Source organism: Amia ocellicauda, chromosome 4 (assembly GCF_036373705.1).
Source record: "Amia ocellicauda isolate fAmiCal2 chromosome 4, fAmiCal2.hap1, whole genome shotgun sequence".
Taxonomy (NCBI): Eukaryota; Metazoa; Chordata; class Actinopteri; order Amiiformes; family Amiidae; genus Amia; species Amia ocellicauda.
In genome coordinates, this window is record NC_089853.1 from 4,007,393 (window position 1) to 4,143,025 (window position 135,633).

Below are 135,633 nucleotides of genomic sequence, written 5' to 3' on the forward strand. Positions count from 1 at the left end.
AATTTGATTGATCTGCTGCATTGGGAGTTATTGACAGCTTTTGAAATGGCGATTTAAAAAATAGATCTCTCCACAATTTCAACTCATATACGCCATCACTCATCAGATTCGCCAATACGTCTCACATGTCACAATGATGTCACTAATCAAGTCATGTGACTCACAAAAGCGCTTTTGTGCACGAAATTATGTCTGATACAAACGGCGCCCCATATGGGCCAGCCTAGACCTGAGAGAACAGAGAATCATGGGAGCTGAGGGAGGAGAAGACGGTGGAAGTAGCACAGTCAGCAGACCGATGGGAAACACAGTCACTGGGAGGCAGGAGGTGAGAGCAGTGGAGGCGGGGGTGGAGGGCGAGACGGAGCGGAGATTACGGCGGAAGGTGACAGTGGGTGTGGGGGGTGGGGAGGGAGGGAAAGAGAGGGAGAAAGAGAGGAAGTGGTGCTCTGAGATGTCCAGGGGTGTCAGGGAGAGCGTCGAAGGGGAGCAGCCTCTTGAGAAGATGAGATCCAGCTGGCGGCCGGCCCTGTGAGTTGGGGGAGACGGGGAGAGAGAGAAGATGAGAGAGTGGAGGAGGGGAGGAAATGAGTGGGAGGGGTTGGAGAGGTGGATGTAGAAGTCTCCCGGGAGGATGTCAGGGGAGGAGAGAAGGAAGTCCAGTTCATCCAGGAAGGAGGCGAGTGGACCAGGAGGATGCTCCACGGTAATCAGCCGACTGCCTGAGCTCCCAGGGTCTGCGACAAAACTACCTCGGGCAGCCGCTGAATGTATCCAATCAAACTGCCAAGAATAGAAGTCCGCTTTCAACCAATCAGGCTCTCCTGCGTCCCAGGATCCGCCTCCACCTGCCCTGCAGGTCTGAGAGAGCGACGGAGGGAACTAGTTTTGAAGGAGCGAGAAGGAAAGGTGAGAGCCTGTGTAACACTATAATACTGGACTTAATACAGTTACTTAAACAATACAACCATGTATGCGTGTATGTATATATTCAATACATTGAGCTGATCAATAAATCTACATTAATGTACGTATATATTGAACGTGAGCTCATTACCTCAGGCACGTGTCCTGTGTGAGCAGCAGGTCATTCAATACAGCACGTCTGTCAGTCCTGTCCTCTATACTGTAGCCTGGATGTCAGTGCAAGTCTCAATGCTATGAATTTGTTCAATATATTAGTAGCTAATCTAGTTTAATTTCACAGACAGGTGTGACGGAAATGCTGTACTGACTGACCTGCTGCTCGTACAGAGCGGGGATCTGGGGTAATACACTCACGTGTGCCACTTTACTGATGACTGGGGTGTCACAGATCCTACTACTAATACTACTACTACTACTGGGGTATTGCCCTGCGCCTGCTCTGCATGTCATATAAACACGGCTTCACTGAACAACACGGGACATTTGCACGGGACGAGCACTTCAGCTCATATGTGACTGAACTCAGAGAGGACTGCATTAAGCGTGAATACAGGCTCGCATGCAGCCTTTCAACACGATTTTCCTATTAACCTGACGTTCAGCGTTCAGCTGCATCAACACATCAACACGCAGGTGTCATGGCACTTAAATGACAAACTCATTGCTGTAAGGATGTAATCAAGTCATTCTGTATGTTGTTTGTGCTCTCGTACATCTATTAATCTATCTATCTATACACAGGTAAAATACATTTAAGTGTCATAATGTCAAAATGAATTTCAATAACTGCAAAACCGTATCTTCTTAAAGGTCTGTACCTTAATACCGTACATGTAGCCACTCGATGCAAACTTGTAAAATGAATGTAGATATATTGATCATATGATTGGATCCATTCAGCGACTGCCCGAGGTAGTTTTGTCACAGACCCTGGGAGCTCAGGCAGCCGGAGGTTTACTGTGGAGCAGGAGGGTGGTAGATAAGAGGTGAGAGGGAGAGGGGAGTTCTACTGCATGGCAGTGAAAGTTGTTAGTCAAGAGAGAGAGAAAGGGGGGGAGGAGAGGAGAGGAACGGCACAGAGATGGGGTTTGGAGGGATTAGGGAGGCGGTGGTGAACACGTGACCGCTGAGAGGTAGGAGAGAGCAGGACAGGAATCGGGGAGAGTGTCATAGCTGTCTAGTGTTGATGTGCGGTGTCTCCTCGCTGGAGGTCTTGCCCTTTGGAAGCGGGGCCCAAAAGAGGGGGGCACTGAAGGCTGCTGGTGTCCGCTGGTCTGTGTCAGCGCGTCCGTGTGTTACTGAGAGCAGCTTTAATTCAGTTGCTGGTTGAGGAACTGAAAAAACAAACACAATGCCTTAGTGCTACCAATGTGCAGACCACCAAATGACTATCTCACATTGAGCTTTAATTTGTAGCCCATCATTTGCAAAACAATTCATATTGTAAATGTTTGTTCTGGTAACAAATCAAATGCACACCCTTCTTCCTGGAATTCTACTTCTTATCATTTTTATAGAAAAGCAAGAACTGAGACCACTGAAGATGACATTTAAACAAAAGACATCATGTGCTGTTCGTCACTTACTGCCTAATCAGATGTCTCTCTCTCTTCACACACGTCCTTCTCCTGCAAAAAGGACATGAAGCAGATTAGCCTGATGGGGATTTTTAACCACTAACAAATTAAAAAGAAAGATACACTTTACATGTTCTGTACTGCCCTGGATAAGAAATGCATCTTTCCACAAACATGGGGGCGGTTGTTCAATTGCACCTTCTACACGATTTAATATGAGCAAGAGATTTCGTTTCAGAAGCCACTCGGTCCACGTGTTGTGTCTTAAAACATGTCAATACAGCAGCGAAGGAGCCTGTCTCATTCAAAATGGAAGAAGCAGGGAGTTGTTTAACCCTCACCGGTCTATAAAGGGCATTGACTGCACTGTGTTATCGCCTAGGAAGTATGAATCTTCCGACACAGGGCAGCTACTGATTTTCTTACACGACAGTAATTTACAATGGGCTTCAGAGAGCTATTTTTACAATGTAAAAGTGTAACCAGCTATGAGCCGAGACACAGGAGCTGCCAACCTGCGAACATTGTCTCCAAATGATCCTCATTGGAACTGAAGCCCAGCCCAAAGGCAGAGACCTTTGAGATGCATTGCACTTAAACACTAAGCAAATGCACCCATGAACAGGCTGCTGCTGGTCAGGCACAAGCTCTTTGTAAAGCACAAGACAGCAGGAGCGTTTGTATTTCCCATTCTTCTAATTTGGCCATCAAAGCCTCGTTGAAAGGCGCCCGTCTCCCTGTCTGTCTCCCATTCTCTCTCTCACGGTACAGACCTTGGTCTAATACGCCTTCTGTGTCTTCTTGTCCTCAGCAATGACCGTCTCAAAGAACTCCTTTGTGACGCGCGCCTCCAGGTCCACAGCTCTCTCCTCAGTGTCAACGACCTCTTTCTCCTCCTGCTTGGCCTGCTCCTTCAGGCGCACCTCACGCTTCCGGGCCTCCAGGATCTTCCTCTGCTTTGTGTCCCGTTCAAACATCTGCCGGAAAAAGGAAAAAACCATTAGAAAGGACACGTTTAATAGATTTACTTTGACGCACCCATTAATCTAAACTCATCATGGCAAACTCAGTCTATCAAGACACTCTGTTGGGTCAAAGCAGGAAGCCACCATCAAGTAGCAGTTTTTAGTCCAGGCCTACGATTGGAATCACTTCATGCATTTTCAGAGCCCTTAAACGCCGAATGCTCTCACCGCAGCTGCCAAGGCCTTCTCGTTCCTCTGTAGGGTGCAGAGGCTGGGGGACATCTCCATCAGGGTGACTGTGCCGAGGTGGGAGCCGCAGGCCAGGAATTTCCCGTTGTCCTGAACCCGCAGGCTGCACAGGGCCTCGTCACACACCTGCCGATAGGACACACACAGGTCAGGCCAGCCAGGGGCCACCAAGTCATGTAACAGAGGTTCACACAACCTTGATTGTACTTTGTTTGAACATATTTTAGAAATAAAGGTTAAAATCACATATCTGCACAGTGTCAAATAAGAATTAGCTTTAAGGTATCCCTGAGGAATCTCCTTGGAATTCAGATATTGAGAATGTGTCAGTCTTGCTTTCGTGCACAGCAGGTCAGATGCAGGTGCGAGGGAGATGGGATGGATTGTGAAGACCTACTTTCAGGCTGATAGTTGGGTCAGTCTGTTTGAACAGGAGGTCCCACACATCCAGAGTGCCATCCGCCTTGGCGGTGAAGAACACAGAGGGCCTGAATGGACTCCAGCATCCATCGTTCAGTCTGGTCGTGTCGTTCCTGCACAGAGCAGACTATGAGTGAACCATGGCAAGTAGGAAGATCACACACTGAGGTACTGGATATCAAAGTCACGACAACACTACACACACACACCTTGGCTTCTCGGGGACTGAAAAGATTTGTATTCAGGATCTCTACACAAATAGGATACTCTAAAAACATTCACCTATACATCTGTGCCACATATTATGGATTTACATTAAAATATTTCAATTAGTGAGGCTCAGCAAATTACTTGAATCTTCATACTGTGAGGCCACAGTAAGCAATCAGAATAATATATGATGCTATGCTTCTTAAATGGGGGTTTGAAAACTGATTTATTGAACCCTCCTTACTTGGTCTGCATTATCAGTGACTCCTTTAAGTCCTCAGACCAGATGTGGGTGGACCAATCCGACACGGTCAAGAAGTTTTTGGGCAGGAAAGGGTTCTTCTGTACGGCGTAGACCGGCCCGTGGTGGCCACTGTACGTGCAGACGATCTTCTCTGTGGGGGTCTTTGCGTTTCGGTTGCATGACACCACCAGCCCTTCCTCCGTTCCCACCATGAACCTTGTCATCTGGGTGTACAAAAAAAAAAGGGAAATAAACATGAAAGCAATTTTGCTTTAAACTTCTCATCAGAAATAACAGTCCGTGTGAAACGCATTACTTTTAAAGCCAGCCTTGTGATTCTTCAGACTAGCGGCAGCTTCCATTAAACTTATATATACAGATAATAAGCAATATTTAAAAGGCTTCCTTTGCAGCACTATTCATTCCAAATTAAATGGTACGATTAAACGCCAGCAGTCACTGAAATACAAAGCCCATGAGATCTATTTCATAGAATGCAAAATTATGCAAATTACTAAACAAATTACAGAAAACACTTCAGAAGAATGCGAGGTGCAGCACAGAGAGCCGGGGCAATCCTGATATGTCCACTGCATTCAATTCACTGAGCAGCCCAGTGGGGAGTCAACTGGTTTTGTGGTCAGAAAAGGGGTACAGAAATAGAGGGAGTCTTACCACAGTGGGGTCCATCGCTAGAGAAACGGCCCCAAGAGCACTGTCCAGATTGCCTCTCTTAGTGGGATCCAGCACCAAGCTCTCGGTGGGTTCGCTCAGATTTCGGATGTCCCACCACAGCACCTACAGAGGACAAAGAGCAGCACTTTACAGGAGGTCAGCAGCAAGTATGAAGCTCGGGAAGATTCATGCGCTGAATGTATGGAAATCCCAGATGTGTCTGGGTACTGAGGGCATGCATTATTTCTTCATATCTTTGCCAAACAGATTTCACAAAACCTTTCCTACTCTCGACATAGTTGATTTACAATTAATGAAAAGGACCAAAAGGGGGGCACCTGGCCGTCTGTGGATGCAGACATGGTGAAAGTTCCCGTCTTTGATGGTGACCAGAGGACTTTGTAGGCAGGGTCTTTGTGGCTTTGCTCCATCGTTGACATTCCCACCGGCTGGCTGCCCTTACGGGGATCCCAGTAGGCTGGTCAGAAACAAGCTTGTTACACATAATCCCATTTACATTTACCGTATCATTTCTATAATGAACTATTTCAAGTACGTAGGCTTCAAAGACAGGAATAATCACTTTTAAACTGAATGGCAATGAACCACACTTTCATCATGAAAGCCATTTTAAATGAATAGGGAGGACGTCATCTATATTTAATACATATTAATAAATATTAATATTAATAATAATAAATATTATTTCTAAATAATTCAAAAGAGACTAGACATGCTAAAGAACCCTTGAAGGCCATACACAAGGGTGATAAATGTTCTGAAATCCCAGCTGTGAGTGGTCAATCCATTGATTCACAGTAATTGTTTGTCAGCTCTGATTGAAAGCAACATTGTCTGAAGAGCATCTCACCTATCTGTCCGTTATAACAGCCGCCAACCAGGATGTGAAAGTCTTTGGGGTTGTACTCCAGAGAGACGAGGGGGGACTCGGGCTTCAGGGTCATCTCGGGTTCGCTGGGGTTCTCTGGAGGGAAAGCAGGTGAGCGTTACAGTTCCCTTACATTAAATCAGTTTGCAATGTGGATCTTGTTATTCAGTCACTGTTTTGGGACACTGAACCTCTTGCTAATCCTTTTCTGTATGTGCGAGGGCTGACTCACCAGCATCCCATATGTAGGAGTCACAACTCATGTGATTGGGGATTCCCAGGAACTCCAGAGAGGAGCAGGCCACTGCCACCTTCTGACTGCCATCGGGGTGCCAGGACAGGCTCGTAGCCATATACTTGACTTCGTTTGGGTTCCTGGAGACACAAATCGAGAGAATGCACAACAGGACTGGTTTCCCCATCAAATGACTGAGATTTTCCAAGATCTGCTTGTTTTCCCATTGTGTAACAGTTTAGAATCTATGCAGGGGAGAGATTTTTACTTTCTCAAGAAACCAAATGCAACCACAGACAAAAAGAAAAAAACAAAACTTCCCAATCCTCCCTTTATCTAAACAGTGAAGATCACTAACTCCACAGTATGCTCTGCTGTTGCATTACACTGACCCGACTCGTATTATTACCTGAAGACATTGGTCACTTTTACTGAAAGCTGCACATCCCTTTCTTCTAGAACTCCCTCCTCTCCAAAATAGTCCTCGTGAATGTCAGTGGCGTTGTTCTGTTTGATGCAGTGCTCCATGTCCTGTCGTAAGGAAGGACATGTGATTTATTTGGTGCAGCTCTTTCGGGAGCCCAAGTCACACAAACCATATTTTAAACCATTTATTTCTGACATTAACAAGCCCACTGTAGTTTGAAATGTTTTACAGCCAGTACTCACACTGCCCAGCTGCTTGATGGAATTGATGTAGTGCTCATCTTTCGCCACCTTCTTTCTATACCGTGTTGTTTGCTCGGTATCCTCTGGGTTGATGTCTTTTGACCAGCCACCCTCCATGTGGCTGACCCCTCGTGTTTCTCACGCAAGCCGCTCTGTGTTCACCTGTGAAGTAACAAACGATGCAGGGCACTTGCGATTCAGACTGTATTTAGACAGTTGCCGCAGCTCATAACTGAACTTAAACCAATCTGATGAAGATCAAAACTAATCTAGACCTCAATGGAGTCAGAGAGAAGGGCCCACAATAACGTGGGCATTAGTGGGTTAAATCCCTAGGTCAATCACAGCCTACACAAGGGCAGAGTAATCAAGCTAGCTTGCAATATAAATAGGTACACGCTGTACCATAGATTAACAGAATACCTCTGCCCATAGACACAGCTTAATTAATGAACATGTTAGTGTGGTGCAGGAGCCCCATTTCAATTTGAGAGCCTCAATCTACAGCAGTTCCCTCATTGTGATATTGTCATCTGCACATCTCTGTCTCTTCTTTGACTGCCAAAGAACAAAGATGACCACCTAGACCAAACTTTTACTACAGGTGTAAGCCCTGAAGACATCCACAGCTCTGATATGAAGAGAATCTCCCCAGGGGTACAAAAACAACACAGGAACAAAGCAAGCGAGAAAGAGAAACCAGACCTCGTGCTCAGACATCTCCTGGACGCACTGTGTAGTGGTGTCACAGGGATTTCTCTTGATGAACTGGAGGGCCTGAGTTGGATCTGGAAGGATGTCCACATGCAGCTCAACCAGCTGGTACGAGAAGTTGCTTTGCCGGCCGAATTCGCAGCGCAGCTTGGTGTACACATTCACTACCTCACATGGTGACTGGTGGGGGCACAAGGAGCAATATTAATCAATATTACATTCCTGCGAGTATACAAGACGGCTGGAACAAAAACAACAGGTTGCGAATGCATAGAGAAGACTTTTGTGAGGGATTAGGATTAGATAGGGGTCCTTGTTTTCCACCGGGTGACCCCTCTGCCCGCACCCCCATTTATATATATATATATATATATATATATATATATATATATATATATATATATATATATATATATATACACACACACACACACACACTACATGTATTGAACTAGTGAACACCAGAAACTGATGTGCCGCCGGAGAGCAAACAGTGCTGAGCCATGCAGCAGTAATAATAATAAAAATACTATGATATAATTACCCTATATATATATATATATATATATATATATGTATATATATAAATAATATAGCGACTCGAACGGGAGCAATATATATATATATATATATATATATGCTATGTATATACCACAGTTTTGTGCTTTTCTCGTTAAAAAAGCATAAAAATGGGCAGAGCTCTATACTCACGTCTTGTTCTTCACCAGGGGGAAACATAAAGAGCCAGTCCGGTCTGCGCGTCACAATACAGACACCCGGAAGCAAGAAGAGCCGCTTCATGGAACTCTGGAACTCCGGGTTGCTTGGAAACGCGCTAAGCCCCTCCCCCTTCGGGCAACGCATTGGACTCGGAAGAGCAGCCGGGGAACCAAAGAAGTTTTACAATCTACTATTATTATTATTATTATTATTATTATTATTATTATTATTATTATTAGGCTACTAATCTAATTGATCCTAATCCATGTTCAATATCCACTTCATCCAATAAGATCACGGCAATTGTTTATAATAACTAATATAACCGATGATGATTATTATGAACTGATATTATTGTGTTACATTATCTTCCCAACAAAGAGTGATTCACGTTTTAAGTGAAATAATTTGCTGTGTTTATCTTTAAGGGAGATCACGACAAATTAATAACAGATCATAACTGATGCTCGTTTCCCTCTGTCCTGCTGGTGTTGTAATGTGTGTGAGAACATGGCGGATTCATAACGATAATAATTACAACTAGATACTTTGTCTGCATGCATGTGACAGACCTCATATACAGTTGATCATGCATGATATATTACTGGATATGTATTATGTTATGGTAGTCTGCAGGTCATATCCTTGATGGTTTGTAATCGAAGTAGTATTTGGTTATTTTTATTTATTTATTTATTTATTATTAGACGCCCTTGTCCAGGGCGACTTACAAAATATAAGAGCAACACAAAGTGCAATAATACAGTGCAGTTCAAGGCATAACACATTTTACAAATTCAATTTACACAAGAGTATTCAAGATATACAGTAAACAATATATAAGGTGTTACATCCTAGATCAGGGGTAGTCAAATCCGGAGAGCCAGACGCTTATGAATGGACCGTGAGAATAATGTTAATGAACTTAATATGATGTTTTGTATGTATCGCCGCCCTTCCTGGTTATTAGGCGGCAGGATGTGACGCATCAATGCCGGATGTCCTGCAGAGCCGCGTCCCGGGGGCGGGGAGGTGGCGGCCGCAGGGTCCCGGCTCCGCGGCGCTGAACTCGGGCTGGACTGGCAAGCGCGGCGCTGTGTGCTCGTCCAAAGCACAGGTACTCGCTCTGTTTTCCTGATTTCTCTAATACACAGCTACACTGCGGATCGTTTGTCGTGTGGACAAATGTCAACCTTGTCCAATGAATATACTACATATAAGCAACGGGGTATATTAGAAATGCACAGAATCGTGTGTTGGAAACGGTCATTTGAAGGTGTGACCCCCCTCTGAAGTCTGGACCTTGACTAGACCTTGACCAAGAAATTTGGACCCTGACACGAAATAATTGACTACCCCTGTCCTAGACTGTAAAAGCTGACAAGTGCAGATTAGATGTTAAGTCACAGTCAAGGGCCAAGGGTAAGGGGACATAGGGCCAATCAAAATAAACAATGAGTAACAATGAGAAACAATGAGTAAGCAAGAAGTATGACACACACTGTATAAGTGAAATTATACAATTATTATTATTATTGATCTTACAGTGGAAATAGCCTCAAAAGTAATTAAACTGCTTTTACATCATAACCACATTATAATATGCAAATACTAGTATAAACATGGTAAAATGTGGAAAAATCATGGTCAAGAAATGTGGAAAAACATAAAATGATGGTAAAAACATTGTACAATTTGATATAGTGTAGTGAGGTCCAGCTAACAGGGAATGTCCTGGGAACTTTAGGGAACGTTTTCTTTGGGACGTTTTTAAAATGTTCTGCAAACATACTGAATGTTATAAACAGGTCCGCTTTAGGTCCTTACTTGACATTACAAAGTGGACCTGCGCAGGACATAAGGAGACTTGTGGTCCCCCAGTGGTCAGAGCAGGACTTTATGATTGCATGACATTTAGAAACGTTCCAGTTTGGTCCCATTTTGGTTTCTGTTATGACATTACAATCCTGACATTCACAGGACTTTGTGAAATGTCCCCTTTTGGTTCTCTATTGGTTATGGCAGGATGCTATAATCAGGACATTCACAGGACTTAGCTTCTTGTTTGCTTTTAGTGGTAGGATGTTATAATTAGGAACTTTTTAACAGGGTTTACAGTCAAACACGGTAGAGGTGCAAGATAACAGAATTAATCAGAATCTCAAACAATAATTAAAAAGCAGCACACTCTTAAATCACTACAATATGAAATCAATTAATTTCAATTAGGCAAGAAACCCACCAATGTTTCGCCCAATAAGCCTTCATCAGGGTTTAGTGAATCTGAGATCATGCATCAGATGTCAATTGAATTCAATGGGTAATAATGTTATTCAGTTAGCTGACAAGAATGGGTTTATTGAGTTTTAGTTTTTCTATCATTAATTAGCAATCACATTTTTTAACTAAAATTGACATTCCTCATTTATCTTAATTATCAATGTGAAGGAGCCCTCCCAGCTGCTCAATGGGGGAGAGACAAAGTTGTGGGAACACAAAGGAGTAGTGCAAAAAAACAGTTTATTCCAAAGTAGGGCAGTGTTCAAGCAGGGAACCAAAAATCACAGTCAGCAAAAATAAGTCCAAACAAACTATTTGAAACAAAAAATATAAAAAACTCAGGACTCTCTGTAACTAAAAGCTAAATGTAATTGAAAATACCATCAACTAAACAGATCCATACTTCAGTCATACTTCTCTCTACTGACGCATCCAGCACTGCTCCCTCAGTTCAAACCAACAAAGAAAACTATAAAGAAACCTAAACCCACAACTTAACCTTGTGTTTCCTATAAAATTCCCCAAACAATAAAAAGCATTTCAATTCTGCCCCCCCCAATAACCCAGATTCCACTGTTCATCAATATACTCCCCCCCATAGATAAAAACTTGGCCTTGCCCGCCCCTTTACATACCATGCCATTGGTGGCCCGCACCCCTTTAATTAAACCTAAATGGTGATGCACACAGACATGCATGTCACTCCCGTAATCCAAACTACACAAGGTTTGTACAGGATTTAACAAAGATCTTAATAACACAACTAAACTTAAGAATTGACCGATTGCCTTTATCAAAAGGAGACATCTAAGCTGTCTCAGTGAGAAACAATATCATATAGTAAACGGAGAACTGAAAACCAGTTTAATCCTTAGCTTTCTTTTAACATGTTAGTCAAATATATTTACTTTTAAACAATTACAGGAACAGTCTTACACTATTCATACTTGTTTGGTTGATTACTGGTGATCATACAGTGAGTGAAGATCAGGATCGCAGTGACAGACAGAAATGACTAATAAGGTGATCTAGATTTTTACCTGTTCGGCAGGTGCTTGCCAGTACACCTGAGGGGAACTGTGAGGGACAAGAGGGGGAACCTCACCATTAATTGAAAAGAAGTTCGGACAAGCAAAACAATGGGAAAAAGTGCATCACATAATGTGACTTCCAAAAAAATAAAAAATAAATAAAAAGGTAAAACAAATGTTTTTTTTTTTTAAATAAAACAATTCAATTTAAACAATTGTTTGTTTATTTATTTAAATTATTTTGTTATTAATAAGCTGTGCTTATAGGGATAGACATTATCACATTGAGTATGGGTTAAATAATAGTGCTATGTATCTTTGTCTACTCCTTTTTAATGTATGCATATGGCTCAATGCAGTATGTTACTATATTGTTTACAAGAATTTGTTATTCATAGCCATACCATATACCATATATATACACTCACCTAAAGGATTATTAGGAACACCATACTAATACTGTGTTTGACCCCCTTTCGCCTTCAGAACTGCCTTAATTCTACGTGGCATTGATTCAACAAGGTGCTGAAAGCATTCTTTAGAAATGTTGGCCCATATTGATAGGATAGCATCTTGCAGTTGATGGAGATTTGTGGGATGCACATCCAGGGCACGAAGCTCCCGTTCCACCACATCCCAAAGATGCTCTATTGGGTTGAGATCTGGTGACTGTGGGGGCCAGTTTAGTACAGTGAACTCATTGTCATGTTCAAGAAACCAATTTGAAATGATTGGACCTTTGTGACATGGTGCATTATCCTGCTGGAAGTAGCCATCAGAGGATGGGTACATGGTGGTCATTAAGGGATGGACATGGTCAGAAACAATGCTCAGGTAGGCCGTGGCATTTAAATGATGCCCAATTGGCACTAAGGGGCCTAAAGTGTGCCAAGAAAACATCCCCCACACCATTACACCACCACCACCAGCCTGCACAGTGGTAACAAGGCATGATGGATCCATGTTCTCATTCTGTTTACGCCAAATTCTGACTCTACCATCTGAATGTCTCAACAGAAATCGAGACTCATCAGACCAGGCAACATTTTTCCAGTCTTCAACTGTCCAATTTTGGTGAGCTTGTGCAAATTGTAGGCTCTTTTTCCTATTTGTAGTGGAGATGAGTGGTACCCGGTGGGGTCTTCTGCTGTTGTAGCCCATCCGCCTCAAGGTTGTACGTGTTGTGGCTTCACAAATGCTTTGCTGCATACCTCGGTTGTAACGAGTGGTTATTTCAGTCAAAGTTGCTCTTCTATCAGCTTGAATCAGTCGGCCCATTCTCCTCTGACCTCTAGCATCAACAAGGCATTTTCGCCCACAGGACTGCCGCATACTGGATGTTTTTCCCTTTTCACACCATTCTTTGTAAACCCTAGAAATGGTTGTGCGTGAAAATCCCAGTAACTGAGCAGATTGTGAAATACTCAGACCGGCCCGTCTGGCACCAACAACGATGCCACGCTCAAAATTGCTTAAATCACCTTTCTTTCCCATTTAACATTTAAGAACCCTACACAATAACGTCCTGGTAATGTTTACTTGTGACGTTCTTTTATGGTCTTGGGAATGGCACAGGGATGTTCATAGGAATGTCACAAAAGACATCCTGCGAAACACTTAGGTAACCGTACAAAAAACTGGTTCTGATGTTTTTAATAGTTTTGGGAATGGTATAGGGATGTTAATAGAACATGATAGGAACGTCACAAAAGACATCCAGGGAACACTAAAAAAATAACGTCTTAACGTTCGCTTGTGACGTTCTTTTATGGTCTTGGGAATGGTAGCGGGAAGTTTATGTTAGCTGAGGTGTATCTTGGTAAAAATATGGTAAAATATACACACACACATACACAGAACATATGGGCCAAACACAGCAGTTGTCCCATACGACACTCCCCCGTCCCCTACAAACGACCTTGCATCCATGACACGCCCACGACACTCCACAGCTTTCCACATCTCTAGTAATCAGTCCATTTAGAAGTGCAAATGTATTGCTTAATTTCCATGTTAATATGTTGAACTAATAGACTATCACACACAAACAAGCCACACGCACACTGATATATGCATGCCAGTTCCAGACGTGTAGGATCAGGTTCACTGAATTTCTAGTTAAATAAAAAATCCTCCATCCATCTTTATTCACAAAATATGAAACAAAGCACCAGCTGGTACACATTGCGTTTCATACTTAATTTAAAACAAAACGTTCCGATGTAAATGGATTTAACTTCTCGGACATCTTGTGAATCCCGAGAACTGGTCTAAATCTACTCGTGCATAAGTAGGCCTACATGTTTTGTGATGGACATTTTTATTTTCTGGTGTCCTCAAAATCGCAAGCCTCAGATTTTGCAAAGGCTGGTTCTATTCAGGTTCAGGCTACTATACATCCTCTCTGACTGTGACAGTTCCTCTTTGTATCTGTAAAGTATCAGGAGTGTCTGGAGTTCGAAGCCTTTATTCTTCTTTTTAATGTTCTCATCCATGAGTCGCAGTTAAATACCTAAGCATGATAAAATAGACTGGATAGGATCCTTGGATCCCTTATTTATAAATGACACCAAACGAGCACGATGGGTTGAATGGCCTCCTTTTGTTTGTAAAATCTTTCTTGGGCAATAAAATGTTATTTTAGGTTTGTTTTTGCCAAAAATATAATAAGAAACAAGTTGTTTTTTCCCCTCATATTCATCTGGAAAACAAATGTTCCAAAGGCCTGAATAAAATTTCTTGGTATCAATTCTTCAAAACCACAGTGTTTAAGAAGGACTAGTTAGAGCTCATCTGTGGACAGTTCTGTGCTCTACACTTCAAGAAAGATATCGCTGCTCTAGAGGCGGTTCAGAGGAGAGCAACCAGACTTATTCTTCTTCACTTCTTCACACAGAGAGGCGTCACAATCTGAACAAACTCCCCAGCGATGTGGCTGAAGAGACAATTTGGGAACATTCAAAAACAGACTGGATAGGATCCTTGATCACTTAGTTATTAATGGACACCAAACGAGCATGATGGGGCGAATGGCCTCCTCTCGATTGGACACTTTCTTAAATTCTTTCTGTGTTGCCCTCCAATTAGATTAGGTAATTCAGCAAGAACAAATAATGTCCTGTCCGCAGGGCACAATGCAGAAAACAGATTGTGATGATGTACCTATTCATTTAAACTCAAATTAAGTGAAAGGTACATACTGTGTGTTATTTGATCTCAATAATGATCATCAAATAAGCATCCTAAGGCAATTACAGAGAAATTTTATTCCAGCATTAATGCAGAAAATAACTTTCTGGGCTAGAAATAACTCACAAATGCCTAAAAACAGAATTAAATTATCTTAATGTATATTGAACAAATTAATTGGGTGGAATTTTCCCTCTGAAGAAAGTGGAGCTCACTATAATTTGTAGCATAAAGTTGTTGAAATAACAAAAAGCTAAAATCTTAAAGTTTACAGCATTACATGTTTGAGTCAGAACACATCATCAATCCTATGTTTGTCTATTCAATCTAAGAAAGCCTAATTCCCATGACAGATACTAGACAGCAGGGGTGTCCAACCCTGGTCCCGGAGAGCCTCAATCTTATAATTCACCATAAATCACCAATTTCTAAATACTGGGAACGCATGCAAGTTGCTAAAACAACTTAGAGCCTCAGCCCAGGGAATTGTTGCCTCGAGAGGCTGAAGGTATTCAAATGATTGCTCCAGTGCTTGAGTTTACCAGACCACCTGCTTCATCGTTCAGAATGGAATATTTCCAGGTGTTTAGAAAATGGTGATAGAAAAGTGACCTCTGAAACCTGCCGGATCGGGTCTCTCAGGACCAGGGGTGGAGACCTCTGCGGTACTGAAACATTGTGTTGAATGTCAGGGTCATGCAAATCACAGCCAGTCAAGTCAGTCCTACATCAGAGATCGCTGCTGCAGCACAGTCTTTATGCACTTCGTCTCCATGCTCTTATTTCTTTACTTATTTATAAAGAATTTTGCAATAGACAATTACTAAATAGATCCCCACACACACACATTGTACAAATCAGCAAATTACTACATTTATTTCACTGCTTCAGTCCTTTCACCAGCACAAGAAAGAGTGAGACATCTGAATATGCAGTCAGTCCATTCACCTCTTCACACAGAGAGGCCTACAAACTAGGATGTCTCAAACAGGTCACTGTTAGATTGTCTTAGATTATCATTCATTTCGACCATCTTTGCAAGAGGCATTTGAAAAACACTCACTTGACTGTGATATCTGATTGGCAGAGGTTTCTAAACCAGGAGTCAGAGTTAGGAGGATTTTCCTGTGATTTAATATCTTATTTGCTGTATATCTTAGTGCATCTGCTTCTGACAAGGCATCCTTACACAGATTGTAAGGCAGTGAGGCGGGGAAGGAAATTGGTGTCGCACAGTGCTGTGAGGTGCATTATGGGAGTATTTTCACCGACTCCTGTGAAGCACTAATGGGATTTGACTTCCTCTTTTGTGAAAAATGAGAGGCCTGGCTGATTATTGGGACTTAATAGAAATAATGGTTGAAAATTGGGGGTACACGTGATGTATAAGACTTTCTTTACCACACACACAATTTCAATACAGTACAAAATAACAGCCTACATACTCCTTGCAATAATAATAATCTCATACAGCCAACCGTTACGTAGAGGAATTGCATGTTTAGTAAAGCCGTGTCCATCTGCAGCATCCCCCCCCAACCGCTGTGGTCCAGCCTGTTTCTGAGCCTTTAATTTCTCAGACAGACAGAGTTCTCCCACTTCAGCCACTGTTCTGTTTCTCATTGATAAGCGTCACACGAGCCGAGGAAATACAATACATGGATATTACAGCAAAAAGGACAGTGTGTGTCTCATTGTGTTAATTTTTGGCTCCATCTAGTGGGCTCTCAGGTATTGTAGCGGCATACATGGGAACTCCCATTAGAACAGTCAATGTCAGGTCATCTGTTACATCAGCAGGCAACTGGATTTCCACCTGTAAAGAAATCACACACACTGCAGAGTGAGATCATAATAAACCCCCATCTACTGATACAATCCAGGAAATTCAGGAAATGCAATCTGCTCTTAGAATACATATTTCAGTAATACGAGTACAAACAGGATTTGATTGTGAGGGACAACTACATGACATATCTATATATGCGTCTTTATATCTTGAGCAAGTTAGAACCTTTTTGATGTTTATTTGTGTAATACAAAATGTTTAAGTTGAAGATGGAAATAAGATCACACACACACACAGTCTAGTCTCACACCCAGCTGTATCATTTCAGGGACAGACTCCTGGGCTGCTGCACCTGGACTAATTCACCAGCAATGCTCTCACTGGACAGCTGTTGGTTCCACCTCTGTTCTTGGCTGGTCTCCACTGAGGACGCTGCCTGATCCACAGGAGCCGGTGTGTCCGGTACATAAACAGTAGAGCTCAATTGATTCACTGCAGGGCCCTGGCATAATGTCACGAAATACTCCCAAACAATCCTATGAGACAAAAACAATTCCCATAAACTGATTTTGGGAATATACAGCAAAAATATTGTACCTATGTTTTATGACTACCATTTATTTTACTGTAGTTTTCATTCTTAGTTCATCCAGGATAAACCCCCTTGATATTAAAGTAGGTTCATGATTCAGCACTTACTAGAATATCTGTGGTACTGCTTCTGGATTCCAAAGTTTTCTCTCAATATTGTTTCCCCACGATGTTTACTTTCCTAAAGGGAAAGACAGAGACCAGATCTTACTTGCATGACATCTGTACATCGAATAAGTAAAATACAACTTTTAGTGATTCAGGAGATACTCTGTATATGGTCAATCCCATATGCGTCTTGCAGGATACACTGCTGTTCTTCTGCCCCACTCTCTCCATCAGATACATTCCCAGTTTAAATGGGGATCAAGTAAATGTAGGGCAATTTAATTAAAGCCACCATCTTTCAGTTTACCAAGTATCTGGAGGGCATGTTCACTTTTCTGCTTTTAGAAATAACACTGTTTTGAGACAAAAAAAAAAAGCAGTTACAACGTTTTGCACTGATAAAGCTGTATAGATACACATCTCACCACATTAGGTTTTGCAGTTTGAGGCTTTTGCCACATGATATTCAGGTAATTTTCCTTTTCTTTACCTTTTCTGTTTCCCAACAAAGTATTTATTTGGCCAAAATAAAGTACAAAATAAATTTCATTTCTAAAACTCTGAAAATATAAAATAATAGCAGCACGCCAACAAAGAAAACTTTCTTCACATAAGATCTGTGCATGCGTTTCAGAAATTCTGTCTATAAGATATTAAAGCACATACCGTTGCACAGAATTGACAAAATATATTACATGTTAATCTAAGAAGCTTTGACAGAGTGGACACATGGTCTTAAAGGCTTCTGTGATTCTCAACTCACTCTCACTACATGCTTTGACGTTTCTTGGTTGAAGGGTACCAGGTCGAATTTCCATAGTTTTCCATATCACACTACACGTGATATTGACATTCAAGGCCGCAGTGCTAAAACACAGTCTTGTCTTAGTTTATTTAAAGGGACAACATTTTAATAATAAAAATGTGGATAAACAACATCTTTTCAGATCTTTGATTTATTATATTTGTTTGGGGGGGAAGACAGGTACAGGAACACATCTCCTACTCAAAAATATGTAGAGAAACCATTATTATACCCCTAAAACCAAAGTACTAGTCCACCCCCCATGTCATCAATCCCCTAAAACCGTCACATTTGTCAAAGTAGAAAAGTGCTGGAAATTCACCAAAAATTGCAATTAGGAGGAAAAAAATAGAAAAGAGTCTTACAGACTACCTCAAATATACTACACACATGGTATATATAACTACATACATTTCAAGTAAATTTTAATACAATAAAAAAGTATAAATTCAATCTTAACAGAATTTATTTTCTGTTTGTTCTTACTGTTCTAAAATCTCCATCCCAAGAGCGATGGTATCACCCGCTTACTTTTTTCATTTTGTTTTGCAGTCCACCCAGAAAACTAGATCTCCATGGTTTTATGACATTCCAAGAGTCTGGGATTGCGCTCTAAACACCGGAGTCATTTTTAGCACTAGTACCTTTGGCTTGTGGTTGCTCTTGAGTCTTCTTCATCTCCAGTCCTTTGACCCAGGTGTAGGCGAAAGACCCCCCTAGAACCATCAAGTTACTAGTCCACCACAAAACGCTCTTAATATGATCATAGTAGACAACAGCCAGGACCGTCTGAGCACAGGCCTTGGCTGTACCTGAGACATTATGGGTCAGTGGACTTGTGACCTTAATCTGAAGGCCAGTAACGTAGCCAATGGCGAACCCAAAAACCCCGCCCAACGTCATCATTCCCCAGAAATGAAAATGGTCGAGTTTGTCGAATTGGAAGAGTTTTGAAAATTCCCCGAAGATGGCAATCAGAGGAATGAACAGGATGCAGGCGTTGATGTTGTTGTAGTAAGTGAGTTTCCAAATGCTGCCATCCACAACTGGCATCACTTTCTTGGTGAAGATCGCATTGAGCGAGACACACATGCTGGCTAGGACTCCGTACATGACGCCAACCCATGACAGCGACCCTTCAGCCCCTTCTTGGTCCACACCCAACCAGAAGCCTCCTGCACAGCGACAATGGGAATAAAAAAAACATTAGTTTCCCCCATGTCGTTGTCAGAAACAGATATTTTATCAAATGTTCTTCAGATTAATTGAAACACAGTTGAAACCAAATGTCTGTGGCTGTACATAACAATAAAAGGAGGTTTAAAATTAATTAAATAAAGTCTGGCCATCAATTTTGTTCCACAGCAAATAAAAATAAAAATTGACAACACAGGTCAGTGATCTATTGCAGGAGTCCCCAGCCCCCAGCTCAACCCAATTACTTAATCTAACTCTTAATTTAACTAATAATTGGCTTACATTTGACTTTTTTTAATTGTTTAACTGATACTAAGATGGTTCCTTAATAAGATAAGTTCCTTATACATTGTTACACTTAAAACCCCTGCTGTTTAGAATAATAGAAAAGGGAATTATTAGTTAAATTAAGTAATTGAGATTTCGGTTGGAACAAAAGCCAGCAGGGAAGGGTGGGAACCCCTGATCTGTAGTACTTCACTTGCAATCCCACATACTATAAAGCAAGTCAAGGAAAAACAAAAACATAGCATTTTGATATTATTCTCAACTAAAAACATAAAAAACATTGCAAGCAATCAGATCAATCTCTCCTAATAATAGCACATATACTTATTGTACATATAGAATACAATACTTGGGCAACCTATGATAAAAACGCAGGACCTTGCAATATTACTCCATGCAAACTAATCCAAAGTCCAGCATGCACCCACCGATGAGAACCGCACAGCACAGCAGGGCTCGGAAAGACGTGGTCTGCTTGATGATCACATAGGACATCACCACGTTGAAGACTGTGGTCAGAGACCTCCCCACGTTGTAGAAGGCCACCCCCACATGCTTCAGGCACAGGTTGTTGAACGTGATCATGCCGATGAACACCAGCGACAGAGGCAGGACCCCCCTGGAGATCTTGGGGTCGAACCTGACGGAGGGGAAGTCCACGACCCCCGGGCACCAGCGGGCCAGCACGCCCATGAGCCCGCACAGCAGCACGGACACCAGGCACTGGAAGAAGGTCACGAACAGCGGCGCGTCCAGGTTGAGGTCCGGGCTGTCCAGCAGGTACTTATTGAGGAACACCATGGTGATGGAGATGAACCAGTACAGGGTCACGACCAGGGCGATCTTCGCGGACTTCATGAAGAACGAGTCCGTCCGGGAGTCCAGGGCATCGGAACCCATCAGGGCCATCTTGAGGATCTTGGAGCGCTTGATCTGGGTCCGGTTCATGCCTGCCGGGGATCAGGGGAGACAGAAGGACAGGAGATCACGGCGAGAAGGTCGGACTGGGCTCGGATGGCCCATGTATACAAGCGAGTCCGTGCACTTCCTGGATCCGCCCCCTCACAGCCGGGCCTCTTAAAGCGACAGGACTCCTTTATTTACAAAACCACGTCAAGCGATGTGCAGATCAATAACCCACCGGGGCCTGGGATGCGCTCACACCGACGCCAGGCAGCACGTCAAATAACTGGAGTCAGCTTTCTGTCTGACATGCAAGCCAATCAAGGTAATGCTTAACATTTCAAGTTGCATTAACTGAGTCGAAATTCTGGTTTGGTCAGAGGCAGGTAAATGGAGAATCAATGTAGCAGCCTTTTTTGGATTTGACATGCATGCATACATACATACATACATACACACGGCACGAGTATAGTCAGTATGTCATATAATAATTCATACATGGGAATATAACTTCATTCAATTATAATGTATGCTTTATTTTTTTTTTTTTTGTCAGCGCAAATAGTATTTAAGTATAGTCTGTCCCATTTCTATTAAATAGCTAGAGATTAGTACAACTTGAAAGCAGTTGTTATTATTATTCTTAGTGTAATTATTATTATTACTTACACGGTGCATGCTCTATGGTGAAATCCCAGGATCTGCCTCATTCCTCACACAGGGAAGTGCTATATAGTGCTCGTAGTAGGAAATACCTTTGTGCCCTGCCCTCGTCTCCAAGAGACAGTCTAGCCAATGGGAAGTCCCACAAGTGCTTACTTTAAAGTTTCACATTGCAGACATGTTCTTAAAATGCACAGAATGCTGGAAAAGTGATTTTGACTCTATATGGGGGAAATAGACCTTGGTTACATTGGGCATTTAACCCATTAACCGCTTTACAATTAATGCTGGGCTAGGATGCCAGGATCCATGGAGAAAGCTGAGGGAAACTGTAACTTTCAAGGGGAAATATCTCTAGGAAAGGATTTCGACAGGCAGCTGGGAAAAATGCTGGACTGGATAGAAGAGTGGAATCATTCAGGGGTATGTACAAAAATACAACAACACACAATTCAAGACAACAAATATTCCCAAGTCATCTGTTTAATGTTGCAAAAGCATGAATTAAGCCTAATTTAATGTATTATTATAATCATTGCAGGTCTCTTTTCTTGTTTGTTAAGCTTACAATTTTTAATTGAGAGTAAGACTGAAGCATATCGTTTTGTTTCCTATAGATAATATACCATATACAGTATATTACGCTTGTAACCAATCCTTGCATTTGCTATGTACTCAATTCCTGCTGAATTAAAGTAATCATGGCGGGCCTCTTACAATACAGTGTAGTATATTGTAAAAAGTGTTGTGCATAAGATTTAGACTGAACATTTTTTCAAAAGCCCAACTGGGATCCTTTAATTTCACCCATGACACTTGATGGCGTTTTCTTTTGTCAGCCCAAACCTTCTTACCAATAGAAAGCTCTCATCCAGTTTGGAATTTCCGGTTGGACAGGTAAGCTCGGTTACAGATTTAATTGCATAAGTAATTCTCATTATTAAACATATTTTTTGGCAGAGATGTGTGTGGCTGGAGCATTTGCTGATCCGCAGTCAGTTCGCTCAGATACAGTTTCTGTGGACTGTGCTGCAGCCTGTTTCCCACAGGGACTTCATGTACACAGGTAATACACTATTTCACCCATCAGTCACCAGTAACCTCTTTTCCTGCCCGGGGTCACAGTGAGCCAGAGCCGAACCCAGCGGACTCAGGGCGTGAGGCGGGGCACACCCTAGACTGGATGCCAGTCCATTGTACGGTGTCACACACACATGTGCATACACACTGTATGAATGCAAAATACAGTATGGCACTTGATTGGAAGGAAATATTATCAATATTTGAATTAATCAAGTTACACAATCAGACAGAAAAGTGTAAATTTCCCATGAGGACCCTTCAATAAATATTCTGAAAGTTTCACACCTGGGCTGTGTTATTTTTTCATTAGGAAACACACACACAAAACAGATATAAGTAGTGGAACATATTTTAACTACACTGTTACTCTCTACCTGTGTCTTTAACAGCTAGGACGCTATTCCCTGAGTTTGAGTTTCATCCCATCAGCACGGAGTTCAGCCGCCGGCTCCACAGGTGGTGTGAGGGCAGACGGATGGGCAGGTTTCATCGGACCCCCAGCGTTTTTCTGAGAGACCTGGATGACGTGAGGAGATGCACATCGAGGCAATACACACAGGAGCAAAAGCAGCCGCTAAGGATTGGCCCACTTAGACCACCCTCCCGAGGAATTAGGTGGGGTTAATACCTGTCTGTAAGGCGTGGGCGAAAAGTGCTGTAAAGCTAACATTCAGCAGAATTTGTAAAAGGTGAAGTCATACAATATCATACACCATGTTAAAACCATAATGTTTTTTTACAGAGGAGTCTCCTAAGCCCCCCTACAAAATCAAGATCAAACGCAAATAGCAAACTAGGTTTTTAAGCTTTTAAACAACATAATAATAAATGATAATTAACTAAATATTTTAAGAAATGAAGAATTGGACTGTATGCATATGGGAAATTGAAGTCATGTGTATATTATCTATATAAACTAGTTATGTTTATTAGTAACGTGCCTTAATATTCTGTCCTGCCCTATGCATATTGTAACTGGATTTTCATTACTGGAAAAATACATCTCTTTCCCAACTTTATCAAATCAAATCGAACTGTAATCTTCAGCAGCTGGTTTATGTTTCACAATCTCAGATTACCTAAATTAGGTATCAAGAGGGATTTTATGAAAAACAAATCAGAAGACCCATATTTCAGGCCTGCCAGCTATGAAGAACCGAATCTAATCAAGAGAATGTGGAAGCTGCCGAAGCAATCGCAGGTAATCATGAAGTATAACACTGTGATCTGCTTTTCCTGCACATAGTGTTGTGTATTTTACTCATGTGTAGTTAGAAATATACTGACCTCACCTGCACCATGCTTAATGTGTCGGTTTTAGTGCGTTCATAATCTGTTGCCTCCTTTTTATTATAGACAGTATGTCCTGGAAAGGAACTTGGTAACTTCTCCTGGACAAAACTCAACTCTGGACAAGCACAACTCACTTGGATGTATGAACATTACTGGACTGGTATGTAAAGGCATTCCCATTCAAACATTACCATCCTCATATAGTGTTACTATACTGTTACCAGTGTTTCATTTTGGATACCCAGTCATGGCACAATAAACACAGTTAAAGAATGTCTCAAATGCATAAACAGATATAATACACAGACGGGTGACAAATTAAAGGAAAAACCTGAATAAAGGAGTGGAGGAACATAATGAATGCAGATGCCTCCAAACAGGTGTACTGCATGATACAATTAAGCAATTAACATCCTATCAGGCTCTGTGGCATATATACAAATGCTGAGCAGGCCCAGTTGACCTCGATTTTGGATCAAGATGGCAAGAGGAAAGGATGTAAGTGACTTTGAAAGAGGCGTCATTATTGGGGCACGAATGGCAGGAGCTTCAGTCACACAGACGCTAACTGGCTCGTGTTCTGGACAAGTGGGCGAGTGCATGTGTGGGACACCAAGAGAACGGGACAGGCCTGACTGCTGGACCCCTACAGTGAGGGGGTCCGGAGGCTCTGTTATGCTGTGGGGGGCATTTTCCTGGCATGGTTTGGGTCCACTAGTCCCTTTAGAGGGAAGGGTCTCTGCAGATCATTACAAGGTTATTCTGAGTGATCTCCTTTATCCTATGGTGACACATTTCTATCCTGATGGGAGTGTCTCTTCCAGGATGACAATGCCCTCATCCACAGGGCACGAGAGTCACTGAATGGGGTAATGAGTATGACAATGATGTGAATCATATGCTATGGTCTTCGCAGTCACCAGATCTCAACCCAATTGAACACCTATGGGAGATTCTGGACTGACGTGTTAGACAGTGCTAACCACCACCATCATCAAACCCCAAATGAGGGAATATCTTGTGTAAGAATGGTGTTCATCCCTCCAGTAGAGTCCAGAGACTCGTACAATCTGTGCCAAGAGCATTGAAGCTGTTCTGGGGCTCGTGGTGCCCAACACCTCACTGAAACACTTTATGTTGGTTTTCCCTTTAATTTGTCACCCATCTGTATGTGTGCTGTATATAACCATATCATTCCTGTATTGAGATTAAGTAGATATTAACCAGAACATTTTGATTTTCTTTATTTTGGTACCAATGTTTTCATATTGATATTAAGGTTGTTCACATATATTTCTCCACAAGGTGGCAGTATTAATCAATCCAAGAGTCATTCATTTCAACATTACAGGCAGCATGAGTGGTAAAAACAAAAGCAGACAAAAGACCAGCTTTGAATAAACCTGCTGTAAACACATTACAAGGAAAACAGACACAACTCCTCTGAAAATCCAGATTGGATATTGGTTAAACGTTACAAAGCCTTCCTAAGCACTAACAAGTGAAATAAGGTTCTGTTTAAAACATGTTTCATGCTCTGATTTTATGTCACCATCGAGGAATAGTTAAAATGTACAACATGTAAAGATAAAACAGTATTTTGAATGGGATTTGGGGTATAGTTAAATAAAATGTACCTGCTTAATTCATTAATTATGAATAAGTTAAATGGTTGTCATGTTACAAGACATATCTGTGATAACAGTTTGGGGTTTCTGTTGTTGTTTTGTTTTTATTCTGAATTTCCTTCGGCCCACAGAGGATTTATGGCATAAAAAGAAGATGCTGTGATAAAGATTAAGATAGTCGTCAGGAAGCATTTTTTCCCCCTAAGCTTTCATAAATCTTGAGTTTAATAGAGCTGCTCTTCACCACCCCAGCTCGGAGGACCGGGCTGTGACTAACGCAGCTGCGCTCCTGTATGGCATTATAATTGGTGCCTGGGTCATGAAGCAGCACTATTTCTCATTTTGCTGTGTGGGAGTGGAAATGAAAATGAAAAATGTGCAAAGATTTCAGCAGAAAAGAAAACGCACTTGCTTACCCTAACCTTTTGGTTTACAAGGGCCCAATTATAAACCCTCACCCTCAGGATTACCCTTACAATACATTCAAAGTTTAATGAGGTGTGGGGCTTACCTCCTCAGCAAAAAAAGGTTACTTCTATTGATATAAACAGCTTAGGAGAATATGATGGCATTATACTACCTTCTTGGACGACAGATCTCGCTTCAGGGAGCTTCTCAATCCAATTTTATATCTTCGCACCATAGCTAACAACATCACAGTATAATGGAAGCCGAAGCAGCCCGCTGAAGGCCTACTGAGAGCGGACGATAAACAATATGGCTCATTTCACGAAGAGGAATTTCAATTTTATCGTGACGCAGTTGAGAGCAGGGGATGCAGCTCTTTCAAATGGCATCTTTATTCCGTCTTGCACCATTCGCTTGGCTTTACCCATGTGGAAACAAAGCCGTGTACTCGGGCTGCACTGGGCTGTTTTTTCTCAATCAGCTGGACAGCAAATGTTCCCGTACAATAGCTGTACTGTGCTCACAATCAGATTCTGTTTCAAGGTCCACAGAATCAAAAATGGTAGGGATTTATCATTTAGAGGACTTGTCCAGCGCGGTTGTGCAGTATTGCTTGTGAATGAAGAGGCAACAAAGAAGGGGAACAAGTTGTATCTCAGCTTTGCAACTGCTGTTCGGTGGAGAGTGAAAGTGTCGCTTATTTTAATTTATTCCTTGTCTGGGCGTCATGTTGGCCTTCTCTGAAATAGGATGACTCGAAAAGTAATCAATCTGTTATTCACTGGGACACACTAAGGGTTGTGTAGTCGAAAGCCTACGTGGACAGTGCATTTTTAGTTATGTGAAAAGAATACTTTATAATATAGTTTTAAAAAACAACTTTATCCAGTTTTAACATATATGACACAAGGAGGTGCCTAATTCACTGCCAAAACCAAATCTTCTGAAGATGCTTTCGACTTTTAGATGGTTATTTGATTTATTGCCATCTGTACAAATATGAACAAAACATATTAAAGAGATTCACTACATTCAATTACCTCTTTTACTCTGAAAATGGAGGGTGTCGATTAGAGGAGTTGCTTCTGATTGTTAGTGGAGTTCCACAGGGATCAGTACTAGGGCCTGTGCTTTTTCTAACCCATATTAATGATCTGGACTCTGGGATAGACAGCAAACTTATCAAATTTGCAGATGATACTAAAATAGGTGGCTCAGCAGATACAATCTTGGCAGCACAGGCTATTCAAAGGGACTTAGATAATATTCAGTTGTGGGCGACACCTGGCAGATGAAATTCAATGTGGACAAGTGCAAGGTAATACATGCAGGTAACAAAAATGTCCACTATAATTACACTATGGGAGGAACAGATCTAGATGAAGTAACGCATGAGAAAGACCTAGGAGTCTACGTGGACTCCTCACTTTCTCCATCCAAGCAATGTGGGGAAGCAATAAAAAAGGCAAACAGGATGCTAGGGTATATTGTCAAAAGTGTAGAATTGAGAACAAGGGCAGTGATGTTCAGACTGTACAATGCACTAGTTAGAGCTCATCTGGATACTGTGGACAGTTCTGGGATCCACACTTCAAGAAAGATATCGCTGCTCTAGAGGCAGTTCAGAGGAGAGCAACCAGACTTATTCCAGGTCTGAAGGGAATGTCCTACTGAGAGACTGAGGACCTGAACCTTTTCACCCTGGAACGGAGGAGACTACGTGGGGACTTGATCCAAGTCTTCAAAATCATGAAAGGCATCGACCACATCAAACCAGAGCATCTTGCGGTTCAGATTGGCCTAGACAAATTACACGAACCCCTTTTGGTGGAAATGTGTTGACCTGAGTATAGAAAGAAGTACGATCACTACAGACCTGTGATCTTCACAAATTACCACAGCCCTTGAACACGAAGCTGATATAGAAAAATACTTCTCAGCATAACAGGCTGGTTGGGGCCAAGAAACAACAATACCTGATACTAAATAGCTCCCAGATGTCTAGAAAACACCCCCTCTTGACTAACGGAGCCAATTAGGAGCTAGATTACTGACATGGAAGTGTAATGTAGCTTGTTTCCAATGGGTAATGACATTTTAGCTCGGTGTTTGCGTATAGATACTCTTGTGTCCTGCTGTTTTATATACGAGATGTGATTCATTCCTGTAGTGTCTAATGCTCTGGAGGGTTTAGCTGTGTGCAGTATTATCTTTGTCACCCTGATTAGGAACAAATCACACAGTAACTAAAACATTCCTTCGCAAAAGCCTTTATATTGATTGGAAACAGAAGGAGCAGCTTTTGTTCACTTTGTTTAGCCAGGGAAGCTATGAGCAAATCAGATGGTTTCGTACCTGCCAATGTGGTTGAACGAGTTCCACGTGAAAAGTCTGGGGGAAGGACTCCATTATAATCTGTGTAAAGCTGTTTTTACATACGTTTCTCTCATGTTGCGCAGGATGCCCAGATGTTGCACTATGCTTACTGTATTTTAATACAATGCTTCTAATTGTTAATTCTCTTTTCTAAGTTGTGAATCTTCCTCTCATCATTTGTGTAATTAAAACTGAAATAATAATGAAAAAAAGCAATCTGGTGAGCATGCATTTTTAAAAATCCCATATAAGTGAGTAAACACACTCCAGTTCAGACAAGATAAAAATGAAAGGGTATAAATAATACATACATCTGATTTTTTCTTCCTTTTCAGACATGCAGAGGAACTATTTTCTCCAGAAAATGTTACCACTGTTGGATCTAAGGCAGCATTATTTCATTTCAATGTTTCTGACTGTAAGTAACTGTCCAGCTGACCTGCTGAAGTGCTCATGTGATCACAAAAGGAATATAATTTGTAACAAGTTTCAGTCTATAATTCATGATTGTAATTTATTTATTTCTGCTTGTTGTGTTATCAGGTGAAGCGCTACAGGGATTTTATTGGCCTCCTCCCAAAGAAACTGTCACTAAAGATACTGTCCTATCTGTCACCAAGAGAGCTCCTCGTGACCAGCCAGGTACGTGCAAACACAAACACTTTCCTGTTCGGGAATTGACACATTTGTCATTTAATCATTTGATATTTGTGTCATAACATTCTGAAACAGTCTAACCAAGGAAAACAAAATATAACAGTCTAATATAATGAAAGCAAAACAATGTTAATACACGGATTTGCACTCGTTTTATAAGCTTGTCATTTAAAGAGATATCGGATACATACAAGCAGCAGAATTGAGATAACGTGAGAAACCGTGGCTAGTTTACCGTTACCTGTTGAAAGTATATCTGATCTATTTCCTTGATAAGTAAAACCCAGCCTGTTGCTTATAACAGAGACAAGGTCTGTACGTTTCTGCAGCTGTCAGAAAAGTCTGCCCAAAAATCACAGCCTCTTTTGTACTGAAGAAATACAACCCCTATTATGAAATACGTTAAATTGGTGTTTTCACCATGTGGGGGCGCTGTGTGTTAAGGTTGATCCTGTCGTTGTCACAGAACAGCTTATTATAATAGTGTTCAAAGATCTATAACACGTTTGTGGATATTTTTTAAAAAGAATTATGCTGCCTGAAACAAAGAAAGTGCTTTCTATATGTGTAATTAGGTATATCTATGACTTGATTTGGATGCTGTATCGCTATTAAGAAGAGTCTGAGTGGCTTTTTAATGATCTGAAGTGAACAGGCTCCTCAGACATCAGCAGTTTGATTCTGAAGGGGAAAGTAATTCATATTTCATAATCATTATTTTGTGTGTGTGTGTTTTCTTATTCTAGCAAGCTTTTAATTTGGAGGACTAATGTGGGAATTTGATTGGGTGCTGTGTGTATTACTGTACGGGTCAAATGCCTACGTTTTTAATTAAAAACTTAATTAATGAAGGCATATAGGTTGGAAGTTGGCTGGAAAACTGAGTATTGATTTCAGCAGATGTGTACACTTTCAAATTAATTCATCATGTCCACCACAAATCTTGTAGAGCAATCAGTTCTAATGTGTTTAACCAGTCCAATTTGTTCTATGTTGATTGCATTTACGTTAAACCTAATTTTGTTTAGTTTTTTTACATATAATTGCATCATCTGGGAAAACTTATTTATTGTATTCTAGTGTCTAATCATGTAATAAGCTTCACATATGTTGCACTGTTGGAATATGACATATATGGTGCAATTCATGTATGTATATGAATAACATTATTGTTGGTGCCAGTATTTTTACACAGGTTTGTAAGTTATACTTTTGTTGTTCTATAATAATCAAATTACTACAATTAGCCAATTTAACTATCAAACCATAATTGCTTTATGCATGAGAGATCAGTCAGTATCAGTATTAAAACATAAACATTTAGGAAAGTTTTTAACTATTAGGGAACACTGTTTACATTTTTTTAAATTCAGTTTGTTATGAATATGTGCTGGTTATCCCAGCATTGCGCGTAGTGTTATTGATTCAAGCTTTAAAAATCATAAATCTTGAAATGGGGTGCTGAAAGATTTTAATGATAGTGCATCACATGAGAGAGGGTAGGATTTCCTTGTGTTTGCGCTGGATTATATCCCATGACAGTGTAGGTGTTATTGGTTTTAAATGTAATCTCAGATAAGAATAAGCAAAAATCTGACAAGGAGAAAACTCATGCACTAAGCTGTGGGATTGTTGGACGTTAAAGAGAACTGTAGAAGTCACCTTGTCTTTTCTGACTGCTCTCTTTGTGTCTGTATTGTATTATCCCCAGCCATCTGAACCGAATTGCACAGAAATCTCCGTAAAGCACAAATACACTGTTCCAAAGGTTACTGAGATAGAAAGAGGCAGCAGCTAGAAGTCAACAGTTATGGGTATTTGGGTTAGTTAATATCAGCTACTGAAGAACAGATGGCTGAAATTAACAGAAGAGCCAGAATGAGCTGCAGTGGTTTTGGAAGATTAAGTGCGATTTCGAAAGGGGAGAGTGCATTTAGACTGAAAAGAAAAGTCTGCCACCCATGAATACTGCCTTTATAACGTTTTTAATTTGAAAATTGATACAGAAAAATATGGACTTTCACCCACTCACACACACAAAGAGAAGGGCAAAGCATTGCATGAATAAAGACATTAAAATGGTGTTTAGACTTGGCTACATAAAAAGGCAAGGATCAACCTTGGACCAAGACCAATCCCAAGAGACAAAAGACCACAGTGAACACACTCTGGACAGATCGAGACAAAATTCAATAGAAAAATCCAGCAGTGGATTGATAGGATCTACCAGTGCATGATGGGAAAATGGGTAGTTCTGGAGGCCACCATTAAAAGAAAGTCAACTCTAAAGTCAACCCTCACACAGTTTCACTTCTTTCCTTTTTGAATACAACACTTCCTGTAAATGCAGCAGCTCTCAACCAGTCCTAACGTTTATACATAACAAGGCTAACACTTCAGTTAAAAAATAAAATACAAAATTGTTATTGTAAAAACAGTCATTTCGACACTTCTGACACAAAGCAATTTGCGAGATATTGATCACATTAATAATTCTCTTTGTTCCTGCCATTGACCCTTTACCACTCTTCGTCAAAATTCAATTCCAGGCCCTAAAGATAAATCACTCAGCAGTGACTGACTATGTAGGCTTCTTTCATTTCAGCAGCATCAAAACACCTTTCTCTCTACTCTGAAATGGCCGGGGAGGCGTGCCAAGGTGTAGAAAGCATTTGTACCCTCAAACGTTAGTCTGTCATCTAAAAAAAAAAAATCAACATTAAAAACAGATTTAATCCACGGGACTCCATAATAAATAATTGTTCTTCTTCATGTAAGCTTTACAACAGTGACCTTGAGCTCCATCCTGGGAAGTGTCTTTAAAAAACGCCATAACCAACACTTTTTTCAGGAGACCAGGTGTTCGCTTCCCATGCAACATTAGTTCTGATTCACTGGTTGGCAATGTACATTTCTTTTGAAATATAATAGATCGATGATACATTATATGGATGTTCATTAGCAGCTGTCTAAGTAATGAGAGCATTTATCTTCTGGGTTTATTTTAAGCAGAGGGAGGCTGTTGTTTATCACACACTTACTGATCTTCGTAAATACGGCCAAGAGCTCCCCCTCTGGTCGTTTACTGTGCTGCACTGTTTGTGGCTAAACGCTGAAGAAATATATATTGAGGGTAGGTAGCCTTTGTGGGACATAAAACAAAGCTGAAATGAGGGAAATATTGTATATTTGGAACCCAAGCCATCTTTTAAATTCATTGATATAGATAATTCAAAACTTATTAAAGCATTGAATATAAGCTATAACCATGAGATGTGAGGAGAGTGTCTTTCACTTTATTAGTACAAAAATCCCAGCATAAATACATCTACTATGATGCATTTATTATATAGGCTGTACTAGAGAAAGGCTAATTATCTTTGTTATCCCGTTTTCAGAGTCAGACTTAGATTAGGCACCCTGTATATTAGATCTTCCTGATGACATTTCGATTCAGACCGTCTCTTGAATTCTAATTTGACGATCAGAAATGTTCCCATCTGGCGTTATAAAATACCTTTTTTCTATATACAGTCCTCCAAGGAGGGATTGTTGTATGTGCAATGTGTGTAGTCAAGCTGGTGTAACACAATTTTAAAAGTGTCTAACCTGCATGCCCAACACATCTGTGCCAGGTTTACTCCACAGAGAATAGGCAGTGCGCTCACAGCAGCCACAATAATGATTGACAGATTTCATCCTTGAATCTGCTGAAAGAAAATGATACAGCTGACATGTGTGTCACAGATTTGCAATGATGCATATTCTCTAATCATTCCCTCATTGTTACTTACTTTTTCTTTTACTGCAGGTCAGTAAAACATGGTACAAACTGTGCAGCAGCAACTGGCTGTGGCGGATAAAATGCCAGGAGTCCACTGGGGGTAAAACCTTCCCGAAGCCTTTCTTAATAACTGCTGATCAATGAAAAGCTTTCATCCTTAATCGTATATTTAGATTGGAAAATTAAGTGGGTCCCCATTATAGGCTTTGAAAGACTGAGATTAAAAGGCTGTGAAATCATAAGGATGAACACGTTGTCAAAAGTATAAGGCAATTGTCCGCATTGAACAGAGTGTTTATAAAGGGATACAAAACAATGTCGGCTCTATTGTTTGCCACTGTCGACTGGTTAATATCCTCCTTATCACCAGGCCTCTGATAAAATGCCTAACATTGTCCGGTTACACTCTAATGAGTTTGTGTCTTCGTGGAACAATACCTTTTTGGTAAAATAAACACACAACTGATATCAAAGAAGGCCCAATTTTATAGATCTTATGATGGGTAAATACTATGTGAGATAACTGAACACGTGATTTCGTACTATTTATCGAACAACTAATATACCAAATAATAATTCATATAACTCAACATGCAGTGAATTATATTCGATCTAGACATTGTGTTAAGTATCTTGCAGAGCAGTGTATACTGTGCAGTGCACTGTGCAATGTTCGTTTTTCTTTTCCCGGAGAATAATGGTCCAAGTGGAAATGCTAAAAACACCTAGTTAGAAAATGGCACCAGAGCAGATGGTGAGAAGATAGTCTCCTCAGGTGTCTGCTTCTGTTGTTGGGAGATGGTGTAATTTTTACTATATTGAGAATGGGCTGATGATTTATGGTGCTTATTTTTCAGGGCTCCCTCTGCCAGCGCCTCCCGACAGCTGGAAGAATGTGTTTAAGAGTGATTACTGTCTCAGGCAAAACTGGGAGGAAGGAAAGTGCCGGACAGCAGAACTGAAGGGCCACACAGCTGCGTAAGACTCACTCTACTTAGTGTGCTTAAGCGATGATGTATGCTTTCTTGGACTCTTGAAAGAAAATTAAATTATGCATATAATTTACAACGTTATCTACAATCTTCATACATGTGCAAGAATGTGTAATTACCATTCTATAAACATCCAACAACATATCCATGTTTATTCCCACTCTGTGCTTTTGTTTAACAAAGAACACGTGTTAAGTAGACTTCAATTTGTGCTTAATGTAGGTTCTTTATTTCAATATTACATTTCTTTGATTGCCTTTGATTGTGTCTCTTTGTGTTTTGGTATCCTAAAACTACGAACACTGAAATGCCTTCCTCTGTACTAGTGTAAGTTTAACCTTTGCTAATATTAAATTAAAAAGGTGAAACTAAAGGGCACTTTTACTTGTTATGCTTCCCAGTCTTCTAATTAACAAAATGGTAGAACAGTAATATTATGCTGCTCTATGTGCAGGAGATTAAAGAATATGAACAAAGACCTTGAAAATTGAAATTGTACTATCTCCAAAATTAGAACTAGCTTTTTGGAATTGTGACTCAGAGGAGACACTGTTTCAGGTGTTATTAAGACATGGTTTTTGAAGTGTTTCTCATAAAAAGAGAACTTACTTATTGAAACCTACAACTTTTAAAATCCAGGCGTTCCCATATATGTATATATGTACAGTGAGGGAAAAAAGTATTTGATCCCCTGCTGATTTTGTACGTTTGCCCACTGACAAAGAAATGATCAGTCTATAATTGTAATGGTAGGTGTATTTTAACAGTGAGAGACAGAATAACAACACAAAAATCCAGAAAAACGCATTTCAAAAAAGTTATCAATTGATTTGCATGTTAATGAGGGAAATAAGTATTTGACCCCTTCGACTTAGTACTTGGTGGCAAAACCCTTGTTGGCAATCACAGAGGTCAGATGTTTCTTGTAGTTGGCCACCAGGTTTGCACACATCTCAGGAGAGATTTTGTCCCACTCCTCTTTGCAAATCCTCTCCAAGTCATTAAGGTTTCGAGGCTGACGTTTGGCAACTCGAACCTTCAGCTCCCTCCACAGATTTTCTATGGGATTAAGGTCTGGAGACTGGCTAGGCCACTCCAGGACCTTAATGTGCTTCTTCTTGAGCCACTCCTTTGTTGCCTTGGCTGTGTGTTTTGGGTCATTGTCATGCTGGAATACCCATCCACGACCCATTTTCAATGCCCTGGCTGAGGGAAGGAGGTTCTCACCCAAGATTTGACGGTATATGGCCCCGTCCATCGTCCCTTTGATGCGGTGCAGTTGTCCTGTCTCCTTAGCAGAAAAACACCCCCAAAGCATAATGTTTCCACCTCCATGTTTGACGGTGGGGATGGTGTTCTTGGGGTCATTCCTCCTCCTACAAACACGGCGAGTTGAGTTGATGCCAAAGAGCTCGATTATGGTCTCATCTGACCACAACACTTTCACCCAGTTCTCCTCTGAATCATTCAGATGTTGGCAAACTTCAGACGGGCCGTACATGTGCTTTCTTGAGCAGGGGGACCTTGCGGGCGCTGCAGGATTTCAGTCCTTCACGGCGTAGTGTGTTACCAATTGTTTTCTTGGTGACTATGGTCCCAGCTGCCTTGAGATCATTAACAAGATCCTCCCGTGTAGTTCTGGGCTGATTCCTCACCGTTCTCATGATCATTGAAACTCCACGAGGTGAGATCTTGCATGGAGCCCCAGACCGAGGGAGACTGACAGTTATTTTGTGTTTCTTCCATTTGCGAATAATTGCACCAACTGTTGTCACCTTTTCACTAAGCTGCTTGGCGATGGTCTTGTAGCCCATTCCAGCCTTGTGTAGGTCTACAATCTTGTCCCTGACATCCTCTTTGGTCTTGGCCATGGTGGAGAGTTTGGAATCTGATTGATTGATTGCTTCTGTGGACAGGTGTCTTTTATACAGGTAACGAGCTGAGATTAGGAGCACCCCCTTTAAGAGAGTGCTCCTAATCTCAGATCGTTACCTGTATAAAAGACACCTGGGAGCCAGAAATCTTGCTGATTGATAGGGGATCAAATACTTATTTCCCTCATTAACATGCAAATCAATTTATAACTTTTTTTAAATGCGTTTTTCTGGATTTTGTTGTTGTTATTCTGTCTCTCACTGTTAAAATACACCTACCATTAAAATTATAGACTGATCATTTCTTTGTCAGTGGGCAAACGTACAAAATCAGCAGGGGATCAAATACTTTTTTCACTCACTGTATATTGTACATTAGCCATAAGTTTTACTGATTCTTCCCACCCACTCTATGTGGAATTAAAAAACATTTCAAATTACTCTTTTTATGCTTAAGTGAGTAAGCAAGTTCATGGTTTGTTCACTTTAATACATACAGTTCCATGTTTTATGAATTACTTTGATCCAATTGTTTTCTGTCAGGGTTTGTTGTTTGGCTGTTGGTGGTAAGTATCTGGCCAGTGGGAGTCAAGATAAAACCATTAAAGTGTGGCTCCTGAGCAATGGAGACCATGTGCAGACACTGGCAGGCCACAGGAGAGGAGTCTGGGGTCTTCAGTTCTTTACCACGAATCTCCTCGTTAGTTCTTCCTATGACTCCTCAATCAAGGTAATGTTACTGTAAAAACCTCTCATAGTAGAATAAAGTAAAACATGCAATTTTTGATTTCTCTGTCTTCTTAAAAAAGTGTGAGTAGCTCTAACTTCCTCCGGTGCTGCAGTCACCTGTTTAGCGGAGCAGCTTGTGGATTTTATTTTCAAATCATGAAGATAAATCAGATTCAGATAATCTGGGCGAAAGATGATAGCCTTTTAGAGCTTTCTGGTCAGACTCCGTCTCTGGTGATCGTTTCAAATAGTGTTTTCATGAAGGGGAGCATTTATTCCTTATTGTGCATATCCAGCATCTGGCTGAACAGTGGCCTGTATTGTCCAGACTGTTTTATCAAATTACAACACAACGTAATAAAAGTGGTCAGAAAAGAGATGAGATTTCCTCTCATATAAGGAGTGTTTTTGTTTTCTTTAATCTCATTCCTGGAAAGAAATTCTTCAGAGTCCGTGAAGAGATGCGCCGGGCTTCTCGTTTTCTTTCATTAGCGATGCAGAAGTGGCAAAACTGTGTAACGCAGTCTGGTGCACGTTGTGTTGGAACCTCTCTCTGAACTGTGCCGAAATAATGCTGTCGCATACGACAAAAAACGAGCTTATAGCGTGTTGCTATCGGATGCCGCACTGCGAAGCATTAGCAGTTTTAATGAGGTGATTGAACCCACAGCTAAAAAGGCTTAACTGCTATAGGAGAGGAAAGCAAATCCTTATTGAAGTCATATCACCTGCTTACAGGCTTGTGTTTGCTCTAACTCACCCCTCCAATTGCAGGTGTGGAATTTGCGGCTCGGGGTCTGTGCAAGGACATTAACTGCTCACAACGGCCCTGTTTGGTCAATTGTCCTTCGAAACAGTATTCTTCTTAGTGGGTCACAAGACAAAACCGTAAGTAAGACACTCAGTAAGACTCTGGCTTACAATAGCTACAGTGAAAGGACCCTTGCATTAAAGGGAAGTTAATTAAATAATGCTTCAGTAAGACATAGATACTGCCACACAGTATTTTTAAACATTTTTGCTTTTTTTGTTTTTTTTAGCTGTAACCCTCTCATAACCCAGAAGAAACGCATGCTCCTGTAAATATAACAAAACAACACTGATAATATGTGCTGTATAACTTTTAAAATGGAAATAAGGGATATGTTGAACTGAGCTGAAAACAGCTGATAAAATATTTCACCTTAAAATAATCTCTGCGTGATGAACTACATTAATGAATCTGACAGAAAGGAGATTCATAAAAAATAAACTTTAGCTTGGTTTTACTTTGACTTTACATTATTGTGTATTAGTCAGATATGTGCTTGAGTGCAGCGATGTTAATTTCCCTGGACATTTGTGGCAGCTGTCAGATGTCACTAATTATACCCTTAAGAGCGGTTTTAAGTCCAAGAAACAAGATTATTATTATTTTATTTATCATGTGAAGGTTATGTGTCCATCATACCACAGACTGCCTTCCTTTACTAAAATGTGTTATATATTTGTAAAAAACATATTGCACCTCTTTTAACTCTTAGTTTTGCCTTTAAATGTCCCTCCTGCAATATATTTGATCTCCATTTAAGTAGGAGTTCTGGTCTGTCACATGTCACATTATAATTCTCAATTACACTCATTGTAGGACAATTAGAGTCTGACTCAAAGGGAAACAATCTGCTTTCAGATTGTGTGCACCTCTGTGTGTGTGTATTCAGCAGTCCGGTAAATTTAAAACTCTAATTTTGTTGTAATAAGACATTAAAACATTCCCATAATTCACACCGGTAGATAGAATGAAGAGACAAAATTAATTATTTTTCATATCAAGCTCCACTTTTTGGAGCTGACACTTGATGTATTCTTGACAGGCTGAGAAATGCTAATTGGCCATGCAGCTTCAGCATTCCCATTGCATGCATAATACAATATTTATGATATTAGCTCATTTGAAAAGATAAATCATCACTGTGACCTCTTGGCTATTTCCAAAGTTCCTATTTTTCACAGTGAAATATCACTTTCTATTACCCCCATTTTTGACAGCATTAAAAAAGTAATTTTCTTCCACTACTCCCAGGTGTGATTGATCCCGAACATTTTACTCTGAGACTGGGTAGATTCATTGCTTCTGACATAATTAAATTAAAATTATCAATAGACACTTAGAAAAATGAAGAAGCCGTGCTACTCGAGGCATGGTCATTTCAGCAGATTAAATTACCAACCTGGACATATATTGAATCTGCGAGAATGGTAAGGTCTTGGGAACACAAGAACTTGCAAAGATATATTCCCTCTGGTGCTTCCATTTAATGATTTCTTTTTTCAGTTTGCCTGTATTCTGCATTTCAAATCCTTGTTCCACAAGTGAGGACTGACAACTCATAAAGGCCTCCTTCTCAACCAAGCATTACCTTATTGCTATGCTAATGACAGCAGGAAAGCGAATTCAATATACCTCTTTATGCATTTTGTATCACACCCAATTAAATCATGGCCCTTATGATCTGAACAAGTAATGCCATTGAATTTCCCTCCCTTGCTTCTTACGTTTGGTTGACATGAATGTGTGAAGGCTATCTGCTTAACTACAATATATTTTCAAATCATGTTAACTGAATTACATCAACCGTGGAACAACACAGTTCTACGTGGTTCAGCTTCTGAAAAACAAGCATTTTTGTTTTGTTGTTGATGTGATGTGTTTGTGCATCAGTTAGGCTCCACATTCATAATTTCAGTCTGTCGATCATATAGTTTTGAGCAAGGCTAAATTACCATTCTGAAAATGATCACTCACTGTGCACACACACATTAATGAACAGCAATAGTTCCCAGCTGACAAAATGTTACTGAGATGGCATTCCTGCTGTGACCCGAAATGATTATTTTCAGCTCAAATACATTGTTTTAAATGAGTATTTTTGAATATTTGAAATGAGAGTGCGGTAAGTGTGACTTCCAGCATGCAAGTGAAGAGGACTTCTTATCAGTAATTGACACATTTCATGCAAACATCCTTTACATTTGTGTCTGTGTGGCGGCCTAGTGTTTTAAGGGAATCCACTGGCTGTGTCAACAGTGGGATTAATGTAGGCAGTCAATAGTCTCCTTAATGTTTCATATGAAAAAAAACACACATTACCCTGTCCATATACAATGGTTAACCACTTAAAAATGGCTACGAGTGAGAATTAACACTTCTGAATTGGATGGTTTGAAACCTGCTTTAGAGAATATAAAGTAACATCTGAATTGCAAATTCATTTTGATCTCTCCGCTCTCCTCTACCTCTGTCTATGGGAATATGTTTTCGGTACCACAAAGGCATTTCTTATACAGCTCACTGCTATTAGGTCTTTGCTTTTATTTTCTAGGAGCAGAACCTATGGTTGGTTCCAATTTGGAGATCTGTCTCAGCTGCTATTAGCACTCAGTCTCACTTACCGATTGTCTAATAAATGTTGACATCAAATCCACTGGCAATCTGTTCCCCATTGAGGCCACTGTTTTAGAGATAAAGCAAAAGCTCTTACTAGAGCAAACTCGGTACCGTGCCTTGCTCAAGGGTACAACAGCAGTGTCCCCCACCTGGGACTGAACCCACAACCCTCTGCTACAGGGTCCAGAACCCACACCATGACTCCACACTGCTGCCCATGTAGTAGTAAGAACACCCCCACACAAACACACACACGCACACACGCATGCATGCACAATCACACATACACACAAACACACACAGAGGCACATGCATGCAATCACAAACACACACATACACACATTAATCCATCTTGCTGCAAGGTTAAGGGTACACAGAGCATCCTGTAGCTACAGTTAACAATGTTTTTGTTATTTTAGTCTCCATACTAAAGTGGAGTTTTGCAATTTCCTGTGTTTTGCAGGCCAAAGTTTGGGATTTAAGACACTGCACACTGCTGCAGACACTGCAGGGTCACACTCAGGCTGTCTTTGCTGTGGATCAAGACACAGAAGCACAGAGAGCCTTCACGGGATCGGCAGATAAGGTAGTCAGTTGGCATCTGCCATTTCAATTTGAGTTTAATTGATAAACTATATAATTGATCATTAAGAAACAAAATGCAAGTGCTACAAATCGTGGCTTTGGTCCCCTTGAAGCAACTCAAAACTGCAGTCATGGTCTTCTCTCATTAGCTTGAAGACTAACTGAGCGCAAAGAAATTTGGTGTTGTGATAGATTTTTAAAAACATAAAAAACCCACTCATTTTACAGTTCTGTAGTTTTATTCCTGATTCAACTGTCTTGTTAGTGTTTAGGACTAATGCTCACAGCAAATCAAACTCGGCAAGACAGATTGTCTTAGCAAGGCATTGCCTCTTGGTTAGCATACTTTCACACTTGGTGGCATTTATGACAAGGCTTGGTTTTAGGGAGCCTTGAGAAATTTCTTAACTCTCTTTGATAGCTTACCACTTAAAGGGAACTGGCTAAGAATACATATTAAAACAATTATTCACTCAAAACCGGGCCTAAGTTAAAGCACAAACCAGAGACGGAAGAGACGGAACTCATGATAAAACTGAACGCCCCTGTTAAACATCTTAATCTTATTTTGGGGTATTACCTTGACTTATTTAAGCCTGTAAAAGCATTGCATTTTCTTAATTGGAACTGCAGTATGTAATGCTTACAAACATCCAAATCTACGAAACAAATTAATGCCGTTAAATCTGCACCTAAAACCAAGGTTTTTGAACCCCCCGAAAAACTGTTTAATAGACTCTTGAACTGCAGATTTTTTTTTAATGCAAATGTCAAAGATAATATTGTTTTGTGACAGTCCAGGTATGTTCGTTCTTTCGCTGAGTAACGATGACTACTTAATAAGTTGAAAGCTTTCTGATTCAAAGCATTAGCAGACTTTCATATTTTGAGTGGAATCATTCTTTCTCTCTTGTTTGCCTTGCCTTGACATTTATGTGCCCTTTAATTCATTCATGACTGCTTGACATTTAAGCACTCTTTGCATTTCCTAGCTACTTCTCTCAGGCCTTCTTGATCTTGTGTCCATGATTTCCACTTACCTTGCTTGATCATTTAGTTTTTTTTAAGTGCCAAGATCTGTTTATCCTTCTGGATCGTTCCCAAACAACTCAAGCCCAAAGAAAACTGCAATATACCCAGCAAACACAGAAAAGTTGCCTTATATCCTATATATAAATAATGTTGACTTCAGATAAGACGGCAATACAGTGAAAAGCGTGTGTGTCTATAACCAGTCTCAAGGTGAAGACGCATTATGATGGTTACATGTTTTTCGACATAGTTGACAGACTGCTAATCGTGTTCTGACAACAGCAGCGTTCGCCACCTGTCATCCACGTTCATTCATGTCCTGATGAAGTTTTATTGCTCATATGGTGTATATTTGTTTTATTAATTCGGATGGGAAAGGGTGAACTCAAGCACGGCTGTATTTCAGGAAGGTACAGGGAGGAAATGGAAAGAAATAAAAACCTACGGACCCAGAGATAGGCGAGGCATTGGCTGTGATTGCCGTTGCCTTTTTTGTGTATTCTGCACACACGTGGGCTGGCAGGACTGCAGTCTCGCACTTCATACTGTGTACATCGACGTCCTGGAGTATGGAGTGTGCCATTAATTAGGCGACTAAGCAGGAGATGGAAAAAGTACCGGTTGGTCTTTCACCAAATAACCCCTCCCACCCTCCCCTCATCGATGCAGTTCAAAGCAAGAGCATATTAAATAATTATAGCTCCCACCTTTGATGTGGTGCGTCAGTGCGACTGCAGTTACTGTGGAGGGGAGGCAGAGGGACTTGTTATCTCTTGGGCTCGCTGGGGTAAAAAATAGGTCTGCCCTTAGGAGGGGTACAGTAATTGGCAATAACATTTGCATTTGGATATTAGCATCGAGAGACACTCGCCTTTCCTTTCATATGTGATTATGAGGAGTATCCGTTTGCCGTTGGTGTGATGAGTGAATGAGGGTTTAATGTTTTCACATCCTAAATACTTTACAATGCGAAGAAAGTGTAATAACATTTATATTGGCTATACTGTTTCTTTTGTTGTAAGTCACGGTGGACGGGTGCTTTGCTGGTGGAGAGTTGTGGGAAAGTGTTGCTTTTATATTACAGGACTACTAATTGTCTGGAAGGTCATATGTAAATGATTGAATTAAAAGCTAATGTGTATAGACATATGGTGTATGTTCAGATGGCTCCCCAGTTAGATTTAAGGGACAGGGACATACTGTTGATCGGTATTATGTGATATTACGTCTCATGTTTTAATCTCACTTATAGATAGTCCCCTATAAGAAAGAGTATCACGCTTATAAGGCCTTGTAACTGTGGGAAACAGCATGACATTTTTATTTCATTCTCCAGATTTTCTCAAACAAATGTTATAATGAAATATTGCATCAATCTCATAGTTAACACTGGCTGAAGTCTTCTCCTGTTTGGAGGGATGGGGTTTTTATCTGTCACATGAATGTAATCTTTCTAAAAAGATGTAAAAACTCATAAACTGATGGATAAATTCTTTTTCTTTTTACGAGCTTTGATAAACAAATTAGTTGAGATGGCATACATCAGCCCAGACCATATATCCGTTCACATGGCATAAGCACAAGCACTCTTTCAGAAGGTTCCTGATAATGGCTGCCTAGGGTAGAATTATGTTGTATCTATAAAGGGAATAGGAGACTGTCTCTCGAGTGAAATAGATGTGAAATACACACCTACTCCAACAATTTGGACCTGATTTACAAGCCATTCTTTCACTGGGATGCTATACTACAAGCTTGTTTATTACTAGGCCGTCCAAGGGGGAATCTGGCTACTGCGAGCCAGTACAGTGCTGTCAGCAAGAAATTGACATATTGCTGAGGACACATTTTGCTCCTATTCTGGCTGTTTTTCCCTCAGATTTTCCAAATCCGTCTTTTGAAAACTGAACCGCCTTCTCTTTTGTTATAAAGACGCCTGGGGGGGAAAATATTTAGTTCTGTAACTCTATTGACTAATCCCTTTCCGTACATAGGAGTTTAGTTTATTTCCCCAACATATATTAGGATACAAACGTCCATTTACAAATCCACATTCCTCAAAAGCCTTTCAGACGCTATCGTAATTGGAGAGATTACAAAAAGGCAGAAGAGGTTAAAGTGTTTGGCTTTGTTTGAAATCCGTCAGTGAAGGGAATGAAAAACAGATACTTGGATACATGCAGATATGATTAGGAGGATGTGTGTTTACTCATCGTGGCTTATAGTTGAATATCTATCTAGTTCCCCATCTGCAGTTCACCAGAGACTTATAAAAGAACCAAGAAATCAGATCCCCTCCAACAGAGTGAAATAACTCGTTAAAGGAAGTTTTTAAACCACCATTCTTTTCCAACGTTTTCCCCATGAATGACAGAGCAACAAATTGAAACTGGGTCCAGGGGAAGTAAAGTCCCTTTGGAGCTAGCCTGTGTATGTTTATAAAGAATCCAGCTAGAAAACAGCCCTAAGATGAATCTTTGACATCTGAAGGTGAAAAGAATCATTGTATCCTCCAGGATGAATTGTTAGGCCTGTCTATTCAAGTGCTCAGGGATGAAAAATGTATCTCGGCTGAAGTTAAAGAGCATTGGAGTGAGCTAATAGGGCAATGACTCCATTCAAGGCCACAGTTAATGAACTGCTTTAACGTATAATCTCATCCCTCAATTAGGATCTTCTTATGAAGTTATGGAAATGGCCTGCGAGCGAGGCCGCACAACAACAGAGATGCCATTCGAAGGAGCTCGTAGAGACGGATTTCTTGCTCTTCGGGAAGGAGGGAATGGGAGGAGGCGATGTGTAACGATGGCTCGGGTCTTAATATGCAAGACAGAAGCACCCGGAGCCAAACTTGGAGGACATACACAGTGTGCAGGAAATTGATGGTGCAAGACACTGTTTAATAATGTATGTGGAGCTCAATGCGTTACAGGATGGGTAGCCAAACAAATCTGGCCTTGGATTACAAAAGGGACTCAGAAGGAAAGTTAATGTACCATGTGTGCGATGGCAGAAACTGTGAAGCCGCCTCTAATGTGGTGGCACCCAGCATACAAATCTGCAAGGTCAATGGTGCTGCAAGTGCCAACGCCATGAAATTGGAACAGCAATCTTAGGGCTCAGTTCATAAAGTTTTAACTTCCACGTGCGGTGTACTTTTTTATCGCTCCGTTTCCTTTCTTCGGGGAGGCGTCCCCGCGGTTTCTATTCCAGCCCTGTGAAGGACATGCTTTCTGCCGATCATTTGTGTTGTTTATATCGTATTTCAGGCAGGACTGGTAGGGTATTCATTCATCACCGTTAGTGTCATTTGGTGAATATCGTGCATAGTTTAAAATGGAATCCGTAGTTGTAAAAGTATATCTATTTAGATTGTTTTACACCTTTTTGCTGTTGTTGTATTCAGGCATCAAATATATATTTAGATTTGTTTTAGTCCACATCTGTTTCCACAGCATTCAGTTTTGCGTGGTGAGCGTACCTCAGGTTTTTAATTTGTTTTTAATTTAATGGAGAAGTGGTTGAACACTGTATGATGCTTGTTGTGTTTTCACTTCAGCTGCTTTTTTAATCTCAAGTGAATGTCATTTTCATAATAATTAAGTAGAGTTTAAGAAAATCCTTACAATGAACAGTTGAAATGTATTATGGAAAAAAGGCAGTTCTAAAAATGAAAAGTTTCTCCAAGTGTGTCTTTATATCCTGGGGGTTGTGTTGATGTGAACATCTTGACTGAAGTGTAAAATTGTTGTTGACTACTTATGAGTGTTTATTCAGGGTTATTTTGGTGATATTCTAGAAAACTGGATCTTTGCAGGAATTGTTGGGCCCTTTTGTTCTCTGAGGGGCAGCCTCCCTTTAGAGAATCTCGACTTATATATTTTTTTCTGTTATTTTAAATAAGATCTAAAATTCAGCCGTGCTCCATTGATAAGAGTGAACAATCCTTTAACTGCAAAGGTTAAATAATGAGTGTAAAAACATCCTGTGGGGAGGAAAACTTAAACTGCTGATGGCAAAGTGAAAACACTATGTGTGTCATCTCCATGGCTGTTTAATGGCAGGCGAGATAACCACACTGTAAAGAGCTTTTAACCGTGTTCAGATTTTCTCTCCTTCTTTTTTTCGGTCTCTGCACAGTGTGAGCAAAGATAACCTTGCTGTAATAGCATTTCAAAGGAGAGATAGTTGAATTTGGTAGATTACTGGTAGCTGATCATCAAACAAATCTTTCTCATTGCTTTGTACGGCTTGATCCCGAAGCCTGTGAAAGCGCATCGAAAGACCATAAATCTGAAACGACGCCGTATGGATGCCATGCTGTACTACGGATGTACATATTTGTATGCACTGTTAAATTGAACTTAATCTCTTGGCACCAGGTCCAGATTTTTCACTTACACTTTTTTACCCCCATTATGCTGATAAGGTCTGCACTCCGGTAAGGTTAGTAAATCACACCCCTGGCAGGACTTGACACTTTAATTTTGGTTCCCGGGAAATAAACATCCTCTGTAGCAGGTTTTGTAGGGGAACTCTTACAAATGGTAGTAATTTTCTTGAAAGAGCAAAATAAAAGTTGGTATCAATTCATTATGCAGATAATGGTTAAATGGGAAATATAACCGTAAAGGGCTGTAGTGTTTCTTGTATTGGAAGGTTAATGGGATTTTAGACTCTTTTTCATCTCAACTTATGGGTATTTCTGTGTTAAAAATATATTACAGTCAAGGCTGATTAAATCAAGACTTCAGATCTTGATACTGGGCTTTCACTTGTAGGAGCAACTGTCCTTTGACAAAACATAAAGCCACCGTCAAATTCTGTTATTTGCAATTGGTGGGTGGGTGTCAGTTTTTATCTTATCCAGGCATTAAAGCACCTTGGAGATTTGTGTTTTTTATTGCTTTTCTAACAAGTGAATTATTGCTGGACAAAGTCATTAACTGAATCAGCATGCATCTGTGGATTCTTTGCAATAGCGGATTGATAAAAAAATTAAATTGCACAATATTTTCTGCTTAAACGTGCGATGCACTATTTAAAACACTGCTGTGTTTGGGGTTCTAACTTGGCAACTGTCCTTGTGAGTGCAGAGGACGTGATTTCAGTACTAACAAGAACACCAAAATAGATTTTTAACTTCTTCATCAAAGAGTTGTAAGGCAGTTGATACATTTGTAGGGAGATTATCAATGAGCTTTGATGGATATTTCATCTCCATGAAATAAATAAAAATAATATCAGCTAATCCACTACGGGTTTCTTTTCTTCTTGGAATATTAAGCAGGATTATACTGTTGTTTACACAAGACTGGTCTGGCCTCAAATTATTGTAAAAAGCTGCAGAATGCAGAAGCCCTCAGACAGTAACAGAAACATGAATGACATGATGTATTCATTTAATTTGGTTTTCCTTTGAAGAATATGCATTTGGTGTCATGCCTTATAATGAACACATAAAGTAAAGTAAGTGGTAATTGATGTTTGCTTGCATTGGCATTATTTTATGCTGTATTGCTAGGTTTAACAAAGCAAATAAACCACTAGTGTAACATTTCAGAGTCACATTAAATGTTATCAGAGAAAGTAATTTACAAAAATGCAATATTTGCTACATTTTCTGAGCAATCTACTGTGAAAGTGAACTGCACATTGGTTTGTTTTTCTGTAAAACTGCATTGATAAACTTATAAAGGCACCAATTATCAGTTTTAGTTGCAGTAAAATGCGTGCCATGATTGGCAGCATGCGTCAGTCCTTATTATGTGGTTATTACAACAAGTAATTTAGACTAAAACTTCAATGTTTACCATCCGGAGATAAGTGTACATTCCAAAAGGTTTGTGTATCCAGAAAAAGAATAATTGCTTTGCAGGCATCAGCATAGCTAATTTGTGAGGTAATTTGAATTGAGGTGGAAGAATGCTGAAGTAGTTTAAGGTCATTAATTCTACTGGTACAATGGGCTAATGACTGTAACCTTGTGCAGATTCTATCTGCTTGTTGCATATTAATCATATGACAAAAACATTTACTGAGTGCCTTCGGGCTGTGCTGTCTCTGGGGAGATTCAAGCAGAACTCAGAGATTTGAGTGGCTGCATCTTGCCATTTTTCAGACCTAGCGTTATCTCTGTCAAATTCCCGCGGTCTCCATGTATGTTTTCTTACACTCAGAAATTAATGTCATATTCACAAACTGTGAACTAATTGCTTACTTTCATGTTGTTGCCTTTCTGTCCACTACACCTTTTCACGGCTGACAAGCTGGCAGGCCTTACTGTCAATACCTGCCCATTTGACCAAATTGTGCAGTCAGGGCTTTTGACATCACAGTTAATGGACTGTTGTTTCTAACAAAGCAATACAATTAAAACATGTTATGGGTTACAGATGTTATTGCATTTTATTACATTAACTGGAGATCCTACATTGACCTTTGACCCTGTGAGCCTCAATGACATATGCATGGATTTACAGAACAAAACAACAAGGTTCAGGACAAAAAAAATGCTTTAATAACCAAGTCACATTTTAGCGGTTCTTCATTACAGACCGTCCCATAATAAAAAATGTCACGGCACAGCAGCATACCAGAACAGCGTGAAATAGAGCAGTACTACAGTATGATCACGTAGGCAGTCTGTATTAAAATTCAGTGGGTACAGTGAGTTATAACTTCACAAGGAACTTGGCTCTAGTGGCACCTTTTGTTCATATATTCTGTGCAGCTGTAATGTGTCATGTTATTAAATATCTATAACTATCTATCTGTGTAGGTATCCCTCTATCTATCTTTCTGTCTGCCATTTTTTAATTTAATCACACCCAATTTAATTGCACCCATTTTAATACCCTGGTATCATAAGCCATCCATAAATGAGGTGATTTTTACAAAAACACATCTCCATGCTCCTGGAAAACAGCTAGGCAAATGTAATTACATGTGGACAATCCCCTTGATCCCTTGCCTGCAGTCACTTTTACCAGATCTACAGGTTATATTCATTCCTGATAACAAACTGGAAAATGCATGGCGGTATTATGGGCTTATCTCTGTAATACGGCTTCAGAAAGTTGCCTTCCAGTATCTTTAAATGGGTGTTAGAGCCAGACGTTCATTAGCATCAACTAACAGACGTGGATCGTTCCAGGCAGGGAGATATGCAGAAAGTTCACACTGAATTCTCCACATCTGTCTGTGTGGGGGCAGTCCGACTTCATGCCAACCATACATTAGTTGCTGTAATAGTTTAATTTTTATAGTGAGGCTGTACTGAACAACAAAACTTATAGGCACTCCACTTTGAAATTTCTGAAGCAACCCTTGCTGTAGAATAGTTGATCCAAATATCAATAGGGAGGGAGAAAGGGAGAGGGGGAGAGAGAAAGCTTTCTGGGCTGTTTCACCTTTTAAAAAAAGTACAGCAAGGTAAGAATTATAAATTATTTTGTAATTCTCTGGAATAATCCCTTTTTATTGTAACTGTATTATGGTTTAATGCTCAAATATAACCTTGGTAACTTACAAGAAATAAATACTGAGCATTAAATATTAAAAGAAACCTTCATGAAATGCAAAGTGGCTAATACAAAAAGCACGAGGGAAATTGGTTTATATTCAAATTAAAATATGCCACTGCGAGAAGAGATTAGACCACAGTACATATTCAAATGCTAATGCAGTACATTTGTTTAAGGACCACTGGCCCATATTATTTGACTTTGTACGACTGTCCCAAGTGCTAACTCATGCAGGAGATTAGACCCAGCAGTGTTTGTGTGAATCTGTGAGGGGAATACATTTCACTGTGCTGTTACAGGCAGTTTGGTGATCAAGACTAGCAAACAGTAGAAAAAAAATATATGTTTTCAGTCTTGTTCTTATGACCATCTGTGAGGTTGAGAAACACAGTAATTCATCGCATAGGTGGCCTTCTGCATAATAATGATGACACATTTGTGGGCATAATGGAAAAGGAATTGCGAATAAAAGTTGTTTTATGGATACAGGTTAAAATCTGCACCTGCTTTAATCATAAAGACTCTTTAAGGACCGATGATTAATATTTGAGCCGAATATTAACAATTTTTGGGGCTTAATTAAAGGGTACATTTAGTTTGAGGGTTGGGTTTAGGTTTGGCTGTTGAATTGTTCAGCATGTTTAAAGAATTAATGTGCACCCAGGCCTTCACATTTATTCTTGCTAGCATACAAATGTTTAGTTTTCTTCTTTTCTTTGCCTTAACAGATGTAACTAAAAATATATATAAATAAAAAAACACTGTTGATGTAGGGCAAACACAGCTGAAGTAATTAATACGATTTTCACACTTCACAGTTCATAAATTCAGGTAAATGTTGATTGTTTCCCGTTTGATTTCTACAGTCACCACAGTGGCTGTTTCATGGCAGGAGGCCAGTAAAGCCCTGATGTGTCCCTATCAAATGAATCAGTCAAGTGTAATAAAATCTATCCCTACGGTCTAGCATTTACATGAGGGCTTAACCAACAAGAAAGCTTCCCATAATGTCTTCGCTGAACTTTCAGGTACACTAAAGCCAAAATACCTTTCTTCATATTACATACTATCAAAGTAATTGGATAACATTTATTTCTGTTGTCAACCTAAAGAATTCTGTAAAGGTTTACATATACACGACAACTCAGTATATATAATGTCTTAGAAGACAACTGTTGTCTGGCATCTGAAGAGCTATTCTTGGTGCTTAGAAGACAACTGTTGTCTTATTTATATCTGAAGAGCTATTCTTGGTGCTGAAATGTGATGCTCTCAGTCTGGATACTGGATAGACACTCCCAGACCTGTAGAAAACCTATCATGTACATTACCAGCCTCCTCCTGCTTTCCATGAATTCAAGCCTGGAGAAAAAATAAAAAGTGTGGCAGGGAATGTTTTATGTCTCTTGTAAATTACAACCATAGAAATTCAATATGCTTTTGCATTTGTAAATTCCCTCTATAAAAATCAACCTCAAATGACGCGAGGGAAAAAAATAGGTGAAGTCATTAAACTGGAACTTAAGTCGATATAAGCTATACTCCAGATAACCAAGCTAATGAAGTAGGAGATAAGCAATTTCCAATTTGGTCAGTGCACAATCTTGTAAGATAAGGTGTTAATGGAGTCCACAAGAAAAAAAAAAAAAACCTCTGCAACACTCTTCAATTAAGTGTAGCTGGCACAAGTTGGCCACAAACTTTGTTTTTGTGTCTGCCTGTTGTTACATCACAAAGCTGTTAAACTGTTGAGTGCACTTCAATTTCAAGGCAACAGGTACCCTACCAGGCAGCTGCTTCATGTTTACTCTGCCTGCATGTAAAGTATCCACTCACTTCTGAGGATACAGATTGCTTTTTGTGTTCATTAAACGTGTCTACTTGACTGCCCAAGTGTCCAGACATTTCATTCATTTGTATATCTTAGGAAACCATAACATAAAGCGATTCTTCTTCTACTTTCCGGGAACACTTCCGTGTACATAAGCTGTTCCTATTTGTTACACCGGCTCAGCCTAGCATACGGATCTCTGTAGAAATAAATAAGACGAGAGACGTGCTGGGAGCTGTTTTTGCGAGGACAGGGTTGTCTGATAAATCTTATTAGAGATTCAAATAATGAACCCTCGGTGGCAAAGACGAATGCTGGAGTGCGCCCTCCTCCATCACAGTGCATTACTCCGATGGCACCAGTGACACCCATGATGCTACGCAAAATACCCACGTTGATGAATGTTCTGGAAGCTTCTGTGTAATTATAATTAATGTAGAATGGGGAATAAGGAAATGAGGCATTATAGCTGGAACCAGCTATTAATTTTAATTTTATGCATCAGTTGTTGCATTTCACGGGCCGTAATAAATGGACCGGATTGCGGTGAGACTCTGCCTCCACTGACAAGACAGTCCTGCTTTAACTCGGCTGTGAAATCTCAGAGATCTGTATTCAGGAAGGGTAAAGAGCGGATGTGTGTGTGTGTGTGGGGGGGGAGATCGAGGTTGCTTGTGTGTCACCTAATTTCGAGAGCGCCAAATGAGGGAAGGCAAAGAAAATATCACAGACTCATTCTGACCAAAACAATCACTCTGCGTCTAGTATTTAGGATAGGCCTATATATTTTTTTAAATTGCAGGGAGGATAAGCACTTAATGTTGTCCTGTGATGCAGATTAAACTTAACTTCTCCTCCTAGTGTACAGAGCAAAATGAGGCAGAGAAAAAATAACAATAAGCGACAAAATATACATTTTAAGTGTCGTATATGCTTTTAGAAAGTATATATTATTATCAGGAAGTTTCTGTAACTTTAGAATATCAGGTCATATAACACTTTACTTTTAAAAGAATGTTAATATTACAGTATAGCAATCGTTGTGATATTTCCCTGATTTGAAAGCACTTTGCTGTGTATATGATTCCCTCAACAAACTTTGTTTCCCTGTAACATATCTATCATGATATTTTGGACAACTCTGCTGTGTCAGCTCCAACAGGTTCTTACATATAGTGGAATAATAAAGCTTCTGGCCACACTGACTTTCTTGCCTGTGAGTTAGATATTCATAAATAACTCAGATGGGAAATTGGCAGCAGTCAGGCCAGAGTCCAAACTTCAATCCAGTCGTAGGACCCAGAGGTGTCCTGGAACACTGCCTGAGAGGATGATTGAACAGCTCAAAACTCTCTCAGATGGTATCGTTCTGAAGGAAGAACGGCAGAATATTAGACTAGGTGCAGATGTGGGATTCATTTGCCGGTTTTACTGACCCAAGATGGATTGCTGACAGGTTAACCTAGGACTTAAAATCCCTGGTTATCCATTAAAAGTCCCTGTTATCCATTCCTTGACATTTCCACTAGGCGCAGCAAGTGGCCCTGTTTGAGAAGCATTTTATATAAACGTGTATATTAAAAATTACTTGTTAAAATCCCTTGGGTAAAATGATACTCAATATTTGTTATTTTCAAATCATGTCATTCATTTACATTTTCCCCCCTTTACCTCAGAGCATCAGGATCTGGGACAGGAAGACGGGCCACTGCTTGAAAGTCCTGTGGCCCTGCATGGAGACTGAAGGTGCCCGGGACATCATCACCGCCCTCTCGTATGACAGTGGGTTCCTTGCATGCAGCGCTAGTGCCACGGTCTGGCTTTTCTCCACCGAAACGGGGCAGTGCCTTCACACCTATGAGCCTCACAAGAAAAGGTAAGAGATGAGCAAGGCACTCAGACATAGGCCTGTATGATTGCTGAGACTGGGAATCGTCAGCGGTGGTACTGCTGAAATATCGGTTCACATTGTTCATGCAAATTTGGTTCCAGTGATAAAAGCATGGGAGAGGAAAGAGCAACAGGTAAGCCATACCTGAGTGTTGCAGCCCTATTACAGGACCATCAGTGATGAGGTGGTGGCCTGTCAAAGGCTTTGATGGTCACCTGGGTCGAACCTGGGTGCCAGTCACTCTGTGGTTCAATGCAACTCATGGCTTACTCGCATGGTTTAATGCCTGTTGTGATCTCAAAAGCTGCAATTTGTGCTGGGGGGATTTCCGTGTGTTCTTTTTCTCTTTTCAGAAATCTGGGGCCAGAAAACATGATGCCAAAATACTCTATCGCAAAGTGTTGCTTTGTTACATGTCAGAACTCTTAACTGGCTTCCTGAAAAACAAAACAAAACATTAGCATCACTGCAAAGCTTCATCCTCCACTGGCTTCCAGATCCTATCAACTCATTATCTGAAAGCACTGAATACCCCGTGCACTAATCTTGCGCAGTCAGCCTACATTTGGCCCCAGGTTCGGAGAAACACCTTTGCTAAATGGGGGTAAATAATTACCATAATTTTTCAGCCATCGTCTTGACTGTCCTTATTAATCATCTGATAAGAATATTAATTTCACGATGAAGGATGACAGTAACCAGCATCTCTGTGCTATCCTTGCCTTGGGGTGTTTCTAGTGCTGAAGACTTGATTACAGCTTTTAGCTGTGTCAGCACACACACGGTGCAATCCAGTCAAACGTTCACCAGCATCATTAAGTACTCAAGTAACAGTGTTAGGTGTTGGGCTGAAGTTACTCTGCTGTCGTTTGGTCGTTTTCAGAGTTGAACAATTTCAGTAGTTTGGTGGTGTGATTGTATTGCCTTTCCTCCAAAAATCAACACAAATATTTGAGCAAAAACGTACTTTGGCGGTGTGAGATCGAGTTACCTTTAGATGATTTTGCTCTATGCAGGGCAGAAGCAAAATCATACTTCAGGAGAGTATTATTTTATTTACAACTGTCCACCTGATACCCAGGACTAATTTCTCGTCCTAAATGACTTTGAGAATGAAATTAATTTGATCACATTACGGTGGGTTGCATGAAAAGGACGGGTCCCAAAGTAGGAACACGATTGCAAGGAAGGTGCACATTAATCCATTGTAGCGTGACAGGCCCCCATTTGGGAAAGGACAAGATTCATGACGGTACTTAAAAGCATTCTCCAAAAAAGTTAGCCTAGTAATGTTACTCTCAACATAGATGTTCGGTTTGTTCTCAAGAAAGATTAGGCGCTGAAAATAGAAGACCCACTTTCCTGTTCTATCAGGGGTATTTGAATTAATGCTGTATCTGTAAACAAGATTTTATTTTATTTTTTCCAAATTAATAAACACTTTTCATTTGGGGATGTAATAGATGGATTTTATTGTGTTACCATTTAATTCCCAAAACACTATTAAACTACTGTACTTTTGGTCCCGGGAATCCTTAAATGGAATTTGATGTCTTGGAGATTACATCTTAATGGCTGTAAATTGCACATAAAAAAGTGGTCTTCATTGCCATGGTGCACTTCAAAGTGGAGCTTGAAAAATACTGCTAATTCTTAATTTAAACTCACAGCTGTTTTGGCCATGCTGAGCAAAAAGGATTACTGCCTCCTGTTTGTTTTTGATGAGTATTTGGAAAATTTTGAGAATATATTTCCTCTACTAATAGTTTCCACTATTCTGTGTCTTTAGTAAAGATTTTTAAATAAAGCTATGATGCAATTTCAATGATATAAACTATTTTGTATTAATCCAAGTTATTCCTCCTTGTTCCTCCTTAAAATGAGCTTATCACAAAACCCTGTCTTCTATAAAAGGTAGAAGACAAATAATACATTTTTAATATCCTTAAAAATGTCTATAAGTGCATAAGAGGTGATGTGGTCTGATGACCATGATTATACAACCGTGCAAGACATTAAAGTTAAAATAAAATAAATTAGACTCTCTGTTAATCTACATTGACAAGGATATAAAGGGATTTTGAAAACGTACATTTCATAAAAAGCAATTAGGTAGATGTGAGCAAAATATTTTTCAGTGCATGGTAATAGAGTAGTGAAAAGGTAACTTTATTACACACCATATGGCTTTGCAATCCCTGAACTGTGTGATGCAGAATAGTTTAATTCTCCTTAAGCGTGTGACAGCCAAAAATGAAGTGCTGTCATCAACAGGAATGAATCTTTCTTATTCCAAATGTTTACTGAAGGCTTCTAAAATAAACACCACAATACACAATTAACCTGCCCAATTGAAAAGAGTTTGTTTAAATCTCTTTTGCCTAAGAATCCATTAAGAAGCTGCTTAAGTCAATAAACATTCTATTAAGGCATAGAAGTAGCTCATTTATCTGTGAACGTATGTCTGAGAGAGCAGGTTGTGCACTATATCCTCATAGTGACCTCTAAGTGGGACTCCGTCTTACTGACTATAGACCTATTCTTGGCAAAACCGTCTTTACATTTACGGCTCGGCTAAGGCTGTGAAGAAGCAGATCTCATCTGAGCTGTGCCCGTGCTCTCAGACAAACTGCATTTTAATGTTTTTTAATCAAACTTTATCAGAAGCGCTGTGTTAATCAGCAGGGGTGGGAGTGTGCATAACAGGTTTATCAAAATTGATTTAGGACCAGAATGAATAATGAAGATCTGCCAATTATAGTTCATTGTTTGTACTGTTATCATTCATCTGTGAAGAAATTAGAACTGTTCTGGAGCTAATTAAAATGGCTACGTTTCGAAATATAAAAGTATTTTTTTCATTCTTTCTTTTTAAAGCTGCAAATCAGTATTACAGATGACATCACACATGACATAAAACTAGACTAATAAACTAAACTAATAATATTTTTTTTGTATTATCCATACCCTTTTGTGTATTACTTGTAATAGCATGGTATTACAACAGTTACCACGTGTTAATGTAAAAACCTATACTTCATATAGAGTTTTGAAATATACTACAATAGATAAGTTCATGTCGTTTTTTCTTTATGGTCATGTGTGTCTGTTGTACAGGTGTCGTATTTCATTTTTGTTTTTTACTTGATCTTCACTGAATCTGGCTTGGACTATATACCTCTCTGTCTTTCTCTCTATATCTCTTATGAACACGTGTGCATTTCCACAAACACAGACAAACATGGAATACATACAGCAAATATGGAATAATATATTGTGGAGATTAAAGTTGTATATGGCAGTGTGAAATATTAATTTTCTAGTATGGATTTGCTGGTTCTGCCATCACACCTCAGATATCGCACGTCTTCCAGGTGTTTGCTGTGATGGGATGGGAAAAAAAAGGCAAATATATTAGCATGGTCTAAATGGATAAATATATATATATATATATATATATATATATATATATATATATATATATATATATATATGTCTGCAGTGACTGGAATATATGTGGCCTTGCTCACTGTCACAGAATACTTTCAAATAACAAATCTTATCTGCACTTATCTAAGCAATAGGTCATAGGTCTAATGAAAAGGTCCTCTTGACCTGTTTTCTATTCTTTCCTTCTTAAAAATAAATACATGAATTAACCATTTAATAGGATAAGCAGCATCTGATTCTGAAAACATTACCTGTAAGATAAAGGTTAAAATCAAGCCAAATTAAATTTTACACCAACACTGCCAGCAGCAGCAGATACATCAATATGTTTGTTTAAATCTGAAGGAATAACGGAAAGATGATGATTTTACAGTAAAATTGCATATTGGTAACAAAACGGAGAACTAAACGGATTGTGAAAACCCCAGGCAACGCTGCTTGCTCTGTGTTTATGTTCTAAAGCATTTATAAAATATAATTTAGCATTTTATGGATGCCTTAGCATGCAAGAGGTAACATTTTGCTCTGTGTATACTCAGAATTACTTGTAATTTAATGGGTAAACTGCATTTTAGAATAACAAATATACAGTCTTTGTAAAATGAAGGACCCTCAAACTTGTACTACCTTGTATTGCTTAGTGTTAGCACCCTTTTAAATCGATTATTAATCCTCTATAATGATGTATTATCTGTTCTTAAACCATTTTATTGTGTAATAATTGTGTTTTCATCACATTTTTCAATGATTTAGACAATACAATGTTTACAAGACAATGTTTTATTATTAAAATTACAGGCAAATGCTTCTCAGGTCAATGTTTCCTGGCCTCCTAGCAACTGAGGAATTTCTATGATCTGAATCTCAGCCAATGAGCTCCTCATCCACCTAACAGACACTCATACAAGACAGTGTCCTAGTCCTGCCCTCTTGTTGGGAAGGATATATCACAAGAACCATCTCAATTACTTGCAATTACCCACTGTTCTAAAACTTAATATATAAGGACTTACCTCGCTCTCTTTGTTTGTTGGGTAGGAGGATTGTGGTGGTTTTGACTATAACTGTTACTGAGAACCCTGATTTTCTGATTGAACCTGGACTGGCTGGGGACCCCCTGCCTACCGATTTGGACAAATACTTTCACAATGTCAGAGAAGCCTCTGGTGTTTGATCACTTAAGTGATGGTAACAAAGAAGGAAACTGTTAAGGATTTAGGAATTGGTGTGGGAGAAATATCGAATTGGAATTGAGTTTTGCAGAATTGATCCAAATTTGGAATTGTGATTAACTGAATTGAAAAGTAATTTAGGAAAGTATTTTGGATAATGAATTGATTTGATGGAATTTAAAGGGATAAATAATTGAATTGGAATTGAATTAATGGAATTGACCCCAACCCTGCATTATACTAAGCGTGATCTGTATAAACAGCACCACTAAATGGTGGCCTAGATGCAAATGAAAATATTACGTGCAAAAATCTGAGAATTCTGGCACAACCCAAGGTGTAATCATTGTCTTAACACCAATCAACAGTGGACCAATACCCAACATTTACCTCAATCAAAATAGAACAATTCCTACCGAGAACTTGCATGTAACTACACGCATGTAACTATGTAATTACTTAGTACTTACACAACTTACTAAACATAATAACGGAGACCATCCTTAAATTATATATTGTATATGAACAGATTAGATATGAAATGCTTTAAAGAACATGACATCTGTAAGATAAGGATTTCTTACCAATGCATTCGTGACCATTGTATACAAGGTGTGTGTGTGTCTGAATAAGTCTTTGTTTTCTAAATCTGTGAGAAGCTGGAGATTTTTCTGTCATGCCCTCTATTTGTAAAAACATATCAGGCCCGCCATCCATCCTGTGCTTTTGAATCTAAATCTGGGTATTCATAAGAAACGGTTAAGGCTCCCTGTTCTTGGCAGTCCCTCAAAGTTTATTTTTATTTTAAGACGCATTTCATATTTTTGATCTTCAGAATCAAAGCAGCGCTGCAGTTATTTTCCCAAGGTTGTTTTCTAAGCGCAGTCTGCATATGCGTGTAATTCAGCCGGGCTTTTCTTCAAAGCCGAGACTCTGGAATGCTCCTTGTACAGTTTCATCCCTGCCCTGCCTGCTATATGCAGTGAATGTGAACATACACTAGTTGCCATTAGTCCATGAAATAAGCTGTTTCATGCTGGTATGTTCTCAATGAAGTGCTATAATTTTTAATTTTTGGCTCCACTGATCAGAGCTTTGTTCTGCGAATGGTTTTCAAATCTTTCTCTACTCTGGTCTGGATTCATTGCATAGCATTTACGCTAAAATAAAAGCAGTTTAAATTTTATGTTATAAAAAGTCCATAAATCCTTCAGCCTTTGGGACAGGAGCTGAGTATTTCTTATTCTGACCAGATTCATTTACAAACATGTAGGCCGTTTAATAAATCAGGTTGTTTAAGCATTGTTCTATCCATATTGCCACCCAGTAAGTATAAATTCCCACAAGTCATACAGTGTTTCATTTAAGATTACTTAGTTTAGCTTCTGTTTTTTCTGTTATTAATTGAGGATCACAAAGATATACAGTATCTAATCTAAATACTAAACAGCTGAAAGTGATATAGTTAAGTTAAGTCTATTACATAAATACGGTTAGGTGCATAAATATTTGGACAGTGACACAATTGTCATCATTTGGATGTAACTACCCTCGAATTAAAGATGAAAGTCTACACTTTAAGCACATCTTGATTGTTTCCTTTCAAAGCCATTGTGGTGGCGTACAGAGCCAAAATGATGACAATTGTGTCACTGCCCAACTATTTATGGACCTAACTGTATATCTTTCACTATTTTAATGCTGAACAGTACACACTGAATTACATTGTGGGGTGTTTTATTTGTTTTAGTCTTTAAATCTAATCTCTAATCTTAATCTTAAATCGTACGCATTGAGGCATAAAGGCAGAGGGCGCCTTTTGAGTAATTAAGATTTATGCACAATCAATGAAGTGTACTTAATCTGATGCTATGTAGCTTGAATTAGCAAAACATTTGTCTGAGCAACTGATAATTCAAATGAAAATGACATTGCTGTTTAGTATTTTGTGTTGAAAGACTATGGGGTGCTGTGTGAAACAGTGATGGAAGCTGAACGCTTGGGTCAGCAGTGATGAAGTCTGAAACTACTGATGCAGTACGATTACAAGCCGCTGACATGTAAATGGCCATTCATGAAATTCAAATATAATTCTCCACTTAGGATCGAGTCGATACAGCTCCGAATGCACCAGCCGGATCAAGCGGAAGGAGTCCTGGTGTCGGCTGCCCAGGACGGGTTACTGAAATACTGGTCTCTCTCTGAGTAAGTTTCTTCTCTACTGACTGAATAGAGTGTGGATTTGTGTGGGCCAAGCTTGAAATGTTGGCGTTGGCTGGGGTTGGGGTTCAGGCTGCTGTCTGGATGTGATTCAAAGGGTTACAGTGAAATGTCCATCCCTTCTGCATCGCGGGAGCAGTATCAAAGTTGAGCATTCATTTTCTAAATATTATTTAGGTGTGAGTCTAATTAAGTGAGTCTGTGTCAACCGATGTTTTAGAAACACTTGACGGTCATGGGATCTGAAATTGCGATTATCATTTAAGTGACGTGTTCATTTTATTTTGAATCCCTCTATGAAGTGGTGTGAATCCTATGTCTTAGGCAGATATTGACTGAATACAATAAAGCACACCTAATTATCTTTAAATATTTTGCCTCACACCATCCTTTGTTTAAATTCTGTCAGGAACTTTTTATGGTTTAATAAAACTAACTATTTATTATTTTCTTTTCTAATGTGTGACTCTTCAAAGATTGTGTGTAACCCTTGTCCATGCCTGCAGGCTCGCCACTGTGCCATGGCACACTGTTTAGGAGACACGGGTGTAGCAGGTTATTAGTGTCTGTATCTGTATCTTTCTGTTCGCATTCACAGAGCACTTTGTGTTGACAAGTCTCAATGAAATTGCAGAGGAAACGCCTCCAGCAGACAGGATCCCAGCCTCTCCACACTTATTTTAGTATGTGCAATTCACTGTCCCTTTTGCCTTTTATTTTCTTTAAAACCTTAGGCAATCTCAGATTCCCTGAATATTTTCTTCAGAAAATGAATTATGATGCTTCGTAGTGCAAAGTGCCAAAATGGGAAAGGTCAAGTAAACGTTAGCACGGGATTTGAATTTAAAAACAACACTATTACACGTAATGTTCCTTCCGTTTGATTCTAACCTACGTCTTTAACCTCGCCTTTTTGACAACATGGCTGTGTGGATTTTGTAAAAGATGTTTTGGATATTTGTTATTTGTAAATGTGGAGAACCACAAATCTAAAGATTAGTTCCTGCATGTGTGTTCATAACAGCTCCTTTAGCCAATCCATAGGTGGTTACCAATCCTTCCGCATCGTTTGAGTACCGTTCTGGATCTCCTGCAAACTGCGTTTGTAATTCTGAGCACTGCAGTGCGACTGACTAGGCCTTGAGAAACGCCTTTGAAGTGTGTTGTGTTTCAAACCAGCATACCAAGGCCAATGAGGGAGAGAAAGCCCAGTCATTTTTAAACAAAAGTATTGAAAAAAATAAACAAATCCAACAAAATATAATAATAATAATAATAATAACAGTTTCAGAGGTCATTTAAACACTTTTAAATGCTTAGAAGTGTGTTTTGCAATCATGTACAGACTGAGTGAAAGTTATGGATCTAAAATATAATTTTTAAAGGCCCTTTTTTTTTGTTAATAGTTTCTTTTTAAAAACAAGAATTTGGAAGACGAAAGACAATGTTATGATACATTATATTATTACATATAGCTCTAATCAAATGAAAAAATGTCTCAATGCTGCAACTATCCTCTCCTTCCATAATTAAAAGGCTTTGAATTTTGCTGTGTACATTTATCTCCCGAACCTTCATGATAACAGTTTGTCAGGATGTGTGTACATATAACACATTTTCATATGGGGACAAATATGAATTATATATATTTGTTCTGGTTAATATTATATCTGTAGACACTCTTTGTAATTATCAATATATACAGAACATTAAAGAGTTTAATTCTTAAGGAAATTGATTTAAAATGGTTTTGAAAATTGCATTTAAAAAACATATTTATCTTCTTGTGACGTTCACATTTGGATAAGTTTTATATAAATAATTTGTCTTGGTTTGTCTCAAAAACATGTGAACTGTTTCCTTTCTGCCAGGTCCATTAAAATGAAACCTCAGGTTACTGGAAATAGCTCTGTCTGTCTGTGAAACCTCTTACCAGTAATCTCTGTTCAACAGCAGAAACTTTGCCTCCTGAAGTGTTTCGAGTTTTTATATAAAAAAGTGGGGGAGAAATCTAATAAAACGTGGCATACATGGTTAATGGAGTTATTGGTATTCATGTTAAATAAATCAAACAATCCTCTGTTGCATTTTATACAGCTTTTATTTCACAATCGTAAATGTCTGAGGAGAGATGTTTTCAGATATTTGTGTGTGACAGGAACACTGTACACTTTTGATGTGAGGTTTTCAATTTTTAATCTGTTTGTTCAAGTAATGTGGTAAATTAGCTGAACTTGAACAATATATTATTTTGCCAACATAAAATAATAGTATTCTGAAAATTAAGTTATTCCTTTTTAATTATATACTTCACCTTATATGTCACACATCTATCTAGCTATCTATTTAATGTTTTATGAATAATTATTCACATAAATGTGTGTATTTATGTTTATAGAGACCAATGGAGCATACAGGAGACTTATAAACATATAAATCTTGATAAATGTCTGTATACTTTGGCTACTGTAGAAAGTTATTTTATCTGCAGGTCTATTTGTCAATCAAAACCCCCTGATATTATAAAGAGAAGAACAAGGCAATGTTTAAACAACCATGACTCACCTCACCCAAAAAATAAAACCCTTATTGTGAACAATCATTTTTTTTCATTGTAGTAATTTCTTCCTCCTGGCTATCAATCTAAAACCTCTCCTGGATTGCCCCAAAGGGCTGACTAAGAGCTATCCCCAGTAGTAATTAAAGTATGAGAAATACTGTATGTCAGAGGTTAACACTGAAAAATATAGTGTGTCCAAAAATCTCCCAGTCTGTCCCAGGCCCTAATCATTCAATACCTTGTATCATCAGTTCCTGTTTGAATTGTATCGCATCATAGGACTGCGTTAGTAAGGACAATTGCCATCCATTGCACGTATTGCATTGATTCAATAAGTGGCATCATACAGGGATTGAGACTGAGGCTTTGGAATCAATTTTCTCTCCACTTTTTTAACTTTAAAAATGTTTAGACATACCGAGTAATGTTGGTAACACTGCAACACTGTTAGTGGATCTGAATGGCCTTTGTTGATGCATACCTTCCGTCCATTTCCAAATAAACTGAACAAAAAGAATATCATAATGCGTTACATTTCTGTCTTCTTCGGGGCTCTAATACCGCCGTGGAGACTGAAGTGTTTTGTTTTGTCCCTCGGCTTGAGTCGCAGAAACTACCGTCAGACAAGGTTTTTGGTTTCCTTATTTGAGGCGGGATTTCATTTTGAGGCATCTGAAAAAAGAAAAAGACCGCATGAAAAGGTGATTTTCTTTTAAAATGAAAACTAAAGAGAGTGTCGTCGAGCACTTTTGTGATCGAGTCTATTTGACAGCACATATTACCCGGCCTTCTGGAAATCTCTAAACCAATAAAGTAGAAATCATCCCACAGGCAATAAAAGAAGTGATGTTTTCCATGCTGTAATGTAGGTACCAACAGTTCAGACAATGTGATGATACTCTTTCCGGTTACAAGTGTGACACATTTGCATGAACACTGTGCAAAAGGATTTTGATTCTGCAATTACAGAGATCACATAGCTATCCAATTAATCTTGCTAGCTAAAATCAGAGAACATTGTACCATGCTCGGATATAACAAGGGAAATGAGTAGTTCCTACACTCTCATTTTAAATTAATTATAAAACAGAAAATGAGATCCCACGAGAGGATTTAGTTTTGACTCAGTTCCACCAGGTCTTACCGCCAGTCTTGTGTAACTGAAATCGAATGACAGAGGAATTGTCTTTGCTGGCATAGAGTAATGACCTTTTCTTTTGAAATAAACAATACAGTCTTTGCACTACAGATTGTTCCATGAGATAATGTCCCTCAATAGAAAAGCTACCACTGTGAGTTCTCGAATGGCTACTTAAGGAATATAAAACATAAAAATACAATACAAAATCAAAAATGTAATCCACAGAGAGGGTAGCTTGAGGTATACATAGGATGCTGACTTTCAGCATTTTTGCAGATGTTTAAATTGGGAGACAGAGAGAACGGGAGGATCTGCTGACATACTGACATGCATGAATGGGGGCAATGCCTCTGGGTACAGTGGGAAGATACGGACACCCAGAAGACTGGAGTCAAAGAGTCGAAAATCAAAGCGCAAGGTCTCAGTAGCTAAAGAAGCTGTCAGAGACAAGTAAGCAGGATGTCACTTAAACGAATAGAGATATCTGCTAGTGTGTATGGTATGTATAATTTATAGTATCTGTGGCTTCAAAATAACAAACCTCACACCACAATTAATGCAAATGTAAGGCTGTTCATGTCCCATTGTAAAATGTGCAACAGAATGTACTATGGCACAATATAAGTGTGGAATATGCCGTGCAATGCATGCTATTGTATCAGAGTGTTAATACTTATGTAATAAACACAAACTCAAATTGATAAATACATTAAAATAGATTAAAGGGGTGTGAGGGTAGAGAAAATTATGTTTTAACAGACATAACACAGACAGGGGAGGAATCTGGGTAGATATGCCTGTATATTGTTTGCCAAATTGAAAAAATAATGACTCTTCTAATTTAATAAACAGAAGCCTCTTTTGGAAAGGCCGTTTAATTTTCTCATCTGCTGCACCGAGAGGCTCCGACACATCAGAATATTAGGATTCCATTAAACCAAATCGTCAAATCAATTGTCTCTCTGTTTCCATTAATTGAAGCAACTATTTTAAGGCCTCTGAATCTGTATTCAATTTGTTTGACAGTTACTTATGTAATCTGGTTATGCTTTTGCAGAAGGAGCATCTTTGTGTCTTCTTAGCAGCAGTGAAAACGTCAAACACTAGAACACTGGTCCCCAAGTAATGTTTTATAAGTAGCATGTTTCTGTAGGTGTCAAACATTTAGAAAGCTGAGACCATTGTAACTCTCCAGATGTATTGAGCTTCAGGTTACGTCAATATTAGTTGCACACAAGTAGGCCTGTTTGGTTCCTGTGTTTCAGCTGATATGCAAATAGCTCAGTTTGGCAAGTGTTCCAGTCTCTTCAGAAACTCTCTTTAGTGTCCATATCTAAGAGGGGCAATTCATCTTCTCCATCGATTCTGCTAAATCAAAGATGATTGTAAAGCACAGAATTGATTGACAGGGATTTATGTTTCTCTACAGACTCTAATACACATCCTGAAAATACATCGACGTAGTCTTTTTTATGAGATGATATTTTAAAATCTACTCCAAGTATTAACCCGAAGAAATATATAAATCCCTATATCTCTGCCAAGGCATTGTCAGCAGCTAAGTTAGTATTCAGACCGTGATGCAAAATAATAACAGTTTAACCTTTGTATTTACCAAGAGGAGCTACAACGATTGTGAATGTAATACTATAAACCGATGGGCAAAATCTGTAATTTTTTTTCATATAAATGCAAATGCTGGTGCATTGTGCTGTACTGCAAGGAGCTCATTTTCCACTCAGTGCAGGTAAGTGCACAGTGTGTGGAATTAGGGGGTTCCTTTGCAATCGGCACCATGTGCAGTTCATAGCTGGGCTTGAGAGGGAGGTGGATGCTGCCTTAATGATTGAAAATAAACACTTCCCGCATGATTGAGATCAAATCTAAGGATGATAAATGATCTGCCTGCAGGTAAAGATGACAAATTTGCAGGGGAAGTAAAGTCCGTTGCGATTCCCAACAGGCCGGGCTCCGAAGGTCAGAGTTTTCCTTTTGTGCTGTAATCTATTCCCTGACAGTCTGTTTGATAACACATTTACAGCAATGGGTCTCCTAATAGCTGCTTCGTAGGAAATGCTGTTTACCTGTGACAATTCATTATGTGCTGAGCAAATACATCAATACACCACATGAGCTGGCTGTAATATGTGCCAGGCTGACAATAATATCGATTTTGCACTGCAGATGCACTGATAACCTCGGCTGAGGCAAAAGACAAACAAACACACAGACCCCCCCCCCACCCACACACACACGCACACACATACACACACACACACACACACACACACAGACTGACTAACCCCACGAGGTCCCCTCAGTCTCTCTTCAGAAATGCAGGATTAGAAAGGATGCAGGCGGCACAGAGACAAAAATGTGAATAATCATTCGATCGTTGATTCTGAAAATGTGTTTATTATAATCCAGCCAGGGTCACATGGAGAGCATTCAGCCATTAAGAGATGAGAACATTGGAGGAAATAATAGAGAGAAAAGGGCAGACCTGCAATACATTTTTCACATTTATTATGTGTGATTCTCAAAGAGGAGGCAACCTAGAAAATACTCTTGAGTTTTAAAATGTGTGTTTAATTTCTCTACTCTGATGGCAGGGATTTAAGTCATTTATGAAAATGTCCTGTCATTTTACAGGGTGCCATGTGGTCCGTAATCCATTATGTTCGATTGTACGGCTGCCGTTCTGCATAAAACCCTTATTTCAAACACACACATATAAAATAAAATGTGATTCAGACATGCACTGCAAACTGATCTCAATATACAGGTTTCAACTGCACAGTGTGTTCTTCTCAGTTTAGGTTGGGAGTTGATTCTGCAATCGGATTTTGAACTGTGTGTGATGGGGTATATACTGTCCCATTTTCTGAGAACCAATATATTGTGTTATTGTACCTCTGAGATCCCTTTGGGAAGTCAGGATCTATTATTTTAAATGTATGATGGTGTAGAAATTGTGCCACTTCAGGCTATGGCTGATGATAGCATTATATATCACCTGTTCATCCAGTAAAATCCATCAGACATCAAGAAGTACTGGCTGAATAACAATTCTGTTTTGGAGGACTTTAGTTCATTTCAGATTGTGTCACTTGAGTGTCCTACGAGCTTGAATAACGTTTATTGTTTCGGCCCAATAGACAGGGTTCTGAACTCTTTCCCCACGCATTTGTCGGCTTTACTTTCTTGTTCCGCTCAGCCCTTATAAATGTCGAACATTGATACACTCTTAGTTACGCTATGAAATACTAATTTGGGCAATACCTTTTAAGCCATTTGTTCAACACCCATTAATTTAACATGGTACGTCAGTGCTTCACAAGGTAAATTGCCATTGGTTGCCTAACTCATAGTAATTACTACATCTTCACCTATTTTCAGATGAGCTATAACAAAATGATTGCCTCACTTGTACATACCAGAAAGTAAGATATGTCTTTATTTAACAAGGTGCTTCTTTTCATATTGGCTACTTAGAAATGAACAAAGAACAAAAAGATGCTGTTAACGTTTGCATTTTTGCAAAGAAGCAAGCCCTGAGTAATTCTTCACGTGGAAGTCTTGATAAATATTTAACAGTAGATATGCTTGCCTGAACTCATTAAAAAATAATAGCTCCCCTGGAAGAGATTATGGAAGTCAGTTTTCAATTGCAGATCAATTACCTATTAAGGTGGTGTTCCACAACACATGTAGAATTGATTAAGTTAAATTAGGGTTAAGAATTTTAAGTCAAAATTCAATATTGGGTGGTAGCAGGCCCCATCTCTTTCAATGCTGACATTTACTTTAAATGAAATGTTTGGCATAAATATGCATCGTGAAGAATCGATACATCACTATGATAAATAATTTAGCAGCATTTCATATGGCTATCGCAGATCAGACCGTGTTAATGGTCGGCACAATGTGGACACTCGCGTAACATTAATTCTTCACATTCCCGACGATTAATTATCCTACCACACTTGACATGTGCCTCGAGAGTATAATTAAATTTTCGTATATGATACTGGGTTAAATAAATTGTATCAATCACCATATGCCGATATTCCTAAATTGATACAGTTCAGATGTCATCTTGTTTTAAGCATTTCGTTTTAAGGGTATGGGTTACAAAATTCATCCAAACAAGTACAAGTTACGAGAGGTAATGAAATATCCACAGACCTTATTATAACCTGTCTCTTACTGAATGTGATTTTCATGGATACCCAATTAATTTGACTCATCCAGTAGACACCTACAGGGTATCTTGAAGTATAATTGGGTTTTCATCAAAACATGGCATTGGATGATATTTCTTGACAGCAAAAATAAGTCTATGTGTACCTCTGTCGGATGTACTAATGGACTTCAAGTCCCTACTGGACTGATTTTCCTTCAAATCATCAAACTCGGTGGTTTGGTAATTGTCATATAGTCTACAAATGGAGAAAGATAGTTAAAATGACATTTGTGTTCTGTTCTAAGGTTTATTTAATAAAGGAGATGCATTTTCTTATTTTGTATGTCAAGACACAATACACACAATCTTTCTTTTTAATGAAATAGAATGTATTTTAAAATTACAGTGCTCTGCTCTTCCAGTGAAATTCAAGTGTTTTATATTGAGAATCTTTTTTTTTTAATAAATTGTATTTCTTTCAGTGAAGCTTGGGAAAAAAGAGAAGCTGCACATTCAATCTGCTGGACTCGACTGAGGAGGGAACACTATAAAACTGGGGAGAAATAACCCAATTAGGATAGATATGTTGTGAAGTTGTTTCAAGTCGGTTTATTTTTCATTTTTTCATATTTATGTCCAGTGCTTTGTCTTTGCTTTCTAATAGGGCTGTCTGTGTCTTGAAAATGTCATGGCTCAAGAAACAGTCCTGGAATGAATGCAAGTAATTGGGCGGATTTTCATTCTGACTTGAGTTCAATTAATGCAGCTCTAAATAAGAAAAACACAGAGTTAACATTTGGTTGTTTCTCTAGTTCATAACTTGGCATAAAGGAACACATTCATAGCCATGTCTGGCACACAAATGTAGTCGATACAGACTGGTGTTAATGACACAATACTCAAATTATAACTATTTTTTAAATTCTTCTTTTAAGGATAGAATGTTTTTTTGGATCCCCTCATCTTCCTGTATTCTTTTTACAACATGATGCAATTGGAAGGAACATCTCAATATTAAAAAAGATTAAAATGGAAAAAGAAACAGCAATGGTATTATGACTGTGTTATATTTAATCCTGCGAGTCTAATTTGGTCTCTCTGTGTTGTGCAGTGATGGCAGCGGGATGCGGACTCTGAGAGGTCACTCTGCTGCAGTAAAGTGCTTGGTGTTCGATGAAGAAAGACTCATTAGCGGCTCTCAAGACAACACTCTGCGGATATGGGACTTCAGTGACAATCTCTCAGGTTTTCCAAAATGAAAAGGATGAAAACCATATACAAACTGATGATTTTCTCAGTGGCAAATATTAAAAACATATCTCAGCGATGGTCTTGATTCAAGGACCAGTATCTGTCAAATAGTTTGAAGCCTGTACAATTTGCTCAGTATATTTAATAATTACAACAATTAAATCACAGCAAACTTGGATTTAAAAAATAAATACATTAAACAACATTGTAGCTTTCTAGGAATTGGGTTTGAGGTCAAGGTTTTACTGTTTAATATGCTTTAAACAATTTGTCTCATATTCTCTACAACAAATTGTCAGTGTTATGTTTTTAGTTTTTTTTTTCTGGTAGGCAAGACATGTTCTACAGTATTATTATAATTATTATTATTTCACCCTGAATAATAAAATACAATTCTGGACAACATCAGTAAATTAACGAATGCAATATTTCTCAGAAAATAAAAAAATCTGAGTCTGTCGGAGAGATCTGCAAGGATATAATTCACTTCATGCCCTCTGTAATGCTATTATATGGAGAATCTGTCTGTAACAAAAAATCAGGAAAGAAAACCAAACAAATCTGCCTAATTACATTTACATAATCATGCTGTTACAGGAAATGAGATTTTGTCTGCATGAAAAGGTGGAGTTGTAGCTGTTGTTGTTTTTTTTCCTCCCTGGTTGCTGTGATTTGAAAGATCATATTTGCCTCGGAGAAAACCCACGATACGCAGTTCTGAAAATGCCATGTGCCTCAATCATGCGGCGGATCAGAACTGTCCGCTGTGCGTTGACCCCAAAAGGCATACATCTTCTCATGCTTTATTCTTACAAATCGGATAAAGCATCTCAGGAAGATAAGTAGAATTGGCTATGCTATCCATCAATGTTTGTCTGGTTCCCTCAAGACAGACGCGTCGGGTCGGACAACAGTACACAGTGTGCCAAGATGACAAGCAGCTTGCCACGGGGAAACTTCTAAAGACTGTTTGAATGGTACTTGATTCCCAGATAACCTTTTTTGTTTATTGAGATGAAGAATAGCACAACACCTTTATGGGTTGAGGCATTTAAAAAGATTATTAATGAATCACTCGAAAATTATCATTTTTTCTCAGTGAAATGAGACACTTTCACCGACTGAATCAGTCCTTGATGACGATTAACAGTTCAATTAGAGTGAAAACACTACACATCTCATTTCAGATGTATACATTTATTTAATCCATATTCTGCCGCATGTGATAGAGACACTTTTCAGGGTGTTAAGCACCTCGTTGTGGAAAACTTTTGTCTGCACCAACATTTTCTTTTTCATGATATACAGCTCTGGAAATAATTAAGAGAGCACTGCAATTGTTTCTTAAATCAGCTTCTCTACATGTATGGCAGCCGTTCCATTCCATTCATATTTTTATTTGGAATTTGGCAGAAATGTTGTCAGTAGTTTATAGAATAAAACAAAAATTATCATTTTACCCAAACACATACCTATAAATAGTAAAACTAGAGAAACTGATCACTTTGCAGTGGTCTCTTAATTTTTTTCCAGAGCTGTATATACTGTATATATTATTGTACAGGTATGGATAAAGCAAACCATATATTTTTTTATTGAATTGAATGAATAAAGATTTATTATACAGTACAGTGCAGTACTAAACAAGTGACAAGAATACAAAAATAGGTATTTCCGGTCTCAATGGACACAGGTCCTCAACGCTGGAGGAACTCACTGGGCAGGAAATAAGCTTGCTTCCGATATAACTAGACGCCTGGGGACTGTGGATAAGGCTCTCAGTCAGGTGTCACAGTGTAAAGACCAGTAGTCTCTCTCTTGTATTTCCATGTAGCCTATATAAAAATATTTTAACATGAACATAAAAAGATGACAACAGGCTTACAAGACATGATTTCAAGAGACTATTGTACTCTGGCAAGCAGACTCAGAGACTCTTCTCCAAAAGTTTTCTAAATTGACATAATCAGCCTTTTATTGCCAGGCCTGCTTTAGAGAATGTCTACTGCATATTTAAACAACACATCTTCCCATTTTTCTTACTTGCAGAAGCGCTCTTATGATGCAACAGAATTGCAATGTCTGAACATCTTGCAAGTGTAGTTGGAGAAAGACTAGGTTTTAATTCTGGTCTCCTTGTACATTGTTTGGTCTTCCAGTCAGATACGGGAATGATGTGAAAAGGTGAAAGTCGACTGCATTAATTAATCACACTAGTTCATCCTTAAAAAACCCTTGATTTAATTTACCTCCAGTCAGTGGTAATCCAACCTTCAATTGCATTAATTCAGAGTCCATCAGCTACAACTAAGAGATCAATTTATTCATGACGGAAAGCATTGTCTCGTTCAAGCAAAGACATACCTGAAAAGAAAGTTCTATTATCTATACTCTCTGTATCACTCAGTTTGCAAATGCTCTTATGTTTTATTTGTATAACTGTATCAAATGGCAGACAATATTGATCTGCAGTCTACTTTTTAAAAGATCAGGGAGGGTAACGAAATTAATTCCCATGGAAGGAAGCGATTAATCAAACACAAGCAGATTGCACATGTTTTGAAGGAGGAATTACAGTAAATTTAATTATATTTCATACATGGTTTATAGGGTCCTAGCAGGAATTTGTAAATATTAAACAGTATGGCTTTTAATATCTTGTAATACGCATATTCGCAAACTCTTTGTATGCAAGTGTATTGTGGGGAATATGATTCGCTGGGCTCGATAAAGCTGCAGATGTCTCCACAGAGCTCAGGTGTATCGCAGTATCTCAGGTGACATGTTTTGATTGCCCATTTTCAGTGGCCTGTATGGCAACAACATTTTGAAGAGGTCAGGATAGTGCAAATGATTCGACTTCCTTTGAACAGTTAGAAGTGGTTAGGATATAAAAAGCCCTGAATAGCTCTCTGAAGTCCTGGGAACGCAGACGACAAAGAACTGGTGACTCATTACAAGTTGTCTCTGGGCCATAACAGTTTAAATTCTGCTGCCCTTATGCTTACATGTGGCCGAAGCCAAAAAAACTAAATTTCAGATTCCTCTCATGTTTTCCCAAGTAACAACTTACAAACCTCACAGGCGTTTTTACTCAGACAGTTGAATATAACTTCAACAGTTTCTTGCAAGTAAGATGTCAAATGAGCCAGTGTCTTGGCCTCATTCTGCTGTCACGTGGCATGGTCCTTCAGCTTGAAATTGTTGTCATCAAATCTTAATGCCTTCAAGTGAAATGAGCCATACCGCCATCAACAGGTACTAAACTTGTTCTTGGAGATTCTCAATTCTCTATCCGTGTTGTTTTCCAGGATTTTAGGACTCAAACACCCCTAAGGAGCCTTAATATGAATGAAACCCTACATCTAAACTAAGCAAAAAGACATACTGAAATAATATAAAAGCAGATTGGAGGAAGTCATTTGCAGCTGAACCCGTCTAGGATCATGAACGATACACTGTAAGGAAAGTAAGATTCAGAAGAACTTTTTCAAGGGAAAACTCAAACAGCTCCCTTAAGTATTAGCATATTTATTATACCACTAAAACATCTTCTCTTTCATTCCATTTTTGTTAGATATGAGCAAAGAATACCAGCCTATAAACCCGAAATCACAAACACTCCTTTATTGGATTTTCTATCAACGTATATGGAGGCATTGCTATTGGATGTGACATGCAATGCTTTCTGCAGACACATTAAAAGCCACATGGAGAAAATATGCTAAATTACACTGTAATCACAGTCCGCAAAGTCAATTTACAAAACTGAAAATTCCAGTATTGCAAATGGAAGTAGGGTTTCCAAAGGAGAAAGTGCACACTGAAATTCGTGCCAATAATATTTGAAACATGGGTCAAAACTACAGTATCTTGGCTGTGTTTCCCTTCGGCAGTGATTTTCTTCCTCAGCAGAACGGCACAGCTGCGAGGAGTCATCTGCATGTGCCTTTGACTGCTCCCACAGGCGATGTCGAGCCTTGGTACAGATGAGAACAGATTTTTTGCTTAATGTAGCTGCATTATGTTCAGATCACAGACATGACCAACAGGGCAGAGGTATGAACTGATACTTTGTGTGGTTGTAGAGGGGTCAGCGCATCCATACACTGGTGTGTTAGACTGCCAGGCCATCTGGTGTCCACGCCATCCGCCCTCCAGAAGCTAATAGTGCTCTCTCTGACACCTGGACCTTGTTTATCTGGAGAGGAGCAAAAACAAAATCCAATCGATGCACAACACTGTGTCGGTATTGGCTAAACCCTGTGCTTCATTGTGGCTTTTCTGCCAAGTTCTCACTTGAAAACTGGCATATTTCACAGACAGCTTAACTACCTAAATTATTCACAGGTTCACTTGTTCTCTTGGGGAACACGATGATGATACAACCATCTGTTTTGGCATATCAAGCTTCCTCGTATCACGAGAATAAATAATAAAATAAAAGGCGCTGCTTCTGTGACAAAGGACCTGTTGATCCACGACTCTCACAATGGCACTGGAATATATTTCTCTGTGGCTTCTTCCACTGCCACTGTCACAGATACGGCTCCAGCAATTTGGCAATACTGTACCTGCCACTGATAATTCCAGAATGTTTAGTGATAGTTCTAAAACATAATTGCAATTAGCTCTTACACCAAATGCATTTCCACTAAATTAAAGCTAGTACTGGTAAGTAACTACTACTGATTCCAGTAAAGCCAATATTACTGCTACTACAACTCTTGCTAGGGTGCTGCTTCTGCAACTTGTAATAAGATCAATATGCAAAATAGTTTTGGTGACACGTCAGCATTTATGTCTCATCGTTATGATAATAACCCATAACATTATCGCGGCAGTGTTTGCTTTAATTTGAATAACTTACACTACTTTCCATAAACATGCTTGGACTCAAGGACACTAAGGATAAGTTTATATTCAAACTTCAAATTCAAGATACTTACTTAGTCTTTTATAATGTCTCAACACATGTATTACTGTTTTGCTGTTACACAGGTACTGTCCTGGGTTATTCCGAGGACATGTTTTGATCGGCCTTTTCTCATTTTATCAGCTTATGCCTTTTGCTCCCATTTGAGTGTGAGTATGTGTGTGCGTGAGCGCGCCTGTGTGTGTTGTTAATCCCTCAGCAGATGACTGCGTTTTCATACCATAATTCTGCTTTTTTCCTCTCCTGAGCCGTGTTTGATCCCAGAAGATTATTCCTGAGGTAATAGAAAGATTGCATTGCTAACAAAAGCAGACACGCGCGTGTAATTACACTGGTATACACAGCTGACAGTTTTCTTAGTTCAGTCCCCACAGTTCAGAGATAAATCACTATCTGCATATTCAAATTGATTGTCTTGACCCCATTGACTTGAATCTGACAGAATGGATTTGCACTAAGATTGCTATTTTTCTTTATTTTTAATAACAAATAAGTGTGTGCCCCAGTGTCTATGCGGTCCCTGTGCTGGATGGAAGGGGACATTTTTAATGAATATACTGTGGCATATGCAACTAACTGAAATGATTTTCCAAACATTGTCTGCCAAAGTTGTCAAGGATGTTTCGCTGTTGTTGTTGTTGTGTTGACCGGTCTTGAAACTGAAATCACAAGCTCATGTTGTTTGTAAGGTCCAGGTGTGTTTTTTTAGGAGGATTAGTCATTTAATTTGTCCACAGCTTTGTAATATACATTTTCACACAGAACGTAAAGCTTGGATGAGATCTGTGAATCGTTTCAGATCCACGACCCTGAAATATTATCCACGGTTTAGGCATGTTTGGACTATGATACCACAGATACAGAGGATTTACCCATAATCCTCCAAACAAAAGCCAAACGGAAGGCTTTTTTTTTGTTTATATATATATATATATATATATATATATATACAGACATGCTCAGATTTGTTGGTACCCTTAAAGCTCATTGAAATAATGCTTCATTCCTCCTGAAAAATGATGAAATTAAAAGCTATTGCATCATGTATACTTGCATGTCACAGAATAAAGCAAATAATCTTTGAAAAGAGATTAATTATTTTTCATTATACAAAGATATTCTAAAATGGCCTGGACACATTTGTTGATACGCCTTAGAAAAGATAATAAATAGTTGGATTATAGTGATATTCCAAACGAATTAGTTTCTTTAATTAGTATCACACGTCTCCAATCTTGTACTCAGTCATTCAGCCTATTTAAATGAAGGAAAGTAGTCACTGTGCCGTTTGGTATCATTGTGAGCACCACACTGAACATGGACCAGAGAAAGCAAAGAGAGTTGTCAGGAGATCAGAAAGAAAATAATAGACAAGCATGGTAAAGGTAAAGGCTGCAAGATCATCTCCAAGCAGCTTGATGTTCCTGTGACAACAGTTGCAAATATTATTAAGAAGTTCAAGGTCCATGGAACAGTAGCCGACCTCCCTGGGCGGCTGCAAGAGGAAAATTGACCCCAGATTGAACAGAAGGACAGTGTGAATGGCAGAAAAAGAACCAAGGATAACTGCCAAAGAGATACAAGCTGAACTCCAGGGTGAAGGTTCGTCAATTTCTGATTGCACCATCCGTCACAGGGTGCCTTGAATCTGTGCAGGGCACAATTAATTGATTGATTGATTGATTGCAGTGATTGCCTCTAAAAGTTGTGCAACAAAATATTAGGTTGAGCGTCCCATCATTTTTGTCCATGCAATTTATTTACAATATTATGTTGAAAAACAAAATCAAAAGCAAAGTCTGATTTCTATTAGATATGGAATAAACAGTGGTGAATGCCAATTACTTTTGTCAGTTTCAAGTTATTTCAGAGGAAATTGTTTTTTGTGGAGGGGTACCAACAAATTTGAGCATGTCTGTGCTCAAATATATATATAATGAATTATGTCTCACATCCAGAACTTCCATGGGAAAAAATATATATATGTCAAAATAATATATTCCAGCTGATTCTGCATAACCAATCCTGGTTTGGGATATCACACAAATCCCCCAGGTATTCTGACAAGATAATAGAGTAACTTAGGTAATTTATTCTTTGCTCGTCTCATGAGTCCCTCAGCTTCATGTAATCTATTAGAATTAGGGTGCACTCAATATTCATTCTGATCTGAAAGCTGTAAAATCTTTAATTCGGTGAAGGCTATTTCTCTTTCAAGGAATGAAGGCTTTGCAGCTGCTTGGAATACAGGTCCAACATCTCCCTTACGAATGGACAACTTAGATCATGCTGTTGTGGCTTTAAAACAGAACTTTCATTATCTATTCATCATTCACCAATGTCTCCTTCCTCTTAATGTAAAACTCCTAAGATTAAGGACTTAAAAATGCATGTGTGAGAATAAAATAGAAGACAAAGAAAAGCTTTGGATCAAGAAAGTAATAGCAGATCGACAATCATAATTTGAAAAATACTTGTTTTGCCGTGTTTGAGGGATGATGGAAATACATTAAAATAGAATCATAATAATCTCTCTGGTCAAGGATTGCTTTCCAATTTACAGAACTGTGTACAAGTTATAGTGGTGCATCCATCACAACATATCTAGTAATCTCATGTTAGATCTTGTCTGGTCTTGTTGTGTCATGCTTTCCTATGGGGGCCGCTGAATGAAAAGGGCTGCAGGGGGTCTCTTCAGCACACCTTTGATATACAGTGCACACTGTGTTAGATGCCAACAATACAGAGTTATCAGAAAGGTTCTTTGAATGTAAACCCCTTTGCTGTGTATCTCAGCACAACACACAGGTCAACTGGCATATTAGCCTGGGGATACGAATACATTTTTGCATCCTATCTTTACTAGGAAACACACGCAGCTGAAGACCTCTATGTGTGTCAATAGTCTGATCTTCATATAATTGAGAAGACAAAATGTAACACATTGAGATGCAATCATTGTTTATATTTTTTCTTTCTAGCACAGAGTTATTTTTGGAAAGATGGCTTCATCGTTGACTGTTGTTTTCCCCCATCTTACACCATTATGTCTAGACTTGAACAATTATATATTTTTTGCTTACTTCACTCCAACGAATATCTGATATGTTTTCAAGGAATCCTGTAGGCACTTCTGTGTCTTATTCTTTTCAGCTGTTTAAGAGACAGTTTATAAAACGTTTTTTGTCTTCCCTTCTTTAATTAAAGGAGTGACAACTGATTTGTAACCAAATCTGAATGGCTCTGTTGTCCTTAGTCATATACACTGGCACTTGAGGAAGGACCGCTGGAATGTGTTTCGGTTAGCAGGCCTATGCTGCTGTCAGGGCAAATTGATTTTGTAGTCAGTTAGACAGGCAATGGTTTCACAACAGTGACCTAGACTATAGCAAATTAAGAAAGTATTAATCCACTCTGTCACAGAACCCCAATGCACAATTGAATAAAGAAAATCAATGTTGGTCTGAACAATAGAGGGGAAAATGGAACTTTTCTTTTCACATATTCGGACAATGTCCCCAGAACCACAACCCATTTTTATATTACCATGACAATAGCATGCAATTAACTCACAAAGAAAAGAAAATGGTACATAATGTGTTCATTGTTATGGTCTTGTTACTGCGCATGCAATTTGGTTAATGCCGTGAGATAGCAACCATACATGGAAAACATTTCAAATGATTAATGTGCGCATTAGGTGTATGATCCGCCATCTTGATTGAAAAAAATAAAAAAGGTAATTTAAAACTTTGTACATAAAGTTTAGTGGCATATGAATCAAGCATGAACAAGTACCATGTTACTATTTCAATTATCTGGTTTGTATGAATGTGACTATGTATCCAGTAATTAATTGTTACTTTAAGCTGGAGATTTAATATGGCTTTTAAATTGAGAAATATTCTTAAGGGGTCCTGTCAGTTTTTGGTATGGAAGTATTCTCTTTTATAAGTATTGTATCTCAAACCTTGTTGTAATTATTGGTCCGTGCTGCTGTAAGAATATATATTATTCCGTTCTCACATAGCACTGGCGGGCAAGACTCTTAAACCAGTTAACATGGTCCAGCCTATATTTTGAACCAGCAGAGCTGCTTTTGTATTCTGAATATATACCTGTTAAAATGCCATAGTGTGATGTCCTAAAGGTTAATCACTTCTGAAGGGAGACAGATATGCATTTGTTTTCTTTATCTCAGGATGGACAGGTCGCATAGACAATGACACTCCTGTCAGATAAACAGCCTGAGACATAAACCTACTCGTCGCTGTAATGCTTTCGACGACAACTGGGGCTGACAAGGGAGGCAAAGGAAGGTGTAATAAAAATGTCATTTTTGACATTTCATTAGAATGAGAAATATGCACAGCGAAAATAGAGTAATAGAAATATTACTGCAGTAGAAGCATTCTAAATAGGTATATCAGTTTTTATATTGCATATGATATTACCAAGGTGGTGATTTAAAAAAAATGGGTGTCAGACTTTGGTGCCTATGATAAAATAGTTACAGTCAAGGATGAGCTATGTTCCTCTTTTAAACAATAGGTGTGATTAACTGTTTTCCTTGGGAGATGTGTGTTTGAACTAATCTAACAATAATGAATGTGAAATGTATTGAAAGTAATTGAAAATGAACAGAAATTCTGATGTTTTCCATTTAAGTGACAAAAACAGGGGAATATTGCAAAAGATCTGGGTGAATAAGATGTGTGGACATATATCCAAGAGCACAGAAATATGGGCATAGAAGATAAAGGAAGGAATAGGAGATAATGAAGATCTGGTTATGCAACAGTTGAAATGTTACATTTAGCTCTTAGCACTATGTCATGTAAAGGACATGTATGGCTTAGAGAAGGTCCAGTAAAGGGTAGCTAGTCTTTTTCAGGGGTTAGAAGAGACTGGGCAAGAATGACAGAAAGATCAATGTAAATCTCTTTGTGTTGATTTCAGTGTACCAGTGATGTGATCCACATGAAGTAGACTAAGGACCTGTCTACACTACATAACTGATCTTGAGAAATTACTGCATCCACATGTAGTTGTTAATAGTTCCTCACAGTGCAATGCTTCATGGTACAGTATCCCAGCATGCACTAGTTTACAAAGTTCATGGCTGCAGATCACAGACTTGTCAACTGGTCATCTCCAGTCAGATTCTCAAGCACAGTATTACATTTTGTGTAGTGTAGATGCTTATGGTATTCAGCACTTTTAGGTCTGTTTAAAGCCAACTAATACGGTTTAAATGCATAGCGTAGACAGTGCCTAAAATACAGCAAATACAGCAAATGTAATGAATGTGTCTGAATGAGTGGAATAGGAAAACCTGATCACTTCTTAGTTTCAGTTATATATATATTTTTAATATTGAAAGTGTACATTACAAATGCAACATTTAAAATTAAATTGCTATGCATACTTTATATTAGAGGATAAAGTATAATTTATTTCATATTTTACATTTAGCATCTTATTTGTGCACATCACACTGGCAGATTCAAAAATAGTTCTTTCTACAGAGAATGCTTACATTTTTAACACTTTGCCAAGTTATGTCATTGACTCCAATATGCTGGGATCCTTTATAGGTCATTTTAAAACTGTTATTAATCACTGATCTCAGTATATGAGTCGGTGCAGAAAGACCCGTTCTTGTGTTCATCCCTGATGACATTCTGATTTGAATGAAAGCGGCCTCAAATGAAATCACTTCCTCAAAGGTCTCTTTTGTGTCTATTTCACTAGGCCATTACCAGACCCAGATTACATCTTCGGAATAGCCGTTTCAAGTGGTTTGAGTAGTTCATCACTGCGCTGTGATAATGTTTTTGATTGTATTTGGAGCATTTTGCCAGATTGCATTGATCAGCTATGATTATCCTCAGATCGCCCATACAACAAAACGGGTGAGATACGACCTCAGCACATTCACTGATGCCATAAAATGGAATGGCTTTGGGATTTGATTTAATGTATTGTTTAGTATTAACCTGATCATCTATGGGGATTATAGTTTATATCTCAATCAGGGCCATTCATGGCTAATGGACATTATAATCATATACCCATTTTTTTTTTCTAGCATGTACGAGTATATATATATATATATAAAGGAATCAAGATATATGGAGTTTACTTGAACAGCCTATGGTATGCCGTCATCTTTGCAAAAACACCCAAAGAACTGCAGCTTAAAAATCAAGAACCCCTGGTTGCAAGTAAGGAAAATTGACTCAAAATTAACTTGAGTAAAACCAATGGATATAAATGCATATGGAGATCTTATAGGAGAGATCAAAACAACAGTCAAAGGAGATCTACCCATTTGCTTAAAGAGAATCACAGTTGATCAATGCAGACCAGTGCTCACTTAGGGATCTGAAACATGGTCACTTAACGCAAAACTGGAAACAACACAGAAGCATGGAAAGATGTCTGTTTGGAATAACAAGAAGAGACAGAAAAACAAATACATTGATCTGAGAACAAACAAAAGTATGTGACATTTAAAGAGTGAAGATGATAAAATGGCAATGGGCCGGACACATGGCAAGAAGAACAGATCAGAGATTGACAAAGGAAGCTATTGAATGCATCCAAGGTGTTATTGGACCTGGAAGACGACCACATAGAAGATGGGATGATGAAATAAGAAGATTTGTGGGTGTGGCCTGGAAGCAGTGAATCGAAACAAGTGGAAATCTCTTCAGGAGGCCTTCATCCAGCAGTGCATCGATAAAGGCTGATGATAATGGTGATGCTATATATATATATATATATATATATATATATATATATATATATATATATATCATCATCAACCATTATTGATCCACTGCATAAGTGTCCTGGCAGAATAAAATAAGCACCTGTGACATAGAAATATGTGATACAACATATTTGTATTGCTCAAATTAGACCCCAGATTTTCACTAAATATCTGTGTATATTCTTAAGCACAACCTCATCTTCATTCAGACGCACATGAGATACCTTTATATCGGTGGAGTCAGAGCATCATTATTTTATTATGGTTTTATAATCATTATTCATAGATTTTAGGGAGTGGATTTGAGCCAAACCTCATTGTATTTCACTATATATTGATAAACCGGGCTCTGCATTGCTCTTCAACTCTGCTTTGTTAAGGGGAGGATTTTCTGGCTTCGTTATGTTCACTGTGACTTAAAGCAGATTCTGCCTCTGAAGAATCTGACTAATCATATCAGGAAAGAGGCTGCCGATGTGCTTTGTAGTGCCGTATAAATAAATAATTGCTCTGAATTGATTCCGCACTTCAATCTGTCGTCACTTAGGCAATGTATGCCACGTCTCACAAAGGAAAATGGATGCTCGCTGTCACAGCAAAATTTACATAAAACATATAATGAAAGATCATCACCTTAATGCAAATGATGAATCATCGGAGAGCAATAATCCTGCCACTTTTTTCCCCCCTTCTGCCAAAATGATCCTCTGCCTATTCTGTAATCAAGTCACAAGACGCCGCTGAGCTTGGCATTACGATCAGCAATTGTAGCTATCCTTCAGTCCAGCTGTCATCTAAATTCCTGCCTGTAATTGCTATTTTCCTTTCTCCCCGCTTCTCATATGCCTAGAATAATCAACATGTCCCTGCAAGCCCTCACCGAGGGAAGCGTGTTCATCACTGGTCTCAGGTGAAGGAGGAGATGGTACCTTCCAGTCAGAATGTCCAGGTTAATTTTAAATTAAGTCTATATTTCTTTTTAGTATCTCTCTGCAAGCTGCTCAGCCAGTTCTCCCTCTAGGCCACACATAAATTTCATATGTGTTATTCGACTACCGGCTGCTTAAAACACAGAGGCAGGAAACATGCAGACAGATGTGAAAGAAATGTCTTTAATGAACTTAACATTGTAACACATTATGCATGCTTCAGCCTCCGTGCTTACAGCAATTTAAAAATATATTTGCAATGTTTTAATGTGCATGCTGCAGTGGAGAAATACTTGCAGAAATAAGCAGAGCTCTCCCACGCATAGCGTCGTATTTGTTGTCTACAATTAAGAGGTATAACTTTTTTCTTTTATATAAGGTGTTTGATATATAAAAATTCGTAATGCACATCGAGCACCAACAACATTCACCACGGTGAGAAACAATGATCTTGCTGAGAAACCAGTTTCACACATTGACTGTGTGATTATTCATCTTGGCATGGTATTTCACTCCCTGCCCAATGATTGCATTTCTTAAAAAAAGAAGAACACACACACAGTGTCTACTCACTGTTTTCTGAAGCTGGAGATATTGATATTGTACTGCAGCAGGAATACAAGCACTTCAATGGGAAAGGTTTTTAAAAAACAGACCAAATCTTATTTTTGTGAAGTTCTGACCCCCATAATAAATGTATACATACACCGATCAGCCATAACATTATGACCACCTGCCTAATATTGTGTAGGTCTCAAAACAGCCCTGACCTGTCGAGGCATGGACTCCACTAGACCTCTGAAGGTGTGCTGTGGTATCTGGCACCAAGACGTTAGCAGTCCTGTAAGTTGCGAGGTGGGGCCTCCATGGATCGGACTTGTTTGTCCAGCACATCCCACAGATGCTCGATTGGATTGAGATCTGGGAAATTTGGAGGCCAAGCCAACACCTTGAACTCGTGATTCATCAGACCAGGCCACCTTCTTCCATTGCTCCGTGGTCCAGCTCTGATGCTCACGTGCCCCATATGCAACAAACTGCGATGCACTGTGCGTTCTGACACCTTTGTATCAGAACCAGCATTCACTTTTTCAGCAATTTGAGCTACAGTAGCTCGTCTGTTGGATCGGACCACACGGGCCAGCCTTCGCTCCCCACGTGCATCAGTGAGCCTTGGCCGCCCATGACCCTGTCGCCGGTTCACCGCTTTTCCTTCCTTGGACCACTTTTGATAGGTACTGAACACTGCAGACCGGGAACACCTCACAAGAGGTGCTCTGACCCAGTCGTCTAGCCATCACAATGTGGTCCTTGTCAAAGTCGCTCAGATCCTTACGCTGCCCATTTTTCCTGCTTCTAACACATCAACTTTGAGGACAAAATGTTCACTTGCTGCCTAATATATCCCACCCACTGACAGGTGCCATGATAACGAGATTATCAGTGTTATTCACTTCACCTGTCAGTGGTCATAATGTTATGGCTGATCGGTGTATATACACACTAAATACAAAAAATAAAAAGCAGAAGTGTCATCTTCCTCTCATGTAAGACACTGAGTTTAATGACACTTTTGTGATAATCCTCAAGTGACCTGAGGTTCATTTCATTCTATTTCCTCTTTTGACCTTTTGGGTCCATTTGGTCTTGTGAGTCTCTTGATTAGAAGTATGACAACCATGGGAAGGAACCCTGTCCCAAAGCCACAGTAACACTTATAACTAAATTATGTTCTTTTTTGATTGGTAACCCGGGAACTATACTGATTATAAGTGAGTGAAAAAGGGAGTGTAATAATATCCTGGAAGGGCAGTTCGGCTGGAGGAAGTGTACTGATGCTTCAGCTTTCTGACCTCTGTCTCTGGCTGGGGGCATCATACTGTTCATAACCACACATAGGCTGCAAATGTCCTTCTCCTGGTAAGGCCTTGACTTGGAATTCAGAGACACTATTCTCCTCAGATGACTGCTTTGACTGGGCTTTAGAAGACGACACAGGACATCCAATTCCATTCCATTTTGGTCATTAGTTGACTGACTGATTCCCCAAGCAGTGGTGCACACAGGCCTAGCAGGACATTCGGACTTGACATGGGTGTCCTCAGCTTGCTGTGCAATGAAGTCATTTATTCAATGGGCACTTTGTCAGTCCATTCAGTCAGTGCTTTAGCTCAGCTGTGTCTCAACCTGCAGGACTTCCATTGAACATTTGTGAAGCACACTTTGGTATATCTGTTATCTTCATTTCTCTTGTGTCAGTGTGACAGTGATAGCACGGAGACAAGATGTTTAAAATCCTGGTTCCAAAATTAAGGAAAACAGAAAGAAACAGCTGATTCAAAATGAAAAACAATACAAACACTAACAATGGAGACCAAGTGCTGAAGAGATATTGAAAATCCAAGGCATGTACAGTTACAGACAATAAATATGACTGCTACTCACCGTGAGCTTTGGGCACATAGACCACAGTATGTGCATGTTTGTGAATTCAAATTAAATTATTTAAACTTGAATGGGTGGCTGGGTGCTCACATTTGAAACTTAAACAAGATACCAATTCAAAATCAATGACACAACCAATATGTTGGTTTCGATATGAATGTAGTGTTTGATTTATGAGTTTCAATTAAACTGGGGATGGATATTTTTTCAGTGATATAGTACAATAAAACAATTATGGCCAATAACTTGACTCAAATTAAATCTTTACTTAACTGCAAGTTTAAAACTTTCTGCCATGTAGCTGCAATTAAAAATTCATTAGGTATACCCTAAGTGTGTATTGTTATTGGCTTAGCTCAGTAATTAATCACCCTGTGCTGTATATTTTTTACATAATTGCATTGGATAGCTATGGAGCACAAGTACAAGCACAGCAACCCATAGTGCTTGAATTTGGTAAATATTTGGAATTTTGAATATTTGGTAAACCATGGGCATAAAATTATAAACCATCATACATGTGGTCATTTATTACAATAGCATGCAACTTTCTGCAGACTTAGAACGGCAAAGTTTCTGTTTAACAGGCTACTACATGTTTTTTCTTCAGTTTTGCTGAAGCAAATGTGTTACTGATCTCCCCAAAATCTGAGAAGCGCAGTAATAAAACAACTATAAACCTCGTAAAATAAACACTAAGAATGTAGAAATTATGTAAAAGCATTAATTCTTGTGTTGGAAAAATACTTGTTTCAGCCAAATATGCCTCTATCTGAAACACTTTGATCATTAAAGGCTAACAAAATGCTTGGATATATATTTAAAGGTGTAGAATTTAAATCAAGGGGAGGGATGTTATAATTATCCAATGCACTGGTATGAACCTCGTGTGTTTCAAAAAGGATATTGCCACCTTGGAAAGAGTTCATAGAAGAGCGACCTGGATAACTCCTGGTCTCAAAGGAATATCATACCTAGACAGATTAAAATAACTAAGAAAAGTGTGAGGGGATTTGATTAAAGTATTTAAACTGCTTAAAGGTAGTGACAAAGTCAGCCCAAAGGACTACTTCAAGCTCAGCAATGAAAGGAGAACCCAAGGTCACACGTGGAGATTGAGAGAGGGTTCCTTTATGATTGAAAACAGAAGGCACTTTAAACAGTGCAACATGGCCTACACCAGGACATTGTCTTGCTATTGAGTAGTGACACAGACATTGTTTCAGCATCATATTTAGATTGAAATCAAATAAGGCTTCAAAATGCATGACACAGCAGCTGTGATATAATACTACTAGAAGGACTAATACCCACATTGTCAGTCTTCTTCCGTCTTTCTTACTAAGAAACAAAGTCCTCCAATTGTATTACAGGGCACCGTGGCCTCCTGTGAAACATCTCACTAAGTGGCCAGGGTGGTATTATGTTCAGATTACTTACTTTCGGGTTATTCACAAATAGCTGAAAAGGTGAAAATCCGAGAACTGGATGCTTTCAGTGCTGCATTTGAAAGAATGTATGACTCCACATGTAAAGGAAGAGAACAAACATTATTCTGTGTTGCCAATATACCAGTATCCAGATCACAAGGTTTCTCATCTTCACTGCAACTGCATTGGAGATATTTTGTAAATGTCATGTTTTGTCATGTCCTGAGTTATTTACAATTAGTTAATTCTGTATAGATCACAAGCAAAAGTGTCTTCAATGGCCACACCTGGATCAGCTCTGGAGAGCCCATGATTTTGAGTAGTGTGAATTAGACTTTATACTAGCTTTTTGGAAGAAATACTCATTATTGTTTTTAATAGAAATAAATGCAGCGACACGCTCAGTTACTACAGCAGTGAGGCGTGAACATTCAATCTACTACTTGTACTTTTACAAACAATTAACATTAAGCTTAGCAATCACAATATAATAGAACATCATTAGGTTTGGTTTAAAGGCGGCTGTATTTTTGGTATTTTAATGTTTATCTCTTTGAGGTTCTTATTCTCTTAAAAGCTGCTGTAGTCTCAAGTCTCAAGGATATCTCTTCCTTTTGCCACTGAAGCCTTTCGGGGGATTAGTCTACAGACTAAAAGCAGATTTGCTTGTATTTGTTTCGACTGTGATCTGTCTGGTGATTGCACAGAACCAAGGCTTGTTTTTTAATTTGAAAACTGGATCTTTAGATGAAAGTGAATGAACTAGAATTAACATTTGAAAACCTGTTTGCCTGTATCATGCTAGTGGGATTTGAAGTGGTTTAGAAACTGTATTCAGAACTTAGAGTCAGAACTCAAAACCACACACCTTTCAGTAAACATTTGGACCCCGAGGAGGTAGTCTTGTGTTCCTTAGGTCTCATCAAAGGAATATTGCACAAGCCTGCATCTGCTGTTGCCCACATGAAATGAGATCTGCTGGTACTGACAATAGGACGGAGGCTTATACTATTGTAATAACTCCCTGTACTAGTACAGTGCTTTATCTAACGTTCTAAATGCATGACAGCAAACTTAATACCATAATTAAGATAGTTAATTAACATAATTACCTTTTATCATTGCCAGTAAATACTTATGCTGGCTATATTTCAGATTGACTTGAGATCCTTCATATCTCAAACCCAAGAAAACTCCATAAAACTCATTCCCTCGATATATGAGGACATCTACTTGATATGTATTCCTTTTCTCTTTTAAAATATAGTTTGGGCATTTTAATTAGGGGCTAAAGACTAGTTTCTCTGATTTGCACTCATTATTTTAGGTAGGGTTGTCCATGACTACAGCTAAACTGGGTCTGTGAAACCAGCTATAAATCATGTAATACCTATTAGATAATGGTGGAAAAGATACAAATCAAAGAGCCTTGAGCTAGCCCTCAAATCTAATCGGCGTCTTAACTGGTATTACTTGAACACTGCTATCGCCAGCTCCGAAGGCCACTTATCTAATATACAATTACCTAGATTCCTTGCCAGGTGCTTTGGAGCAAATCTGAGTAATCCCTGTCCGTATCTTACAGTTTGCTTATTTCATATAATGCAAGGGACCTATTTTATCTGCCACTCTTTAGTCGCCAATACAGATCTAGATGGAAGGCTGTTCATCTGGGGTCTTTGTGGTGATGTCGGATGAATCACATCGAGGTCTAACTATATTTGTTTATCATTGTAAGGACTTCATAAATATTTCTCGATATGAAAATCTCAGGGGCATAAAGCTCTGTTTGTAGAGCACGTTGTTCATTATTCATCTGTCGTTGGAGTTTGCACTAAGAAACATCAAAACGTTGAAGCCTCTTTGCTGTGTGATACTTTAGCTTTCTGTGTAACAAAAGGGAAAAAAATTGTTACTAGCTGTATAGAAACTGAATATATTTGACAGGATCTGGAGTGCTGAAAAGCAGAAGGTACATCTCTTAGTGACCTTTGCTTTGATGTTTCATATCAGTAGATTCTTTCTTTAAATCATCAAAGTAGCCGAGACATTAAACACAGAGGACTCTGAAAACCCAGGGAAGTGTTGCAAAATGTAAGGCAAAGGAACAAGACAAAACAACAAAGAAAACAACATACAATAACAACATGGAAATATATAATATAGCCTGGCTGCCACAGATAGCAACATTTAATTAAATTCCCTCAATACAAATATTAGTTTTTAATGGGCTCCAAATGCAGTTTTTGAGCGCATTGTTTTGTAAACATCATTGTCTGGTGAAGGAAATACACAAACAAAATGTAAACCCTGTTCAGTTAACGTTTATGTGATAGTATGTTTTTTTGTTGGTGGCATTTAGCAAATGTGTACTCAAGTGTAACTGAATTGTAATTACATTTTAATAGTAAAATAATGACTATGTTTGTTTATTTATATATGTATGTCTTTTTGTAAACAAAATTCAGTATTCCCCCCCCCCAGGTAAATAAATATATCCAGAACCGGGTTAACTTATTATTGCAAACTGCATGCAAACCAATATAGTACACAACCAAATATAGTATGGATGCAATCCGATGAATCATATTTGGCCCCCCATAGGTAAGCACAGCATTTAGGAAATTAATCGAGTAGAGAATTGCTTACCATAACAAAAGATTCATGCGAATGAGAAATTGAAAATTGTTACAAACTGTATTTGTTTAGTGAAGAAATTAATTTAGTTCAATGTAGTTTATTAGTAAAACAAAAAAAATAACTGCTGGGGAAAACGACGACGTATCTTCATTTATATAAAAGGCAGGTCTTGCCTGTATGTTTATAAATATCTGTATCTCCTAGGCTCCCAGCTAAAGTATCCTGTACACATCGTGCCTTTTCCCCCGGCCCAGTGAACCACTTGCATGTCTGAAGCAGTCGAGGTGAGAGACTGCTGTTACGTGAATGGAAACTCACAATCGTGACAGCATAAAAATCCACCAACTGTTAAATTCTGATCCTGTCTTGCACTGCCTCCATACGCAGCACTTTAAGAGAAAAAGCTCATGTGAAACTTTGGCTGGACTTAATCATCAAAAGAATCATTAAAAATGCAGTATGTTTTTTATCATGTTATGGAATTCGTTACAATTAATACAATTATGTAATAAAATATAAAGCACATGTTGGTCTGTTGCAAAAGCTTTTTTTTAAAACACTTTTTGTCTTAAAAATGTGACATTTGTTAGGTTAGATTAAAAGCGAAATGTTACATTATTAACGAATATAAAGTAAATACAAATAGTATAAATAATAATGTTACGAAAGCTACATAGAGGGGTCACCATATTATTTAACCAACCAAGAATATTATTATGAAGCAATTATACGTTCTTCTGTGAATATAGTGATATAACTTTCTCCTAAACAGATACTAAATTAATGTATTTTTAGTTTATCAGATGTTTTTCTTCAGTGTTTTGCTTCGCCTGGCAAGATTGCTGTTTACTTGACAAACTAAAAACCTTGATTATTGTGCACCAGCACTAAACTAAATGTAAACTAAAACTAAAAGTACATGATTAAACTCAATATCTCTTAGTACTGGGCCTCTGCACTTATCTAGCTCTTTTGTTGTAAAGTATGTGATTTGTTGTACTTGTTTTATTTGATTTATATTTCATCATTGTACTCGACTGTACATAACTTTAGCTTGCTGTCTGCTACACAAATAAATGATAATAATAAAGAGTGATATTCCCCCTGGGGAGTTTTGATGTCATCACCTTTCATATACATTTCACATTAATTGTAATGATTTATTCACCCAACAGAGGGCTCTAGTCACATTGGAAAAAATTAATAAATGAATAAATTTGCTGCAATTATTGCTGGGCACTGCAACAACTGACCGCAGTCGCCTTAGACATGTCAAGAACAGACTACTTGGTTACATTTTACTTCAAAATTATTTAGCATATCTTCATACTTATTCAATTTTGTATCTGTTATTTTTGGTACATTGCCTACAGTGCCTTGCAAAAGTATTCACCACCATTGGCGTTTTTCCTATTTTGTTGCATTACAACCTGTAATTTAAATGGATTTTTATTTGGATGTCATGTAATGGACATACACAAAATAGTCCAAATTGGTGAAGTGAAATGAAAAAAATAACTTGTTTTAAAAATTTTGAAAGAATAGAAAACAGAAAAGTGGTGCGTGCATATGTATTCCCCCCCTTTGCTATGAAGCCCCTAAATAAGATCTGGTGCAACCAATTACCTACAGAAGTCAAATAATTAATTAAATAAAGTCCACCTGTGTGCAGTCTAAGTGTCACATTATCTGTCACATGATTTCAGTATATATACACCTGTTCTGAAAGGCCCCACAGTCTGCAACACCCCTGAGCAAGCGGCACCATGAAGACAAAGGAGCGCTCCAAACAGGACAGGGACGAAGTTGTGGAGAAGTACAGATCAGGGTTGGGTTATAAAAAAATATCCAAAACTTTGACCATCCCACGGAGCACTCTGTATTATTAAAAAATGGAAAGAATATGGCACCACAACAAACCAAAGAGAGGGCCGCCCACCAAAACTCACAGACCAGGCAAGGAGGACATTAATCAGAGGCAACAAAGAGACCAAAGATAACCCTGAAGGAGCTGCAAAGCTCCACAGCAGAGATTGGAGTATCTGTCCATAGGACCACTTTAAGCCGTACACTCCACAGAGCTGGGCTTTACGGAAGAGTGGCCAGAAAAAAGCCATTGCTTAAAGAAAAAATAAGCAAACGCATTTGCTGTTCACCAAAGGCATGTGTGAGACTCCCCAAACATATGGAAGAAGGTACTCTGGTCAGATGAGACTAAAATTGAGCTTTTTGGCCATCAAGGAAAGCGCTATGTCTGGTGTAAACCCAACACCCCGAGAACACCATCCCCACAGGGAAGCATGGTGGTGGCAGCATCGTGCTGTGGGGATGTTTTTCCCTGGTCAGAAACTGGTCAGAATTGGAGGAATGATGGATGGCACTAAATACAGGGAACTTCTTGAGGGGAAATCTGTTTCAGTCTTCCAGAGATTTAAGACTGGGATGGAGGTTCACCTTCCAGCAGGACAATGACCCTAAGCATACTGCAAAAGCAACACTCGAGTGGTTTAAGGGAAACATTTAAATGTCTTGGAATGGCCTAGTCAAAGCCCAGACCTCAATCCAATTGAGAATCTGTGGTGTGACTTAAAGACTGCTGTACACCAGCGGAACCCATCCAACCTGAAGGAGCTGGAGCAGTTCTGCCTTGAAGAATGGGCACAAATCCCAGTGGCTAGATGTGCCAAGCTTATAGAGACGCACCCAAGAGACTTGCAGCTGTAATTGCTGCAAAAGGTGGCTCTACAAAGTATTGACTTTGGGGGGGGTGAATAGTTATGAACACTCAAGTTTTGTTTTTTGTCTTGTTTGTTTCACAATAAAAAATATTCTTCAAAGTATATCTTCAAAGTGGTAGGCATTTGATTTACACAATATGATACAAACCCCCAAAAAATCTATTTTAATTCCAGGTTGTAAGGCAACAAAGTAGGAAAAATGCCAAGGGGAGGAAAAACTTTCGCAAGGCACTCTGTATTAACATTTATTTTATAATTAAGTAAGGAAGTAAATCAGTAAATAAGAAAGGAACAAAGAAAGAAGGAGAAAGACAATATGGGTTTGTTGATTTGATTTGTTTGTCCTTTTCTCCCATCCCACACTGTAAACCGAACCAATGCATTTCTTTCCTCACAAATATTCCCTTCCCTTCATAGACGCCTCTTTGTATTCTTAATCATGGTGTCACAGGCCATATTTGGCACTATACATTTAATGTTGCCAACGCTGGAATAAAACACACAGAATCGTGATTCATTTTCCTCTGCACCTCTTCCCCAAGGGAACTAATATAAACTAAGAAGAAAAAAAACTAGGATACATTCACACATAAAGGGGAAATAAAATGACATTATCATCAAGCTGACATCTACTACTGCACATTGTACCGGCTACCTTGATGTATTTGCTCAGCACATAATGAATTGTCACAGGTAATAGTGTTTCCTATGAAGCCGCTATTAGGAGAATCGTTGCGGCAAATGTGTTATCAAACATACTGTCAGGGAATAGATTACAGCGTGAAAAGCAAGCACTGACCTTCTCGACCCGGGCTACGGGAAAACGCAATGGGCCTCACCTTACTGCAAATTTATCATCTTTACCTTCGCCGAGATAATTTATCATCCTTAAATCTGATCTCGGTCTCGGCAGCGAGGGTTTGTTTTCTGCTTTTAGTTTCAGTAGCTTCTCATCTGCTTTCTGGCTGGGAAAGCAAGTACCAAGGACAAGATTTTCCTTGATGTGGTGTCTCCTAGAAAAAAGGGAAACAAAATATCTGATTACAGTCTGATGAACATGATAAGAGAGTTTTAGACCTTAAACTTAAAGTTAAATACCTAAAGATTTTAGTGTTTTCTTACAAATGGAGATATTTGGATACATATCATTTAGGAAACTCATATTTAACATGTTTTTTTCATTTTCTTTCCTTTAGTCTGAAAGAAAAGTACTGTTAACCTAGGTCACCTAGAGATAGATAAACCAAATGGTAATCTGAGCCTGGAAACACAAATGTAAATTATGTATTTTTAGGAATGGAAATGTACTCTTTTTAGAGTTGTGAGAGAGAGTTCTGGTTTGCATGGGAGGAATATAAATATGTAAAGCTGGTTCTCTCCCTTTTTTTTCTTCTGCATTCATAAACCTTTGAGTTAAACGACTTACAGACATGTTGGCATTCAGTTTTATGGCATTTACTTTGCAATTTTGCACATCATAAACAAGCTTTCAGACGTCCTCCCAGAGCACTGATCTGTATTTGCTCCTCGGGGGATTAGCAGGCAGCAGTATATCACAGGACCCCATGCCAGTTTCCACAACACTTCCTGCATTCGTAGGACATCTGCGCTCTTCTTCCGCGGCTGCACGCAGTGGCACATCACCTGGAAGCCAATTAGCAATTCCATTTATAATCTGAAAAATAGTACCTGCAGAGTCCTGGCATTTACAATTCATGCATCACATTCTGGCACGAAGCACAAAGTTTATTAAAGTAAAAGCGGCATTATGTCATGTAAAATACTTTTTGAAATAAATGTTTTCTGGAATTACAATTTTACTAGAAATACTGAAAACAGTCATTTTTAAATATGATATGTAGTTGTTAAACATTGTAAATCAATGTACCACAGTACTAGTGCATTTCAAGCATGCAATGTTAGTGATATTGTGTTGGGACACTAGATCTGCTGAATTCAATAGCAGGTAAAGAGTTAACAGTAAACAGGTAAATTCCAGTGTGGGAGAATTAGATACTGATGATCCACCTCATAAACAGACTAGAATGGCAGGCCAAGGAGTGGGGGACCTAAATTGTTCACCCTCCTCCCCTTTAATGTGATGCAAAGTGCTTAAATCCAATTAGTGACTCTGATTGTGTGTTTGTTGGCATAATCAAGTACAATCAAGCAGTTTCTCAAAGCTCCCCACAGTGTGTGAAGTGGGATTTAGACTCGCATCAGTCTGGTATTTACATACCACAGGAGAAAATATTACCCACTGATGACCACCGGCATCTTTTAGTCTCAAGATTCATGAAATTCTCTAACAGTGGGTTCCTACATTTCACTTGATTTGTTATCAGACAATTAATCAGAAATTCATAAGCAGGTATGTAAATTTCTGCTCTGTGCTTTGGGTATTTTGATCAAATGTGAAGTATTTTGATCAAATGCGAAAGAAGAACGAAACTGTACGGTTTACTTGTTTTGCCCATGATGAGCTAAAATAATAACATGACACGAAAAACACTTGCAGTAGGCTTTTGGTTTTTAGAAGAATTGCATTGCATTGCCAGGGAAGTGTGAGCCGCTCGGCACACTCCATAGTCTTATAAATAGATTTATTAATAATATTGAGAAACCTCGGTTGGGTTTTCCTTCCCCATCTGATGTCTTACAAAAGCTCAGGATTCAGGCCCGTGTACGGAAATACCAAATGGCAGATCGGCTCCGAGCCATTTACGGAGAGAGCAATTTTAATATGTATTAAAACCAACACTAGCCAGGGAAGAGGAGGGGAATGACAATCTGCAGAGCCATTTCCTTATGACTTCAACTCCTCCACTGACGTGTGTACTGTGCTTTCCTTTTATTTACAGTGTGCCACAAAGTGGTTTTTAAAATTTATTTTGAGAAGGGAATTAGCTACTGTTCCTGGAGTGGAAATCTGCAGTGCAGATGACCTAGATAGAGAAAGAGAGAGAGCGAAGGAGAGGGGGAGAGTAAACTAATAACTGCTAAAACTGTTTCTCATACAACCCGCCTGCAGCAGGGCCACTGTGTTTTTTGCATCCTCGGAGGAAAGCTGTACATTTCTGTGACACAATCGGTGTACACCCTGATTTTTCCAGTGAAATGAGTGGAACTAGAAATTAAGGGACACCTCTGAATGTACTTATTGTATTATTATTGTGTTGTATAACTTTAAAAATAACTCATCTTCCATATCAGGGGATCTTAAAACAAATCTCTTCTTTATGAATGTATTATCTTTAGTCTTCTGAACAAGATACTCTTTGAGATTTTGTGATCATGCTTCTTTGAATTGTGTCAGCTTAAGCAAGAAGCTTTTACTCAGCATTTGACCCAACCGATTTTTAAGGTGATACAAATTCCCCAGATAGCAAATAATCTATAATATGATTCACCAGATGTTTTGTTCTTAATTTTTTAATTTAATCTAAATGGTGTTCGAAGCCCTCGAGACACACATTAAGGTATTGCCCTTGGAGAGGGTGATTATAATATGCAAATGATGGCAGTAGGAGCATAGAGATCCTGAGAAGTAAAACTATTTCACTTCGGAAATGCTGCCTTGATATCAAAATTGAATAATTCTTACTTACAAACATATAAGAGCTGCAATGCATGGGAATTGATATCTATAATGTAGTTTGATAGTTACACATTTTCCTTTAATATGCAATGGCAGGGTGTCATTTTGGTATTTCATGTCAGTGTGTGGCTCGTCTTATTAAAGGGACAATCCTAATCTGTTCTTTTTACATTGCACTGTGGATTTTCCCTTCAGGAACACAGCCTATTTGATCAGCCCGCTCCGCACCAGTCACTTAGAAAGAGAGGCTCCCTGCGGTTGGCATATGCAGAGCATTTTGGATAGATCTCATATAAAAGAGCGTTCCTCTGAAGCCACGCGTGCATTCAAGACCGATATGTTGTGACTGTCTTACTTGCATGACGAGTGATTAAGAAATTAAGAAAGGAGTGAAAATAAAGCAGTTCATATACACTTAAGTGATCTTAAGTGAATTTTGCAGAGTTGCAAAGTGAACCTTTTTATTATGGATTGTGTCTTTTGAGGCTTATTACACATTTTGGTCGTGGTGTAGTTCAGTGTACCCATCGTCATAATTACTCTAATTTTTGTTTTACGCTTTCCAAACATGTGATACACCATTGTAGCCAAAAGGCACATTTATCATGCCAAGGACACACTGAGTTTATCTCTCCTCAAAAAAAAAAAAAGTATCTTACTCTTTGGGGATTCATGTGAAATTATTTTCTTTCATAAATTATTGATAGAGCTTTAGCTGTATGGATGCACTGCCCAGAGGAAGTCAATTTCATCAAAGATTTAAACTTCCTGTCACTACAATCAGTTACTGCAAGAGACAGAAAACCTCAAAAGCAGTTACTTTCACTCGGTTTTTCGGTCTGATATTTGTTTTCCTAACGTGCCCTTTGGATGTGATTTGGATTTTTTATGCAATGGCTTCCGTAAATCATGGTCGATTATAAATCATTTTAGTTTCTCCTTGAAATGGTCATCTATGACATGATTACTCAATCACAGAAACTTGAAATATGTTTTTATTCATAACTTTTGATTGTTTAGGTGTCTCCATTTACAAGCACAAAAATCATTGACTCTCCCAGCACTTAATTTCATGATGGAAAATCTGTTTCCATAAGTGTAATAACACTTAATAATGATGTAGTAACAATTTTGATATATGTTTTAATTGATGTGTGTGTGTTTGACAGGGCTGGTTGCGGTGTCCCTCTGTGTACAAACCCCAGTGTCAGGGGAGCAATGTTTTAGTGTAGCAGGTTTGTCGCTCAGCAGGCGCTGTTGAGCAGATCAGGGTGCCGGGGGGTTTGCCTGAGGGTGGTGCCTCAAATGTGAGCGGGGGTTCTGACCACACACATCACATCAGTAGTGCTTTCCACATTTGTAGATCATTAAATATTGAGCTGTAAAAAGTGAAAAAGTAATGAACATAACATCAGTTTGTTTGATTATGAGCACGTGAACCATCAGACCAGAGCAATTTACAGGATAAAATAAGAATTATATTTTTATTTTTTACAGTTTTAGAAATGTTGTTTTTAAATGTCTCCATTTGTGCTGTACACTTTTTATCTTTTGTCTTTTTATCCACTGTGTGTAGTCCCATATAAGTTTGAACCATGGACTATTGGACTATTGGAAAAGTAAATTGTAATTGCAATTGAAACTCTACAGAATTATCTGTCAGCTGAGGTTTAAGTGCTAAAAGGAAAGTAGATGATAAGAGTCCACCAATAATTTAAATAAAGAATAATCCATCAATGATTCACACAGTATTGCATGACAATTGAAACGCATTAGAAATACACTGACACACTTGTGCAATGCATTATGTTTAGCAGCTCTATATATAGGGCTGTCTAACATTTATAGACTGAAATGTTTCCAAACTAAACAAAACAACAAACTTCCAACAAAGACGTGATACATCTAAATAAATGAATTATGGGATGGCCACTCAGCAGTTAACACAAATATATACCATTTTTTACAAAAGAATGATTGAGGAAAGCAAATATGTTATACCAGTAGTGTTCACAGATTGTATGCGTCAGGTTTTCATTTATCTACTTTGATAACTCTAAGAAATTGATATAAATAACCAGGTGTTCTTGGGATGTGAATGCACTGTTTGAGAGAATAAATTCAATGGGAACATTTAACTTTCAAGATCTTTCCTATGTATCTTAAGTGATGCTTCAGTGGTGTTTTTCCATTAACATATAACAATGAATAAACCTCCTCAGGAATTGTTATTCTGTTTGTGCTATAATGTTTATCTTCTTCTGTCAAATGTACTTTTCCTGCAAGCTGTCTGTAGAATATCCTTATAAGCCATGTTTACAATCCCACAAGATTGTCTTAAATGAGTGAAAACAGTCATTAGACAACAGATAAAACAGCCAGGTTAATACTTGGGTAATGCTCAAGTTAATGCTTGGACAGAGTACATAGCTCAATCCCACAACCAACCACTGACAATACATTAGTGGTTTATTTATGCTGTGGTGATATCATTCTCAGTTTAATTTCCAATTATTGATTTATTTAATTTCCAACTATTTTTACTGACACTAAGAAGGTTGTTACAGTTAATATAAACTAAAACATTGTCTGAAACTCCAAATTACTCCTCTGGATAATATTTAAATATAAAATATAACACATGGAGATATTTAGATATTTCGACTGTAGCAAAGAGGTGGGCTGCTAATGCCCATACTTTTACTTCTAAACTGAAAGTTTGAGGGGCAAATACACAGCAGAGTGATAACTATTTGTAATTGCACAATGGATACTGTATTTTTAATGATAATTTTGTGAAAATTGAAATGGACATCAAACTGCAATTAAGTCCTGACGGTGGTCAATTGTATTCTACCTTTTATTCAATTATCCATTATATGAACTGCATTTGATATTTATTTTAGTGCTTGAATTCTTCATCTGCTCTTCAGCATTTTAAAACAGTTAATATTATGTATTTATCTACTGTTAAAAATACTACAGAAATGCTAGATTCATGTTAATGCTAATCCTGTATGATTAAAGTAAATTTTGACATGATAATTTAACCATTTTCTGTTTGTTTTCCTAATCACTACTTGCTGTTAAGTCTTATTAACCTGATGTTAGGATGTATCTGCTTTCTGAGAAAATGCGATTGATGACATTGTTTAACTCTTGAGTCCAATGACAAGCAAGAATCAAGGATTCTATCAAGACATGAAGGTAAAAATAAAGCAACTGTATTTGATCATTGTTTGATCATTTATTAGTTTAAGAACGTGAACCAGCTCTAAATACTGTTGGAGGGTCGTCACATGATAAAAAAAACAGATGACAAACAAAACAAAACTGAAATCTTCAAGCTCTAATACTTATAGTATAAACACTGTAGGCTGATGTTACATTGCATGCTGGCTGCATACAGAGCCACTCCTGTCTGTGGATTAAAAGACAAGTTGCAAACCGGGATACTGTTGACATTTTCAGAGCAATCCTGCCGGTTTTGAATGACTGAATGTGATTTTGCCTGCTGTTGGGCTTTAAGTTTGCACCATGAAAGCTACGGACAGACTGTCTCTGCGAAAATATTGGAGCAGTCAGGGACTTGCTGGAGAAGTGAATTAATGCACTGCCTGTCACACCTGGGATTTGGGTTTAATCCAGCCTTGACCAAAAGTGACAGGAAATCATTTTAATCTGACAGCTGTACAGTCATACACGGGCAATGAGCTTAGCAGGTGCCAGTTCAGTCTTTGGGTAAACAAAAGTAGCTGTCAGAAAACCTCCCTAAATTGCCCGGCGAGAGTAAAGTCCTCCGAGCTGTTTCACTGATGCTAGGAGGTGATACTCTTAATAAATAGGGGTTTAAAGAGCCATTGCGAGGGGAATCGACTCAATGAACTCTCTCACTCCATCGGTAAGCAACACTGCGACACATGAGCTTCGGTTTTCAGTTGAGCTTAAGCATGTATAAACCTATATAAACTCATCCAAAATGCTTAACAAACCATCCATTCAGATTAATCTATTAAAGGTGAGAAATAAAAATAGAACGAGTGACATAAGAGAGCACTGTGGCCTTCTGCTTCTATAAAGCAAGATAACAATGCGGTTGCCTACATTTTCCTTTGTGTGTGTATGTGTGTGTCATGCTCTTTAACCTGCTTCGAGAGTCTCACACAGACGCTCATTGCATAGCCGGGGAAGTACAAGTTTAACCTCTGTCCGTGCAGTGCAGCTCACCATGTGGAGTATTTATAGATGAACTTGTTTTCCTAATGTGATGAGCACTGACAGCTTTGAAATCTCCACACTGATTTGTTCCCAGCAGACAACCAAGGTAGACAGCAGTTGTGACAGACTGGATGCCCTGTGCCCTTTGGAGTTCCAGTAGAGATTTTTACATTCAGCTGCTGGGCTTGTCCTTGTCGTTTCGAGTGTGGACGGTTTTCATTCATTTTACACAAGTGTCTGACGCATTGCAATCGGCTCAAAAGATCTCTGTACAGTGGCAATGAACTTCTCTGGTCCCTGCCATGATACATGGTGCTCAGTAAGCTGTAAACTGTTTTGGTAGCAAAGACATTGTGATGGTTGCTTTTGAATAACAGCATTTTCTTTTTTTGAATGACATTGAACTAGGCAACATAGCGAGCAGGACCAGGCAGGAAGCAAACATTATTCTTCAGTGACAATTGAAAATTAACATAACGAAAGAGCAGTGTCATCGTTTTATTATGATTATTATTATTTTTCTTAAATAGCAGTAATAATTGCATGTCTTGTACGTCAATTACGTGACAGTGATTTGACACCTCAAGTGACAGAGCCAGAAAGATCTCTGTTCATACACAGAACACTTTGGCAAGTGAGTGATTGTGGCATGCATTTAAATTTTAAATGTTCGCACCTGTCATAAAACAGTATAAAAATAATGGCTGTTAATAATTAGCAAAAACAACTGACAGTCAATGTCATTGTTCTGATTAGCATGCAGGAACAAGAATCGCAGGGATCTAATAAACCAATAGTTGTTCATAAACAGTGCAATTCACTTTGACAGGAACAAAACCGTGTGTACATCCTTGAAGAACAATGTTTATTCTGCTCATCTGATGGCTGTGGTTGCATGTAGTTAAATGGATAAAAGTACCAAATATTTAATCAGATGAGAACAAAATTGATGCAAAAACAATGGCAAGATGACACGGCTTCAATGGATCTCTGAGTTCTTACTTTTCATAGGCCATGCAGATTGTTTCACAGATTGAGTTCAAATCTAATAAGGAAGCAGTTTCGTCTAGACTTGTGCCAAATCTTTGATGATTGGCTTAAAAACATGCTCCCTGATTTAGAAAACGGCGGCTCTGGCAAGGCTAATGTTTACTGTGATTAAGCAAGACGATTAACTTTAGACATTAAGTCGAATAAATAAAGCAAATCAATTTCCTGATGGCATCACTTCTGTGTGGAGGTTTATTATTCACGAACATCTCCATTAACTGTTGACATGATATTCTGACTCATTTGTCGTATACAATTGGCGACTCTCATTTGAGCAAATGCCTGATCTTAGCGTGAACATCCTCTTGTACATAAGGAGACTGGTTATTTTCCCTAGCTCATAAAACTTGATTTCTTTCCTGATAAAAGAGATCGAGCACCCAATCTGTGAGGCTTTAAAAGCTTGATAAGCAATTAGTTTAACTACAGTCACAATAAAAAATGGTGGTAAACACATAAGGTTGTATTCAGGGGCTTTTGTGGTTGTAACCCAGTTTAATCCTCCAATTTGTGGTTCCAGTAAGGATGACAGTATAAAATCCGAATACATTATATAATTCTGCTGTACTTATGACTCTCAAACGAGCTTCATCTGCCTCACATTTGAAGTTACCTTGTGTATGATACGTGTGATAAAAAGAATGGGTTAAACTCTCAGAAGCCAAAGTTTTAATACCATTATAAACTTGTGTCACCCTGGCTTGAAATGTGATTCGGCTCACAACGAAATTAATCCAATTAGAAATGTATTTTCATGCAAAACACTTATATGAGTTTTCTATTTCTCGTAGACAGAGCTATGATTCTGAGATTTTTTTTTTTTATTGTATTAAAGTTTCATATCAGTAATGAGTTCACTGCAAAGAATGTCTATTTCATCAATTTACTTTCATCTGGGATTTTGTCAGGAAACAAAAATAAAAATTAAGCCTAAAAATAAAATATAATTTAGCTACATGATTATAGTCGGAAGTATAGTTCACATACTAAATTTCTTGGCCAAGTGAGTTTGTGTGTTACAGTACTTGATGATTTGATCTTAATTTGGGGTTTAAAAATGTAATTCCAGATTATTCTAAGGACTAATTAGTATTTCCCATGCATTCTTGGTACCATAACAATTGCAATCAAAACTACATAATTGATGAAAATGTTTAATCTGGATGTTTCTCATTTTTGCACACAGACAATTAAGTGTTTCATGAAGAACAAATAAATCAAATAGCAAATGATTAGATTACACGGCATACTGTATATAGATGTATCTGTAGGCATCTAATTGCATAATGTTGTGGGAGTATAATTCTATTATATCACTGATCTAAATGTATTTGTATATGGACGTGCCAAGATGGAGCCATCCAGAAACAAATGGACCGTTCTCTCATAAAATGTCAGGTGGATGTTTTTCATTAGTCATGCTGGGCTGATATGTCATCTACAAAGTTATGTTATGTTGCTGCTCACGGTTGTTGGGTCCCAAGAGGAGATCTGATCTCAGGTCCTCACAACCTGCAATACAACACCAAAAAACACTGAATTGTCACTAAGATGTTGACTGAAGACTGAAGAGACTGAAATTTAGTTACTGTTTAGTGACCATTAATTTCACCCTGCGGATCAGTGCAACTGAAAGAAACAGATAGAGCTCGGAATCCTCTTGATGGGTTTTGTTCTTTTAATTAGGCGAGAAGCAGAGATTAACATTTAGTCTTCCTCTTGTCACATTGTGAGCAGAGACACATGTGTGGAATAATAAGTTTCGGTCTTAAAGACATCCCTGCACTCCGGAAAATGACAGCAGATAAAAGGCTTGTCTGCTCTGCAGTTACTGACCTCTCATGTTTGTTATTACAATGAATAGGAACTACAAAACAGGAAACAAACATCACTCACCCGGCTGAAGTCGAGGAGGTGTGAGGTGTGCGCTGCCAGTTGAGGCCTGGGATTAGGAAAATACAGTTTTGCAGCTGGTTCATATTATTTAGGGGAAAACACAAGGGCACAAACTACATGCTCTTTTTGTTTTCTCCTGAAGTCAGAGGAGAGAAAACAAGGTTAAGTTGATATGCATGGCCATGCTGCAATAACCACTGGCAACCAGGCGTCGCAGTGAAGCCAGGTGGGGAACAGCTGAGCTTTTCATTCTCCTAGGACAGGCTGGTAGTGTGCAAAGTCCAGGTAAACAGATTTCAGACTGAACCCAAACACAGATTTCCAGCTAGGAGAAATGTGCTTTTCTGTGGATTGCCTTCATTTATGATGAATACACGATTGCTGAAGAAAGGTAGGGAGATATTCTGAAGTCGAGACCCGTGGCTTTAACAAGATAAAGTAAACAATAAAAAAAGCATTCAAACATGGAGCTACTTTCAGTGGAATTGAAAGTCAGGGCAGATATTGTCTTGGCTAACTCGTATCTCTGCATTGTAGATCAGGATTCAGCAGTGTGGCTGCTATTGGGGGTATGCATTTCCATTCCTGTTTAGTTTTAATCTTCTCATTTAAACTCTGTTACCGGAGACCCGCAGTGTACTCACTAACACTAGATTAATGAACTGTCAAAACAGATCAAGCCCTAGGCCCTCGATTTAAATTCATATCAGCCATCAGTATCTTAACATCATTTAAATCATAAATATGAGAAAACAAAGTTTGTAAGTCACACCAATAGTAATACAGCCCAAGGCCTCTCATTTGGATACTGTGTGCAGTTCTGGGCTCCACATTTCAAGAAAGATATCGCTGCTCTAGAGGCAGTTCAGAGGAGAGCAACCAGACTTATTCCAGGTCTGAAGGGAATGTCCTACTGAGAGACTGAGGAGCTGAACCTTTTCACCCTGGAACAGAGGAGACTACGTGGGGACTTGATTCAAGTCTTCAAAATCATTAAAGGCATCGACCACATCAAACCAGAGGAGCTTTTGCAGATCAGCAGGGACACACGCACCCGGGACACAAATGGAAATTGGGCTTCAAGGCATTCAAGACAGAAAACAGGAGACACTTCTTCACACAGAGAGGCGTCACAATCTGAACAAACTCCCCAGTGATGTGGCTGACTTCAAATGTGTGTGGCAACATTCAAAAACAGACTGGATAGGATCCTTGGATCACTAAACGAGCACGATGGGGCGAATGGCCTCCTCTCGTCTGTAAACTTATGACTAATTCCAATAAAATATTACATCAGGTGTGCCAAGGTTTTACAAAATCTACGGTTTTCATGTGCGGTTAAAATGACACAGTACCTCAACTTTACAATGGCAGAGTGCATGCTGGGTTTTTATCTCGTGTATTGGCGGGAGCATTACATATACAAACAGAAATGGTTGTATTTTGTAGGGATATGTTGTGGCTCAGTGTACAGCACTAATTAGCATTCATTAACGATCGCACTAGAATGTTTAATTACACATTAGTTCATTTATAGTGTTTGCAAAATGTATTAACTGAGGCATAAAATTAAAATTAATAGCTGTTTCCCATAATAATGCCTCATTTCCTTATACAATGCCCTGTGTTATAGAAAAGTTTCCCTGGTGCTCGGACATTTTGCTTAACAGCATTTATTTAAAGAGTGGCATAATAATGCAGTGTGATGAAGGAGGGAACACTGTGACATTTTTCATTGTCAAGGAGAGTTTATTTGGATCTGTATTAGGATTTATCAGGAAGCAACTTGTCCTTGAAAAACACCAGGGCTAAAACACCCTTTTTTATTATTAATTTCCTTACCTAGATATTACATATTCATTAAACAGTATTGAGGTCATAAATCAAAACAAAATGACTAAATACTCAATATAAAAAGATAAGTAGTATTTAAGTGGCAATTCATGTGGTGTTTTTCTTTTTTCATTTTATACTGTAAGTTCACATTATTTTGTATCAGAATGGAGAATACACTTGAAGTTACTTGATTATGTACATGTATTTCACTTGTTCTTACTATTACCATTATTACAAACACCGATCAACCATAACATTATGACCACCTGCCTAATATTGTGTAGGTCCCCCGTTAGCAGCAGATCCTTTAAGGAATTTGGAGGCCAAGTCAACACCTTGAACTCATGATAAATCAGACCAGGCCACCTTCCTCCATTGCTCCGTGGTCCAGTTCTGATGCTCACGTGCCCATTGTAGGCGCTTTCGGCAGTGGACAGGGGTCAGCATGGGCACCCTGACTGGTCTGCAGCTACGCAGCCCCATACGCAACAAACTGTGACGCACTGTGTGTTCTGACACCTTTCTATCAGAACCAGCATTCACTTTTTCAGCAATTGGAGCTACAGTAGCTCGTCTGTTGGATCGGACCACATGGGCCAGCCTTCGCTCCCCACGTGCATCAATTAGCCTTGACCGCCCATGACCCTGTCGCCGGTTCACTGCTTTTCCTTCCTTGGTCCACTTTTGATAGGTACTGACCACTGCAGACTGGGAACACCCCACAAGAGCTGCAGTTTTGGAGATGCTCTGACCCAGTCGTCTAGCCAATCACAATGTGGTCCTTGTCAAAGTCGCTCAGATCCTTACGCTGCCCATTTTTCCTGCTTCTAACACATCAACTTTGAGGACAAAATGTTCACTTGCTGCCAAATATATCCCACCCACTGACAGCTGCCATGATAACGAGATTATCAGTGTTATTCACTTCACCTGCCAGTGGTCATAATGTTATGGCTGATCGGTGTACAATCGATGTTGTTAAATGAGTGTTGAGACTTTACATTGGGCTTATTACAATGCACAATACAATACAATACAATACAATTACATCAATATACATATAACTTGGTGTAACTAGCATGGATTATACATGTTCTTAAATTGTTGATATGTTTTACATATTGCGTTTTCAGAAGTCCCTTGTAGTAATTATACTGTGTAGAGTTGTTCTGGTCTACTAAGAATGAACTAATGTGGTAGTTCTTCACCTTCCTCTGTGATGATTTTCTGAGACATACTGGACACTATTTAAAAACACAAGCATTCAGACATAAACAGTGCAATCAAACAGAAGTGTATCATGACATGCTCGTTAATAAATCCCCTACAATGTCAAACATGTTATTCCAATAAATCACAGCTTCCCATGCACTTGAGAAAACCTAGAATCTATTAAAGAACTAATCATAGGTTTGATTTCTCCAGCTGCCATGTATGCATTCGATGGTGAGAGCTAAAAAGCTGTAAGAAATTAATTCCGTCACATTTTTGGTTATCAGCGATACAGGGGAAATTCAAACTCATTATGCTCAGAGCTTCTGTTACTGCAGTTTCAGTGAGACAGCCTTAAGCTACAATTTCCGTAAAATTGGAAAAAGAGTCTGGCTTTATTACTATTCTTTAAACAGAAGCAAGAAGAATCCCTTTGCTGGCCTTTGTCTTGCAAGCAATTAGCCTGACTCTCTGACCCATGTGGCAGACTGCCAATTAAAAACAAGAAACCCATGAATTATTTTTAAAAAATAATAAATAAACAGGAAAAAATAAAATGCACTTTATTAATGAGCACAGGTGTTTAGCACCAGAACCACAGAGTAAGCATTTCTGAACTGGAAAACAGTAATGAGCTGTACTACAGGTTATAGCAATTATTTTTGTTTGAGTAGGTTATCAACAAACAAAAGCACAACACAACACAGGAGGTCTGTCTTCTCCTACATTCTGAAATTGAGTTCAGAGTAACAAAAAAATATTATTTTTACACTGGTTGTTCCAGTAGTGTGTATATATATATATATATATATATATATATATATATATATATATATATATATATACACATACATAAATCCTATGTTATTCGCATTGCTCCTTCTGCTTATATTATGAAAGGATTCAATAATGTTAACATAATTGATCAGTACATTACAATGCTAATTTTAGGTATCAATACATTTGCATTATATATATAGTACTAACACTTCAAAGATATGTAGGTAAAAGTGTATACAAATAATATTGTCTTTGCAATCCAGCATTGTTTCTCCCAAATGATCGTATGGAGTTTTACAACAGCGTGGGCTATTCATTCCAAAAATACAGAAGCATCACCCTATATGGTAAGGCAACAAAACGTGCCTGACCTGCACAATTTTACACATATTACACAGTATAAAACAGTAATTACAGATCAGTCTTTTATAGGAGTTACCTACCGGTTGTAATAAAAGTTAAAATATGACTGTTTAAAAATAAAAAATTGAAATCACAACCTGCGTTGATGACCAAGTAGGTTTCTAAATAACCTTGACCTTTTAGCTACATGCTTAATGTACTGTGCACTTCCACAGCTTAACTAGATGTTCAAGACAATCATTTGAAGGAAGCTTGCATGGATGGTTACTGACCATTAAAATTATTATTTCAAAGCTCAGAGTAACTATCATATCAGTGTAACAGTGAAAAAATACATGTTCAGCATATATCTATTGTACAAAAGGTTAAATTAATGAAAAGGGGATCTTATGGATGTAAGATACAGTATCCCAGCAAACACACAACCCTGTCACACATTTTCAGAATGCTGTTCTTTAGCTGTGGCAGGTAGACTTAGATACTTTAGTTGTATATATGTCTTAAAACATTGATAGTATTATCAACATTATTTATCTTTCCTCTGTGTAAGAGGTGTGATATTTAAGGCAGTTTACAAAAAATATATTATTGTATGTCATCACAAGTTGCTGTGTTTAAAAAATGAAATTTAAAGCATCCTCATATGTAGGCTATATTCCCTTGTTTAAAGTAAAAAAAAAAACACTAATATCAAACTTTGTAGCTTGTGTATAAAATATGCATAATGCAAATGCAGCGTATCATATTTCAAAGGGCTAACATGTTGATATCGTTTATCTGTTTCAAACATATTGCAGTTTCATGTACAATCACTCGATGCTGTTTCGCTGGAAGGAAGTGGGAACTCTCAGAACACTTTGCAAGCAAAACAGGACAACGTGGAAAACCTGAGCAGCTGGCAACGATTAGACTCACAGCTAACCAGAATACCAGGAGGCAGGCTGACATTGCTGCAAAATGTTCAGTTGTATTTCGAGCACATCGTCAGTAGCATTTTATTTTTAATGATATTCTCTAATCTGCATCCTAGCACATAGACAGGAAACACACCACTTTTAAGAGTACTTTCAAACCCGTTGCTTTTGAGCCTGAGACATTTATATTCTGATTGTTTTCAAAGCTCCTTGTTAAACTGGACTAGCTGTACAACTTTCCCAGGAGTTTTCTCTTTTTCTGATACTCTGTGCCCTGCATCTGTACCTGTATGTAGCATTGCTTTTTTGCAGGTACATTCTTAAGGTATGTATATTTTTAATAATTTACATGAGCATTTGTTACCTTAACTGTAATTTAAACCCATGGCCATGCATGCCGGAACAGCAACATGCTGAGAGACAGTTCAGTTGACTTTTTTACTGCCACAGTTGCAATGGGAAAGGAGAATTTAATTAACTATTGCTACACATTACTTATATTCCCAGTTACGTAACAAAAATGGATATCACATATCACACATCATATAACATATATCTATATATGATCTAATGTAGGCGTAGACAAATTTAAGGTTGGAGATCCTATCATTTAATAACATAAGCAATCATATTTTCCAGTTAAATCTAAATTAAACACAATTCTCTCTAATAGATTCCAATCACCAGAAGATTTTCTTAAGAGTAGCACGGTGTAATTAATAAGTGGAAAAGATTATATGTTTCTTTAAGTATTTTTGGAGCCATAGCTTGAACTTTATCCCTCCTTGTTTTCTCTCCCAAGATTAATATGCAACAAGCGCCAGTTTGTGGTTGAAGGTTACAGTCATTATCCCATTGTATCAGCAGAATTAATGATCCAGAGCATCTTCTGCATACTTTTAGCCCAGCTCAAATTACCTTGCAAATTAGCTCCATTGAAGTGTGATGTACACCTATTTTCTTATTTATCCATAACTCCCGTAGCATAGTGGTCTTCGCAGAAATGGAGGAAAGAAACATGTCAAGAACAGCCTCTTGACAATGGGAGGTTCCTCCACTTGAGTAGACCTTTTATTTGTGGTCCTCGCTGATTCCATAATAACATGACTGGGCAGTAAACTTAACAACATAAGAATAACATAAGAAATTGTCCAATCGAGAGGAGCCCATTCGCCCCATCGTGCTCGTTTGGTGTCCATTAATAACTAAGTGATCAAGGATCCTATCCAGTCTGTTTTTGAATGTTCCCAAATTGTCTCTTCAGCCACATCGCTGGGGAGTTTGTTCAGATTGTGACGCCTCTCTGTGTGAAGAAGTGTCTCCTGTTTTCTGTCTTGAATGCCTTGAAGCCCAATTTCCATTTAAACACATAAACAACACTACAATATCCAGATACATTTTCCATGGGAGATATTTCTCTATGTAATCTACATTTTTTGTGTGCAACAGTCCCAATATCCATTTCTTCCTACCATCCAAATGTGACAATATATTATGGTCTACAAACCTAGCACTCAATGGCTTTTTGTGTTCCTCATATTCTCCCTTCTACCCCATGGATTATGCCCCAAAATTTACATCAGTCCTTTTTAAATCGATTAGTTAATTCAGGTGTTTCTGAAACCCCCCAGGAGGACAACGAATGGCTGAATTTCATAACATATTTGGCCTTGCCTCCCTTGATTGAGGGAGTGATGACCTAACCATGGGTACAGTACGAACAATGCAAAGTGAAGAACTCTCTATTCTTTGGTTGACGGAGGACAGGAGGCTAGATAGGAGTTGCTTCAGAAAGTTCATTAAAAATTCCAATAAAACCCTTTTTTTTTTACTTTTACATGACTCACAAAAATAAGCTTTAGATGGTGAATAAAAACCTGATTTGTCTGCCTGAGCATAGACACTTTGTTGATGTCAATTAGAAATAATCACCACATCTCTGTCACCTGTCTCTCTCCTTTGCTTTCTGCCATCCTCTCGCTTTCTCCTTTAGTTATCTCAACTTTCATTAATGTGGGCGCTGATAGTGGTCCATGTCTCCTTCATAAAGTGAGGGAAGGCTGGCCGCTGTTCCCTCTGTTACCGCGGCTCTCGGTTTCTGTGCCAGCATTTGTTCATTAATTCATATCTCCTCTCTTTAGAATTGATCTCTGTGCTGCGGTGAGACTCCTCCACGGCGGTGCTTAGTGCGCCTCACAGAAACGCTCGCTCGTGACTCCGCTGACCTTCGCTGCCTGCTGTCTGCACAATTAGTCTGAGCTCATGTCATGATGGGTGTCCTTCAAGTTTTCCCCCAATCAGAACTTCAGTAAACGCACTTTAAATACTTTTATTTTTACTCTTGTCACTTTAAAACTTTAAAAACAATTGATCTTACACACTAGAAGAAAGAGACTGTGAGTATATGTATTTAAGCATGTATTTATGGTTTATTTAGATTTTTGCCTCTTATTGGGGACAATTTAAAGAGTCATGGAACAAACAGACTCATAGAACTAAGGAAATAATACTAATTATATAATTTAACATTCATAAATTCACCAAATGAATCTGAACGAGGCACTGCTGTTGGGAAGTGATCGTAATTTGTTTAAATGACATCACATGTATGTATATTTGTTTTCCTACCAAAACAGTTTGCACAGCTCTCTTTAGAGCAAACAAACCAGCCTGGCATGCTGTGAACGAGCACTGTTTTATTTTTAGAAACATTTACTGAGGATTATTGTTATCTGTAATGTGTTCAGGTATTCAGTACATTGTACCGGTGGACTATTTCCAGTTTAACTGAGATCGCTTGCCCAGGAGAGCAATAAACATGAGCTAATGGACCACATCTGGAAAGATACCTAAGAGTGGAGTTTTTTATTTATGTATTTATTCCATTAAAACATATTCTGAGTATGAGAGCAGAATTTACAGAATTCGCAGTATTCTTTTAAAAGGCAGTTCCACACAGAGAGGGTATGTTTTCTGTTTTTGGCCTTTTCTGTTGTAAGAAGTGCTTTGGTTAAATTGGCCACACAATAATGGGGAGTTCTTTAGCAATTAACATCCAATCATGCTCTGTGGCATGTATAAAAATGTGTTCTGGACAAGTGGGCAAGTGCATGTGTGGGACACCAAGAGAACGGGACAGGCCTGACTGCTGGACCCCTACAGTGAGGGGGTCCGGAGGCTCTGTTATGCTGTGGGGGGCATTTTCCTGGCATGGTTTGGGTTCACTTGTCCCCTTAGAGGGAAGGGTCACTGCAAATCATGACAGAGTGATTCTGAGTGATCACCTTTATCCTATGGTGACACATTTCTGTCCTGATGGGAGTGGTCTCTTCCAGGATGACAATGCCCATCCACAGGGCACGAGGGTCACTGAATGGTGTGATGAGTATGAAAATGATGTGAATCATATGCTATGGTCTTTGCAGTCACCAGATCTCAACCCAGTTGAACACCTATGGGAGATTGTGGACCGATGTGTTAGACAGCGCTCTCCACCACCGTCATCAAAACCCCAAATGAGGGAATATCTTTTGGAAGAATGGTGTTCATCCCTCCAGTGACTCGTAGAATCTGTGCCGAGAGCATTGAAGCTGTTCTGGGGCTCCACCCACCTTACTGAGACACTTTATGTTTGTTTTTCCATTAATTTGTCACCTGTCTGTATATGACTAATGTCAGATAATTAATGTATTGTGTCTCAATATAATATATTTGCAGGGTTAAGTCTCAGAGTAAAGAAACAAAACTAAACAACGGAAATTGCATTACATTAATTACTGTCCTTCAGGAAAAAAGGAAAAAAAAAAACCTTTTTGGTGGCTCTGTTTTTTCCTCTGGCTTCACTTAGAAAACACTAAAGACCACGGGTTTACCTTGAAAAGCTTTATTTATTTTGCCTTACAATCTCTGTGGGATAAATGTACCCTTGAGCAGTGCATTTCAGAAAACCTTTCTGACATGGCCCCAAAGACCACATTCAAAATCTTTTATAAGCATTTTTCAGATGATGTGAAACCCCAGGGTTCTCAGACTATTACAAATGCAATGAAACACGGCCCAGAGACATCTAATAACAGCTGATGTGAAACTAGAGTATGTTGTTAAAAATACATTATGGCTGATTTTTCAAAGTTGGTTAAAGATTTCCTATTAAGTAAGGGCAGTATATATGTGTTTATTAGAGATACTGCAACACTTTTTCTCCCACAAAATGGTTGCATGAAGCCCTGGTAAATCTTAATTCGAAACACTGCAAAATACGTGAAACTGGATTCAGACTGATGATCTTTTCTCATACATAAATAATAATCAATTACTTCATGAAAATAATTAAAATAATTCCTTCATTCATTCCTTCATTATTGTTCTGGACTCTATTCAGTGTCTATACTAACATGGATTTTTGATTCGTTTTTAATTGATTTTGACCATGAAAAAGGTCTGGAAGAGCATTGCACAACACACTGTAGGCTACATAGATAAAGCTGGTAACTTAGGGCGACACTTTGGGGTGGCATGCACTGTACTAAACAAAATCCAGCTGGCCAACATTACCAAATGTGTCTAGTTAACTGGGTACTAATGAAATACGTGTTATGCAGTTTTTCCCCCTAAAGCAAACATTAACCCATTGAGACCTGTTAAAATAATTGTACTAGATATTACATGTAATTGATTTTAAGCAATTAGATGAGCTCTTTAAGGAAATACACATATGCAATTTAAATTGCTGCCAAAAAAAGCCACAATAAAGAATCAGATTAAATTAATACAAATGGTCAATTTATTGGTCTTAATGTGCCGAATACCTGGGATAAAATTGTCCTCTATAGTGGAGAAGCTTTATTTTTAGACCTGAGTGTTTAGAACTAAACTGTGTTCCAACAATAGTATAATCTGGGTTTGTAAATCTGGGTGAAATGAACTGTGTACAGCACTGCAAGTTATTAAAAACATATCATATCAAATGCATTTTGCTGGGACAAGTTTCATCAGATATTGTTCTTGAGGGGTCAGATATGTCCTGTAAATAAGATTAAAATGAATAAACTGGTGATTAGGATTCCTGGAGTCTCGCTTTAAGTTAGCCCAAACAGTATCCCAAGATATCCCATCCTCAGCAACAGATAGGTCCCTAGTCCAAATAGTGTATATTGATGGAGGCTTGTAGGAGGCGGTCAAAAAAGAGAGTAAAGTGTAGAGCATATATCAGTAGTCTTTCCCCTCTTATCTAGGAGCTTGTGTAGTTTGTGCTGTGGCAGCTCAATTCCCCAGGCCAGCCCATGAGCACGCATCACAGAATGCAAACAGAGATTAAAAAAAGGTGGTATCCGGCAAGTCACGATTTCACATCCTGGAATGTGTGCAGGTAGTTACCCCCCCCCCCCCACACACACACACACAACATCAGCGAGAACATGAATTCCTCTGTCCCTCCATTGAGGAAATGAAAAAGAGATGCTACCAGTCAGAAGTGTGTAATTGTGAAAAATGGGAGAATAAGGATACCAATTAAGTTTGAGTTTAGTGTGTCTTTCAGCTAATCTCCAAATTGTTATTAAGTAAGATATTATAGGGCCAAAGCGTGATTTACAGTGCTTAAGAGGTACCGCAGAATAAATCAGATCCTGGAGTCTGTGTGGACATACAATGCTTTTGTCAATTGGTCGCCACGAGCCGAGAGTATTGGGGTCAAGACAAGAGCTGATCGTTCGTAGTGCAAAAGACCAGAAATAATATTCAAAATTAGGTAAGGGTAATCCTCCTGCAGATTTATCAAGTTGAAAGTAGAAAGCGTGATGCGGGGATGCATTACTTTCCATATAAATCTAAAAATCAAAGAATGCAATTTTTCCCAATATTTACCAGGGCAGAGAGCTAAAGATATTTATGCGTGGAAGTACATTCGTTTTTACGACAGACACCTGTGCTTGCATACAGTTAGGAAGATCTGCCCACTTATCCAAGTCAGTCTCTATTTGTTTAAAGATTGTATTGTAGTTATACAGAACAATAGTATGGTGGCCCTGAAGAGCAAAACACAAACACCAAGATATGTAAACTGCTTCACCACCGGTATAGTGAGGACGGAATCCTTCCTCACATGATTCAGAGGCATTAACGCCGAATTGATTCACATACTTGATAGAAAATAAAATGGTTTCAGCTGTACAGGTTCACAGGTGCTTCACAGGTCAGTTCTTAACAAAACCACTACTCTTTGATCTAGTCAGGGTGATGCTTGGATTTGGCCAGCTGGATTTATGGACTGTGTGATATTGTACTTTAAGGTTGATGACTTTACCCCTGGCTTAATAATTGTTTCCCCCAATCACAGAGCCTTAGTGTTCAATCAATATGAGGTCAAATTAGTATGTGCACAATATTTCAAGGAGGTTGATGAGGAAAATATAAAAGCTCATTCATTTATTTAACCATTTTTATGTGTATTTATTTATTTTCGTGTTTACACTGAATATGCAATGAAACATTTGGGGCCCGAGATAACACGAGAAAGAACTGTCATCAGCCATGCTAAAATGCATTTGCAAGGTCCCACGGGAGACGCTCAAGCATGACAGCAAGAGATAAAGTTTGATTCAACACTGTTCAAATTTGCAAATCAATTCAAACAAAAGCCTGTGTTCTCTGCCGGTCCAGGGCCGAGCTTTGCTTTCACATCCGTCTCTCTCTCGAGGGTCTTTCAGATCAAATAGGAAGGGGGCTCGGGGGCTGGGGAACACCAGGCTCTGTAATCTGCTTTTCCTTTCAGAAATCTCTTCACCCACAGGTTTCAGAAGATGCCTCAGTTTAAGGTTATCGTGTCTCACGGACCCTTTAGTGGAAGCAGAGAAGGAAGTTAAGGAGTCGTGCTGGGGCTCTTTTCTATTTTGTGGATGATACATTATGGAAGGTTGGGCTGGGCGATATTTAAAATAATCTCTCAATATTTTGGGCGATACACGATATATATATATATATATATATATATATATATATATATATATCGATATTTCTTGTTTTTATCCAATCAAGCTACAAAATAAAACCAAAGACATTTAAACAAGTCTTTATTTAATCATTAAATAGGCAAAACTAACAATTACCACATGCAGGCTGTCATGGTAAATATATGCAGAATGTAACATTACAGCGCAAGTGTTGTGTGATTACTATTACGTGTGTTATGTTGTTATGGGATATATATATATATATATATACACTCACCTAAAGGATTATTAGGAACACCATACTAATACTGTGTTTGACCCCCTTTTGCCTTCAGAACTGCCTTAATTCTACGTGGCATTGATTCAACAAGGTGCTGAAAGCATTCTTTAGAAATGTTGGCCCATATTGATAGGATAGCATCTTGCAGTTGATGGAGATTTGTGGGATGCACATCCAGGGCACGAAGCTCCCGTTCCACCACATCCCAAAGATGCTCTATTGGGTTGAGATCTGGTGACTGTGGGGGCCAGTTTAGTACAGTGAACTCATTGTCATGTTCAAGAAACCAATTTGAAATGATTCGACCTTTGTGACATGGTGCATTATCCTGCTGGAAGTAGCCATCAGAGGATGGGTACATGGTGGTCATAAAGGGATGGACATGGTCAGAAACAATGCTCAGGTAGGCCGTGGCATTTAAACGATGCCCAATTGGCACTAAGGGGCCTAAAGTGTGCCAAGAAAACATCCCCCACACCATTACACCACCACCACCAGCCTGCACAGTGGTAACAAGGCATGATGGATCCATGTTCTCATTCTGTTTACGCCAAATTCTCACTCTACCATCTGAATGTCTCAACAGAAATCGAGACTCATCAGACCAGGCAACATTTTTCCAGTCTTCAACTGTCCAATTTCGGTGAGCTTGTGCAAATTGTTGCCTCTTTTTCCTATTTGTAGTGGAGATGAGTGGTACCCGGTGGGGTCTTCTGCTGTTGTAGCCCATCCGCCTCAAGGTTGTATGTGGTGTGGCTTCACAAATGCTTTGCTGCATACCTCGGTTGTAACGAGTGGTTATTTCAGTCAAAGTTGCTCTTCTATCAGCTTGAATCAGTCGGCCCATTCTCCTCTGACCTCGAGCATCAACAAGGCATTTTCGCCCACAGGACTGCCGCATACTGGATGTTTTTCCCTTTTCACACCATTCTTTGTAAACCCTAACAACCATGCCACGCTCAAAATTGCTAAAATCACCTTTCTTTCCCATTCAGACATTCAGTTTGGAGTTCAGGAGATTGTCTTGACCAGGACCACACCCCTAAATGCATTGAAGCAACTGCCATGTGATTGGTTTGTTAGATAATTGCATTAATGAGAAATTGAGCAGGTGTTCCTAATGTGTATATACAGTATGATTTACTGTCACATAACAACAATAACACAAGTAACAGTAATCACGCAACACATGCGCTGTAAAACGGTACAGATTCAGGTAGATTTACCACAGCTGGGTTTATAGTGGGGCATTAACATCTGCTAGACAGGGACATTTCTTCTCTGACTGTTGCATTTCGATTCTGCTTACCGGTACAGCATGTTTAATACTAAATAGTTATTATAATAATAATAATAATAATAATAATAATAATAATAATAATAATAATAATAATAATAACTGTATGACTTCACTGTCATAATAAAAAGAAAATGAAACTTTCTGCATGTGTTTGCATTGCTTTCCAATTTATTAAAATGCAATCCAGATTTATTATTATTTAATTTTATACAAATTATATCAATCTTAATTAGCGGGTGTGGGGGGTGCCTGCAGATCGAGTTTAGCCCGGCGACGAGGGTGGGGCGGAACGTGTGCGCTTGCGCATTAAAGTATCTTGTTTTTTTGGTTGTTCTGTGTCAGGTTCACTCTCCTCCATGTCTGTCTGTGTTGCTGATGCAGATTTCTTGCCGCATCCTACACGTGTGGACGAACCAGGGAGAACGCAAAGCGTCGTCCAAATGACGAAAAATACTACCATAAAGAGTGGGATTTGCGACACAATGATATAAACGATGGAGCTATGAAATGATAGACGTTTTTCTATCGTCACACGATATATATCATCATATCGCACAGCCCTAGTAGAAGGAGTACATTCTGAGTGTCTTTCCATTACACAATAGTGCAGTTGCCACAAGGAAAACATTGTATGTATGTATGTATGTATGTATGTATGTATGTATGTATGTAACATTGTGTTTATATATTGTCATGCCATACCGGGCGGTACAGCCAGAGACCACCCCGAGATGTGCTGTACCTCCCTGGACCCCGGTATATTATTTATATTATACAGGGAACACCAGACCTGCTCCTGCCCACGGATGGGCCTTCCCTTGGTAAAACAGGAAGCAACGAACTTCCTAGCATGGAGAGGCAGGGTGGGGGTCTGACAGGGTTGGAGCAGAGGAGGAGGGCGGAGAAGAGGGAGCGACGGACTCATGGTACAGATGTTACTTTGCGTATTGGAACATGGACTCGGCCTGACCCCTGTGTGTTGTTTGAATTAGATATATGTGCAGTTGGGGACCAGTGTGTGTTTAGTTTAGACTCGAACGGAGTTAGGCTTTCGTTTGGGTTTTTTGTCAGTTTTTTTTGGTTTGGATCTTTTACCATACCCCTGCCTCTGTGTTTCCTAAGACTCTGCCTTATGAGTCCTGACACTGCGGGAACCAATCCCTACCCCACAGCGTCACTATTATATATACATGTATATGTATGAACGTATGTATATATAATATTTTTTGGTTGGGAACAGATGGTTTCCAATAATACATTTCTTTATAATTATTACTGGTAATTAGTAAATATTTGCATGCCATATTTCAGATAGAAATAGTCAAGGAAACATATCATGACATGCATTTGAGGCAAGAGCAATCATGGCTGGCATCAACGGTCCGCAATGGTACATTCAGCATAATTATTTACTGTCATGACCATGGTCTGTTTCTTACCAGAATAAAGCATTGAGCAGAAGAAGTCTTATATTTACGACAATATTTACATTTAGTACTTTGCAATGTTGTCAACAGAAACATATTTAAAACGTTATCAGCTTTTATCCGAACGTGTTTTTATACAGAATTATTCCCATGAATAAAATAATTTCCTGTCACATGTCATGTGCTATTAGGATGATGAAGAGAAAGGCTGAATGATGGTATAATACACACAGCTTCTACAGGTCTGTTTGTGTTATGTTCTTGATGTGCATTCCCCCCACCCCACACACACACACACACAGACACACACCTCTGCTTTTTCTCCTTGCTCTCATTTAAGATTGCAGTAGATTAAGTCATTACTGAATCTGAATTACTGATGAGAAACGTGCTAAAAGTTAAATTTGTTTAATTAATGGATTTTTGCTGCGTAGCAACTAAATTATCTTGCAAAATCAGCCAAGCCTTACTCTTCACGTTCAAGCAGGATATGAAAGCAGCATACCAATGAGACAAAGGTTTTAATAACTGATCAGTCCTTCTTCCAATAGGTTTTGAAAATTATGCATGCAGTGTCCTTTAAATGTGTGTCAAAATGATCAACTGGAATATATAATCATCAAAAGAGTGAAAATGTTACAATGGCAATGGGCTGGACACCTTGAAAGAAGAACAGATCAAAGATGGACAAAGGAAGCGATTGAATGGATCCCAAGAGATGAAACATTACCTAGAAGACGACCACATTAAAGAGGGGAAATTAAATCATACACTTTACTGGCTTGACATGGAAATGGGAAGATATAGAACAAAGCAAGTGGAAACATCTTGGAGAGCCTTTATCCAGCAGTGGATCGACATGGTGATGGTGATATATATATACACTCACCTAAAGGATTATTAGGAACACTTGTTCAATTTCTCATTAATGCAATTATCTAACCAACCAATCACATGGCAGTGGCTTCAATGCATTTAGGGGTGTGGTCCTGGTCAAGACAATCTCCTGAACTCCAAACTGAATGTCTGAATGGGAAAGAAAGGTGATTTAAGCAATTTTGAGCGTGGCATGGTTGTTGGTGCCAGACGGGCCGGTCTGAGTATTTCACAATCTGCTCAGTTACTGGGATTTTCAGGCACAACCATTTCTAGGGTTTACAAAGAATGGTGTGAAAAGGGAAAAACATCCAGTATGCGGCAGTCCTGTGGGCGAAAATGCCTTGTTGATGCTAGAGGTCAGCGGAGAATGGGCCGACTGATTAAAGCAGATAGAAGAGCAACTTTGACTGAAATAACCACTCGTTACAACCGAGGTATGCAGCAAAGCATTTGTGAAGCCACAACACGTACAACCTTGAGGCGGATGGGCTACAACAGCAGAAGACCCCACCGGGTACCACTCATCTCCACTACAAATAGGAAAAAGAGGCTACAATTTGCACAAGCTCACCAAAACTGGACAGTTGAAGACTGGAAAAATGTTGCCTGGTCTGATGAGTCTCGATTTCTGTTGAGACATTCAGATGGTAGAGTGAGAATTTGGCGTAAACAGAATGAGAACATGGATCCATCATGCCTTGTTACCACTGTGCAGGCTGGTGGTGGTGGTGTAATGGTGTGGGGGATGTTTTCTTGGCACACTTTAGGCCCCTTAGTGCCAATTGGGCATCGTTTAAATGCCACGGCCTACCTGAGCATTGTTTCTGACCATGTCCATCCCTTTATGACCACCATGTACCCATCCTCTGATGGCTACTTCCAGCAGGATAATGCACCATGTCACAAAGGTCGAATCATTTCAAATTGGTTTCTTGGACATGACAATGAGTTCACTGTACTAAACTGGCCCCCACAGTCACCAGATCTCAACCCAATAGAGCATCTTTGGGATGTGGTGGAACGGGAGCTTCGTGCCCTGGAAGTGCATCCCACAAATCTCCATCAACTGCAAGATGCTGTCCTATCAATATGGGCCAACATTTGTAAAGAATGCTTTCAGCACCTTGTTGAATCAATGCCACGTAGAATTAAGGCAGTTCTGAAGGCGAAAGGGGGTCAAACACAGTATTAGTATGGTGTTCCTAATAATCCTTTAGGTGAGTGTATATATATATATATAAACATAATTCAAAAGAGTTTATTAATTAACTATATGTCCCATTACAATAACATATAGACTAGTGATGTCCAACTGAGGTCCCAGAAAGCCCCATACACATAAGGATTAAGAACTGTCTGCAAGCTGAAGACCATATTAATCTTGTCTAATTAAGCCAGCACTGTATTCAGTTATGTGAGTGGGAGTTGGGTTATAATGAAAGTGATAAGACTCTGGCTTTGTATGACAGAACAGAAAAACAATGGTGGGATAAAGAGAAAAGATGCCATTGAATCACACACTCTGATACCTAAACAAATATATATATATATATATATATATATATATATATATATATATATATATGTATGTATACTGCTACCCTTTGATGCCTCCAGACAGCATTGGGAGTTATTTTTAACCTCGACCTGCACATATTTAGTGTCACTGCTGCTTCTCACTACATTTATAATAATAAGACCCCACAGAGATCTTTGTTGGTTCAAAAATGCCCTATCAAGTCAGTTTGACAGGTTGTTTTAACCTATTTAACCTGTTAAAATGTCTGCTGCTTTCATGGTCATCCACTTGCCAAGCTGATAATATGTTTAGGTTTTTCAGTGATCTTTTTTCCTGATCTGTTATTGGGGAGTTTAAGGACTAAATTAGCAGGGCCCTGCTGACAACCGCCGCTGTAAACAAAAATATGTTTCTTGTTTGATTTTAAAGTATATTTTCATAGCAATAGTTTCCAAACACCAAAGAGAGTATTCAGGCAATATTCTGCATTTTATCCCCTAAACAACTTCGAAAGAAATTAAACATTGTTGCTTCTATTTATCACACATACAGTTAGGAATTGCAGAGTTTCTATATTTATGAAAGATGTCAGTTCTGGAGATGGATTTTACTGAATAAGTGAAACAAATGGATTTACCAGTTGATCTCCTCGAGCTGCTGGCTGTACCTGGTCTTAGAAAGAGCTATTACAGAACATATTTTCATCCTTGAAATGAATTTGAGGGTATTAATCTGCTAGTATTAGATTTTTGTGACACGTATCAACTGAAAAAGAATAATGTCAGCAAAAATATGAATGTAATTTATTAAAGTCAAAACTATTCTGTGAAGGTTTAAGGTGGAACTGGTCCATTTTAGTGCATAATATACCAGTTTTTGATATTATAATTACATAAATAGGAAATGGAGGGCTATTCTGTATTATATTTAATATATTTTCTTCATATTTTAAAGGCAAACTAAATGTTAAGTACAGTAACTACAATTCAAAACAATAAAAAACTAAAATGTTGTCTAGTGCATGAAAGACATTGTATGTATTATGAGTCAGTGGAAATAGCCTTTTTCTTTTTGTTATTTCAATTTTCCAAGATATTATGTATCCTGAATACATCCTTTGGAAACAACCAGGTAACCCGAATATGTGAAACTGAAAGAAGAAGCTTTATCTTCAAAGGACAGAAAATTATCAGTTTAAAATAGACAAGTCATTACCAGTTTACAATGGCAAAATTTATATTGCTAAATTTATATTACAGCTCATGGTTGGCACTAATAAACAAGCAGCTCAGCACATTTCCCCGGAGACTGAGGAAATGCATTCAAATTTGAAAAAGTCTCTCTTTGACATGAAATTGATGAAGCCCCATTTGAAGATTTTGAAATGCAGACGGAAGCCAAAATATTTCACAATTTATATGGCAACTTTATTGGCTTATCACCATTTTTTATTGTTTGCTACATGCTATCTTATAAAAGTTCAATCAATACAATTATTAATGCAGTGCCTACATGAATTCACTTCCAGAATAAATCTAAACTCTGTGGATATATGTATCCTTTTTATCTGGATTAAAGTCTGTCTGAACATTAACCTGCGACGCATTCACCGTTCCTCCTTTCTGCACTTTCTGCTAATTATATATATTTTTTATTATAGAGACGTACGAGTAATTGGATTTGAGACAAGTAAAATGAAAATAAACATTTTAAGAAGTAAATTTAGAAACTGATTTGTGATGAAGGGGCCATATCTCAAAAACTCCTCACCAAAAACAAATTGAATTAATTGAAATTGCCATACTGGTTTCCTCTAGCTGATACATCTACCCAGGGATAGGGAACTGAGAATTGTATTAAATTCTAAATAAAAACTGGCAAGCAGTCTTGTGGAGTTGATTTGATATGTGCAATGTTTGCTGTATCTAACAGAGGAATCCTATCTATAGCTTTATCTTTAGATATCCCCTCTGTGACTGTACAGATGCAGTGTGCACAGAAATCTGTGTAGGAAATATAATGCATGCATACAATCATATTCTGTTCCTTCTCTCTCTGTGTATAAACCTAATGAAAGCCTCATATATTTAACTGGAGGGAAATCAGTTGTTAATTAATGAAGATTTCAGCTCATTATATGAAATTCAGACTTCTTACTTTTCACAAAAAACATAAATCACAAGCTGTTTTTTATCAAAGTTTTTTATGAAATGTAATTAATTCGATCATTTTTGAGAATATGGGTCCGAAACCATTCTGTCTGAAACCATTTAGTGACAACCTGACAGATTTCCAATTATAACACAATACAACTTTAAAAGCAAAATGAGAAACTAATTAAATCAAATTAAAAGTTTTATGTTCAGATTGCACAATTTATACAGAAACAAACGAAATGACTAAAACATCTAAGTAGATGTCCGTCTGATCTCTGTTGTGATATTTATTCATCAGTCTGTGTTTCATTTCTTTACGGAACAATAATCTGATTGTTCTTGAGTGTAACACTGCCTATAAAAACAATACAAATTGCTTGATTCATCTACTGATAGCAACGTACTGCCTATACCCCACAGAGTTGCAAGTCAGTGAACAGATATCTCCATTAGGTTGCATCTTCTGCTTTTAAATAATTACATTATCTGTCTGGGTTGCGTTCCTTGTTGTATAATCTCTGATATGTGAATATTGAAGCAGCAAGATCAACACCAGATCTGCTGGTGATCTGATGAACCATACACTTGTGTCTACAGTTATATGTTTACTCACATCAGTATCATGTGATAATTAAATGCCATGCTTGGAATAAGCAGGAAAATCCCTCCCATCGTTTTATACTTCTTTTCAAACAACTTAATATTACAAACCTCTGATCAACATTGTTCTTAAACAGGACACGCACAGTGCAAAATTAGTGTGATTAATTTACACATTGTTTAGTCACCTTCCAGACATTTCTTGTGAACTGTGTGTTTGGGCTTTCATACTGTCAGTCCACAAACATGTAAAAGGTTACCAGTCACTGTTTGCTGCTGAAATGGATGCATTTGGATTGATATGTTGACATCCGTAGAGGTCTGCAGAGGCCACGGATTTATGTGCAGACAGACAGGTATAATCCTTTCAGGACCCGGTAAGCCATCTTGAAATGAGACTTGGACGTCGTCTCGCTTTCATCCCATCTGCACCCCCAGCAATCCCTTTCCTCGGGAGACTTCGGCTTCATCGTCTTCACAGCCCGTCTTGTTAAACGGTGTTGGTTTAGCATGCTGCAGTTGTTACATCAAAGTTCTCCGACATAATTATTTCATATTCCTTCCCTTTGAAAAAGCGGATGTTAATTATGGAAGAGCTGCAAGGCAGACCAGTACCTTTTTCCCATCTGCCTTTGAATGTGCTAATTAATGGACGGAGTTAGTTTCAAGGGCAAATTAACATAAACTCATGGTACTGCTCCAGGACGGAGAAGAAATCACAGAGAGGGTTAGAGACACGCAGAACTTCCCCTGGAGACGGTTCAGTCTACGCTACTTTCTACACACTTCATTAATCTAACATACCGCTCCTTAGATCGCTGAATTAACTCCGTCTTCCAGTTCATTGAACGCTAGTTTTCCCATCCATTGGTGCTACATTTTTGGTGTAATTGCGGCCAAAATGTATAGTTAGAGCAGTGGCCCTTCCATAATTCTCATTTGTGAACCTTACATTAATTGTTGACAGGAACCCTGTGTCAAACCTAGGCCTGCATGTGGGATTTCAGAAGATTGAAGGGTGGATTTGGGTACTTTTAAGCTTTTAAAATCTAGGATGTAAGACCTTATATATTGCTTACTGTATCTTGTACACACTTGTGTAAAATTCTAAATAACTGCACTGTATTATTGCACTTTGTATTACTCTTATATTTTGTAAGTTGCCCTGCACAAGGGTGTCTGCTAAGAAATAAATAATAATAATAATAATAATAATAATAATAATAATAATAATAATAATAATAATAATAATAATAATAATAATATATTAGGGTTACTTATGTGTTTTTCTTTATTTAATAGATTAATTGTAATACCAAATGGCAAAAATGTAAACAACACTTACTTTTAAAAGTAAAAATAAAGGAAATAGACATATAGAAATATAGAATAGAATACTGTTAAAAATATCTAACATTAGGTTGACAATTTATTAGTTACATCTAGTTTCTCAGAAATATTTAATGACTGAATTATTGAGAGAGAAAACTTTTGCGAAGTCTCCTGCAAATGTTTACATTTTCTATTTAACTTAGTCAATGTGATATTAACCTCACAGATCCTGCCTGAAAAAAACGTGTTGCTTAATATGGCACAAAAGTACTGTAACTTTCAGTTTACAAAAAAATGATAACACGCTGATTAAAAACATTTGGAAAGGGCAATTTTTATGTTCTGCTTACATTTTCATGATTGTGAAAAAGTGATTTCTTTATATATAAATATATTTCAAAAGTGATTAAAGGGAAATGTAACCTTTTGGGATCTGTCTTTGTACTAAATACTGTATCTTATTAATCCTCACAATTTGTGGGTGGCAGATATGGAGCGAACGTTCAATACTTCCAACCTAATCCGTTTCAATCCTGTGACATACATCACATGATCATTTCCTGAGACCTATATTCATTCTAATAATTCAACATTATATATTTAATTAATTTTTAATTTAAAATCCCAAATATACTAGATATTATTACCATCATAGATACCATGAAAGCTTTAAGACAGTTAAAAAGAATATACTGGAACTGACTGTAAGGCTTTGTCTTAATCTTAAATCCTGTTATTGTGTTACTGGCTCAGATTCATTCTCAACAGCATGAAAAGTGCCATTTGATATAAATAGATTGCTATTTAAAAAAAAAATCACTGCTAATAAAGTTCCTTCTCTCTCACAGTTGTTTCTTTGGATGCCTTCGTGTCATCTTAAAATGCCACCATGGGCTTGTGTTTTGAGCCACAGCAATTGTATTTAATTAGACACACTGGGGACTTATGAATAAAGTAGAGAAATCAAGAGAAGCCATCATCAACGGAATGAGATGGTGAGAATCCAACAGCAAAGTTCCAGAGCAAAGTGTGTGCGATGCTTATTGTGTATGAGGCTATTGTCTGTGCTGTGGACTCTCAGGAGTCTCACAGATGTCCCACACCACGGGACCAGTCTTTTGGCCTAACCGGTGTGTTTAGGCTGTGTTGTCAGTTGACCAGTTGCATCACATGATCACACAGGTTGACGTCTTTCAGTCCCTGAGGTTTTTGCAGACTTTAGAGTACACTTTATAAAGACTTAGACTTAGTAGAGAATATATAGCCTCATATACACTCACCTAAAGGATTATTAGGAACACCTGTTCAATTTCTCATTAATGCAATTTTCTAATCAACCAATCACATGGCAGTTGCTTCAATGCATTTAGGGGTGTGGTCCTGGTCAAGACAATCTCCTGAACTCCAAACTGAATGTCTGAATGGGAAAGAAAGGTGATTTAAGCAATTTTGAGCGTGGCATGGTTGTTGGTGCCAGACGGGCCGGTCTGAGTATTTCACAATCTGCTCAGTTACTGGGATTTTCACGCACAACCATTTCTAGGGTTTACAAAGAATGGTGTGAAAAGGGAAAAACATCCAGTATGCAGCAGTCCTGTGGGCGAAAATGCCTTGTTGATGCTAGAGGTCAGAGGAGAATGGGCCGACTGATTCAAGCTGATAGAAGAGCAACTTTGACTGAAATAACCACTCGTTACAACCGAGGTATGCAGCAAAGCATTTGTGAAGCCACAACACGTACAACCTTGAGGCGGATGGGCTACAACAGCAGAAGACCCCACTGGGTACCACTCATCTCCACTACAAATAGGAAAAAGAGGCTACAATTTGCACAAGCTCACCAAAATTGGACAGTTGAAGACTGGAAAAATGTTGCCTGGTCTGATGAGTCTCGATTTCTGTTGAGACATTCAGATGGTAGAGTCAGAATTTGGCGTAAACAGAATGAGAACATGGATCCATCATGCCTTGTTACCACTGTGCAGGCTGGTGGTGGTGGTGTAATGGTGTGGGGGATGTTTTCTTGGCACACTTTAGGCCCCTTAGTGCCAACTGGGCATCGTTTAAATGCCACGGCCTACCTGAGCATTGTTTCTGACCATGTCCATCCCTTTATGACCACCATGTACCCATCCTCTGATGGCTACTTCCAGCAGGATAATGCACCATGTCACAAAGGTCGAATCATTTCAAATTGGTTTCTTGAACATGACAATGAGTTCACTGTACTAAACTGGCCCCCACAGTCACCAGATCTCAACCCAATAGAGCATCTTTGGGATGTGGTGGAACGGGAGCTTCGTGCCCTGGATGTGCATCCCACAAATCTCCATCAACTGCAAGATGCTGTCCTATCAATATGGGCCAACATTTCTAAAGAATGCTTTCAGCACCTTGTTGAATCAATGCCACGTAGAATTAAGGCAGTTCTGAAGGCGAAAGGGGGTCAAACACAATATTAGTATGGTGTTCCTAATAATCCTTTAGGTGAGTGTATAGCATACACATCCCACACCACCTGGATTCTGTCTGTTCAGTCTAAAGCACTTTTGTTGCTTGTTTGGGTTTGCGTTTCTCACTCTGGTACTCCATGATCAGTCAGTGAAGGTGGATTGCCACCGGGGTCCAACTGACTACAACACAATCACACTTCAATAAGTTCTTTATCAATGGATAATAGTTATATTCGGGACACTATGTCATGGGTTAATCCCATATCTAATGATCTGTGTTCAATCTATTTTTACGTCATCTGCAGAGGATAAATGTACTTCTGGATCATGTTTCTTTGATTAAATAATTTTTACAATAACCCTAGAATACCAGAGATATTACCCTTACACTCATTCATATTGTAAACATTCCCATCAGCTTCAGCTGGAGGAGATTTTTCACAAATCATCAATTTGGGTGACATAATCCTGGAACACAGAATTCAAGGATGAAGATGAGTTTCATGACGGACGTCCACACTGTATAAATCAAGTTGAGCCGAATGTAAGGTTGCATGCATGGCTGAAAAAAACATAGTCGATGAATATGTAGATCTATAGTAAAGAAATTAGTTTCTCAGTGGAGCAACACCAAACAGAAACAAAAGGCAATGCTAATAGAAGCTAAATGCTCTTGAAATCCTGGCTGATCCTAACACACATTTCCATACTGCTAAACTAGGTGTCGGAGTGAAGCAGAGCTCACAGAGCAAGCAGGGACGTGTGCGGGGTTTCCATTTGTCTCTGTAGTTTGCTTTTATCTACAGAGGCTCTGTGTGAAATGAAGATTGAAGCCAAATCACTGGGGTGTATGTAGGGTCAAATAAACTGTGATGTCTGCTGTCCTTTGCATTGCAGATCTCAGACAGCAGCCTGATAAAAAGTAAATTGCTTGTGAAAAATGACTTGCAGCAAAGTTAAACTCTTTAATGATACATATATTCCCTTCCGTGTTTTGTTAGTTTTTCCTGCATTGCAGGCATGTCACCAGGCTTTGAGAATCAGTGTCCTCAGTTCCTTTCGTTTTGTAAATCCCTGTTTTACACCGTTCCTGTCACATCTGATACACAGTTCATTTGGGATTTGTCATAAGACCATGAGTGCCTGCACAGTGTGACATCACAATAACAGTGCTCAATATGTAAATCCCTCAAAAATAAAAAATACTTGTATGCGAGGCTCGTGCAGGGGATCTTTAATGTCATATTTATTTGATGAGGTGATATGTGTATCTAGGGGTCCAGGGGTCACAGTGAATCATTTACAGCAATTTCCCCCATACCAGAGATGAGTATAAACCTCACACTGTCTTCCTGAAATACCCATCAAAAATAAATGCTTCTCAGAAGTGCTGGAATCAAAAAGATGATATTTTCATTCACAGACAAATCAGCACATTACACTCTATTGGAGGTAGTAGTGATCATAAACAACATAGTGCTGAAGATTTGTTCCTCAAATAAATACATAAGTGAAAAAATAAAATACTCATCTTGTAACCTGAACTCCAAATAATCGATTTTTTTTTAAGTTTTTTTCTACATTTCAAAATGTACTGTTTGAATCCAAAAAATCTCATTGTGCATGTGTGTTCATACCTGCCACCTTCACCAAGTGGCAGTCAACTTTTTTCATTTTTCGTGGGAACTTTGGTCCTATGAGGGTTCAGAGACTTGAATCTGTATTTTTATAATTCTACTCACATCCACATGTAGTTAAAGGGTTAATCCCTGCTGTGAAGCATGAACCCCGCTGTGATACAATACACAGTTGCAAATTATTCCATACATGTTTCTTATTTATTTTGCTGTTATTAATATTAAGCCGATTCTGCAGTGAACCACACAGATAAAATGACAAATAGGTGACCTGCAATAGATTTTCAGTGTATTGAAGCAAAGAAAGATCATTTGAAATTAATGCTGTTTCTCCATGCAGATAATCCAGTATTAAATCAAACAAATAAAGAAATACAACAGTTTTATTTTTTAGTTTATGTCCATTATTGAATTACTAGTACATAATTAGGTGATTTTGTTTTTCAGCTATGTAGCCCAAAACCTACGTAGTTTTATGGTGATATTATAAACATATATACTATTACTAGCTCTTTGTAATAGGATGCAGTTTATCAGTTTATATTTGACTCTTTACTCTTTCTACTTTACTTTATGCATTTGTGTATTTTTTATAGTTTTTTCATGCAGATCAGTTAAGATTGGTCTGTGTAGACAGTCCTTGCAGTTAAATTTCTTAAAGCTGTTGACTCATCTGCAAGATACTTGTACATCTAGCTTTTTCGGATTAGCTGTAATATGGAAAATAAACCTACTGAATATGTCACTGCATATAATGAAATAAATAAATACAAGTCTGCAGGGAATTTCATTTTACAATGCTGACATGTACTTTACTGGATAATAGAAGTTGAGGAAGAAAGACATTTCTCAGTTTTCTGAGACAATTCACTTTCTTAAGAAGAAGAGAAAATGAAGAGCAGCTGAAATGGCGTGGATGTGGTTCATTTTCAAAGATAAAAACAATCTGTCAAAGTAATTCTCCTTGAAATTGAAATCAAAAAGTGAAATACTGTTTGGTTAACATAGCGGGTATACATGAGTAACGATTCAACAAGTTCTTGACCCTTGAAATGGAATGGCTTACATTTAATCACGTAAACACGTAAAATTATGCTCACAGGTCATTTTTCTGTAGTTACACATTTGGGGTGTTAATAAGTATGTTTATTACAAAGCAATAACGTGCTATAATGCATCCAATATTAGTATTATGATTATAATGTGGAAAAAATATAATCTCTTATATATTTGTTATTTTTTCATCTGTACATTATACAGAATAAAATAATATACCTTCATATCATTATTTGTCCTTTGTCAATTATTATTATTATCTGCAAGTTCAAAATTAATCTGCCACTGGATTCTCCCAACAAACACAATTCAATTCCTATGGATGATTTATTCATTTGTTTCTGTATTTGATAGCATTTGCTTATGAAAGTGACGCTCATCTCTCAACGCCATCAGCAGACAGAATGAAAATATCCTGTGTACTTTGCAATCTCTCTTCTTCCAAGTGTAACTGAAGGTGAGTCGTCTCTCTCATCCTGGCATAACTAAAACAGGTTTTTTAAAAGCTGCAGGGCTCCCAGAAAAAGTTGAGGAAATTGACAAATGGTGTTCATCTTGCTCCTGGTTTGTAAGAGGAAATGAGGCTTCACAGTGTATGTCAGGCAAGTGAATGAACGCTACATGTAGCCTATTGACAAACACTTGAGCTAAATGAAAGTCCGAGCTGAATGGATTGAGGCTTGGATTAAATGGATACTTTCACAAAACCTGCCAGACTTGCATTACAAACAAGAAGCCTCCGGTAACAGAAAAAAACTTAACGAACAAGCAAAAAAACACAAAGCAGTCAAGCACTGGGGTTATAATTGACTGTTGGCACATGGGTTGAAGATTTGGATGCCAGTTTCCGACAGTATTTTGAATGCATTACCCCAAACAGAATTAGTTAGTTTGTTTGTTTACACATTCGTCTCTACATACCTCATTTCACTTCTAAAAAGTTTTTAATTCTTGTCAAACGCCATTAGTGAATATGAAGTACAGCATTCATTGCATTTTTTCATTATATTACATTGTGTTGCAATTATGTTCTTTTTAACATAATTGTTCTTCAGCGTATTTGCATTAATCATAATAAGTGATTCATTGTCAAGAAGAGAAGAAGTATAATAATCGTTTGCCGGAGCTAGTTTCAAGTTGCAATTTATTCCAGCCGGGCCTCGATAAAATTAATAATATTTCCCATAAAGTAAAACAGAAATGGTATTTTAATCCCCTTTAAGTTAATTCAATCCTTTTCATTGCTTTTGATGTAACCTTTGTGTCGCAGCGATTAACTTGCTGTTAAAAGGGAATTCACATCTGAGTTGTGTATGTGACTTGATTTCTGACAAGAGAAGGCAGTACTGAATACTCTATTTCATCCGCAGTATTTATTGCAATAATAAATACAGGTTACAGTTTAATTAGTATGTTTTGAAATCATATTACCAAAGATATTGCCATTGTGTTTCTACGGCACTGAAAATAGATGTAGGTTTAGAGAACATTCCACGAGTCTCCCCTCTCTGTTGGGAGAACCTGTTAAAGAGAAATTATGCATCACTGAAGAAATCATTACCCAGAAATGCCTGGGGAATGAAACAAAGCAATTTCTAATTTTTCCAGCTCTTCAATATTAATGGCAATTCAATACTGCATATGGCCAGCACGGTAGTTTCAGAATTGAAAAAGAGTACCAGTCCAATCCTAAATAATATTAGTAGAAAATCAGCCTTTATCTAAGGTAAACATTACTCTTGTTAAATTAATATTTATGCCCCATTAAAATTTGAAAAGACTGAGAAAAGAATTCTGATTGTGGGAAATAAGCAAAACAACCCAAAAGACACATATGTGCAGAAAATTCTCTTCACTATATTAAATAATTTAAAAAACAACCGACTGGATATTGTTATTACCATGAAAAATATGTTTTTTATGTTCCCTTTTTTGTATTCCTGAAATGTAAACAGAGACTTATATTCAGTTGATACATTTTCAGCTGGACACTCCATTGCAGTAAGATTTACCATAAGTGTTGTGCCATGAATGCCAGAGAAAGGAGGTCTGAAATATAGTTACAATCAATCATTTATTTTGTGTGTTATGTTACAATAAATAAACATGCTGTGTGGGTTCTGACACAAATCATATTATTTGGCTCTTCTTAACAGTATTTTTGAGGGTGGGGGTGGGGAATTGTATTGTATCAGCATGCATCTCTGCAACATTGCCTGGAGGTACTTTTTGTATAATACATACTGCAGTGAATACTGAAAATGATGACTTTAGGTTTATCACCTCTGATAATACAATATCGCTCTTTCGGTGTGATGGGAACAATATGAACATGCAACTGGTATTAAAAAAATGGTAAACCTAAAAATACTAAAACATAGGAACAGCTAAACCTTAAAAAAAAGGAAAAGTCAAAGGTTACATTTAACTACAGATATTTGCACAACACACATATTTTAAATCTTCATTACTGTCCGTTAAGGGCATATCTCTTTAGAAATTGCAGTTTCTGTTTATGTATGTAGTTTTTGTTGTTATTTTTTTTAATAATAATAATAATAATAATAATAATAATAATAATAATAATAATAACAGTATCTGCCCTACTTATGTTTATATTTATATATACAAAGTGTGGGGAGTCACAGAGATGGGAGTGTGATTGCACTCTACATGACTTGGTTATTTATCTCATTGTTTTGGCAACATCGAGGGGGACAGACTTTTGTAAAGGCCACCTCTTATCTGTCGGTTGGAGAGAGAGAGAAAAAACAAAACATCTGCATTTATTAACCTTTCAAATATTCATGTATTAATGGCCTCTGGTTATTTACTTTACTGTTTCAGAGTAGGGTGATATCATCGCGTGCGTCATCTAAAATCACATTTGGGGTTTTGTTTAACGAAAAAGCAACAGCAGGGATGCAATTATGGAAATTGTTCCGCCACCGAGACCACCATGTCTAACTGCTGTCCTTACTGAGGATCCATCTTGTAAGTGTGATTTTAAATGAAGCTGAGAATAAATTTGAAGTTGTATATTTCTGCGTGTAGGAGATAAGCCCCCTGCAGAGGCCAGTGATTTATTTGTGTCGTTGTCGTGGCTCTCAAAGGGGATGCGTGATGTGTTTAATATATTTGATTTTACTGTGTGATTAACTATTCTTACTTCGTGCCATTAATAAGTGGTCCACTGAAAGCCGTATGCATTAGGTTTACCTTTAAACGTTGTATGGAAATGCTGTATGTAGAGTAGGAGTGCAGAAAGTCTCAGGGGACAGAGGGAGAGAGTGACTGAATACAGGTTCTAATTTTCATGGATAATTGTTTACCTAAGAAATGTGTGCAAGACTAATCCAAACTTTAACCCATGATTTTCAATTTAATCATGAATGCCAAACATATCACTCCTTTCTGCTTTCAGCTTAAAAGGTCCTTTTTACATCGTTCCCACTGACACAAATGGTAGGGATTTAGTTTGTGGGATTTATTTTAGATGAGGTGCATAAAAGACACACATAACAACGCTTACTTAAGACCTCAGGCAGTTACTTACTTCTGGAAAATAAAAAATACGACATGTTTTTGGCTTTCCTACACAAGCCAAAGGAATTTAAAAACAGATAACCTGACTCTTAAGTGATATCAGGGAAATTGATGTAAGAAAACGCTATTACCCTTACACAAGAAACTCATTAGGGGTGTCTCTGAGTGGCTTTCAATAGACTTTTTAGTCTGCTTAAGATCTGATATCAACCGCATTGATAAATGCTATAACTGTGCTACCTAATGGTGCATTAAATAAGTAAATGTCCCATTGATGATGCAGAATTAAGTCCCAGATTAAGCTACAGTGTTTCAGTTGTGTTGAGTGCTCAATGTCTGATTGTTTCAAAGACCAATTCTTCCATTATTGAGTTTGCAGGAGCGATGAGTGCTATATTCTCCGTAGTTAGCATCAATTTTGGATAAGAAAAATCAATCACCATGTTTACCCTTTGTGACCAAATAATATGCAGGAAATTAAACCCACAACATGGCTGCAGTGCCTGCACACGCTTCCAGCTTTTGTTATTCACTGCTACATTTTCTTTCACAGTACAAAGAGAACAGAACATAAAATGTGTGTGCATATATATATATATATATATATATATATATATATATTCTCATTAACACTTTTCAGTTAATAATAAACTGACTTCACTGCACCTTGGTGTGGCGACAGTAACTAGATGCATGTGCAAGGTGAAATACAACTTTAATCAGGAGATGTTAATCACCTGATTAACAAGTCTGTCTAAAGAGGTTCTCACCAACCTGTCTGGCCAATGCGATGATTTATGGCTAACAAACCCCAAAGCAAGAAGGAAAATTGTAATTAAAATGAACTTCATGTTTAACAGCTTTGTTAAATCTACGAAAACATACGTACAATGGATAATTAAAGTCAAAAGTTATGTCACAGATGAGAAGTGAAAAGAAGAGTGAAAATTGGGGTCGATTTGGAAGAAACGGCACACTGTTGAAATAAAATGTACCTATTTGCTGGAAGAGAAAATAATTGATCAATGTGTACTACCAGTGCTCACTTACATCTCAGAAACCTGGTCACTAAATTCAAAAATGTTACAGACACTGTGACCAGGTTTCTTCAATTATCCGTTGATCTACAAGCTGTTAAACATGACTTTGGTTTTACTCAGGTTCATTTTCAGACCAGTTTTTTTGCTTGCATCTGAGAGTCCTTCTGAGAGAGCTGCAAGTGTTTTTTGCAAATATGACGATGTCATCGGCAGATCATAAATTGTTTAAATTAGCTCAGTTTAAATTGATTCCTTTTTCTTCCAAGTCTAAAGTCTCGATCACTTCTTCAAGAGGTGCCTTGAAGATATTTGGAGAGACTGTGTCACCTTGACATCAACTTTACAATTCTTGATCTGGTCAGATATATCTATCAGGCTAGAGCGTTTGGACAACCCATACATCTTGATAAAGTTTGTCCTCAGAAATAAAGATTAATATAATAATCAGAAATAAAGATTAATATTTCTCATTAATATAATGACATATTATATATATATATATATATATATATATATATATATATATATTATATATTATTATATATTATATATTATATATTATATATTATTATATATATATATATATTCTGTAGAAAAAGAAAGCAGATGGCTTTGTTGTGTCCAGTTATCCTAATGTATTTGTTAAAAAGGGAATTGATTTCTGCAGACAATTTTACAGTGAAATAAATAGTAAAATACATATATGATTAAATATTGCTCTATTAGTAGTAATAGTCATAATAATGATTATTATTATTTTACCAAAACAGTATAATAGGTGTTATTCTGTTCAACAGAATTAAAGCACTGCAATGCTCAAGCCAAGGAAATCATTTGAAACAAAGAAGTGATTTGTCACCCTCTATCATGGCTGTAAACTCAGTGTAATGTTGGATTACCTGCTTATTCTAGACGACATAACAAAAAAGAGCAATGCTTGGCCCAAAGCAAAGCTTCACATCCATGGGTGTAATCAGGAGATTTATATGTCATAATACTCTTTGTTACCATGATTATGAAATGCTTTCAATTTCAAGGTTTAAAATGTTTCAGCCAAGTATTTCAAGTGACTTGTATTTGCAGTTATAAAGAAGGTTTTCTGGCTCTTGTTCTCATCATTTGGTAACATTTATTCCCACAGAAATGCAAATGTGTTTATATGCTGGTGCTAGTGTGGAGCCCCCAGAGACGATGATTAACACACTTCTTTAACATCTTGGGGTGCTACATAATTGATCCATGTTTGTACCTTTATTATTATTACTACTACTACTACTACTACTACTACTACTACTACTACTACTACTACTACTACTACTACTACAATAAAATAATGTTACTAATAATAAAATATAGAACACAAACCATTTACCCAACAATTCCCCTAAAAAGCCTCCTCCCAACCCTCCCAACACTTGTAACGGCATCTCTACAGAGAGGTGAACAGGGAGTTACCAACTAAGACAATGTTGAAGTTTCTTTTTGAACCACTGTTTACGATATGTGTTTGCCTTGTGTTGACGTTTCCCTTCAGTGCCCACCATTTGGAGGTGTGAGTACAAGCAAATATTGAAACAATGCAGATAATTAATGCTCTAATAATGAACACCTTAAAGGTAGTTCATCATATTAATGCTGAAGATATCTAATTACTTTTTCAGGCATGAACAAATATGTCAGTGTTTAACGCCATTGATCTGCCAATTCCCAAAACAATGGCTTTGGAGTCTTTTGTGATCGTTCTGCATTCGCCCTCTTTATACTGCTGTTGACAACAGTCGTGACAAACGAAGTTACGTGATCCGATAATCCACATAATGGGAACTGAAGTAGTCATCTGCATAATGGTAGTGATGAAGTGCTTTATAAAAGGGTTCGGGTCACAGAAATTCTTCACACCGAGAACTAAAATATTGGAATAGACATTCAAAAAATGTTGCCAGAAAGAAATATGAAGTCGCAGAAAACAAGGGACAAACCAACCCTGTTATTAAACACTTGGTGGGTTATATCAGGAGTACAAACCACCAGCCTCTGTATTTTATTTGACTTTTTATGCTTTATGTTTTGCCACCCCCCAATACTGCACTACTTTCCACAAATTTCCAGTAGGGAGAGTTTGACTCTGATGAGTATGCGCCGAGATAAGGATTTCCTTTGAAGACATCTATTTATTTTTCACAGATTTCTTGAAATAACTGCTCCTTGATTGGCATTCGTGTGAATGGAGAGGTGACTGAGGGCAAGCTGCTGTAATAGGAATTTGCTGCAGACCTGCAGTTGTATAGTTTGAGATTACTTTCTAATTAATTTCTAGGGTATAGATATCAGCTACCATGAAGTTGGCAAAGTACGAGATTTTAAAAGGTGGGAATCTTCATGTTTGGATTGTTTATTTAGAATGGAAAAAAGAGTGAAGAGTCAATAAACAGAACTTGATTTTAAACACATAATATGCACAATGCTTAGAATAAAATAAGCTAATTAAATAAACAAGTCTGAGTAGTGTGATGCCTGTATTACTACATTCCTCTCCTTTATGAAAACAAGTATTTGTACAGACGTACCCCTTACAGCTCATTGAAATAATGCTTCATTCCTCCTGAAAAGTGATGAAATTAAAAGCTATTTGCATCATGTATACTTGCATGCCTTTGGTATGTCATTGAATAAAGCAAAGAAGCTGTGAAAAGAGATGAATTATTGCTCAATCTACAAAGATATTCTAAAATGGCCTGGACACATTTGTTGGTACCCCTTAGAAAAGATCATAAATAATTGGATTATAGTGATATTCCAAACTAATTCATTTCTTTAATTAGTATCACATGTCTCCAATCTCGTAATCAGTCATTCAGTATATTTAAATGGAGGAAAGTAGTCACTGTGCTGTTTGGTATCATTGTGTGCACCACACTGAACATGGACCAGAGAAAGCAAAGGAGAGAGGTGTCCATGGAACTGTAACCAACCTCCCTGAGCGCGGCTGCAAGAGGAAAATCGACTCCAGATTGAACAGAAGGATAGTGCGAATGGCAGACAAAGAACCAAGGATTACTGCCAAAGAGATACAAGCTGAACTCCAAGGTGAAGGTACGTCAGTTTCTGATTGCACCATCCGTCGCTTTTTGAGCCAGACATAAAAAAGCCAGACTGGAAGCTGCTAAAATGCATATTGACAAGCCACAATCCTTCTGAGATAATATCCTGACAGATGAGTCAAAACTGCAGCTTTTTGGGAAGTCACATTAGCTCTATGTT

General features: G+C 38.4%; 2 protein-coding genes and 1 pseudogene across 3 annotated transcripts; 1 reads left to right on the plus strand and 2 right to left on the minus strand.

Annotated features, from left to right (window-relative positions):
* Window positions 1-516: 516 nt before the first annotated feature.
* On the minus strand, window positions 517-8,653 carry LOC136747597 (dynein axonemal intermediate chain 2-like; annotated as a pseudogene).
* A 9,767-nt stretch (window positions 8,654-18,420) lies between these two features.
* slc35c1 (solute carrier family 35 member C1) lies at window positions 18,421-21,429 on the minus strand. 2 transcript variants are annotated; one of them, XM_066700549.1, is made up of 3 exons: window positions 21,345-21,429; window positions 20,201-20,722; window positions 18,421-19,462 (listed from the first exon to the last, which is right to left on the minus strand). In XM_066700549.1, the coding sequence occupies exons 2-3, from the start codon at window positions 20,718-20,720 to the stop codon at window positions 18,900-18,902; spliced, it is 1,083 nt and encodes a 360-aa protein (XP_066556646.1). In that variant the 5' UTR covers window positions 20,721-20,722; window positions 21,345-21,429; the 3' UTR covers window positions 18,421-18,899. The 2 variants fall into 2 exon arrangements, with proteins under 2 accessions (XP_066556646.1, XP_066556647.1); XM_066700550.1 differs by lacking the exon at window positions 21,345-21,429 and having other exon boundaries at window positions 20,201-20,827.
* An 88-nt stretch (window positions 21,430-21,517) lies between these two features.
* Window positions 21,518-70,410, plus strand: LOC136747598 (F-box/WD repeat-containing protein 7). The gene is made up of 15 exons (XM_066700548.1): window positions 21,518-21,761; window positions 22,299-22,404; window positions 22,811-23,036; window positions 23,496-23,622; window positions 23,778-23,874; window positions 28,462-28,544; window positions 28,670-28,768; window positions 32,595-32,667; window positions 33,425-33,545; window positions 35,977-36,163; window positions 36,937-37,050; window positions 40,053-40,175; window positions 52,240-52,439; window positions 59,180-59,281; window positions 68,295-70,410. Exons 1-15 carry the CDS (start codon window positions 21,636-21,638, stop codon window positions 68,440-68,442), a joined length of 1,932 nt encoding a protein of 643 aa, XP_066556645.1. The 5' UTR covers window positions 21,518-21,635; the 3' UTR covers window positions 68,443-70,410.
* The last annotated feature ends 65,223 nt before the right edge of the window (window positions 70,411-135,633 follow it).

Coding starts and splice junctions, on each gene's coding strand:
- LOC136747598 (XM_066700548.1), top strand. CDS start 21,636: ATGCCAGGATCCATGGAGAAAGCTGAGGGAAACTGTAACTTTCAAGGG. Junction 22,405..22,810: donor CAGGGACTTCATGTACACAG/GTAATACACTAT, acceptor TGTCTTTAACAG/CTAGGACGCTATTCCCTGAG. Junction 37,051..40,052: donor GTGGGTCACAAGACAAAACC/GTAAGTAAGACA, acceptor TGTGTTTTGCAG/GCCAAAGTTTGGGATTTAAG.
- slc35c1 (XM_066700549.1), bottom strand. CDS start 20,720: ATGAACCGGACCCAGATCAAGCGCTCCAAGATCCTCAAGATGGCCCTG. Junction 19,463..20,200: donor GTGCTGTGCGGTTCTCATCG/GTGGGTGCATGC, acceptor GTCGCTGTGCAG/GAGGCTTCTGGTTGGGTGTG.